At 39.0% G+C, this 144,179-nt stretch overlaps 3 protein-coding genes and 1 non-coding gene across 4 annotated transcripts in view; all 4 read left to right on the forward strand.

Moving 5' to 3' along the window:
- Positions 1 to 13,867: 13,867 nt before the first annotated feature.
- On the forward strand, positions 13,868 to 65,888 carry LOC121953762 (leucine-rich repeat and immunoglobulin-like domain-containing nogo receptor-interacting protein 2). Its single transcript, XM_042500983.1, has 2 exons — positions 13,868 to 14,056; positions 63,647 to 65,888. The coding sequence occupies exon 2, from the start codon at positions 63,690 to 63,692 to the stop codon at positions 65,550 to 65,552; it is 1,863 nt and encodes a 620-aa protein (XP_042356917.1). The 5' UTR covers positions 13,868 to 14,056; positions 63,647 to 63,689; the 3' UTR covers positions 65,553 to 65,888.
- A 32,586-nt stretch (positions 65,889 to 98,474) lies between these two features.
- Positions 98,475 to 120,654, forward strand: c9orf72 (C9orf72-SMCR8 complex subunit). Its single transcript, XM_042501324.1, has 10 exons — positions 98,475 to 98,629; positions 99,551 to 100,045; positions 101,387 to 101,482; positions 102,601 to 102,665; positions 104,624 to 104,696; positions 105,459 to 105,575; positions 107,969 to 108,204; positions 108,490 to 108,547; positions 110,915 to 111,024; positions 119,499 to 120,654. Exons 2-10 carry the CDS (start codon positions 99,599 to 99,601, stop codon positions 119,683 to 119,685), a joined length of 1,389 nt encoding a protein of 462 aa, XP_042357258.1. The 5' UTR covers positions 98,475 to 98,629; positions 99,551 to 99,598; the 3' UTR covers positions 119,686 to 120,654.
- A 2,777-nt stretch (positions 120,655 to 123,431) lies between these two features.
- The window catches only part of kiaa1109 (KIAA1109 ortholog), a 148,834-nt gene continuing 128,086 nt past the window's right edge, over positions 123,432 to 144,179 (forward strand). Inside the window, exons 1-10 of the mRNA XM_042500822.1 lie at positions 123,432 to 123,544; positions 131,322 to 131,457; positions 134,134 to 134,250; positions 136,834 to 136,912; positions 137,009 to 137,073; positions 137,739 to 137,913; positions 139,514 to 139,595; positions 139,698 to 139,891; positions 142,795 to 142,874; positions 143,111 to 143,261. Of these exons, the coding sequence (XP_042356756.1) occupies positions 131,352 to 131,457; positions 134,134 to 134,250; positions 136,834 to 136,912; positions 137,009 to 137,073; positions 137,739 to 137,913; positions 139,514 to 139,595; positions 139,698 to 139,891; positions 142,795 to 142,874; positions 143,111 to 143,261 (1,049 nt within the window). The 5' untranslated portion in view covers positions 123,432 to 123,544; positions 131,322 to 131,351. The remainder of the gene's footprint in view (positions 123,545 to 131,321; positions 131,458 to 134,133; positions 134,251 to 136,833; positions 136,913 to 137,008; positions 137,074 to 137,738; positions 137,914 to 139,513; positions 139,596 to 139,697; positions 139,892 to 142,794; positions 142,875 to 143,110; positions 143,262 to 144,179) is intronic.
- LOC121954174 lies at positions 134,957 to 135,039 on the forward strand. Its single transcript, XR_006106550.1, has one exon. It is a non-coding gene; the product is annotated as a small nucleolar RNA SNORD86 (small nucleolar RNA).

Consider the following 144,179-nt stretch of genomic DNA (forward strand, 5'->3'; position numbering starts at 1 on the left):
CTTGTAAAGTTGGTGAATAAGACATTTACAGAAAGTAAACAGAAAGTTGATACACTTAGTAGAAAATGAAGAAATTATATAATACTTCAGGCACCAAGACTGCACTGTATGCATGCAATAAAAAGGTGGAGAGCATATTATGTTGTCTGCTACACTCTTATGGATGATCTATCCTTGAGGCCACCACTACCCTACGAGCACTTCAGCAACATTATTGCCGACGCTGGAAAAAGCACTGATATCCTTGAAAACGTAGCTTTCTTTTTGTAGATACCTGTTTTTTTTTCCAGGACCTGTAGGTCAATGAATGCTTCCTCCAGTGCAAGAGTGCACAGACTGCAGATTTTATGAGTTTCCCCAGAGGGGAAGCCCGTACGTAATTGTACTTTATACTGAGCTTTGCCATCATTAGAATAAGTGAAAGGAATTATTTAGCTGACAAAATTGGTTTGATTTCTTTCAAAAACATGGGAAGACGGCAATGAGCAAAAAGAAAAGAAAAAAATACCCAAAATTTACAAGAAATTTGTAAAAAAAAAAAAAAAAAAAAACAATACAAGAAAATTACCTGACAATTAGGTAAAAAATAAAATAAAGCAACATCAATGAAAATAATAATAATAAAAATGATAATAATAATAATAATACTAAGAAGAAGAATAAGAAATTTTAAAAGGTAAAAAATAAGAAAAGAAAGTAAAAAATCATGTAAGTGACCTGGAAAAGTTCTTAAAATGTAATGTAATTTTGTAACATAATTTTAAATATAAGAAAATACATTAACCATAAGTTTTTTTAAAAAGAAAAATATATATTCATATAATTTTACACTGCTTTTTTTTTTGCTTTTTTTCCCTCAAAATTGTTCCCTAGCTTTTTTTTAAAAAAAATTCTAAATCTACTAATTTATGAAGTATTTATAGCTAAATTTGTTTTGTTTTTTTAAATAATTGCACCAGGTTGAAATACTTGTGAAAGGCGTCTGAAAGAGGCACAAGGAAAGTGTTGTTGCTCCAGGCTTCAAATGGTTAAATCTGCAAACATTCATTAAACTTAGATATACATAATTGTCTTAAATGGCATCTGTTAAGTGGCTATTTGTACACCATAATCCTCTCCGCCTTTTAAAACCTTGTGTTTTCCAGTAAATTGAGGCTAGATGTGTTTGATGACAGCCACAGCTCTTCTTTTTTTCTGTCTGCTTGTTTTTCATGCCTCGAGTACTTTGCAGTCAGCTGCTGCCTTTGTGCACTTGGCTTGCGTTCACCGCCTGATGCAGCCTCCAACTATTCAACGCCCACCTCGGAGCCACTTGTCACTTTTTCATGGTTGTTATCTTGCAGTAATTCTCCAAACAAGTGCATTTGTGCAAGACTGTATAAAGGATTGGGGTGTGTGAATTTAATGCGCACAATAAATTGGCTTTGCTTCTTGTTTAATTGCTCCTCTGAGGCGCACACAGGACAGTATTTTCACCCGTGTTACACGACCAGGGCTGAAATGATACAATGTTTTCAGCCTAAGTCTGAATAATTAACATTTAAAGTAATTATAAACACTGTTGCGCAGAGCTGCTATCGGGGAGGAAGGTTAAATAAGGGTTGTTTTATATTTTATCCTCATTTTAGTGTCTTGTTGTTCTATAAACACATTTCCACTGAGCAGACAAAACATTTAAAAGCTTTAAATTTGCCAGTTATTTTGGAGTTATCACAATATGCTGGCTATTTTATCGACATTAGGCTCAGGCTGCCTCCCATGTCATTCCATTAACGACCTGTTTATAGCTCTGTGGTCTGAATCCTCATCCGCTGATCACTGCCTCCGTCTCCTCATTTGCCAGCTATTGATGGTGAAATGATTTCATTACACATCTTGAACACCCAGACTTTTGTTATTACAGGCGGCCACAGGGTTTTTCTGCTCTCCCACAACACAGTGAAAAGGAAGAGATGCTGCAGTATTCCTCACTGGATGCTTGACCAGTGATAAAGTGTTTTTAATACTCCTGCCTCTTGTGCTAACCCGACACTTTATCCTCGACTTTCTAACATTCTGCAGAAAATATCCCTATAGGCTAAATCTTAAAATTGTGCATGTGGTGGAAAAAAGCCACACCATGGCGGGCTAAACAGAAATATTTTAAAGAAGCATTTCACCGATATAAAGAAGGCCCTCTACACTGGTGTTATATGACCAGAGAAAACAGAAAAAAAGGATGCTTTTGCTCAAGAGTTAAAAAACCTACAAATACCAGAATGCACTGCAGCTGACGTACTATGGAATGATCTGTGTGAAACAAGAGTGGCCGAGCCAGATCTCATATAAACAGCAAGCTAAAACATGTTTCTGTAAACATTTGAGGCGAGAAATATGCAACTCAGTCACAGAATCTTGGATTATATTTGATCTGCACTGTTCAATATCTCACCTTTATGCCACCTCGCCATCCTTTATTAACATCAGATTGCGAAAAGGTTGGGGGAACGGATGTAGTAACAGCTTTGAAACGAGGTTGGTGTAAAAAAGACAGAAAAACGTGACCAGGGGAAGCACAAGTGTGATGTTTGACAATGTTTTATGTGTGCGACCCACTGCAGGAGATTTAAATAGCAGCTGTTAGCATAGAGGCTAATTTAAAGAATAAGAATGGGGACCATAAATGTCCACACACTGAGAAAATGAGTTTCAGGAGCTCCTTACTCTCCAAGCAGAGGACGAGATCAGCTGCCATATAACAGACAACATGCAGGGGACGTTCCCACAACATTGGCTACACACACTGATGGCAAAGAACTACCAAACAAGGTGTAATCTTATAATATGAGGTCAAGTAGTTTGCCCAAAAATACTTCAAGATGCTGACTGAAGGAGCTGGGGCTCAAACTGCTGAAATTTCAATTACTCAACGATCCATTCACACCTTTCCACCTTCTAAGACTGCTGACAAGAAACCACTTCAAGTTTCTACCGATAACCATCTTATATTTCAAGGGGATTCTATGAATGTCATGAGATAACTCTTTGTTCCATGTTTGAGAAGGAAAATAGCAAACAGAAAAAACACACAACCAAAACAAGGATCCAACAAGAGTGAACTGAAAGCAGGACTTCAAGATAAACGCGACTAAAACAAGCATCCAACAAGAGTGAACTGAAAGCAGGACTTAAAGATAAACGCGACTAAAACAAGCATCCAACAAGAGTGAACTGAAAGCAGGACTTGAAGATAAACACGAAGCTCAGGTGAGGGGAATGAGGTGATGATGCAGAAGAGGCAGGGAGCTGATTGGCTGAGAGACACTGAGGAGCTGGAAGGACTAATGAGGCTGATGTAAGACAGGTGTGCAGATGGTAAAAGAGGAAAAAGCAGCACAGGAACACAGGAGGAGAAAACAGTAAACTGAAACGGTTTCATGTGGATAAAATGCAGCAACTGAAGCCTCTGGAGCTTTTCTTGCTTCACGTTTAGCATGGACACATATTCATGATATCCACACAGGGGGACACACCTCGCCTGGCTGTGTCCAAAGGTAGAAATCCCATCCTATCTTATCAGGATCAGTGACTTCCCGGGGTCTCTGCTGGTTGCCTGGCAACCTCACATTTACGACCTGGAAGTCAGTGCATTTGGCCAGAAAATTTAACAAGGTGGGTAACGTGTTAATTAATAGGCATTAGAGGAGCTGGTTATCAGATTTATAACCAGACTAGAATTATCTGCTGGCTCCAGCTTCATATTTAGCATACAGACATTAGACTGGCATTAACCCAGGGGATATGTTAATGATTAGCAGCAACATTAACTGTGACAGTGCCCCTAGTGGAAATAGCATAGATTTAAAAATGATAATAAATAAATAAATTTAAAAAAAGAAGTGTCAAGTGTAAAATAGTAAAAATGACAAATTTCTAAGACAAAAGCCCATAATGACACCCAGAAATAATACAAGTCATGTTTTTATGCTTTGGTGGCTGTGAGATCAAAAAGTGCAGTTTGAATGGGTTTCAACGGCACATTTTTTTATTTTTGCACTTAACAGTTTGAATGTAACATTTTAGTTTACACTGTGTATTTTAGACTTATTGAAGGAGCTGAGCTGAAAATTCCAAGATTAAACAAGACACACAATCTTGCAAAAAAAAAATTACATCATATGCATACACACAGCCAAAATGATCACAAGATGAATCTTTAAAAAAGACCCTGTATGACCACAAAGTCCACTCCAGACTCCATGAAAACAATTCCTTATGAGGGAACAGTATTCACCAATTACTAAATGTCAAACAACATTTGACTTTTTGCCAAGAAGTAGTCCAGAGCACACCAAACATGTCTGTGTTGTGTATTTAATTCGCAGCGTGACCTTTAAACAGATTTCTGACTGCTCAGAGTGGCAATAAACAACCTGACTCAACCGCTGGACAGCAGAGTCGAGCACATCAGCTGGAGGTGCTGGCGTTTGGTTAAAGGCGAGCTGTCACACAGGCCAACATGCGAGGCCTTATGCAACCCCTCTGTGGTTCACGAGACCACCAGGAGGCTGGTCAGGCATCAGCAAGGGACATACAACTGTGGACTTGAGAAAGGTGTATGGGTTATGTAACTTTCACGGTTTTTGCCTCAGTGCATTCAGTTTGTGATGCATATTGACAGTTTCTGTTCACATGGGAAGGGAGGAATCAGCTACACAGGATTAGAGCTTTGATTCCAACCTGCTCTTAAAGAAACATAACCTGTTAACCTCATTTTATGTGTATTACAGAAACAAGTCTGATGGAGGGTCAATCAGGATCCTTTTCATGGTGGACACATAAAATTTCAGACTCATCTTGGTGACACAATGGATGCCGGATGATGTTATGAGGTATACAGGGTACCATATACTGTATCTATGGGGTCAAACCTATAGGGGTTGGCCTAACCTGCTGGATTCAGTTTGGGCCGGGCCAGCCCATAATATCTCAACAATTATCCAGTCTTTAATCTGGTGCTCTGCATTACATAAGTACATTCCAACTGTGTTCTCAAGTGCGCTCTGGCGCTTGAAATGACAATTTACGAATGCACCTTGTCATGATATTTACTCCTGAAAAGACAAAAGTTTAGCTTGTAAAATTTGTTTTACAGTGGAAATTTGTGGGCTCAGTCCCAAAAATGCTGCTGTGGTTTTTGCTCGGGTCGGGTTTGGATGGGTTCTTTTAGGGTCAGCATGATTTCTTGGGGTCCAACATCTGTCCACACTACTGTTGTGTGCAAGCATTGCCTTGTTAATACCAAAGGGTATACATGTACTGCAAACAGCATAATGACACCTACTCTGGGCTCTCTCAGGTGCAGAACACCTTTGGAATGATGAAGTCAAGATGGCATGATTGTTTCCTTCAAGGCCTGGGAGGTGAGACCAAATGGCGTGCCTTCTGTCTCTGCTGTTTCTGCCTTTCTGCACAACCTCTGCGTGAGTACAGGCGACATTTACAATGGAAGCCAGATGCTTGTGATCCTGAGGCGGCACCACCACCAGACTCTGGGACAAGTGGAGGAGAGTTGGGTTGAGGAGACCGACCTGCAGCCCCTTTTAAAAGAAGTTTATTACAGTTTAAACACTCACACATTTAGATATATTTCTAATATGATGATGCATTTTAATTTTTTGTTTCTTTTTACACTCTCCCATTTCTTGGCTTTGTGTGTGTTTTTTTTCTCCTAGGCTGATCTCCCTAATAACGAGTCTGCTGGGAGGAGTGGGTGAAGCAAACAGATAATTATCACAGGTATTAATTTGGGACAAATTAGATGATTGCAGTGACTTTTACTTTTACTTCATAAGGCATAATTACTGTCATGTAGATCTTTTAGTGTGTGCTCCTCATTTTCGAAATTGCTGTCAGTCTCAAATTAAGTCTACAGTTTCCTCGTCTGACCTTCTCAGTTAGATTAGAAAAAATAAAATTGAAATGTCATGTACCCTATGTTTTAATCACTTGGGGTATTAATACAGTGAAATAATATTTCCTGTTTATCAATCCGAAATGTCAAAATGCATCTAGCCTGTATTTATAGCCTCACCTCCGTCATCATTTGCCATCAGTCAAGGAAATATTTCCTCAATTCTGGCAGGAGTCTGCAATTGTGCAGACATGAGTGGAATACTTAGGATAATATTTGATATTTATTTCACTTACTCATATTTATTCCACAGGGGTATCTGGAATGTGCTGCTTTTTATTGCTTTAACACAGTTTATATTTCAATCTGATACAGCAGGTGAATTTAAAGGGAAAATTCTCCACCTTTATGCGAATGTCCATCATAATCTAATCTCGGCTTTGCAGTGGACTTCTCATCTATATATCCCACTCTAGGTATCTTTCTGCATCTGCTGCTGATGTTCTGAGATGGTGGCTACCGTGATGTCAACAACAGCACATGTTGGAATTATGCTGCATGTGGTTATGTTTATGCAACAAAGACACATGGCAGCCAACACCGGGATGTCAACAAAAGCACATGTTGCAAAGATGGTTATGATAAGGAAACACAGGCACATATAAGGTGCAGAAAAAAAACATCATATTCAGATGCCTGTCCACGAACCCTGCTGATGCAATCCAGCGGCCTATCATGCAGGCACGAAAGGATCTTATGCCGAAATCACCGCAAAAGAGACGTCTATAAATCTATTGACAAGACACCTCTAATGGCAAACAAGGTCAATTCTGATTCTTTGCAGAGTTTTCGCGCCATGGTGGTTTTATATCCGTAAAACTTTCTCTAGCTGAGAAAGTAATGGATGGTCAAATTCCTCTGATTGAATGTAATTGTTTTGTTTTTGCTTGTTTTAATTGAGGGGGGTTCAGTAATGTTCAACCCATCAAAATAAATGTTTTTATAGAGCTTCACAAAACTTAATGTAATTAAAGTTGCTCTAAAACATAAAAGCCGGGGCGGAGACAATGCATCAAACAAATATTTGATGTTAACATCATAAGAAATGGGAGTGTAGTGAATTACAGAGCGATAAAAAGTGTAACAGCTACAGGCATTTTCGGTCAGGCTTTTTCTCCTGCTCAGCATGGTCGCCATAGATGCCAGAACTGTGTTCCTCTTTGGTCTACGGTTCTGTCTTTACTGCTTCTATTTTGGTCTCCGTCTCAGTCCAAAGTGTCAGGCGGCGCAGGAGGGGAGTGGCAAGCCAGTCTCTCACCACAGGGACAGGAGCGCACTGTTAGGTTGTCTCGCCAGAACCCCATAGAGACATTAGCCCCACAGGCACATGCTAATGAAGACAGTGGAATCAATATTCCTGCCACCCCCCCCACAGCGACACTCACACACACACACACACACACACACACACCTATGTATTTCTTTACTTGTGAGGACCTTTCATTGACTACTCTTTGTCCTTAATCCCACACCTGAAAGTTAAGGTACAACCTCTATTAAATTGGTAAATATTGTTCATTAGTCAAGTTAAGTCAGCTGTATTTATGAAGCCCATTATCACAAATCACAATTAGCCTCAGAGAGCTTTACAACATATGATATTCCTCTGTCCTTAGACCCTCACAAAAAAACTTATACGAGACAAAGTAACTACAGTGATATTAGATTCAAAGCAGCAATGAAATGCCAGTATTTATCCAGACTTCCATGCAGACATGAGGGAGAGGAGTTTCCAGAAGCCATGGCAAATATTGAGGTGATGCCAGATGACCTGATGATCATGATCATCCATAGTCATGCTATCATGAGAAGAGAAATTGCGTAACATCACTTAGTGGAAATGCACTCATCTCCAAATTATATTTCATGACATTTCGAAAGCATTGCTCAAGTATTTGCGAATCTGTAATGGAAACCCACCTACTGTCATGTCTGCCTGTTACAACCAGCGTTGCCAGATATTCAATAATTAGCGTATTTGTAAGATAATTTGCCCTCTGTATAATGTAATTAATAAGTTACATCTCATAAAACTCCCCATAAAGCAACAACTTGCAGCTTTTTGCTATGCGGTTCTTGTGTGGATAACAAACCAGACATCTAAGGTATAAATCTCTGTGTCAAGCTACACTAACGTCTCCTGCTGCACAATCTGAATCCCTTCCTGAAAACACACACCCAATATGTCAAACCTGTTCCCACTTTCTCCTCACTCCATGCTGAGGGACATGTGGTCCTCACAAGGATAGAAATGTAAGAAACACTCACACACATTTCATATCTTCATTATGCCACGTGTGAGTCGGGGGTCCCCTGTGACTCACAGTATGGGGGTATGTCACAGGAGATTAAAATACGTGAAAGATAAGGGGGAGCGTGGTGTGTGTGAATAACAAGGATAAAGGGCGAGACTGGATAAAAGCCGATCTCGGAATAAAAGCCGCACAGAGCAGGGTGAGAAAGAAACAAGAAATAATAATAATAAAAGTGGAAGTGGAGGTAGTAACAAAATAGATCCCACAGGCGCTCGTCTCTTTTTTGCCTCATGCTGCGAGCTGCTGTTCACTGGTAATAGCAGACTGATTAACTTGGAAGACTGGATTCCTACCACCCCCAGCAGCAAGCCAGCCAGAATACGAAATAAGACTTCCTATTAAAACTTTCAAAATAAAACAGTGATTTTTATAAAATCATTTCAGACTTATATGGAGAAAAAAGCTGCCCGAAATCACAGATGAACATGTTATCCCTGGACATTCTCATTGTAAAGTAACGGCTACTGTCTGTGAAATCAAACCCTGCTTAGGAAAAGATGTGATCAGGGTTTGAGTGATGTGAGCCGCCGGTATCGACCTGTTCTTTAAACCCAGATAAGCTTATCTTGAAGCCGGCTTGATGTAATGATTCATTTGTTTCAACAGGAATTGATTGGGGAATTGATCAGTGCTGGTTGTCTATGAGAAGCCTTTCAGTTGATGCTAATGTGACATTTTGATCTGATTCCACACACAAAAGAATGAGTACTCACCGTCATTACCATGTCTTCTTGTGCTTGGCATCATTATAAATATGACACAAGAGGTTTGGATTCCAAAGTGAATGATTATTTTTTTGTTGTTATAAAATGGTTGTAACAGGGCCCTTGTAATGGTGTTTGCCCCACTTTGGCCAAATGTCCAACTGTATGGAGGACCAATAGGGACTTCTTTGAAAATGGATGGATGGATGGATGGATGGAAGAATGGAAAAGATGAATAAATGGGAAATATATTAGCAAGAATAACCTGACATGATGAATGTATAAAGAATTAGAGCAATCAGGAACTAGATCTCTAAAATGACTAGAGAAATTTAAAAAATATATAACATGGTATAGTATTTCGAAAAGAAATCCATAAAACATCATATTATAGTATCTAGAAAAACTTATAGAAATATAGTATTAAGAAAACTCAGTCATAGCAATGTATGTTGAAAACTCATAAAAGTCATAGTATACTATATAGAATGTGCACTATATAGAATGTGCACTATGTAGAGAAAACTCATAAAAAGTCAGTTTAGTATGTAGCAAAAAAAATCAGAAAAAGTCATAGCATTTGCTGGAAAAAAATCGACATACCATGTGGTCAGAGCTAATAGCAGGATGCTGGGATCCACTTGTGTATTGGAAATATTGACAGTAACTTAAGACAAACAGCAATAAGAGGAAACCCTGCCTAGATGTGACTAGACTAATTGCCCTTTTTCACACGCATGTTCCTGCTTAACTCAGTTTGATTCAGCAGGGATTCATATAACAGGGTTACTCACACAAGGATGTGTCTTTAACTGATAACGCACTTGTGCTTGTGAACCAAAGGAATGTTTTTCTATCCGTCTCGAAGGTGTTATTGTGGTCAACAACTTTCTTGTTCTTTTGTTGGCATTTTTGTTATGTTTCTCCCACTACTGCATGAACATATGAATATCTCAGGAGCATAGGTGTTAACCAGAAAAATGCTCCACTGCTTTTCTTTTCTTCAAGTGAGGCAAAAGAATATTTGCAGTTTGCATAATCTGGTTGAAATTTATACACTTTTTTATGTGCTTGAGGATCCAATCATCCCTCAAACGTCATCAAACAAGAAAGCCAATAAAATCAAAAGGAATGGTTAAAGTTGTCATATTGACTTTTAAGGTTTGTCAGCTCATGCATTGAGCAACATGAAAGAAAACATAGCATCTTAAAAGTTGCCAATAACTGCCAGCGGTACCCTTTCAGCTATATTGAATTAAATTATTTGCATGCATATGAAATATATATCACTCTTCTGACAGTTCAGTTATTTGCATTATGAATAATGATGACGAAGCCCACCTAACATCACTGCAAGCAGTTTGGAGGTAATCAGGTTGTCATGTCTAGGAAATTATGTTAAGTTGTTTTTTTTTGTCTTGTGTCTATGTTGTCTTGTGATTTCCTGTTTAATTTTGAAATCCTAACTCTTCTCTCATTTCAGGTCACCTAATTCCTCCCTTTGTGTGTTTTCCCGCCAATGTGATTGTCGGCCCCGCCCTGATTGTCTCCACCTGTTTCCCCTCACCTTGTGTATATATAGTCTGCGTCTCCCTTTGTCCTGTGCTGGTTCGTCTTGTCTCGTCTGCCAGAGAACCAGCACCTTGTTTATGCCCAAGTCAAGTTTTTGTTGTTCCTTGCTCTATTGCTTTGTTCAGGTTTGAAACCTATTTTCATTTGATACTTTGTGAACGCTGGTTTTTTCACGCACCTCATTCGAGTGATTTTTTGTTGATACTTTGTTACCTCTTCTGAGAGATTTTTTGTTGTTACTTTTCCTCTTCGGAGTGATTTTGAGTTTTGCTTCTGCTTTTGTTAAAGACTATACTGCTGCCTTTAAAATAAAGTGTTTTTGACTTTTGATACCTGGTATCGTGCATTTGGGTTCAATTCCAGTTCAGTCTTGTCATAGGTGCGCTTTGGTGATTTCAGAGATGGTCCATCTCAGACACAACTCAACAACACAACTTTGCTGAGGTAATGGTAAAGTGGTCATGGAATCAAATTATTGTGGCATGGTTTGACTCAGCACAATTAAAAGTGCCAATAGTGCCTATGAATACAGATGGACCCGGCCTGACTCATTTACTTGGAAAAAATGAAGATTTCTTTTATTGGGTCCCAGCTGATCACCCTGAGTACCTTTATATCAAGACTGTCTTTTCCTGTTGCCAGCCATTACTCCCCAGCATTCTTCACTTTTTCCCCAGCAGTTAGCCAGCACCTTCAAGTCTGCAATCTGAGCCCCTCTACACCCCGCTGACCTTCATCTGCACTCCACCTTCATCACTTTCTAGTCCCTCAACTTTCCACTGATTTACTATTAATGACTTCTTAAATTGATCCTCTGTGTCTCCTTGTGTCTACGTCTATGTCTTTGGGTTAGTTCCTAAAAAATCTGTCATAAACGTGCAATGAAGTCAATTTAGTCTTGTATTGTCACTTGATAAATCTCTCTGACGTCTGTTGTGGTCAGCAGCACTGTTCTTATTTATTTAGCTTTTTAAATTTTACCATAAAAATTCTGATTTTGAGAAATTTTGAGATGCTGAATGACCATTGTTTGAATGTTAATTCAAGATCTTCCATTATAGTTCCAAAATTGTTCCAAAATTAAAGTTGTGCCAGTGTCCACATTGCCTGGTCATCAGCTGGACCTCATTACTGAGCATCCAAGCAATTTCGAAATAGGAACAAATAATAAACTTGCATTGACCCTGGAGGACTTGAGCCACAATGTCCTATGTGGAAGCCCTTTTTTAAATTCATCTACTGCAACCTTTTGTAAAAGTGGATTTTATCACTCTTCATACTACATCGGGTTATTTCTACTATGTGCGATCAAGACAGATTGGCTAGAGATGTTGCACTCTTACAATCTTACCAAGACCTCAGGATTCAAACAATGAAACAAGGATAACATTTACATGTAGTCAAAGAATATTACTCTTTGAACATAGAGTGGACATCACTGTGTGGCCATCTGATCATAACCATTTTACAAGCAAACAAAAACACTGTCAATAAAACATTATTATACTAAAGAAAAAAAAGATACATGCATTTGTTTTTTCATAGCAATGGTATGATCAATATTTCCTGGTTTGTAGGACAGGGTCTGAATGGACCATTATTGGGCATGCAAACAATGTCGCCATCTGGCTATTTGCCTCAAAAGCGTGTTCCAGTTTTTGGCATCCAACCAGACCATTTCTTGGCCAGGGACACATCATCATTGTCCAACCAATGTTTGCTGGGTATTAGCCGATAAGCATTTGTTGCATTATGCCAGTGGAATGTTCCCATTTGGAAAGTTATCTGTGTGACTGGGCTACTTTTGACCATAAAAAGTTTATGTGAAAATAATTTGATGTTCTGGGTTGAAGTCATTTAAACATGTGTTTAAAATAATACACTAGATATAATATAAGAAAAGACAAAAACTACAGAGCCCCTAAAGTCCCAAAAGGATTCAAGATTCAAGATTCAAAGTGTTTATTGTCATATGCACAGTATGGAAACATGTTTCCCTGTACAATGAAATTCTTACTTTGCTGTCCTCAGAATGCCTAACGTTTAGCAAATATAAAGAAATATGAAATAGAAATTTAAAAATTTACAATAGAAGAAATTTAGAAATTTACAATAGAAGTAGAAAGAACAGTGCAAATAAAACAGTACAGTGCAAATTCGAACAGTGCAATTGTGCATGTGCAAACGGAGTTGTAAACTGTCTGGTACAGTTATGAGGTCGACGGAATAGTAAACTGTCATGTACAGTTATGAGGTCTTTTTGAAGATAATTATCTATGTGCACATGATAATAACTTTTATTTTGTGCACACAAGTTAATTACTGGGTTCCCACACATTTTTACCTAAAATAAAATACCAACATTTGCCATGACTTTCAAGGCTCTGTTACAAAATTTCTATGACCCTTCACAATGTATAATACAAACATTTATCCATCTCAAAAAGGCAGAACAATTCAAGAGTAACAGGGTGGGGGGCATATAATAGTTATGAAAATTCTTGACCCTACAAGTTAAATCACACTGTCACTACATGATTTTTCTCTTATTCAAATGAATCAGATTCAGATTTCATCCAGATTTAATTCCAGCAAGCTGGCATAGATGGAGGTGGAGACAGAATGACAGGAGAAAATGAAGAAACGTTGATGATGGTAAACAAAACACCACACAGATGCATATTGGGGTTAGTTGACTAACTTGTGCACACAAAATGAAAATTACAAATCATCTTATGGCCTTTTAGGTCCTCCGTATAAAAACCTGCTGAAAGAAAACTACTGAGAAAAATAAATCCTGCGACCCATTACATGACATATTTGTCCGTTTTATAATTTAGATTGTTGATGTTTTTTAACAAATTATTTCATTTCTTAGTCTTCATTTTTATTTCATTCCAGTTCACTAAAACAGCAGCAGGCACACAGCCTGACTTGCAATTAAGGATCACTGGACCCCCAGTGTCCTGCAGGTTTTTTCTGTGATCCTTTATGCTAACATTTGCAGTGCACACAAGTGACGTCAGCCACCTTATCTTTCGTTATTTAACGTTTTCATCCGTTATTTCATATTCTGTTTCATGCTCTTATTGTGAAGGCAGGAGCAGCTCAGCCTGTGTGCGGCTGCAGCTGCTGGCTTCACACATCTCTCTCTCTCTCTCTCCCTTTCTCTACCTCTCTCTACCAGCCGTCACACAGCGCTGTGCCGATGCCTCGTTAAACCCGGAGCCGCCGCCAGGAAGGATGAGCTTGCCCGGTTAACAGAGAGAAAACCACATTTAGAAAAAAAAAAAATTAAAAAGGAAAAAAAGAAAGAGAAAAATCGGATTTTTTCATGAAGGTAGTTTTTCATGGAAGACAGAGTGGAAGGAGACCAACTGAGTGAGAGGATTGCATCCCCCAGTGTGTGCCAAGTGTGTGTCAGCCAGAGTGTGTGTGTGCGCCTCGGACTCCCCGCTCAGTGATGTAAAACGTGAAGGTGGATTTTTGGCATGTGGAGGAGCAGGTAAAAGGTAAGACTCATGACACTCTACTGAGCACTGCTCTCACACTCCAGTTTGGAGCTCTGCTGCTTCCAATCTGTTGCCAACATGAATGTGAAAAATCTTTGCACGACTCTGTAGCTGATAACTGAGTGTTAACTCGCATGGAAAAAAAGATATTGACACTTGGTTTCATCAGCACACTGTAGGCGTAGTCTCTAATCAGGGAGGATGTGAGGTGTGAGGATTTTGGAGGATGCAAGTGAGAAATAAAGAAATAAACAAGTGGTGAGGTCCACATGACGTGAATGAGGATGGAGATAAAAGCTCAGTTTGGGAGTGATGTAGGTGTTCAGGGGAGAAAAATGTGGTGCATTCAGTGTGAGTTTGGGTGGATGACGACACTTCCCTCCCCTTGGCATTGTGGGATAAAAAGGGAGTCAATTAAGTGATGCTACATGTAAAAAAAAAAAAAAAAAAGAAGAAATCAATGGTTTGGTGTCGCCTGTGGATGGAAGTGTATGTTTTTTCATGCAGCAAAGAGATTGCATCTGTGCCCCCGACAACATGATGACACCAACACACTTCACACAAGGTGGATAAAGCCCTCCCCGAGCTGCACAGCGGGGGATGACACATGCACCGTATGAAGTTGGCGGCTGGTGCTCTGCTGTGAGTCAAAGTGGCCCTGCAGCACAGGAACACAGTCCTTTTTTTGTACCCCCCAGAGTGGACCAAGATCTCTAAAAGCCTGCGGGGGTGAGATATAGTGTAGATATATCCTTTCATGCGGATGAGTGCATGAGAAAAAACTCACTTTACACACTTCTATCCTGACCTTAAGTATGAGAAATAGGACTGAATTATAAATGAGTTACGGTCCAGCCCAGGGACTCAGCTACTGTCTCTCGTCTGACTCCGGCGGGGCATTAATTGAGTATGGCATGCCTACGGTAATTGTGCGCAAATTAGATCTGCTTGTTTTCTTTGCCCAACACAGAGCAAAGTTCAGAGCCGGGAATACATTTGTAAAGAAAAAAAAAACATAATTTACAGTCAAATAATTTATCACGAAAATGCTTTCATCTTGAGCCCACGAACCTGGAATATCAAAGTAAGTTTTCTCGTGACAAATGGATTCAGGCGTGGGGACTTGGTCAGGGTTTTTCGACAACCCTGCTGTCTCCGAGCAAGAGGGATGCTAATGGAGGAGAGGGAGGATACAGGCGTTACCGCTGCAAGAGAGATAGAGAGTCTGAGAGAGAGAGAGAGAGAGAGAGAGAGTGTGAGGCGTTTCTATGGCAACCTTTCAGGGGTGTGTTTGGTCTCTGGAGACGGTGAGGAAAGGAGGGGAGGAGAGAGATGAGAGGCGAGGAGAAAACTATCCCTCGTTAAGGGTGAGAGGGGGATGGGAAAGGAGATAATGGAGGGAGGGTGGGATTGTCTCCCCCACCTCCTATTGTTTGTTTTTCCTCCTTTTCGGTGTTGTGCTTCCACCCCCAGCAAGCTTCCTTTTTTTCTTGTTTTTCCTCACGCCACCTCCTCTGTTCATGTGAAAGTAACTGGCAGGGCTTGTCATGTCTGTGTCATACGGGAAGGTTTCACGGTTATCATCAAGTGCAGCAAAGTGTTTGAACTTGTTCCACTTCGTTTTTAACGTCGACTTTGGTGGCACTTTTATTTCTCGACACTTCCTTGATGTGTCGTCAGTGAGTCACGCCAACCCTGACCAAAATCTTGACCTCCCAAGCCTTCATCGGTCAAGTTCAAAGCCCGGCGTTTATCACTCCTCTTGATGAGCAAACTAATGAGTTAACATCCCACCCATGTGGCTGCGCACCAACCAGCTGGTTGCTTCTTGGCACTTTTATTTCTGTCAGATGGTGCCAATAATGTGGAGAAAGCAATGCCAGTATTTGGGCTTTATCTGCTGAGAGTTCAGCTCTGTTTACTTCTGCTGATTATCTTCATTGGTATTGTTCGGACCTCCATTATCTGGGGCTATTCGCTTCAACTCAATAGAGCGCACATCTGGTCACATACGCATGACACACCCTCTGCAAATTATAAAAAGCCTGACATTTCTGTAACATTTTCAAAAAAATAAAAGGAAATTTGTTTATGCCAATTGTAAGATATATAAGAAATATTTATCGTCACTGTAAAAGAACAAAGTCCACATGTTGCAGCAACAAGTGATAGTTGATCTGCTATACATTCAGAGCTTATCACACCTGATAGATGGATGAGAGGAGCAGCTGCTGTGAATGCAAATTTTTAGACCGAGCTAAATTAACAATAAATTCTCACATTTCATTGCACCTGAGGTGCAATGTGTGGTGCAATGGATAACCATACAGTACATATTAGGCTTTGGCTGTATCACAGTATTACAGTATATATATCAGTGTTATTAGAAATCCCAAAGGTATGTTTTCCAATGGCATCATAAATACAGGCACTCCTCTTTCTATTATACTCTTCTTATGTAGTGCACAGCACGCACCACCAGAGCTCAGTCTGCGGTCTCTACTGGTGGGACGGGCAGCTGAGCTGAAAGATACAGCAACACCTAGTGGTCGAGGGAGAAGTTACAGGACTGTAAACGGCCAGCGGCCTGCAGGCAGAGAGACTGTGGGGAATAACAGCATGTTTTTTACATCATCAACTCCACTAGTACTGCTAATGAACGGTCAAGGTCCAAGAATATAATTTCAATACATGGCAGCAGAATTTTTGAACAAGGTGGGCCACTACAAATTGAATGTGTATAAAATTCTTAAGTGTGACATTCTTGTACAGAAGTTAAATGTCTAGTGCAGTGATACACAGTGTCAAATCCAGCCCACGATAAGATGCCAGGTGTACTTTTAATATAAAGAAGGTGCCAGGGTTCATTAAAAAACATCTTAAAAGAGCTTGTTTATCTTATATATATAATTTAACTGGCCCATAACGAACTGTCATTTTGCAAAAGTTACCCCTTACTATCCCTGTGGGATTTAGTGGCATCCAGTGGTGAAGTTGCAGATTGCAACCAACTGAGACTTCTCCCAGTTGCCAAGCATTTTGGAGTACTACAGGAGTGGGAGGAAAAAATTGATAGAACATAGCTTTGGGATATTTTGTACTTTGTATATTTTTGTAGCGATTTTTTTTCATATAACTTATTAATATTGCAAATAAAAATTAAACTTTAAGTCGCCTACTAGAACAATACAATCTATTGCTTTTTCATTCCACTATGTACATTTTGCAGTGGGGAAAAACATTATCTAAGTGAAAAAAAACTTGAAAAACTGTTAGATAAAACAGACGTTGAACAGTCTTCCCATCCGAGACATGATTCACATTTGAAAGAAATGTATTAAATTGCAATATATTACAATATATATTATCATGATACCCAGCAAACAGTTAAACATTTAATAATATTGTATTGTGACTAAAGTATCATGATAGTATGGTATCGTTGGGACTCTGTTGATTCTCATCCCTGGTAAACAGCATAGTTAGCAGCAACATAGTTATGAATGTTATATACCACCTCTGCCAATATATCCCCGTAAATCCTACACACTAGACCTTAAAGCATATTATGTCTTAATGAATTAAAATAGTTTATAGTCTCATGAATTTTATGCATAAGAAGAACATTTGAATATGGATACATATGGCATCAGCTTGTACCCGTCTTTCTCATATGGTGTTTTGAAGGCTAAAAAAGGCCTACAAAGCACTATTACATTGTGTTAAATTGCAGCTGCTGCCAGCTAATTTTAGCAGAACTTAATAATCAGCTGTCAGTCAACCAGTGCCTTTTTTACTGGGCTTGCCAATATAAGAGTGGCATTAATTATCTAAATTAGAGAGTCAAATTATTTGTATCCAGACAAATTAGAGCAGAGTGTATTTTTCTAATCGCTTACACCCCTGTTCTGCTATTAGTGCACGCATTTAAGTCATTGTTCTGCAATCAACTGTTGTAACCACAATAATAGAACAGCTGGCTGCTGAATAGCACCATTATTAATGCAAGGACTTGGCAAATTCACACACACAACTTTAATTGCTTTAATCATTATCTTTTTTCTAAACAATATCCCAGATGTCGGAGCCTCCCACCAACACGTGAACATGCTAATAAGTCAGTGCTGGACTGAAAATGTGTGACACTTTTAAATGCATTCATTTAATGTTCAGTGTTGGGGTAGGTACTCAAAAAAAGTAATGCATTACACATTACTCATTACTTTTCCAAAAAAAAGTAATGGAATGCTTTATTTAATTAGTGCCTGTAGAAAAAAGTTAGTTACACAACTTGTTACTTTTGTGTTATTCTGCAGCATCACCAGAGTTCATCACCAGTTAACAGTCTAATGTTAAACCTTACATAAACCCACATAGAGAAACACCATTAGATGAGGACAGACTTAAAAGAAAAAAAAACATGTTTTAAAATGGGCTGCATTCATGGGCCAAACACACTTACTCAAGTAACTCACTCACCCAACCAATGACCCAACCATGGTGTTATAACAGACTACTGCAGTTTATGTGATGTGTTTGTCGCTAAAATAGTGGTTAGACCTTACTAAGAGGAGTCTCTAAAATTTAGAGTCTCTTAAATCTTTTGTCAGACAACCTGTTCCTCCACGGAGTCAGCACTGCCCTGGATTAAGAGCCTCTCCACAGTTACACAACATAGCATCACTATTGTTGACACATTTGATTTCTTTCTATCCACACACAATGCAGATAATTTAAGAACTTTTATAACGCAAGTAACAACATTAGATTACTGCATTACAGACAAACATGACATGATAACTAGGGCTGAGTATTGTCAAGAACCTCACAATTCAATTCAATTTCGATTCTTTGGGTCACAATTCGATTCGATTTCGTGTCAATTCAATATTGATCCAGTTGCTTCGATATCAATTCAGTTATGTGTGTTGATGTCAGAAATACCAAGATAATTCATTCGAATACCTTCTGATATGTGTTCAATAAAGCGTGCATTATCTGTGTTGATTAGAACAAACTGACACCAAAACTTATTTTAGCATTACATTATTCTTAATTAAATGAAAATTAAAATTAAGATAAATATAAAGTACAGAAAAGTGCACATTTTTGCCTGAGCCGAACTTAACAAAAGTAATAAACGTTTATGCAAGATTTGTCAACCTGCATTTGTGTGTGATCCACAGCTTTAGCGTTAGCAAAAGGTTGCAAAACATCTGCGTGGCGTCGGCTCAAACGGCTATGTAGGTAGCAACGTAAATTATTGTAATGTTTTAACACTAACAACTATCGACTTTGTGTATCCAAACGTCGGCTTTTAATGTTGTCAGCACTGACAACATTAAAAGCCGACGTTTGTGTATCCAAACGTCGGCTTTTAATGTTGTCAGTGCTGATTTTAACACACTGCTACCTCGCACCCCTGTCGCCATTTTAATGAATAAACCCGCCCCCACAGGAGCGGGGCGTCATTACAACGGAAATAATCGAATTCAGGATTTTATGAATCGATATCGAATTGGCAAAAAACATATTGCAATGCACTGATGAATCGATTTTTATACCCAGCCCTAGTGATAACACTAGGCAGGCTACCATTATAGATTTGTGCAAAACTTAAGCATTTCTGAAACGTCAATAAAACACAATGGTGAGATGATTGTATTTCCATTGGGTGATGTTATGGGACTTCTCTTGCGATAACATTTCAAGAAGCACCGCGATGGTTGTTAAAAACATTAGCAGCTTTATTGCAGACACCATACTAGCCGTCATTATCTGATCCAAGGCCACGTAGAAAGTGAAAAAAAAGTAAAAAAGTTTTTATAAAAATAAATAAGTTAAAAAGTGTTTCCATTGCAGTTAATTGCAGAATTATGGCTTTTCTGAATCACCTAAAATACCACCGGGAGCGTGAAAACTTTTTTGTAATAGATGGTTATTTCGAAAATGATGTGTTTTATTCATATTTCAATTTGCAAAATTTGAGGGTAAATGTAAAACTGCCTAGTAACATGTGAAGGCCCAGACATATCAAACCAACATCAAAGAACTACTGGCGACAAAAGCATGCAGATGAGTTGCATGTGTCTCAGACAAAAACTTGAAAAAAAATACGAAGCCACTCATAGGGAGAGCAGGGTGGGTCCTTCCTTCCTTATCCTAGAATTTGCAAATTTGCACCCCCCAACACTGGTAATAAGGTCAAATGTAATAGATTTCCAAGGCCCATAAAGTTCAAGTCTGTATAGTTTAATTTATAGCACACTAAAATGACCTGAAAACACGTGGCTGCTTGGATAATATTAAAACACATTAAACTATCTGCAACACACCCATGTGCTACAAAATGCTCTGCAGTAAACAATGTCTGACGTATAAAAATGCAAAAAAAAACTCCAGTTTAGTCTTGACAGATGAGAGCAATTTTTTGTATTCAAATTTAGTAACATTCCTTGAGAGTATATCATTAATTCAGGTCCTTCCCTGTGGCAACTAGACCTCCGGTATGAAAGTGGCAAAGCATCCACCACGCTCGACAGGCCTCATGCAGCAACATTCTCTTAAATTTCTCTTATATTTTTTCTTAATTTTCTGGGCAGAAAAATAAAAGAGAAATCAAATCCAGATGTACCAAATACTCTTAACCGTCCCATTGATCCTAAGTCACCCCTAAGCACTATACAAGGGCAGGTTTTGTGCCATGTGCAAAGACTCTGGCGCATCAACAAGACTGGAGCGATGACACCAAAAAAGTTCACAAGCAGAAGAACTTCTGCAGTAGTAGTGAGTAAATGTAAGTAAATGTGATTTCAGGAAAATGCATTAAAGTATTAAAAGTACAAAGTACACATGCAAAAAGCTTTTAATAAACGTAATAAATCAAACATAATTAAATGGAAAAGCAGCAAGTCCTCATACATACAGTAAATATGAGAAGGTGGACACAATTATACAATTATAAAAATAGTTGCAGAGTAATTTTCTAACTAATCGACCATTTGTTTCAGCTGCACTTGTATATTTTCATATTTTTGGTTTGTGTGCAAAAATCTAAATTTGTAGTAGTTATATAATTACAGTGAAGTTAAAAAGTACAATCATCATCATCATTTACTTAATTCAAAGCCTGGAAAACACATTGAACCTCATTTTCATGGAGCCGAGGTACATACAACAAATTATCAAAACAGAAAAATACAAGGCTTTTATATGATAATATTATATTAATATTTCCATCTGAAGTGTAGTGGAGTAGAAGTGGATTGTGGCATGAGATTGAAATACTCAAGTAACGTAAAAGTTTCTCAGATTTGTACTTGAGTAAATGTACTTAGTTACATTCCAGCTCTGGTCAGCAGAGGGACGCAAAGTAGCTGAAACTACAGTAACTGGGATTAATGCACAAGTATAGTAGTATATATTTAGCCCTGAAATTTAATAATCAAGTCTTTATAATAACAATAAAATAAAAATATAATTTAACGTAAGTATATGATATTCGTGCTTTTTCAAATGTTCCTCAAATATAAAACATATTTTTCCTTGCACTGGGCAACATTTGTGTACTGTGAAAACAAGATATTTTTTTCTTGTCTTGGTCCGAGTGCTCTCAACCCCTTATAAAAAATTTTTCTTACCTAAGAAGAAAGCAAAAATAACAACACATTTATGAATCCCAAAAATCAGTGGGCACTAACAAAATAAGAACAAATCCTGGATCTGAGCAAAAATAAGAGAAAATTTGTTCAGATATAGTTTCCTGCATGAGGCCCAATGTGTGTGCGCGTCAGCACAGAAAGCATCTTACACTGTTAATGGACAGCAGTGGAGAAAATAGTGGAGAATTGACTGTTTCGGCTTTCCTTCCTCAAAGAAATCTATATAGTAGAGCAATGCAAAGTGCATAGCGGTACAAAAGCATTAGACAAAAAGCCTCACTTTTATTCAAATGAATGTTCCCTGTAAAAACACAATCACACCTGAAGAGAGATATTTACAAAGCTGTCAAGTTCTAAGGCTTTTCCCTCACAGGATTACATCACAGTAAAAATAAAAGCTGAGCAGGATGTGTAGATGTCAGAATAAGGTGCAGTATGGAGGAGGACTTTCATGTAGTTCGTGGGTTCTTGAGCAAAGTGAGAGCTGGCTTTTGCAAGACAAGAAAATTCATCCGAATGCTGATTTACACAGACGTGATAAAGTGCTTCAAATTGCAGGGGTGGAACTGCTCCTAAACTGGGACTGCTCTTTAGGTGACGTTAAGAGCTCTCTGAGAGTATTCTCAAAATAGCCACAAAAATAGGGTGCATCTCAGTCTTCCAATACTAGGTGCTCTGCCAGAATGGCTAAAAAGCTCAAAGACAACTCCCCATGAAAAAAAAATCCACAAATCTTGGCGTTCCTGTGAATACATCTGAGTCTTAACTGAACTGTTATGTAAGGGTGGTTGCAGATTCAGAGATGTCTGAATTAAAGGTACAGTTCACCCAAAAATCTAAAATAAATGTTTTCCCTCTCAAGTAGTGCTATTTATCACTGTAGATAGTTTAGGTGTGAGTTGTGAGTTTTGGAGATATCGGCCGTAAAGATGTCTGCCTTTTCTCCAATATGATGGAACTAGGTGGCACTCTAATTGTGATGCTAAACGTGCTAAAAAATTACATTTGAAAAACTCAACAGCAATGTCTCTTACCAGAAACAAATCATCTTCTTACTTTAACCTCATTAAATTCTGATCTGTTTCTCCTGCCGTTCCCAGCAGGAGTTGTTTTGTTGTGCTCATAGGCTTCTCAAGAGGCTTCTTCACTTTGAGAACAGTTAAAATACAGAGTTGAGATTTGAATTTGATAACTGAGACAAAATTCTGAAATTGTGATGGCTCTTTTATAAGCCAATCAAATTTTCTGTCAGATCTTACCGTTATCTCAAGAGCCGATTTTTTTTAAAGTAAAGATTACTTCAGTGAGAGGAGAGAAGCAGCATTTTAAGATCCTAATTATGATCATGCTGAGACAAGAGGAAGGTTATTATTCAGAGGTTGAATTTAAGAAGAATGAGCTATGTGTAGAAGAAATAGGCTGGATAGAGATATACAGAAGAGCCTTTATTGATCTCTGCAGGGAAATTCATGAAAAAGAAATCTTTTTAAAAAAAATTCCTTTCCTTTGGGGGAGCTTATTAGTTCTTATTATAGATGTAAGTGGTGTTGAGTTTTAATAAGATGGTGTTTATTTTTTTTTAAATTTATTTTACTTATTGTTCTTTTTTTTGGTTGTTTTATAATTTAACATCAAAACTTAAAAATGTAATTTTAAATTTTATTTTTCAATATTTTTCTTTTCCAACCTTTTGGCCTTGATCTGGCTCCATACTTAGAACACTACATTTGCCATTAAGTTCCATTATATTGAAGAGATTGCAGACATCTATATGACCAATATCTCCAACACTTTGCAACATACACCAAAACTATCTGACTGAAAAATAGCACTGTTGTCAAGAATAAAAAAAAAATAATTTGATTTGGGGGTGAACTGTTCCTTTGAGATAAAAGCACAAAGAGTGTTCACACTCGAATAACATGATAGATAAGAATAAACAGAAACAGCATACATGCAATCATCATGGGATAAAAATGATAGCATACAGTCAGTGTTGCAGACAGTATGCTGGCTCTTTTAATCTTCCTGATCTTGCTCTGAATACAGATTTGGCCAAAGTAGCAGGACAGTGAAGGCTTTCTCCAGATGTAGCCCGCAACACATTAGCGATGCAGCGAGCTATGGAGTGCTCGGTTGTTATTGGAGACGAATTTTTAGTTTGACAGGGAAGACAAGGCTAGTCTGTGGGGCCTTTGCTGGAGTGTGATTAGCATTGCAGATGCAGGTTTCTGTAGGCGTCAGTTTCAACAAACTCAAGGTTCCCCCCCGTCTCCAGTGCATGATTAAAATGTAACAGTCGTGCGTGGGAAATTCACAAGAGCAGAATTATGCTCCGACACTCACAGAGCCTATTTTTTGCTCAGGTATGTTGCACCTCCTCCTGCACACGCTCTCTTGCTCTTTCTCTCCAACATAAATACACACAAGGGCTCGACCCACATGGGTTTTTTTTTCGAACGGCGGAGCCAAAATTGTCTCAAAGCTGCCAGCAGCTATTATTTTTTGCAGATATTCAATATCAAAAATTAATGCGTGAATGTGAAGGAGGACATTGCTGGAAATGAGAGTCATGTGAATTTCCTAGAAATACAAAGGGGCAAAGACAATAATTGGCCACGTGGAAATAACTTCAAAACAGGAGCACTGCTGAAATCTGTCTAATAATCGTGACCCTGCACTGAAGTCATAATCATCTCGGTCATAATTATAGTGATAAAAATAAAAAAAACATAATAACAGGCACACCCATTGTTGCAAGAATAATTATAACAACAAGATATTTGTGGTTATGTAATCCTGACAACATGTTGCATCAAAATCAATTCAAGTCACGGTCTTCACACAGACAACCAGCGTAGTATTGATCCGTTCAAAAATAAATATGTGATCAATCAAAGTGCATCGTATTATATCCATTGCTGTAGACAACAGTCTGAAGCAGATTCTTAATGAAAGCCTGTAGTATCGCGGCCATTTATCAGAAAATCAATATACTGTGTTGGTGTCAGCCTACTGTATATACTCAGATACACACGAACCACTTCCACACACACACACACACACACACACACACACACACACACACACAGGAACACAGCTTGATGTTGATGTGCAGATGGGATGATATTTTCCTAATAGAGGAAGAGATACATATACAGCCCAGACACCAGAAAAAAAAGTTGGCTTTGTACGTTTCTGCAAACCACAGATGTGTTACATTTATACTTTTCAGTGATTTTGCATCTACTGTTACCTGCCAATATGCATTGTACAACGCCCTCCATTGATTACATACTCTTGATTATAATGGTTCCACTGGTTCAATCCGTGTAACCTTTGTTCATTTGTGTTTTCCAGTGACTCATTTTTCCAGTTTCTGATTTTGTGCTCAATTTTTTTTTTTAATGGAATAAACGGAAAATGTTCAATTTTCCATATCAAAAATGAAAAAAAAAACTGAATTCAGCTTTCCAGTTTTCTGTTTTTCATTTTTTAAATGGGAAAATGAACTTATAGGTGTTACATTTACATGGACCACACCCATTATCCTTTTCCCCCCTTTTTTTTTTTAAATTTTAAAAATTAAAAATTGGAAATACGAGTCGTTATCCGTTTATATCATTTTGGTTTTAGAAATGAATACTGAAAAATAAGTGGGGTTTTTTTGGAAAGGGGGGGTTATTTTGAAAAACGAATGAATGAATGATACACGGATTTGGTATGCTGGATAGCACCAAGGATCTGGGCATCCTGAACAGAAACAGTCAAAGAACCAGAGCTGGTTTTGGTGAAAAAGAGAAACTAGACAACTGCATACCTTCAAGGCCATTTTTTTCTATTTGTATTTGCACAGCCAGCGTGAACAATGAAGTGAGCTGTAACCCGGCTGGCAGTCATTAAGGCACCAACACTTTCGCTTGACGAGTCATTTCCACTGTCCCATTTTTGCTCAGTAAAGTGGCAAGTAAAGTGACTGGACCAGTCACAGTACTCTCACATCACTCTTATAATGGGACTACTCTGAAATGGGAGCTAAAAATAAGTCACTCAAATCAGCGTTCTAAGAGCTACGATAGGTCTAAGTTCTCTAAAAAAAACCAGGTATTTTAAACATGATGTTTTCCAAACCCTAACCAAGCTAGCATGCAGGGAACGCTCGAGCAACATTGGCTAACATTGCCTACAAGTTGCAATATTGTTATTAAGTAAAAAATTTCAATCTAATGCTCAAGGATGTTTATCATTTCAAATAATGTTCCTTTAAGGTGAAATTCTGACTAAGACATAACGTTATAACTTTTCCACTTTTCACAACTCAAAATAAAACATATTTCTCTGTCCACTCACCTTTGAAAACTTGGTTTTCCTAGTCAACTTTTCTTCTCTTTGCACATTTGGATAGTGAAAAAACGTGGTGACATAATGCACACTGAAAGAAGACGCTGAAGTCTAGCCTTCTCATGCTGCAGGACAGAACGTGAACACCAGTTAGACGTGAGCAAATTTTGAATTTTGACGCCTGTTAGCCAACCCTTGAACTTTAACACATGATGACCCTCACCGGCTGTCAATGTTACCACGACAACGATGTTAAACCGCGAACGATTATGTTTAAATCTTAATCTCGGGCCAGGATCGCTATAACGATCTCAAAATAAACAATTTATTAAGAAGTATAATACCTCTTCTTCTTTTTTTAAAATTAGGAAACGTGCACTTCATTACATTGTATTGTTGCATTCCTAACACGAGGTGTGGGCTGGGTCCAGATTGACTTGCAGTCCGGTCCAGATCTGAGAACGTCTGGTCCTGAAAATAACAAGGCTGTTTTTGAGGTGGTGAAAAGGTGAAACTGTTTGGATATTCTGTTTATTAGCCACTCGGGAGACATATTGCATGCTAAAAATCCTCGTTAGCTAACAATGACAGAGCCTGCATAAAAAGCTCAGGAAATGTAATTCAGAGGGGAGAAAAACGTCTTCCTCAAACTACTGTGTTAATGACTGTACTGTTTAAAAAAGGGCACCCGGCTCCTTTTACAGGCTTTTCTCTTAAATAATCTAAAAATAGGCTTCTAAGGGATAACTATTGTCAACTTTCCTGTGGGTATGTGATAATGCGCACGCTAACCTGAGAACTTCCACTGTGCTGAAAGCCTTTTCTCATGTTTTACTGGCATCTCTTACAGTAGTGTGTCCTCCAGAGACCTGCCTGTTGCTTTCTTTTTCTCATTTCTCAACAGGAACGATGTGTGCCATTATCTGCCCTTGACATTGCTGAGAGCTGAGCGTCTTTTTAAAACACAGGAGTGACAGCCACTTATAAACATTTTGACTTTTAGCACCTCAAAGGTGTTTTCAGACAGCAGCACTCTCCTCTAGTACATGCCGTGCTAAGACACAATATGAATTGCCTTACATTAACAACATTATTAATTATTAGTACAATGTAAAATTGCAGTGGGTGTGCAGAGCATGGTCGCAGTGATCTTAAAGACACTATATGTGGCTTATAATGTAAATAAATTGATGAATGAGACATAAATGTGTGAGAAAAGTTTCTGCAAACCACATATCTGTTACATTTGTACGTTTCATATGTAGCGGATACGCTTACTCTTAACGTGTGTTTAGCTACTTGAATAGGGTTCCCAGCCAGCAATTTTTGGTCCTAAAAGCATTCTGAGAATGATACAATGCAATGTTTTTGTAATGTTTTCAGGGGCAAGTTATTTTTCTTAGTTCCCAGAATGTTAGGGTAACATTCTCTATAAACATCAATTTATTCACGCTTTAAATTTTTTCAACATATAACATTACATTACATTTTCATATAAAAAAAAAGGTCCGTAAACTCAGTCCTCAATAACATGTTCTGAATGTTGCCTTTAAAATGTTCTCCCTTTGTTCCCATGTAACACTGTGGGAATGTTTTATACAAGAACATTCGATGAGCTGTCACCTCTCAACATCACCAAAACATCCCCAGAATGTTGCAGTTATGTCTTAGTCAGCATTTAACCTTACAGGAACATTATTTTAAATGATGAAAATCCTTAAAACGTTCTTTGAACATTAGATTAAAACGTTTTCTTTGAAACATTATTGCAACTTGTAGGTAACATTCGCCAACATTGTGGGAACGTTTCCCTGCTAGCTGGGTAAAGTTAGCTGCTATCAGCTGCTGAACAGGAGTGAGCAGTGGTTCTCTAGTTTAGTGGATGTGTTCTGTGCTGCTAACGAGAGTCTGTAGCTGCGCGTGGCTTGTACTTTGAATAAGCGGTGAAGGGATGATGTTTCGCTCCAGTGTGCCATCAAGCAGGTTTTTAAGCCTGCCCAATAAAACCTGGACACAAACAATGAAAACCAGTTGAACGGTCTAAATCCACAATGCAGCACAACTCAATTTCCAGTCATTTGTTCTTGATAAACCATAGACCCCTAAATTTCATAATTATTACTATTTTCTATTTTTAATAAATGCCTTGAGCTATGGAAATTGTGACTAACAAATATCAGGAAGGACAGCTGTTTTCATCCTGGATAAAATCTGCAGTTTTATTCAATGCCAAAAAAGTCAAACTACTTCTACCACCATAAAAAATCGATTATATTCTGCTTGAAATGTGTGTCTCGCTGGGTTTTGCAGTAGACAAACTATTGTGGAAAAAGACAGGAGAGGTGAGGAATTAGATGTGACATGAGCCAAGAGGCAGATTTATTGATATCAGAATGTCAGAGCACCTGCCGGCCCTCCCGCCCTCACCCTCATCTCTTTCCATTTTGGTATTTATCTTTTTTAACAGCGAGGCAACCCTGCATCTCCAGGAGTTGTGCCTGCATCTGGCCCACATTCTATCATTAGCTCCCCCGACCTCTCTCCCGCTGCCTCCCTCCATCTCTGCTACAGCAAATTGACTTTAGTCACATATATATGGTAAAAACTGTATAAGAGGGAAATAGATTACACATTGTGTAGGTGATAGAAATGAGAGCCCAGAGGGGTTTGTGAAACTAAAACAGAAGGGGAGCGAAATCAGCATGGAAAGGTTATATAGAGCTGAATTAGATAATGGAGCGGAAATGATGCCAAAAGTCAACAGGGAGGCATTTTGGAATGTCATTTATAGTGCACACGGCACGGCGTAAAATAAAGTAAATGTGATACAGGAATTGAATGTGAGAGCAGTGTAAGGAGATCTAAATGAGATGTTTCGACTTAAACTCATAATGTAGAGAGAAATTAGATCTTTTACAGCTAAATTTGGAATTTTACCGTTTCAGTGCAACCTGAAAATGAATATGAGTGTGCAGTAACTGCAATATTGATTGTTTTTGCTTTCATGTTCTTTTCCATCATGATTTTGGTGTGTTGGGTTTGTGTGCAGCAGCAGCAAGAAAGATCAATTTTACGCCACTCATTGTACACATACGCATTTCATTGCCATGTGGAGTAAAGAAAAATCTCCAGCACTCATCACGCAACATAAAATGTTTATGACAAGCAAAATAAAACTCCAGTATCAACAGATGCTATACATGTTATGCTTCCTGGCCCCAGCCACAGTGTAACAAGTGACAGCGGGTGAAAGACAAACACAAATCATACTGATTTCCTGACATCATATTCGCGGTAATAAAAACAACCGCTGATTGCCTGTCATGAATGATCGAAGGGGAAAGACGGCCCGCTGGCGCACATGTCAGAACAAATATTGTTCCAATCTAAGATGGTCAATATGGTTTTATTCACCTCTGTGACAGGATGTGGGATGGCTTTGCCAGAATGTCCGGTAATACAAATAAAAACAGTGAGCACGGACACAAACAGGTTGTTTGTTCAGGCAGGGAACAGAGCGGCGCTCTCTCTGCTATACTTTAGTAACCACCCCTGTCAATGCCATTGGCTCAGCGAGCTGTAGTCTTAATGCACTCGCCCTCCTCATCATTATAAAGCACTTCAAAGGACACAAAGGCCATTAAAGCCATAGTGAAGCGTACAGGCGTGTCTCCAGTGGTGGAGCCCGTGGCCTCTCAGCTGTCCTGTTGTGTGGACGCCAGCGCTCTGGTTGATCGCTGTCTGAGAGCACACTCCTTGCCGTGGGGCTATGTGGCTGGTTGACGGCCAAAGCCACGGCTTCAGTGGCTTTTTAGGATGACAGCATCAGCGCCACATGCCCTGGAATAGCTGCGTCTGTCTGTGCTGCTGCCACACTGAGCATCTGACGCGAAGGCAGTGTGCCGAGCTGCTGCTCGATATGAATTTTGGACTTCTTCCATTCAGATTTAGTTTAACTGAATATATACTGTCAGCCTATATTTTACTAGATTTTAGTTTGACTTCTATTTGGTGTAGTGAAGATGTTGAAGCTTTGTATCTTTACATTTCTGTAACACTGTAATTAAACAAAAATGCTTTTTTATGGTTTGGAAAAGAAACTGTAATGTTTTAAAATGCCGGCTTTTGGTGGCATAATCCCAGCTGGAAACACAGTGATGGCTCAGGAAAAAACAGACGCTTTTTTCGTGGCAGTATCACCACAGCAAACACAGCGACAGGTCTTAAAAAGCAGCGGTTTGTTGGTTAAAAAACTGCTGGAAATAGCTACAGGTCACTAAAAAACACCCTCCTATTTACATATTGGTGGCAAAATGCATAATGTACGGTAATCCAATCGCCTGAAAAATTGGATACATTTCATTTGCACCTTGTTATGTAGCAGATGTATTGAAACTTCACGTTTTACTAACTGTGGTTAAGGCGTGGTTAGGTTGAGGCACAAAAATCACTTGGTTATGGTTAGTAAAAGAAGTTTTGGAGTGAAATACTCACAATCCCCGCTGTAAACAGTAATTTCTCAATAAAAAGCAAAATGCTTTTCATGGCACTCTACTCTCAGGAGAAAACCAACACCAATATCTTAAAATAAAAACAGCCACTTCTCGCAGCACTATCCTAACAGAAAATGCTGTAATGTCTGTAAAAATCAACTGCTCTTTGTGGCACTGTCTCAGCAGAAAATGCAGCACCGTCTCAGTAAAAAATCAAATGTTTTTTGTGGCACTGTCCAGGCAAGAAACAGGTTGCTAAAACATTTTAAGTTTGGGGGCTTAAAAGCTGCTGAAAAAACAGGCAGGGTGACAAGAAAATTAGCTATCAAAAACATTAAATTTAAAATTGTATACTTAAAACAAGATTACACAAAAAACACTATTATGTATGTATATTATTTTTTATCTTTATTTTATTATGACAGCTTTTTCAAGTAATTTCCTGTTTTTGGTTTTTTTTTTACTTTTATTTTCTTTCTTTTGTTTCTGTCTAATTTCAGGTCATTTTTTGTAACTTTTTACTAGTTTCCCACAAATTTTAGGAACATTAATTGTTAAGTTGCTCATTGCCTTATTTCCAAGTTTTTTGAAAGACATTTTTCAAATATGTAATGCTTAGAATATCACGTGTGTGGCTCAGACACACATGAAAAAGGTTTGTGCTGATTGACTGACTGTCTGTCACTGATGAACTGTGCACGCGCCACATGTGTAAAAGACTCCGGGCGGGAAACACTAACAATTTGTCCTTGGCATCTGGTAAGTGATCCAAGAGTTAATTTAACTTGGAAAGTTTTATGTAATTATGTAGGTAGATCGTCAGTGACTTTCTCCGCTGAGACAAAGTCACACGAGAGGAGTGTTTTGTCTCACTACACGTCTCCCGCTCGGTGTGACCTGTAATATCCTCTGAAGTGTTTCATATCTCCATGCAGAGCGGAATGTGACTCTGGTTGCAGAAAAGTTTGCACTGATGTGGGTTGTTTGCCTGAACGCATCAAAGATGCTGCAGACAGCCGCAGATGACTTTTCATCAATAATTTCTGCTTTAACCGACTGTGCAGGAAAAAACGTATTTATGGTGTAAGACAGGCAGAGAGGAGGATGACAAAGGAGCAGTAGCAGTAATTTCATTCAAATTCTATTCACCTCCATTGTATTGCATTGGCATATCTTAGCAGCAGACATCTCAAAAGCTCAGCAAAAAACACTGAAACTGTAGCCAAGTCATGGGTAGAGACTTCAAGTGTTTGATAGAGGTAATATTTTGGTGGATTTTATTGCCAGACTTAAGAGTATTTTACCTGCACGCTCTGAAACTTTCAAGTTTACAGCACAGTCGCAGGAAAAAATTGTTGGCTTTATACATTTCTGCACACAATGTGTGATACATTTGCACATTTCACATGTCTTATCAATGTTTTTAAACTGAATATGAACACCAGCCAATTTTGTCATCATGTGTTGGAGGGGATTTGGATGGTGTGACACATACTATGCCTCATTCCAACTGCACAAAAAACCCTCAAACACCCACTAACATCTGGCTTTTTAATGCAGTAGGAATGCAAACAATCTGCATTCACACCTGGATCAAATGAATCTGCAGTAGTCACCGGTTTTTATCATCTCAGGCTTTGATTGTCATTTGTGGGAACACAACATCTGCATGAAAGTGTTGATTTCAGCCCCTTAATCAACGAGATGCAATGATGCCACTAATTACCTTCCTCTCCACTTAAGCAGCGCCAAAACATCGATCCAAATCAGCCTGCACCGAGTTTGAAAAAGACTGAATTAGTGAGAGATGTGCAAGGAGAAGAAGCCACTGTAAAGTTTTCACAGACCTCTGTCCACTTCAACATCACTGCAGCAAGGAGAGAAGCTAAAGCGTTAATATGTCAAAAAGTGTTGACATATTAACTTTAAATTTAAGAATCTAGTTGGCAAAAACATTGTAAGGTGTATCAAATTAAACATTAGGTCATGATTTACTTGAACTTTGTACTTGAAATCTAAAGCAGAACTTTTCTCTGGGCAAAAAAGAAACTTTTCAATATAAATTATTTGAACTACAAAACTTTTTTAAAAAATTTGAAAGAGAGACTGCATAAGTAAGAGATAAAGAGAAATAACCACTGTAAAGTTTTCACAGACCTCTGTCCATGCAGCTTTCTGTTTATGTTTTCTAGTTCTTCTGCGATGTCACATGGACACACCAAAACGAAACCACAAACACACAAAAGGCACACTCTTCTGCTGCAGAGCCGTGTATACAGCTTTTCTCCAGTGGCAATAGGAAAGCAGTCCATAATCTATTTTTAGCTTACTGACCCATGTTTGAAAAACCAGCATGCACGTGCAAATTTTGGTAGGAAAGAGGTAATAGGCGAGACACCTGACCACAACAGACCACTGTTTAAGATAAACAGATCATAGTGTTTTTCCCATTAATAACTAAGACTATGGTGGACCGCCATTGTCTAAATGAATAGAGCTGGACTGTTAATTAGGAGCTGTATTAAAATATATACACTGTTGATTTATTTTTTAGCGCAGTAGAGGCAGAGTGGAGCAGAATGACAGGAGCATTAAAAGTAAAAATAAATTGGTCATTCTACTGGGCCTAAAACTCTCTGTCACTTACAAAAATCTGCATATTTTTCTTTTTATCCATCGATCTGATCAGCTGTGAACGTATCAGCAGATCAATTATCCACCCCAAGAATGACACTCAGCTGCAAAGGAGAGAAAAAGAATGCCACCTGCCGCGCTGCATTCACAAACCCGCAAAAAACGTCGGATATTACAGTGAGACTACAGACCCCCCCCCCCAGCTGCCTGCTACAGCCACAGATACACAGGAAATCTGTGGGAAACAGTTTTTTAGTCACCAAACCTGGGTGTTGTGTTGCATTTTTCCACCAGGATAGTGGCACGAACAGCAGACCTCTATTTTGGGACTGTGCCCCCAAAAGTGGGTATTTTAAACCAAAACATGATCGCCATATCCATAAGCAAACGGGTTAGCGGATGGGCAAATCTAAATTTTTAACTTGACTAAATTTGAGATGACACGTTTAGGTACATGAGTACTAAAATCCTTTAGATTCATGAACAAAATCCAACTCAAGTTCAAGTTTATTTGACTTGAAAAGTTGTTCTGAAAGATTCTAAAACAACCTGAGCTCTTCTTGAATCCCATCAACTCAATATACTAACTTTTTAATAACACTTGAAGTGCGCAGACCTCTGCCAAGGTAAAATGCTCAACCTCGCAATGTTAATGAAAGAGTAAAATAATTTGTGTCCTTCCCATGATTCAGATCTGCTCCAAAATATGACATCCAATGCTAAATCCATCAAGTGAAATGAAAACACAACCTCGCTAAACTAAACCTAAACTCTTTTTTTTCACACCTAAAATGAAACCTACTTGAAACAAAAAGCAAACAAACTGAGCGACCTAAAAATTAAATATTCCATTTCAATCTAACCTCAGCATTCACCTACAGAGTATTATAGTATGCAAATGGGATGTTGTGACTCCACTTTGAGATTTAGAGTGATAAGATGGCTGAGCTTATTTGCACACATCTTGCTGAGTGCAGCACTGATGCAAGCTCTGCAAATTTTAAGAATTGTAGGCTATGCTTGTATGCCAAAATAAGTGCATTTGCTGTAATGCTGTAAGATTCTTGCAATCCAGCTGGCAAACACACTGGAATGAATTAAAGCGTCTGACTGTGGCAACCTGTACTAAGAGCACAAAGAGAGTGCGGAGCAATCCGAATGTCACACTTTGGAGTGGGTTAGCGAACAGAGAGCTGCTGTTGGGACGGTGACAATTTGACGAAAGAACATCCTGAATGTGTTGCATTTCGCTAATCTTGCAAAATGTGCAAGCAGTCCTTCTCACTGTTTGTCAGCTGCTTCAGGGATTAATTAGCATAGCGGAGTTGGAAATGGATCCACTGCAGAATAGGACAGTCCCTTATTTCGCACGCTGTTAGCGGGCCAGAATCACACTCACACAAACAGACAGCTCATGCCGCAGGAAACTGAGAGAAAGAGACTATAAACAGCAAGGTGTTACTTGTGTCAGAGAGGCAAACGTCACCTGGTAATATTGCATACACCTTTCTGTAAAAAAAAACAACATCTTTTTCCACCTGGTTTACAAAAGGATCTGGTGTTATTTTTTTTGTTGTTTTTCTGAAGAAATGAGGAATCTAATATAAATGTCATATTAACGTCAGGTTTAAAGGTGTAAATTAAGATGCTAGCTAGTTAGTGGTTTTTTAACACATTTTAATAATAGCATTATAAACCTGTTAAAGTTCACAGTTTCAGCCCGGGTGTTAACAGTTAATTGCAGGCATATGTGTTCACTGAAATTCACTGCCGGTACAGATATGAGTACTTTACTGCTCCAGAGTTTCATCGTCTGGTGCAACAATCTTATTGCTTGTTACTGTTATTGTTTTTTACCCTGGTTCATCTGATATGTCCTTTGACTTTGTGTTTTAAACTGAGTTTTACATTTTCGATTGATCTGAGGTAATTTAGGAAAAGCTCAGAGGTTCTTGTATTGTTATCAGTCTTAAGATATCAAGTATTGGGTTTTTTTGCTGGCTTGAAATGAGGCGATACCAGGAATAGGAGGTGGTAGCGTCCTGATTATGTGTACATACGTGTATGTGTATTGTGTGTTCCACTAGGTAAGGCAAACATTTTATTACAAGCAACACATTTTTGGACTTAGGGAATACATGATTGGGAAATAAACACTTAAATTATGAGTAAATTGTGTCCAAATTGGTACACTGATATTGTTATTTTGTATTTTTCTATAAGGGAAATTAAATTGTGGTGGCAGAAACAGACTTTTGGACAATTTATTGTATTTTCCCTCGTTGTCCCCCATTCATTTGTCGGTCATGATGAAAATTTGATGTCTTATTTGTAAAATGCCGCCATACTTACACTGACTCATATATTTTCTTTTATTAAGAGGTGAGACTTTTCTGCTTTCCCAGATTTTACCTCACTAAGTAGCGTGCACAGACTACATGCTGTCGGCACATTTAACATCTCTAGTCTTTTGGCTTTTGTGCCTTACAAACATTCATCCCTCTCTGTAAATCCCTTATGCATGAGCACTCTATTTAAAAACACATATGGCGGACTCTGCCACTGACCATGCAGGAGGTAACAAACAGGCACTGATATATTTTGGGGCTTTAGCAGAATGCCAGCCAAGAATAGTACCAAATAAAATTACGTTTGAAATTGTGAACATTTTAAGGACTGTAACTTTAAAATCCAAAACCTTCAATGGTATATTAGTAAACTGAGTGTGTTAACAAGAGCAAAAACTCATCTTCTAATTGCTAATACCAACAACTTTATAAACTGAGGAGATTATTCGGGATGTTGTGGCTAACAGCCCCTCTTCTTCTCTGTTTGGAGACACAGTTTGCTCAGTAACTCACCGTGGGATTCATTAGAGGAAGAAGGATTGCTGGAGTATTTTACTTAAGAACAATTCTGTTCCTTCACTTAAATTCTCCCAAAGTCAAAGTTTTCACAAGAGGATTGCTTCTAATTTCACCCGCAGACAGTGCAGAGTCGCACAGTATGCCATTATTCTCTTGTTAAGTGCATTAAGGGATTTCAGTTGTGACACAGTGTTGTAATTTACCTTTTTGTTGTACCAATTTTGCTTTTAACTGCTACTTCATACTTCATTCAGTAAGTAACTATGCTCATCTCACAGAGCGCCCTCTGGATTCTAAAATGCAATGAAGAAAGCAAAGTGTCCTTGCATACAAACAAGTTGGCATCATGTCCTGCGTTAAACATTTCTAGTGGCTGCAATGCATTTTGGTTTATTGAGTGTAATTTCCAACAGAAAAGGACAAATCTGTATACTAACTTAAGCCAAATAGGACGTGGCTTGTTGAGCTACAAAAGCTTAAAGGAAATTAATTAGGCAATCCGCTGCAGATTGCTCTCTGAAAACTAAGAATACTTTTTCTGTGAGCAACTAAGTGGTTGTAATGTTTCCGGCCATTTCTCAGTTTTAATGGGTCATTAAAAGGAGAGGGAACGAGCAGGGTGCACTCAGGTTGCCAAGACATGTGCTAAGTGCACTCAGCATTCCCACATGGACACAGCCTCCATCAGCAAGCTCTGCCATGTTTGGATAATAATTTGTAAAGCCACGCATGTTTCTAAAATCAATATCTCTTCATGTGCTTTTTACATGCTTTCCATTCCGAAAAAAAAAATTGCTCAAATCTAACACTGGCAAAGTTTTTTTTTGCCTGAATCCAGCATGAAAATGGGGACAATCACTGCTGATCTCATTATTATCTTGTGCTCATTAGGGTGCTACACAAAAACAAATACATAAGGATATTAAGTTGGTTTGCCACAAAGATTTAACAGACAGAAGTGAGCAATAAAATGCATGGCAACTGAATAGAAAACAGAAAGATGCCGCCAGGAACCTCATCTTTTGATTTTAAAAATGTTAAAACAATTTTCTTTAAGATAAAATACGATTTGTTTTGCAGTTTTGTGTGTAATTTTTATTACTTTTAGTAGGATTGTCAAACAATTCTTTTAGAATTATTAATCGCTGAATTTCTATAGTTAATTGTAATTAATCGCATTTTTAAAAGTAAATAAAATAAAATTTTATTCCATTACTTAACAAGGTAAAGCTATTAATATCATAGTGTCTTGAGTGGGATTTTTTTTTTAAAAGAAAGAAATCTAAATCAGATTTACTCTTTTAAATCCATGCTGCACTACTATAATAGTGTGGTCTTGAAACCATGGCAACATGCCAACCCAAGGATGTCACTTAGACCTGACTCCTCTACAATGTTGACAGTGCTGCAGTCACTTAAAACTCTTTGAGAAAGCACTGTAGTTAATGTGTTCAATTTGGGTTTTATCCACAGGTCTGTGATGATTCGCACACCCCTAAATTGCTTTTTTCTGGCTTTGGCGATGTGCTTGCCAGCTGCATCTGTGTGCTGAGCTCGTGGTAGCTCAAATTTGAAGTACTTGAGTGATATTTTCATTCCATTTGACACAAGGTGCATATTGCTATTGACTTGTCAGTTGAACCTAATGGGAGTGAAAGGAGCCATTCAAAAGCACAGTAGTGTCGTTATTTTCCATCTCTACAGCAGCAGGAAGCCACTGTGGGGACTTGACTTTCACTTTTTGTTTTACGATATAAAGTGCGTTAGTGAATAACCTCACCTGTGAAGCTTTTAAGTGTTAGAAAGGAGGTTGTGGTGTTGCTGCCAAGTTAAGTCATGAGACTAGTATTGTTCATCTATAGCCTCAAGTTAACTTGTTATACATGGCAATTGCATTTTGGCTTCAAAAATGCTAAAAGTGGTGTTCATCTGTCAAAATTATGTTGCTTAACAAAACCTATATGTATCATAAATGTTTGTTTAACACAGAGCTCATTTCCTGCAGTTATTCCAAATTCATTGGAAAAATCCCATAGGCTTTTTGACAGGGAAACCAGAGCTAATTTAACTTCAGCCTACAGAGAAACATCATCCCTAGGGCACTCTATAAGGGACAAAATAGTTGCAAGCAATTACTGGGATGAATTTCTAATCAATTTGACTGAAGTCAAAACAGGTTTAACAAGCATAAAAGTGGCTATTACTAATCAAAATATTTAACCAGTCCACAATAACAGCAGTACATTAATAACTGAAAAAAAAAACATGCAATGCTACGACAGTTTTTTTCCTGAGTGAAATTTTTTATTATTAGAGAGTGTAAACATAATCTTAATCTAAAGTAACAAATTTTCGCTTCTACTATAGTGCTGTATGTGGTTTGTCCCTGTCATGTTGCTGTAGATGGCAGATGCTATAGCACTGGTGCTATAAGGCAGTTTCTTCCGTCCTTGCCTAGATACAAGGACAACAGCCAAACAAGACAATAAACTAACAGATTATTTAGGCATACTACAGCAACTAGTAACACCCACTTATAGTCAAAGAGAAAAGCCATTTGTGAGCGAGCAGGTGAAACCTAAGAGCAGGAGAGCAATGACAGTAGTTTTTCAGATTCAACGTAAAAAAAAAAAAAAAAAAAAAAGGTTTTCTCTTCCCAGGCTAGACTACTGCTCTTGTGAGCAAAGACATTTTGCGCAATCTCGTTTTCGTACATGCAAGCATGATGCTTAACACTCATCTCATTTTACGGTACATTGATATAATTTAATGCATGCCAGCATGATTCTGTGCATGCCTGCAAATGAGATCCACACCCACAGAGATATTCTGCTTGCGATAGCTGATGGTGATATGCCTTCATACAGCACGCTCCACAGGAAATCGTCATGCTTAGCTTCCACGTTTTATTTAAGGTCCAGAGTGGGAATTTTGGCGCATCTATTGGCGGAAATGTTGTGTTTTTGTTACTTCAGAATGAGCCGTTCATATCTACGTACAAAATGGTCCTCTTCCACAGAGTATGCCATGTTGTTTCTACAGTAGCCTAGAGGGAACAAACCAAACACTGGTCTAGTTTGGGCTTTTCAAGTTTTTGCATTGGCCACCTCAGTTCACCTTCATGCTTTGCATTCATCAGAGGTTTCAGTTCTGCCACCTCACCAGTAGATGGCACTAAATCCTACACACTCAACCTTTAAGGCCAAAACAACTGAAGTGATAAAAGTCCAAGGTCCAAGTTTTCCAAACTACTAACGTGAAGGACAAAATCAGACATTTTGTCAGGAAAGGGGACCCCTATTAATTGACTTCACGGTACTCATGCCTGAGATCACATGAATAGTGATGTGAATTGGGAAATATATAAAAAAAACAACAACAAAAGGATTACAAATGTATTAAGGTCCAGTTTTGAAATAATACTAGAAAGCGGCAGTATCAATTGCTTTGAAATGTCTGTGGTAGCCGGAGCAGCTGCCGTTATTTACTCTGCTGCTCTGCGTTCCATTGATAGAAAATAGATGAGGTACTAATGGATGCGTGCCACCAGTAGTTCTCCATCCTGTGTAAGACACGAGCTTTGCTACAGAGGCCCCTTTGTCCTCAGCCTCTCTGTATTGATTTTCTGGCATATGCTTGGTTTTCTTGAATGCTATAATTTGTAAGATTGAGAATGTTGGGACAGCGTAGCTGCTGCATATAGACAGAGCGTGCAGACGGATGAAAATGTGTGGCTCCACTTTGTCAAAAAGGAGTCAGGCTAAATGATTTTATGTGCTACTTTCTCCACTGGATGGTCTTTAAAGTAGTTTCCCCAGGAGATTTGCTTTTTTTATGGTACCAGTCATTTTGATGACTTCATGAGGGAAACGCTGTTTAAACACATAATAGAAGCTCTTTCCAAAACCACACTCCCTTCGAGCAGAGACAGTGTGAACTCAAGTTATTGTGCAGAGCTAGAATTTTTCCTTCTTACATAGTCGCAAAGCTTTCAAAAGGATATCAGACTGTGCATAATGTTTTAGAATATTTATGCATGCATGTGAATATGAGTTGGCCTGGGATTTCAGTGCATTTAAGCACATTTAAGTGGTCCAGACCCGCTTTACTCCCAAAAGAGTTCAGTCTCAGGCTACATTTGCAGGGAGCCAATTACGCAGCAGGTGTAAAAAGCAGGTAATTTGAAAACATCCAGTAAGCTCACACATACACACACATAAATTTGATGCTGTTACATTAAGTGTGTGGATCCGCATTCTGGCGTAAACAAATCACAGCAGAAGGGTTTGTGTCTCAGTCACAGTGAGCCTCAGGCTTCTGTCACATTTGCAGGTAGAAATCCACAAACAGCATACTGCAGTCAGCTCTTTTATTGCAGCAACAGTTTCACCTAAAGAACAGGTACATTAGGAGAATCAAGTCATCATTGATCTTTGCTGCTGACCAGCACCAACTGCAGCAATGCGATTTCTAGAAAAGATCCAACTGGGGGACCTAACCTTCAGTTTGTCTTTTAAAAAGTACTTAAGCAATTCAATTAACTGAGCAGTTGACTGACATAAAAAATCAATGTGCCAATAACAATGTGATACTTTAACTGGTTCCTACTTCTTACATGCAAAAAATGCTGTTTTTCTGTGTTTTTTATGTTGAATACTATTGGCATTTGCATTTTCAGTGGGATAAAGCAAGCAATATGACAAGGTATTCTAACAGAACAGGTTGTATGATATCCTACATAAATGCATGTACAACAGTTGCAGTCCATTCTCACTCTGAACTCGTCATATACTTTCATTCTGTCAGTGCTTTTGACTTATGAGTCTAACGCCAAAAGCCACCTTCTGCGTCCAGCCGGAACGCAGCTGGACGGCGTCAGAGGAGAATGCGCTCAGACATAACCAGTGGCTTTGTTATTATACGCCGGCGGACAGCCAGATGGCACCATTCCCGTTCACATGCAATGTGCACAGGCAGCATCAATTAAGAACGTGGATGGACAGAATCTATCACATGCGCATGAAATGCTGAAGGACAGTGTCAGGTAATAATGCTGCCCTAACAACGTAATATAATGAGAGTGAGTGTGCTTTCAGGGCGGGAGGGTGGGGAGGTGGAAGGTTTGCACAAACAACTAACTTTAGTGCAGGAGTCCAGAATTCACTTCACATGTGGATGTGTGTGGTTTTTCTACACCTTACCATGTGCCCCTTTTGCCTAAACCTAAACATCCATGACTTGTTGCCTAACCCTAGCCGTGTTTACGGTCTGCATTGGTTGCCATGTGCTGTTGTGTAAACATAGGGACCATGCAGCTTCATGCCACCACGTGCATTTGCTGACATCATGGTAACAGCATCCCAAAGCGTAAGCAGCTGACACAAGAATACCTAAAATGTAGCTGCAGAAGGTCACTGACAGAGCTGCACCATGCGACGAGTTGGGATGAGAACGTGTTGACACTTTGTATGATATCAAATTAGTGCCTCATGAATAACGATACGGTCTTAATATACAGTTAGGTAGTCAATGTACAATTAAGGAAATTAGAGCTAAGCAAGAAAAGTTGCTATGGTTAGTTTGAGGAAAAGAAACATGGTCGAGCGTCTTCAGGTCTAGCTAAGTTATGTCACTGGGTTAGGTTTAGGAAAAGAAACAACATTAGATTAGATTTTTGTGACCCATCTATCACCTCAACCTGCCTCCTTACAGGACCTCTCTGGACTTCTTCCTTGTTAGCACACTGGTCCGTTACTGTAGCCTTTCAAAATATGTGGGACGTGTTTGAATACTTTTTCGTCGGAAAACGTACGACCAGTTTATGAGAACAGTCTGGCATATATATCAGTGTCACATTGGTGAAAAGCATTGCTCTGCCAATCATTCTTGCTTATTTTCCCTTTTTCTAGTTACAGAACAAAAAAGGAGGCAGTTGCATTTATAAATTCATGTAATAGGAAATCCTATTCATTTTCTATTGGGAAATAGTAGGTGACTCACAGTTGGAGGACTTTTACAGTTTGGATCAATATAATTGAATCATGAGTCCAAAAATGTACAACTCTATTAGAAAATATCTGGTTCTATGATAAAAACTTGGAGGTACAAATCTGTGTACACAAGACGTCTAAAGTGCATTTCAACCAGACACTCCCAATCACTGAATTTAAGCTTCCGTCACATATGTCTCCAATGCCTTCAAAGATTATGGTGATGAGGAAACTGGCTTTCACTGTAAATTTTCAAGTCAAATTTGGATGACTTTGTTTACAAGTATCAAATCAATTAAGTTTATTTGGCCAGCTTCGTCCCCAAAACAAAAGCAGTTTAGGCTCATTGGTATTAAAGACCCACCACCATGACAAAACAACCGACAGAACATGATTTTTCAGAATCAAAGTCTAAATCCTTAAAACTGACGGCCATATCATAAACCTATAGGATTGTGACATTATCCAGGAGACTCTCTATGTTCAGTAAAACCAAGGATATGGTTTAAAACATAGAAATGGATGAAAAACACCTCTGTGAAAATAGTGAAGAGGTAACCAAAGGTGTAATCATCTTGTAAAATCCTTTAGTAATCAAACTGATTTGGCTTTTGTTTACTGGCTAGGGAACAAAGCTTTAAAGCTTGTTGGCCTAAAATGTTCCGGAGGAACCTGTTAGGGGACCAAACCTCCCCCCGGTTCCCTGTCCCCTCCATCAACTACAGTGCATACAGAGACCAAGGGACCAGCCAACACCTCTATGATAGAGTGCAAAATGATCTTTGTTTCTGTGTGTCAGGTAGTTTGAGGCGATATAATTTAACACAACAAAGGGCCAGGACCCAGTTTGATATTTCACTGTTCCAGCAGTGAATAATCCCAAACAAACTGGTAATTAATCATGTTATGTACAAAGAAGTGAAACACAGTGAGCAGTTGGTAATACAGTTTTATGCAGAGCACAGACACACAGTAGAAAAATATTGGACATAGCCACTGTGATGTCTTTCATTAGTTTGTGGACTCCCGTTTAAAGGTTTGAGATTGGCGTTCTGGCAGTCTCCTATCTTGGATTTATGGAGCCAGAAATGACAATATTTGGACAAGAGGGTGAAGCTGTAGGGGAGCGAGGGGCGGATCTGACTCACAGGTTGTGATGATGTCTCTCAGACATCCTGTCAAAACCTTAGTTATGCATAACTTTAAGACCTAGAGGATAAATTTGGTATTGTTCAATCTGGCCCCTATTTTCCAATGGTTTTTTGCCTTTAATGAGATGGAGACAACAATATTTGAAACTGGTCCAGAATTGAGAGAGACCACTGCAGCCGACAGCATCAAACAGGTAACATTAATGGGAATTGGTGTACTCTCAGCGTGCATCCAATTAAAACCCAGCCAAAATTTGTATGTGGGGCCCTGAAAAATGGGCCCTATATGGGATTGTCCACAGATTCCATAATGGCCTGACACCAATTTCCCCCATGCCCATATTGGACCCATACCCACTTGAGAACCTTGCAGCCCTGGCATAACCCATGTATGGCTCATTTGTGCAAACCTACCCATGCAGGCTATTGGCATGAGGTCCACATACAAATGTTGAACAGGAAGTCTTTGTTTTTGCCATTGACAGGCTCAAATTGTTATTTTAAGTGTCTGACAACATTATGAAAAGGATCTCTCAATCTTTTTGTGAGAGTAAGAATTTTATTGGCGATCATTAAAATAAAACGCCAATACAGATAATCAGCAAAATGCCAAATATCGGCTGATAATCTGTCAACCCCTACACTATACACAATAATATTACTGTTTGTTTAAAAGGAGTGTAGTAGGTTCGCAAATAACGATTCCTGTGCAGTTTGTGGCTAAACAGAAAGGATCTTAATCTTTAATATAAAGATCTTTCCATGTATGGATCCTTTCCAGGATGTTGTCAGACACTTATAATAATCTGAGCCTGTCAGCGGCAAAAACAAGCACTTGTGCATCCAACAAAAGTGACCCTTAATCTGCAGCTGATTTGCTCATTCAACAGTATGAAAGCCCACCTGACTGCGACACCTCATGCTGTCTATTTACAGGTGTCAGTAAACGTCCATCGTGCTAATGCTGTCCACGCAGAGCGTCGTGTCAGAAGGGGGTGAGAAAAATGAATCTTTCCCTCTCACTCCAATGTCACCTTGGCTGTCACAGTAACTTGAATTCATTTGGAGCTCGAGTGAATTCTAGGGAGTGACGGTGGAGATTGCTAATCCGTCAGAATGATTTGGTGACAGGCGAAAGTGCTAATCCTCCCATGTTATTCAGTGCCAGTGAGGACTGCCTAATCCCTCGCTGAGGGTCTGATGTAAAAAGAGATGACGCTAACTAAACGGCTCTCTAGGAAAATGATGGGAGAAAGTTCACACTTCCAGCACACACTGATATTAACACTGACAATATTTACTACTGCTCTCTGTATTTAATATCATTTGACTTTAAGCCAAAAAGCTATTCGTGTGATAGAGAGAGTAAATTTTGGTCCTCAGGCAAATAGCATGAACTTCTGTGTGATTTAAAAACATGTTAAATTAAGCATGCAGAGTTAAATTCAAAAAAATTTTATGGGGGAAAATGATTCAGTTATAAAATATGATACCAACTTTGGGTAGGCATATCATTCAAATGTCATGAATATAAGATTACCTCAATTTTGAGACTTGAAAATAGATTTTTCACTCACAAAATGTTTAGTCGGCGTAAGTAATTTAAAACTGTAGTTCCTGAAAGAAGCCCCGATGCTGTTGCAGCTTATTTTTCTTACCGGCTTCCCTAAATACAAGCTGATTTGAAGGCGGTGAGAACATGTTGCGGCTTTGGCACAAAACGTCCACACGAGTTCAAACATCTGTCTGAAAACTAGCTGCTCCAGAGATCTACCCAGCATTCAGGCTTTCATCAGATTTTTGTTATTAATAATTGCCAACAGGCAAAATTACTTCCTAGAAATGTGGAGCTGAATACAGAGGAAATATCAGGTCCCATGCTGACATGGTTTGTAAGTGGAGGAGACTTTCCAGGGAATGAGAGGAGTGTAAGTTCTAAGAGAAAAAAAATTGGGAACGAGAGCATATTATGATCCTGAATCCCTTGGCAGCTAATAGGAAATGACTGACTTTGAGAGCGAGTATTAATTATAGAGCTGTCACAAGCATCTGGCATTACTACCTACGGATAATGTTTTTCTATGAGCTAAAAAAATTTTTAGGAGGCAATGATGGAAATGACGTCCGTAGTGACCCTGAAGTTAGTGTGCAGAACATAGAAGTAAGATGTCTCCCAAGCAATGCAAATTAATTGGAAACTTCAATCCAAAATGCACAAGTTAATCACCTAATTATTTGCACTCTGATGCAACTACGGTATTGTTAACTGTGGACCTCTCATCCACTGAGATTAATATTTTTTTTCTGACTGATTGAGAGGCCTGAGGCTGGGAGGCAATGAGCCTAAGAGATTTGACAAAAAAGGGCTAAAAATATCTTTTGGTAGTGGCGCATGCATGTAGAACGGGACAAAATTAAAGGACATTTGGGGAAATAAGCTAATTCACCTGCTTGCCCAGAGTTAGATGAAATGATTAAGCTGTCCACACTTGAAATAAATAATCCCCCAAAAAGTTGAAATTGAGGTATTTATTTAACCTTTTGTTTAAATTAGAAGGGAAGGATGTAAAATGTGCATATGTTTTTCTGTTTAAATTACAGATAATAACTTTCCGTCAGTTTATTTACTTAAGTTGTTTCAATTTTTTTTTTAAAATAATGTATATTATTATTTGATTTATTTCTTTAATTATAATTTTTACAATTATTTGATGTTTAAGATATTATTTACAAGGAACTATATTCAAACAAGTCCTCCAACTCAAACAACCACCTACGTCATGTGGTATTGCCCTTAATATCATAAACCACATAGTTAGGTTTCGAAAAAGCATTATGATTTGGATTAAAAAAATTATGTTTGTCACAAAACAGTGTACGTATTTGGCATAAGTATGTAAGTAAGTCAACAGTCTACAATAAGTTTACACTTAAGTTAAAATAACATTGGCTTTTGGTTTCTCATGGGACACAAACAGCAGTCTCTGTGGTCAAAGTCCCATGTTTGTTTGACCAGTGGCCTTTGGTGTCAGATAATAACACACTGAGGCAGCCTTTAGTATCTGTATGCAACACTGTGGGCCATGTCACTATCAACCGCCATTGTATAACGATCAAGAAATCTCTAACCCGTGCAGGAGGTAGTGTTGATAGATGGCTCAAAAAAACACAGGTATTTCACCCAGGAGACTGCTGTCCATTTACCAATGTGAAACCAAAAGTCAGTTTTCAGTTATTTCAACAATGTAGTGTGTTGTGTGATGTATGTGACATATGACATAGGTGACATGACTTTATATAAGTGAGATGTTAGTCTAGTTTAGTTATTTGAACCCAAACCATGATCTTTTTTCTAAACCTAAGTATGTACTTTTGTTGAATAAACCTTGGGAAGTAAGTTAAAAGTGAAGTAAAACTAATTTGGAAGTTTATTTTCAAAAAACACACTGTAATGAGCAGAAACTAACACATCTACTAAAAGTGATGAAAGACAGGTACCTACAGCATCAAATGTAACGCATTAATCAATCTTCAGTATTTTATTAGAAGAGGTGAGCGTGAGAATGCTTTGGTTGCATCCTGTATTCATGCTATGGTGGCTTAAACTTGATTCTTTTCAAAATATAATCTTTAAAAGGATATTGCATCATGTCTGCTTTTCTCTCCCAGTAATTGAATCCAATATTGACTTTTGTCAAAGCTTCAGTTCGTATGAACACAGACACAAGATGTAGGAAGTCATTTATGTTTCTTCTTAAAGTTAATAAAGATGTCTTATTTATGAGCTTCCTGGCTGTTTTCAAACGAGAGCACTTTCCAGTGTTCTCATTTCCTCTGAAATCCAGAGACGCGTCTGTTGAATCTTAAAATCAAGGACGGACTTTAATCAATACTCGGGATCGATGTGGGCACCATATAATTGCAACAGGCCCCTACTAGGACTGTACAAATGCCTCCCCTGAGTTTTGTGGCAAGCATAAAAATGTTGACAACAAGAGACCGTCTAACATCAACAGGCTCCTATTCCTCTTTTATTTTTAGAGGTTAGGAATAGATGTAAGTTAACACTTGACCTTTTAAAGTGGCATAGCCTCTTTTGCCGCTCTAGTTGAGTGTTGTTTTAGATTTATAGAGACAGCTAGTTTTGAATGTGGCCCTGGGAGAAGAAAATCATATGTTACATTGTGTGTAAATTTTCCCGGTTATGTGAAACCTTGTATGTGGGCTATTTTGGTGTTCTTAATGTGGTTGTTAGGATTTCACACAGGCTTAACCGAAGATAATCCTAACCCCTATACCGAGCTGCACAGAGCCTTGGATGGTACTGCTACAACCTGCTTAAAGTTGAAACTAAACATCGGTGCCGTCTTGAAACACATTACCCAGAACTTGTTTGCCGACGATAACATTATTGGAACGGGCGCAGGAAAACCTGCTGTAATATGCTAAGACAAATCTCATTTGGGTGAATGGGAGAGAGACCTATGAATCAGTGGTGGTACACATATACCATGAAAAATGGATGAGTTCTACCTCCCAAGACTAAAATTAGACAGAAACCTAATACGGTGAGTGTCCTTCAACTAACACTCTGATTTATAAGCAACAACAAGAGACAGAGGGTGAGAAAAATCTGCTATTCCACAGAACACTTGCCAGGATAGGTAGAGAAATGTAATGCCATTCGACACAGCGTGGAAAATCAGATTATTCCTTTTGGAGGGAACCTAAGCAGCCATTGAAAAGAAGCAATGGCGTCTTTTCAAGCAATCATCTCACACAATGTGATTACTGTGTGACTGTCCTTCAACAGCAACGGCTCTGAGGTAGAATATAAAATGGCATTAAGGATAAGTATACAATGTGGTATGAATATTGAAACAGAATTTTCTGTACCGTGAGCTACAGATTTCAGTTTGTGCATGTTAATGTTTGGGGGGGGCGAGATTTCAATTTGTCAAGCAGCTAATAGATGAGCTACTTAACTAGTTCATTAATTAATGAGGAAGGACCTTAATGGACTTTTTTGGTCCTTTAACTTCTGGAAGGAGTATCTGTAGCAAAAGCCAGTAATTAATTACTTGCTAACATTGAAAAGAGCAGGCTTAATTGCTTGTTAAGTTATCAATTCAGGCTCTTCCATCCATACTGTAAATTAGTACCTCAAAAGCGTCTCCAAAGTTTTTGTTGTGGCTGAAAGCAGAAAGTAATTGCACTTTGTCATCCGGTAGGTGTCATTTACATAAACGTTTGTTATGACTTCATTAGGACATGACAGGAGAGAGCCATAATGGTTGAGCCATATTTGGTACTTGGTGCATATTTTTTTTAAAGGCTGCATCAGTAATACATTTTAAAATGTATTGGAAGCTGAAAATGTAGTAAGGAAGACTGTCTGTCTGACTATCATCATTGTTGCATTATTTATGATGAATTATTCATTGCAGCAGCCCAGTCACAAGTTAGCATTGTAGGTTTCTGCAGACCACTAGTATATACCATTTGTACATTTTTTACCTATCATATCAATATTTCTAAAGTGGCATCATTATGATTGCATTTCTATGAGCAGAGTTTTCCATCAGGAGGAGAATGGGATGGTGAATGGCATGACGTGTAAAAGCTATCAAGCAGCAGACCACTGTTCAAAACCAGCAACATTTCCTGTTTGTAACCACAAAATCAGGTCGTTTTTAAGAAGAGTTCATGACATGCATAGCCATGTTTGTAGCAACAAAATTGGAAAATTGGAAGATTTTGGAACACATCCAGCTGTGTTTGATGCGACAAAAGCTGGTGTTTTGTTTTTTTTTTTTTTACAAGAGTGCAGGACATGCCCTGCCGTGTTTGTAGCAGCAAATTGGGTATTATCATTTAAAGTTCTGAATATGGTAAGCCTTGCTTGTACACCAAAACCAGGTATTTTCTAATAGGATTTTGTGACATGTCCAGCCAGGTTTGTTGAGTCAAAACCGGGTGTTTCCAAACAAGAGTTTGGAACTGATTCAGCTGTTTTTGTAGCAACAAAAGCAGGCATTTTTAGCAATGCCTAGCCATGTTTGTAGTAATAAAACTACAAAAACTAAAAATAAAAAATAAATAAATAAAAAATAAATTAATAAAAAGTGTTTTTATTAACATTTGCGATATGTTAAGTCATGCTTGTAGCAACAAAACCAGGTATTTTCTAATGAGAGACTGTGACATGTCCGGCTGTGTCTGCAGCAACAAGAGCAGGAGTTCCCACAACAAGAGTACGGGACCTTTCCGGCTGCATTTGTAGCGACAAAAGGGGAAATTTTTAACTAGTTTGGGACACATTTGGCTCTGTTTATAGCAACAATAGCAGGTACATTTAACAGCAGTTGAGGACATGTCCAGCCATTGTTATGGCGACAAAGCCTGGTATATCAGGTATAAACACAATGTTTTCCAAACCCTAAGATTTTGTTTTTTGCTCCTAAACCTAAATATGTGGTTAATTTAACATATCAGTCATATGAAACACATTTAACATTCAAAATCTACAAACATAACATATGCTGTAGCTTGCAGAAACATACAAAACCAACATTTAATTTGGAGATTGGGTTAGTACTAGACATGAGTCCAGAATGTAAACTTGCCATCATATCTGTAAGAGCAGCATATGTGATGGGGGCTTGAATATTAATTTTGAATTTCAAATGTGACATACGGGACAAAAACATGCTGCTGTGACATAATTCAGCTGGTGGAGGAACGTAGTGTTCACATTATTCATGTCCACAGCGCAGAGGCTCTGTCCAAGAGTGTTTGTGCCCTTTGTTTCAGTTCTGAAGGCTGTGGTTTAGAGGCACTATGCCGTTCCTGGCTCTGTCTATCAGTATGAGCAAACACTGACTAAGTATTAACTGGACTTTTCTAAATCCAGAGACTGCGGGGTACAGCAACATCTCTTGCGAGCCTGCAGCACAGCAGACGTACAACAAGCCACATGGTGGAAGACAGGATCCGCTGTTGATGGCTCAACAAGGCACCCGCTTCAGAGGAAACATGGCCAGTGGAGCTGCTTAATTGGCAGAGTTTGAATGCACAAGCACTAATTAGCCGCGAAGAACACGGTTCAACTTCCGATTCCCAACAGCATCCTGAAAACTCCGCTGACATTTTGCACTCTGCAGGGTGGGCAGTGGGTGTGCAGAGTGCCACAATTCCCAGAATAGAAAATGCATTTGGCTTGTTAGCATTTGTTGTGAATACACTGTGAATTATCATTAAACTGAGACCGGGCTGCACCGACAATAAAGTACTGCTTCCCGATGCTTTTGCACAATATATAGCTCAACTGTCTCACATCTTTAAAGTCTTTTGCTTCTCTTTACCTCCTCTGTGTAATGAGATGGACATAAAAAGGGCAATCAACAGGGATTTTCTTTTGTTTATCCAACATCTTGATGAATAGAATATGTATCCCTCATGTTTTCTTAATTCAGTGTATCACAACAAGGTCCCAACTCTAAATCAGCATTCAATTACATGTAAAACACTACTAGTGGGCCCTAAACACAATTTGCACGCACGTTTGTTTGTGCATCAACATGTAGACGCATAAAGCGTGATCAGTTTAATGACGTGTCCTTTCAGGTCAGTTATCATGCGGAGTATGTCATGTTATATGCTCACATTGCGGCAGTAATTGCCTACATGTGAACTCTCTCATGTGAAATAATTCCATTATTCATGCAACTATTATATCTGGAAATGAGCAAAGCAGAGCAGTCGAGTACATGTTTAATATTTCAAGGAAAAAGAGCAGGATGAATGAACGCTGCGCACTCTTTACTACTCCAGCGATACAAAGTGACAAATGAAAGAAATGCTTGCTTTTTTTCTTTAATGAGCAAACAAATGTAAAATGTGCATTAAAGCTTGTTTGCAGAGGTTGTGCTGAATAAGATTTATGTTGAGGAAAATAATAATGGCTTCTTTCCAAGGAGCCCAAATAATTGCATCCATGTAAGTGAATTCAAAGCCGCATGTTTGCAAGGCTGTGCGGAGGGGAGAGAGGATTTATAGTTGAGATTATTATGCAAGGTCGCCACGAAAAACCACCCATGCCTTTGATGTTGTATACCTCTAATATTGGGGTAACTGTGCTAACAACATTAAAGTTGCGGCACTGCAGATGGTACTTCTCACAAACAGAACAGCACATTAATTCAGTGGACACCTAAGGGCAGAGAGAAAAGTGTCAGACACACATTCTGTCAATAAAAGTCATGATTAATTCATAAATAATTTTACGGCAATCAATACCGCAATTTAAAGTAGTTTTAAAAATTAATTGGTGCGGTCCAATTTAGTCCTTCTCAGTGTGAAATGCATTTGCTCTGCTGCTGTCAAAAGCCACAGATTTGGAAATGGTGTGATAATAAACAGGGTTTTAATGATGCTCGTCGCCACAGATTAAAATCAACACGTGCGCCGAGCATTGCCCGAGTGTTACAAAGATCTCCTGCAAGAGCTGGAACCACTTTCTCCAGCTTTACTCGGTTAAAAGCACATTAGAAATCACAGTCAACTCGAGCAAACAAGGGTTTTATCTAATCTCGTAAGCATGGCTTTCCTCATTTCTCCGTGTATTTTTGCTTTATATACGCCGCTCTCTTTATTCTTCCCTCCTCTCTCTCTCGCTCTCACTCTCACAGTGACTCATGCATCACCCTACAGCTCCTTTTCGGCTGTCAGATTTTCTACAGTTTCACTGACTCTAATCCAATTCAGAACCAAATCCCAAAACGCTCAGCCCTGTAGGCTGCCCTTCTCAATGACCCTCCTCACCATTACCATTTACCCAGAATTCTGTGGGATCTTGTATGTTTTCCATCTTGCCCATGACACGGTTGGCTCCAAGTGTTTCTAAAAATACGGCTGGGCTCGAAGGGAGTCAAGAAATGGCCACCACAGTACTGTATGTGTGCCACCGAGGTCAGCCTGGGTGAGCTTGTCAGAGACTTGCTGTATAGGAATAGGGCAGTCAGAATAGCTATAGAGCCATATGTCACTGATGTACCATAGACAACTTAACTCTTCAATTCTTTACTTTAGGGCTGCAACAACGAATTGATAAAATCGATTATAATCAATTATTAAATTAAATACAAAATTATCAATTCATTGTGATTATTACGTCAGTCGCTGTGTCATGGGACTGTTTACATCACACACAGACGGGAGAAGCCGGTGTTTTGAAGAGGCATGGCAGAGATAGATAGAACGTTTCGTACCAAAACTTCAAAAGTTTGGGAGCAATTCAAGTTATGCAAAACAAGGAAGTGTGTTAGCTGCAAAATATGCAAAAGTGACATGGCACGCGAGCACAGTGGTTATGATGCAGCATCTAAAACGAAATCAAAAGTGAGGAGGAGGAGAGTTTAACGGCAGGGAAAGTCTTGACAAAAACCGACGTATGTTCAGGATTAAAATAAGGAGGCGTACCGGTATGTTGTAAAAGTTGTCAACATTTAGTTTCTGAATTGTTTCATATTTGATTTTGCATTTTTTTATTATTTATAATTTAATATTATTTTGACAGCTCAGGGATGTTTATACACTGCACTTTTAGCACTGATAATGAGAAAAAAATGCTTATTTTATTATTATTTCTATTTTTATTTTTTTAAAATCCGATTAATCGATTATCACAATAATTGTTAGTTGCAGCCCTTACTTTATTTCTATTAATATTTCTTACTGACACAAAATATAATTATATAATCACCTTAAAAAGTTAAAAAGTCAGTATTGTGAAAATGTTGGTAAACAACTTATGTAGTCATACAAAAGACATTGAGCTTTAGTAGCGCTCACTCCAGGTTGTGTTTCTGTCCACCTGGTAAATCCAATATTCACTCTTCTTCCAGCTCTGTTTTGGTCTCCACCAACTCCTTAGGGAATCGAGTGCCCAAGGAATGAGTCCTAAAACCCGGAATCAGTGAGCATTTCAGCACCTCTGGTTCCCTCATCTCAAATGCAATAGGTTTTTTGATGGGTTTTTGCTTAGAAGCCTGGAATAAAGTCTGTCATTAATACAAACTGAAGAAACTGTTATGTTTTGTTCTACGACATCAAATTCATCAGTAAATACCCCAGTGTGAATTTTGAATCTTTATGTGTCTTAAAAAAGGCACATGTGGTGTTGTGGCGAGGTTAGGTGACCGTGATGTAGTTTGTTTATAGCCTAACATTAGCTTTTTACTCATGGCAATTGCATCTTGGCTTCAAAAATATTAGAAGTGTTGTTCATTTGTGAATATTAGCTTTCACGAAATGTAGATGTATCATAAATGTTTGTTTAACACAGATCTTATTTTCTGCAGTAATCCCAAATCCAATAAAAAATCCTGTAGGTTTTTTGACAATGGAACAAGGGCAAATTTACCTTCCAAGTCAGCCTACAGAAAAAGAACATCCTTGGGGCACTCTGTATGGGACAAAATAGCAGCAAGCAATTAATTGGATTATACAAAAAAAAAAAAACCATTATATCTGGATGGTAATCGCATTGCTGACAGCCCTAATTTTTATCTGAAGAGTCTCACATTTTGTTCTATGACATAAAATACATCAGTAAAAAAAACCCTCTGAGAACTTTGAAGATTTTATGTGTCTTAAAAAAGGCGGTTGTGGGGTCAACATTAAGTCATTCGACCCTGGTGTAGTTCATTTACGGACTATAGCCTATAGTTTTTTTTCTTCTGGCAATACCATTTAGACTTCAAAAATCCTCAAAGTGTGTTTATTCATCATGATTACCTCTCTTAACAAAACGTGTAAAAATCACAAATGCTTGTTTACCAAAGAACTTACACTATATTACCAAAAGTATTCGCTCACCCATTCAAATGATCAGAATCAGGTGTCCTAATCACTTGGCCTGGCCACAGGTGTATAAAATCAAGCACTCAGGCATGCAGACTGTGAAACAAGACATTTGTGAAAGAATGGGCCGCTCTCAGGAGCTCAGTGAATTCCAGCGTGGAACTGTCATAGGATGCCACCTGTGCAACAAATCCAGTCGTGAAATTTCCTCGCTCCTAAATATTCCACAGTCAACTGTCAGCTCTATTATAACAAAACGGAAGCGTTTGGGAACAACAGCAACTCAGCCACGAAGTGGTAGGCCACGTAAAGTGACGGAGAGGGGTCAGCGGATGCTGAAGCGCATAGTGCAAAGAGGTCGCCGACTTTCTGCACAGTCAATTGCTACAGAGCTACAAACTTCATGTGACCTTCAGATTATCCCAAGTACAGTACGCAGAGAGCTTCATGGAATGGGTTTCCATGGCCGAGCAGCTGCAGCCAAGCCACACATCACCAAGTGCAATGCAAAGCGTCGGATGCAATGGTGTAGAGCACGCCGCCACTGGCCTCTAGAGCAGTGGAGACGCGTTCTCTGGAGTGATGAATCACGCTTTTCCATCTGGCAATCTGATGGACGAGTCTGGGTTTGGAGGTTGCCAGGAGAACGGTACATTTCAGACTGCATTGTGCCGACTGTAAAATTTGGTGGAGGAGGAATCATGGTGTGGGGTTGTTTTTCAGGAGCTGGGCTTGGCCCCTTAGTTCCAGTGAAAGGAACTTTGAATGCTTCAGGATACCAAAACATTTTGGACAATTCCATGCTCCCAACCTTGTGGGAACAGTTTGGAGCGGGCCCCTTCCTCTTTCAACATGACTGTGCACCAGTGCACAAAGCAAGGTCCATAAAGACATGGATGACAGAGTCTGGTGTGGATGAACTTGACTGGTCTGCACAGAGTCCTGACCTGAACCCGATAGAACACCTTTGGGATGAATTAGAGCGGAGACTGAAAGCCAGGCCTTCTCGACCAACATCAGTGTGTGACCTCACCAATGCGCTTTTGGAAGAATGGTCAAAAATTCCTATAAACACTCTCCTCAACCTTGTGGACAGTCTTCCCAGAAGAGTTGAAGCTGTAATAGCTGCAAAAGGTGGACCGACATCATATTGAACTCTATAGGTTAGGAATGGGATGGCACTTCAGTTCATAGTATGAGTAAAGGCAGGTGAGCGAATACTTTTGGTAATATAGTGTATTTTCATCCAGAATCCAGAATCCCATTGAAAAATTCCATAGGCATTTTTATGAGGTAACCAGGGCGACATCAACTTCTGCGTCGGACTAAAGAAAAATATCATTGTTAATCGTCTAACATTAGCTTCTAGCAAAGCTTTGTTTGATGCTAGACAGGTAGTGAGAATGGACACTGTGGGAGAGTAAAACAAAAAACATGAGCGGAAAGACATTAAAATATGCTCCATCCAGCACCGAGGAAAACTGCCGAATTAGGACCAATTCAGTTTCCACATCCACATTTTTCCGTCGATGTAAATGTCATCAACCAATGTCCATGAGGATCTGGATGGACCCTATTTGGACGCCTGCAGCCCATTTTTTGTGACAGCACAGACTGCTCATATTCCACTCTCTTGCTCCACAGTCCAGACCATTCCCAAACAATGTTTGTCAAGCCAGTGTGCACTATGTTGAAGTTAGTTTTAAGTTGGACATTTGACAGACATTCACTTCAGACCCAGGAGCTTCTCACTTAGTTTCAGTTTCACCTAGTGTTGGCATTAGGAGGCTAAACTCACCTCTCGGCCCTCCTGTCTATTATTGCGGCTGACACAGATCCTAAATTGTACCATGAATACATCCACATGCATGTCTGCTTGACTGCAGCTGTCCACAGACATTTGTATGTCCGAGCCTTTAAGTGATAACAAACACCTATCACATTACAAAAAGCCATTTTCTTCACTGTTCATAAAAAAATACTAGTCCAGCTCTAAAAAGGTCATAAATGTCATACTTTTAAATATCCGCGAATGTGATACTTTATTTCTTACTGGCCACAAATTAATAAGGTCACCCATAATGGTTTCATTCAAATGTCACTTGCAGGTTGTTCTTTGTGTGTTTTTTATAATTTGGGACCAAGTTTCTCATAAAACTGGCAAATTTCTGCTCTTTCTGCTTACATCCTAAATACATTGAGCGTGCACATGACGCGTCATGTAGGCAGAGCAGAACAGAGCTGTTGCTCTACACAGGCTCTGTATTTGTAGCGCGTGGTTGCTGCCAGCTTTACTGTTAGACTTTTGCCGAGCGATGGTTGTGGATGGTTTGGAAACGAAGGTTATATTAACTGATTCTGTATTAATTAAATTGATTGTTTTAACAGCAGCATGTACCGATCTGATTGATTTATTATAATGTGAAATGTAAAAGCACACACAGGTTGCTCTGCTGCATTGCATCACTTGTTGTAACACAAGATATTCATTTTAATCATTTTTAAACAGACTGTACTTATTGTTTTACACAGCTCTGTGTAGTACGAGAGTCTCGTGGAGGTGGATGGTTGGATGGTGGACATACAAACACAACATACCGCATACAGACTTTTTGTCATCTCTTTGTTTTTTACACAACTAAATCACTTTTGTTAAGGTTAGACTAAGATCATGATGTTTCGTTAAATGTTAATAAAAGAGGTTATAATAAAAAGTATAATACTGTAGTCACTATGAGTGGGTAGTGTATTATGAGATTGCATATTTTGGCAGAAAACAAATTAAACAAGTTATCAGTGAACCTTTTGCTTATTTGATCAGTATCAACAATGCTAATTAGCCACATATACTTTCATTCACATTTTGTTGATAAAAATGTAATTTGCTGGGCTTTATATTTCCCACAAACACTTGCTTATTCAAATTAGTTGTATGTAAATGCAATTTATAGAAGACAGGGCTGCTCCTTACCACGTTGGAAGTAATTTTTACTTCCATCTGCCTTTCACTCCTTGCACCATCTGCCATCGCCAGAAAGTCTGAAAAGCTTTAGCTCTATTTAGCTGGAAAAACAGAGACCTCATCGAAACAAGCCACTAAATCTCTGGCTAACTCTGAACAGGTGCCACACGATGCAAGAGAAAATATAAGCCCCCATTTTTTTAAGCATGACCTCACATGTTTCTTTAATCCTACCAGTGTGTGAGAAAGTGATTTGTTAAAATGTTGGCTACAGTTTAGAGTTTCAATTAAACTGTCAAACTACTTTTTCTTGGATATTTTCTTCTCTGTAATTTTCTTTTAAAACCCCATTCTGCCATCGAAACTTGAAGAATCACATGCTGTTATATTATATTACATTCTGTCAGCCCTTATCAGCTGTCCATTCAGTCATTCTGTGGTGGGAGAAACATGTCTTAAAGGCAAAAAAGCTGAAAACAAAAGCAGTTGGAGGACAGTGGGCTCTGTATGCCAGATATGGATTGGGACATCAAACAGGCTGCTGGTCTTCAGCTGAATCAAAGCGACATCATTTTTCAAGGTTATGCACTTGCGCAAGCGCTGGAATAGTATTTTAATCCAAGGACATGATTTACAGTCTTAGTGGAATCATCTTTATTTTATCAGTGTCTGCATGGTGAAAACTGAATCTTAGACAGATTTAGATTTATGATATCTGCTGTAAATATGTCAGATTTGTTTGGAGGATTACAGCTGAAAAATGCTGAAAAGTCTCTGTAAAACTGAATATATTTAAAGTTAAGAAATGTGATCTTTTTTTTCAGTGGGCTGTCGGAGACGCTGAACTTTCTTTTAAAGTCTTGGTGAAGCAAAATAAATGTGTTATGCAGCTGGAAAAATTTGAATTATTAAAAAAATCACCAGGTATAAAAATTAGGTTTTTAAATTGCAAAACAGTTAGATGCTAAGAAGTGTGTCCACTGAAGGACACTAAAGGAGTTAAAAGTTTCTTTGGCTAAAGGGCTATTTTACCATTAACTAACCTTAGAGCCTATAGAATTATATGTCAGGGTGCGTTCCTAAACTTAATCTGACCCTCTATACTAAAAAAAGAGAACTGTTGTTCGAAGAAATTGAGCGTCCTATTTGTAACTTCATTGCACATTCACTTTGTTCGGCGATCTGCTGCTCCATCTCCCCAGAGACAAGGAAGTGTGTGCTTTGGGCGACTGAGTTAGTGGCTAACATGAGTCTGTAGCTTTGCAGAGGCTTGCTCTTCAGCTTGGGGGACGTGTGTTTTTTTTTTGTTAGCAGCTAACTCGATAGTAAAAAGTAGCTTGTGGGAGATGTGTGGTCTTTGGTTCAAGGTGCATACGTTGATGTGTTACTGGTTAAACTGCCAATTAGAGTAGGTAGCTGCACAGCAGCTTGATCTTCAGCTCAAGGGATTTGTGTGCTTTGTGCTACGAAGTTAGCTCCTTAAAAAAATCTATAGCTGCGCAGCAACCTGTGTTTCAGCTCAGTGGACACATGCTTTTTGCTAGAAAGTTAGCTGCTAACAAAAGTCTGTAGCTGCACAGCAGATCGCTCTTTGGCTCGGGGGGCGTGTGTGCTTTGTGCTACTGAGTTAGCCGCAAATAAGAGTCTGTAGCTGCACAGCAACTCACTCTTTGGCTCAGGGTACATGTATGCTTTGTGCTTCGGACTTAGCTGGTAACAGTGGTCTGTAGCTTTGCGGCAGATCCCTCTTCAGCTTAGGGGATGTGTGCACTTTATGCTACTGAGGTGGCTGCTAACAAGAGTCTGTAGCTGCACAGTGGCTCTCTCTTCGGTTCAGAGGATGTGTGTGCTTTGTGCTACAGATTTAGCACCGAAATGGTGAAAAACTTCACTGGTCTAACTCCATAATTTCCCAGTAATTTTCATGTTTTCAACAAGTATTCTCTAACACCTATAATGAGTTTAGAAATTAATCATTGATCTTGCTTCACCCAGACTTAAATGTTTAACTCCAGAGTAGGCAAAAAAGGTCCAGCATAAGAATAGGTATTTTATTATGTGCTTTACAGATATGAGCTTAAATAACTTGGTATTTTTATGCCGCACCCACTCTCTGAGCAGAACTTTGGTGAGACTGCATGCTGCCTGACACGCGACTCTCCGACAGATCGCCAGGCCAGTTCCCCACTGCAGCAACAGACAACTCGACTGTAATTATTAAACAGAGAGGCAGCGAGGAACAGAGGCCGACGGGTAAAGGCAGACAGATAAATACACAAAGACAGAGGCAGGCTTGTGGACGGATAATAAGGTAGACAGACAGAGATAGTTACCAGAGCAGCAGATGGATGGGCAACACGACAGGTCGACAAATAGCAAGGCGGCCAGAATGACAGATTGGAAACACCTTAAACCAGCTATACCAATGAAACTGAATTTTCCAGGAATGTATTCAATTTGTCTGTTTTCTCAATGCCGGGACTGAAGGAATATGAAAAAAAATGTCACCATCTTTACTCTATTTCTTCCTTTTTTCATTAACGTGATTGGCAGACTACACAGAGCGGATGGGAGTAAGGGTTTGTAGTTGCTGTGGCAACGGCCTGCTCTTTGTTAAAGGCTACATTCCTGGCATCTGATGTTTCTGCGCTGCAATCGATAAAAACCCCAACCTGCAGGGACTGATGAACGGACCGGGGCTTTTGCCAGACCAGGCAGGACCTGGGAGAGAAGAAGGAGTTAGGTGGAAGATGTGTGAACAGGAGGACGGGGAGATAAAAGAGCGATAGGCAGAAGAGGGGATAGAGGAGAGATATGGAGATGCGAGCAGTGCAGCTGCTGAGCCGGGCGGAGGGGTGAGTGCTGTGGGGAAGAGAAAAGCGTGTGTCTCTGTGTGTGTGCTCTCCGGCTCCTTCTGCCTCATCTCGGCTATTTTCTGAATGTCACTCACTTCACTATCAAAGTAAGGTATGTGTCTGTCTGCATGCTCATCATCTGCTTACCTTGGCTGGATTATTTTGCTTTGCAGTGACTGACAGAGCTCTGCAAGCAGTCAAAAGCTTTTTTTAAAGGCACCTTTCATATTTCTGGCATTTTTCTTTGCCTTTATGATGTGCACTCAGATTTCCGCTGCTCACAGATGTGTCTTACGCTTTGCACACCTAATTGGCATAGATAGCCATGAGCAGAATGCAGATACTACTGGTAATGAGGCAATTATGGTCAGTCTCACTGTCTACATAGCCATCTGTCAATTCAACAACCTGTGGCTGCTGGAAGGTGTTTTTCTGTCAAGGTCTGTGTCTTTCCAGGCTGTGGGGAGGCATGGCACTCAGAGAACAAAATGTTTTACAGTTGAACTATGCATCCATCCCCTCATTACCCTGCCGTTATCTTCTCTTCCCATAAAAACCCCTGTGCGTTGTGGCTGGGAATTGGAGCCACAGTTCAGTGAATAACTGAAGAAAATGTTAAAGAAATGTAGGGCTGTACCTAATGATTTCTTTCTTTTTATCGATTATTTTTTTAATATAACAACAAATTTAACAAAAATAACATTTTAAAATGCTGCAGGGCAATTTTCCCCAACAAAAAAAATAGCCCACTCTTAACTGGTAATCTGTGTTTTACAGTCTGATATAAAGTCTCTCCAAAACAAAATTAATGCAAGCTCTTGTTCCACTCAAGTAAAAGGGATGTAGTGCAATCTACATTTAGCAATCCAACAGCAAAATAAATAACACAATGTAAAATCCAAGTCGCTTTTAGGAGGAGAAACAAAACATTTACTCTTTGTTACAGTAACAAACCTCAAATCTAGTAGTCCAGCAAAACATCTTACAGTAAAATGAGTGCAATTTGAATAACACCACAAGTTTTCTCTAATAGAAATAATTATAAGTAGCCCATTCTTTCTGCATCAAAATAGTCCAGTCTTAACTGGGCCTTCTGGCATATCGCTGCCTGCTGAGATGAGTGCTGTAGTTTCATATTTATAAGCACATATTCCTCTCATTTATGAAGTTATACAAGCTCCTGCACAGCAACCCCATCCTGTAAATATTTCAAAATAAAATGCATTGTATCAGCAACTGATGGCATTCTGCCCACAGACAGAGACAGATAGCTTTTGTTTTGAAAGGGAAGCAAGGAAGTTGAGGTAAAACAAACATCTTTGTATTTCCTAATCTCACAGAGAGACTTTAAACTGCAGTATAAAGTGGTACAGAGTCAACAAACGCGAGCGTCACGCGTAAAAAAACGTCTAGCCACCGTTTCTCTAGATGTGCTGCAGCTGACACGCAGCTCAGACGCCTCTGAGAGCGCTGCTCGGGCGAGCAGTGTGCACGTGCTAACTTAATACACGAGCGCCGAAACAAAAACAACACAATCAGCGCTGCTCACGCTCTCATGGCGCGCACCGTGTGAGACGGCGACGCACGATACCTGAAACGACATATTTGTCGACGCGTCGCCCCAATCCTAAAGAACTGTAGAAAATGTAGGACAAAATGAAAATTACATGTAGCAATTATAGGAGAAAACATAGAAGAAATGAACAAAATGTAAAGGAAACAAAAAAAAAACACAAAATAACTGACAAATCAAACAAATCATCTCAAAAACAATTCCCAAATATTTCAGCGATCATTGCAAACTTCACAGATTAATGCTCTTCCATTCTAAAATATTGTACTAAATAAATGAAGAAAGTGGAAAATAACTGTAGACAAATCTGGTCGAAAATGTCAAATAAATGTAGAAAATATTAAAAAATTAGAAGAAATTAAAAAATCAGAACTTATAAATCAACTCTTTCACACAGTGAGTCAGAAATATTTTCTGACTCACTGAATCAAACAGACTTCACAGATTATTTTCTTTCCATTTCAAAATACTGTACAAAGCTAAGAATATGCAAAACAAATGTAGAAAATGTAGGTTTTTTAAAAAGTAAAATAAATGTAGGTGAAAATATTAAATAAATGTAGGAAAAGTGTGAAATAAATGTAGAAAATGCACAATAAAGTAAAATACACTTAGAAGAAAAGGTTAAATAAATGAACTTCACTAATAAATGTCCTTGTATTATAAAGCACTCTCCAGCCTGCATAGTTAAAATAATGCATGCCTTTTTCATTTTATTCCTTGCTTTTCACATGTTAAGTGCAGTTATCCTGTTACGTAAAACAGAAGAGGCTGCCATAACAATATGCTTATTATCATCATGAGCTGAGGCTGTGTGTGCTATAGAGACAAGCACATGTGACTGCAGTAATGTTACTCTGCCATGCTACAGATGAGCTAGTAATGCGCAAACATTAAACATCAATTGGCTTTATGGTAACATGAAACATGGAAGGCTGGGCCATTTCAGAAATCAAAGTAATACAGGAAAATACCGCTGAAATAGAATATAAAAAGCAGTCAGGGACTGTTTGGTATTTATGGGGTGGAGGAGCAAAACAGGGGAGGCACTTCAAATTATTTTTTGAGTGCTGGGGAGGGAGTTATGTTTTTTTATTTGACTTAGGGGAGGGACATTCAATTTTAAGTTGTTGTAGTTTGTATTTATTTTTAATATAGACACAGAACCAAAAAACCTGCAAGAGGGTTTTAAAGGCATGTTTTATTTAGAGATCTCTATATCACACCATTTATCGTAGTCAGAAACTGTGAAATATAGTTATTTATGGTAGCAGGAGGGTCAAGGAAAAATATTTGTAGCTCCTGAGATCTAAAAAAAAAAAAAAGAAAATCACACCACAGCCAACCTCCTGCTCTGATAAATAAGGTACAGTCCCTAAACAGAATCTAACAGAGCAATGAAGCAAATAGAAACTGTTGTTGGGATTATGTTAATGTATGCATGTGTTATTTTTCACAATTCTTGTGTTCATTGCTCGCTTTTTTATTGATTTTTAAACAGGAGATATATGCATTCTCTCCATAAATAGATGCACATTGAGATTTCAGTGATAAATATAGAAACTCCGTGTGTCAAATGTAAACTGTAACAACAAGCCAGTGAGATGACTCAGTATGCTGATTACTAATGAAAGAGTCATATATAGTTGTTGCCGTGTGTGCACCTGGCAAACGCTGCGGCAAAAACTCTGAGGATTCACTTATAGCAGCAAACACAAGCTGCCGTTTTCTGTTTAGTTTGTATTTTAGTTTGAGCACTCGCCACATTCACCACCACACCCCCTCAGACACAAACATATACACAGTATTATCACAGATGCAAAATACACAGTCGCACATATGCAGCAACACCGAATCCACATGGGCATTTAGCCTTGCTGCACATTTACGAGGATCATTTCTCACCAATGGGCTGAAACATCTTCCATCCTCATGAAATATCCCCAGTTAGCCTGCAACCTTTTGTGCTAATACAATGATGTAGGTTCACATTTTTGTGCAGCTGATATTTCTTTTTCTGTGTCTCGCCCTAATTCTATTATTTCCACCTTTCCAGGAAAAGGGACAGGTCATTAAGGGAGAAAAGACTCGGCAGTTTAAAGAGACATAAAAGGTTGAAAATGTAAAACGGAGCGGGACACAGAGGTAAAGAAGTGAAATGTGGAGTATTCTTACACTTTTCGTGTTTTCTGTCTTGCAGGGCTTGTTCGTGATGGTGCTCTGTGTGGACAAGAAGCCGTGCCATGACAGAGGGCAACGTGGGTAAAATGCGACACCCAGCCCCGAACTACTGCCACCTCTTCCTGGGCGGGGCCTTGCTGCTTCTCCTGGCCAACACGGCTCTCAGCTGCCCCGCCCGCTGCGAGTGCTCCGCCCAGAGCAAGTCAGTCAGCTGCCACCGTAAGCGCCTGCCCACCATCCCCGAAGGCATCCCCATCGAGACGCGCGTCCTGGACCTCAGTAAAAACAAGCTCCGCATCATCACACCAGACAACTTCTCCTCGTTCCAGCAGCTGGAGGACCTGGATCTCAGCGACAACCTCATCAGCGTTGTCGAGCCTGGCTCCTTTCGGTCCCAGCTCGCCCTCCGCTCGCTCAACTTTCGCAGCAACTTGCTTCAGCTGGTTCCTGCCGGGGTGCTGTCGGGCCTCACCAACCTCACCCGCCTCGACCTCAGCCACAACCGGCTGGTGGTTCTCCTGGATCATGCCTTTCAAGACCTGCGCAGGCTCATGTACTTAGAAGTGGGTGACAACGAGCTGGTTTTCATCTCTCAGCGGGCCTTTACAGGATTACTCGGACTCCAAAGTCTGACCCTGGAACGCTCCAATCTCACCGTGGTCCCTACTGATGCTCTGGCACATCTGCACAGCCTGGTGGAGCTGCGCATGCGCTACTTGAGTATCAGCTTTCTGAAGCCTTTCTCCTTTAAGAGGTTATCACGTCTCCGCAGGCTCGAGATTGATTACTGGCCCTGGCTGGACACGCTGCCCCCCCTCTCGCTGCACGGCCTCAACCTCACAACATTGTTCATAACCAACACGAACCTGTCTGCCTTCCCCGGCGCTGCCCTGCGCAACCTGCCCTACCTCACACATCTCAACTTGTCCCACTGCCGCATCCAGCACATCCATCAGGGAGAGCTGGGTCAGCTCCCGTACCTGCTGGAGCTCCGCCTCCATGGGGCTCAGTTGATTTCCATTGAGCCCTTTGCATTTGCGGGCCTCAAATCTTTGCAACTACTGGATGTGTCACAGAACCGCCTGGACTCTCTGGAGAGGGGAGTGTTTGCCTCGCCAGACAGCCTCCAGAGGCTGTGTCTGGGTGGAAACCCATTAGTGTGCGACTGCAGATTGCTTTGGCTGCTCAATAGCCACAAGCCTCCGTCTCTGCAGATTCTGGATGTGCAGCCGGAGTGCAGCGCCCCCGAGCACCTCCTGGGGAAACCTCTCCGTGACCTCAAGGAGCCTCTGGTCTCCAGATACATGACCTGTACCAAGCCACGGATCGGACCCAACACGACCCAGCTGCTGATGGCCGATGAGGGTCAGCCCGCCCGCCTGAGCTGCATGGCAGAGGGAGCGCCCCGGCCCTCGGTGGTATGGATTACACCTCACAGACGCTACATCACAACCAAGAGTAGCGGCAGGGTGGAAGTCCAACCCGATGGGACTTTGGAGATCAAGGCGGCGGAGCTGCATGACAGCGGGGTGTACTTGTGTATCGCCAGTAACCCTGCTGGTAACGCGAGCCTGTCAGCCTCTTTAGCTGTAAAAAGCCTGGGCATTGGAGACAGATCCCACTATAGCAACAGGAGCTCAAACTATCTGACAGACTCTAACAGCACGTGGGGGAATGGGACAGTACTGTATAACATGACAGTCCCCATAGACATTAAGACTATCATTATATCTACAGCCATGGGCTGCCTGTCCTTTCTGGGTGTGGTCATCTTCTGCTTCCTGCTGCTGTTTGCCTGGAGCCGAGGGAAAGGACGCCATAAGAGCAACTTTGATATTGAGTATGTCCCTCGCAAATCCAACGGGGCATCCGCGGACGCGACGGAAACAAGCGGCCCGCGACGGGTCAACATGAAAATGATCTGAAAGACTGACGCCTACAAAGTGCACACATATCAAGCTGAAAAAAAAAAAAGTTTTTTCTATGACACAGTGGATTTGTGACTAATGAAAGTGACGTGCTAATATAGTGGGTGTCGATATGACGGTGATCTAGTGATAAAGTGGGCATGTGAATATAAAGTGATCTATGAAACCGTGGACGTGTTTATATGAAATAATGTTCTCATACAGTACATTGAGTATATTACTATAACCAACATATCAATATGGGAGTGATATAGTGCTGCACTAGGCATGTGTTTCAGTGGTGACGTGAAGATGTTGTCCACTCACCGTGACATCAAGGTGACGGAGGGAGTGACTGGGGACATCTCGGCGTGGCAGTAGAGCTATCATCGCTGTGACATGTCAGGACTAAAAAAAAAAAAAAGTCTAATACCCATCTTTAGCTGCAGTGCGAAAGGTGCGCGTTTTGTTCATGTGTGCGCACGGGCGTGTGTGTGCGAGTGCATCCTTGTGCGCATGTTGCATTCGTGCGTTTCTTTGTGCATGTGCACGCATTGCCTTTCTCGTTGGACGGAACAATTAAAATGAATGATGGGGTCCAAAGCGTTTTTTTTCCAGGCCTTTTTGTTCATGTTGGGTCGTTGTAACAACAGTTTTGTCACTGTTGAGTAAAACAGAGGATTATCTATGTTTGTATGCAAAATCACAGTTATTATATTCAAGAGAAATGCTGCATTAATTTTTGGAATAGGTCATTGCCCCCTTTGGAATGACTTCGACGTTAGATGGGGATTTTTCTAAACTCACACACAGTAGCTTCAATGTGAAGTCTGGGCTTTGTCTCTACCACAGAGAAACACTTACCAGCAACACTTTTCCTGAGAAATAGCAGTGGTCAGTGTTGTTATTACTCTGGAAAAGCTTCCAGCTACAGAAATGGCATGTTAAACCCATTTTATAACATAATAAATCACGGGCAGATTTTCCTGCCAGACAAATCCCTTGATATGATATAAAAGAGTCGGTGGCCAGATACAATGGCAAAGATTTACTGGCCGGTGGCCTCTTTGGGACAAGACAAAGTTGAGCTTCACAGATTTATGGGTTGAATTTCCCCGCTCTCACATTTTTCTTTGATCGCACCACTTCAAGCTAGCGTGTCGGGATTCTTCCCCAGGGCAACGAGGGGGGTTTCGGGGTATTTAATAGACGGCGATTTGAGAGTCGTAGTGGAATCTTGTATCGTTAAGTTTTTTGTTGTTTTAAATGTTTAGAAAAAGAGGAAGAAAAAAAACAGTTAAAACCAATTAAGGGCAATTCTTTGTAATGCAGGGACGTGGGTGTTAACTTGTGTGATCCTGTTGTGATAACATGTTCAAGGTTGTATAACTGTTTTCATATGACAAATTTATGGGTATATTTTCAAAAGGAAATAAATCTTAATCATACCCCTAAAAATTGGAGTTCCAGTAGTTGAAATTCTGTTTCCTGTCTTTACAGTAATGTTGACATATATTTTCTTTTAAATGCTTTCCTATGAATCATTTTGTCTAAATTATAGTATCACTTATAATGTTTCAAATTTTTGCAATAATAATTTCTCTGTCACTGAGTATTGTATTGATCTACATTCATGACTTTTTCCATCTTTTTTTGCTATTTAAATCATGTCATATAGTAAACATTCTGTTGTAAATACTAAACATTTATGTCATATGTTTCCTCATATCGTCAGTATAATATTACAGAGGCAATGCCTTTTGTATATTATTTTGTCCTCAGTGTGTGCTGCCTGTCCAGATGTTGTCTACCAGTTGGCTGCTACAGGTGTTAATGAACAAGTCAACACTCTTCATTACACACGCATTATGGAGAGCGTATTGTATCTGACTTGTTGAATAACACACAGTGACACAACTATGAAAAAATATACAGTGCCTGAGATTTATTAGCTGGTACCTCTATAGTAGCTCGTGAAGTTCACACTACAGATCTACAAGGCCAAATTACAGCTCTTATCTGACTTCGAGCCACACTAGCGGCATTGCTTTAGGGATGGCAATGTTGTTTGTTTATCTGATTGGTCTTTGGTTTGGATGGTTCACTATGAATTTTGTTAGAAACATTCATAGTCCCCAAAGGATAAATCCTAATAAATTTGATGAACCCCTGACTTTTCCTCTGGCACTACCATTGAAATTTCTAGTTTTACATGAAATCTCTCAACAACTACTGGATAGATACCAAGACATTTAATGCAGACATTGAAGGAGCTTTCTGCAAAAGAGCATTATTATAGCAGAAAACAACACTATGCTATGTAAAGATATATTGAAATCATGACATTCTGAGCAAAGACTGTTTGTCATGCTTCCTCTGTGTGTTGTAATCTGAGCTTCTCTGTTTTTTGTTGAGGTGGACCAGGTCCCCAGGAACAGCCATGGGTTTTAATATGGAATTATTATGTTCAGGTCCATCATGTGATGGCACTGGGCCCAAAAAGATGTCAGTAAATCAGTTGATACCTATTTTTAAGCATTACGATCCTGTCGAATCGACCTTTTTCACTATCAGGATTTGATCCGTTCTAGAGGAGTCGCATAACCACGTTTGAAATAATTTTATCCCCATTCAAGTTAGCAGAGCACTAAACTGGAAGTTAGGCGCCTGGCCGCCATAAGTCTCTCTGGAGGTTGCATTATGGGCCCCACCATGTGACAGATCCATGTAATATCATATTGCAGAAATCAAGCTTTTTTTGGCCTCATGTGCCATAGAACAACTTTTCATACAAATGAACAGGGCCTAGGGTTAAATAAAATTTCTAAAAAAGTAAAAATAAAGGACACCTTCCTAGTAGCGCCATGCCTATGGGACACAGATTTAGTGGGGGCCCTTACCAGAAATATTGAATGTTACACACCTCATTTCCTGCATTCTGGCTTTATGCAACAATTTGAATTTTTTAATGCATCAACTTCAAAGTTCTCTGCTACTCTACATGAATGCAAAGGAAAAAAGTGTCAATATACTTAACAGTTGCATCAGCTATAACACTGCCTAAACAATGATTGTAAGAAAGCACAACTAAACCATCTAAACAGTAGTTTTTGATAACTTTTTTGATCATTGTATATATAGATCATAATTCAGATAGACAGGGAAGGAATAATGGAATAAAGTGGACATGAAATACAGCATGAGTGATGTAACCTTGGAGTTAAACCTCGTTTGTCAAGGTTTGCTCATGTAACAGATTATTTTATTGTATTCTATACAGCGTTGTTTAAAATATTTCTTGTAGGGGCATTCATAAACTTAATTAGCCTCATTAATTATTTGGCCTATGCGTGATTAATGTTATTATCGTTCCTTCAAATTAGCTTGAGATATTTTTTCCTGTGCGTGATGTTTGATTTTATCCTGAATTGTGCAGCAATTTGTAAAGCCTATTTCAATAAGAGCACTATAAATTAACCGTCAATAATCTGTCTGACGTGTGATAGGCTAATGATGATTAAAATATCACCACCATTATGATTAACGGGTACATGTGATAAATTAGTGGTATGGGCACCATTAATAGCCACAACCATGCATAATGGTTGCATATGTATTGACAGCCGTTCTGCTGGAGAACCTCGCCAATTCGACATAGTCTGTACAATTCAACCTCTTCTTTGCCATATTTCTGAATGACAGTTCTAATGACCAGTGGCACAAATATTAATATGCGCTCAGATTTAAAGATGTTTCTGCACCAATTTATGGCACGATGTGGGAGTGGAAACATGGCTCGTGCATGTGCTCCCATTTCCACAATGACTGATATACATTTCAAGTGTAGAACTGAATACGTTTTTTGTGCGGCTTTATAAATCCATTAGCTTGGTAGCTTAACAACTGGGCATGAAGTGACCTTCACATAAATGTATCTTTTAACTATATCAGGGCGGTGTCAGCAGGTCAGTGAGCATGTTAACGGTGGTCCTGTTCAGTCAGATTAGTTTTCACTGTACTCATGACCAACGTGTAGTTAATCTGCCACGTCGTGCTGTTTTTAGACAGCCTTTTTAGGTTTACCACTGAACTAGCCAACATTTTTAATAAATGTACATGAGTCCTCTGGTTTTGTTATTTCTCAAGTCATTCCAAGTATGTAAAAAACCCATTTTATGCATCAAAATAGGGTGTGCAAAGAAATGTAGGACAAAATGAGTCCCGTACAGTGACAAAAGACATCCAGCCCATTCACATTCCAAAAACACCAGATACCGCTGCTTTTGCAGTGATTTCAGCCTAAGATCCTAACGCCAAAAGACACCGCTCCCATCCACATGATACACCACTGGGCGGTGTCAGCTGAAAACATGGTGTTAATATTTGCCACCAAACGGCACATACTGCAGCGACATGATACACTGTCAGGTTGAAATTCTACAAGTAACATCGTAATATAAGGAGCACATAGGTCCCTATAGAGTGAGTGCGAAGGGTGTTTTTTTCTACACCTTAGCATGTGCACATTTTGCCGAAACCCAACCATCCCTGTCAGCATGTGTTTGTTGACGTATTGGTGTTGGTTGCCATGTGCTTTTGTTGCCTGAACATAAACACATGCAGTGTAATCCCACCATGTGCTTGTGTTGACATCACGGTGGTGGCATCCAGGAACATAAATAGCAATAGCAGAAGGATACCTAGAGCGTAATGGGTAGATGTGGAAGTCCAATGCCATCCGACAATATGTGACGACTTGGAATGAGAACGCGTTGAGACTTCCAGTTTTTCAAACCTCTCCCACATGTTGTGGCTTACAGTGGCTTAATTGGCGCATCTTCTCACACAGGGATAGCGTCATGGCAGTGCTGACAAATTCTGCACTGTGTTTTCATATACAAGCTGCTGGGGGTTGCACGCTATGATCTGATTGTGCATCACACTTCCATGTGGTCCAGATGGGTACTGGAAAACTGTGACTCCATGCAGCTTTTTGCCGTTCACACTGATCAGAGAGCATCAAAACTGGGACACGTAAAGAAAAAAACATCAGAAGTGGGACGCTTAGAGCTGCAGCATGTATGTAACAAAAATAGCCTGTAAGCAAGAGAAATATGAAATGACCTGACACTTACGGTGAAACCCAGCATGACCCACCTATGATCACATCGGTGCGTTCTCACCCAGGCTCGGTGCCGCACTGAAAGGTCTTAACAGCTGCCTCACCTGATAAAGGGAAATGCTAATTTGGCATGCTGCTCAAACAGAACGCAACTTCTTCAGACAGCACTTCATGCCATCATGTTAACGGTATAAAGAATATCAGCCTTTTGAGTGTGAGGGCTCACAGGGAATATTCAGGCTGCTGCTGTGGCGTCACGAAGGCGAGATCAAAGTCCCTCCAACAGGCTTTTATTATTATCGGTGCAGTTTCTCTTTCACTGAGAGAGTGCAGTAAACAATGGAGAGGAAATGTAATGAATCTGTCTAGTTTCCTCACTCGTATCTCTCGTTGATAGTGGATTTCCGAATCAGTTCTTTAATGATTCGAGCTTGTACAAGCCATTAACAGTGTGTAATTTATACTGGAATGTAAAAGATTCCCCTGCTCAGTGATCTGGCAAAGAAACATCATGTTATTAGCTTTGTTTTATGCCTGCGATTACAAGCTAAACCATCATCTATTGCAGTAAATATATACGATTGTGGGAATTAAAGTGAATTAAAACACTTGAGTAGTGTTTGGTGGCGTAGAGGTGTTCGCGCTCAGGGCCATGCATCCCTAAATGAATAATTTCACACACCATAAAGGGTCTTCATAAAGAATCTGTCATAACCTCACAGCCTCATCAAAGAGCATGAATCAAAGGGAACCAGAATGTGAGCCGGGGTGCTGCATCCGAGCGAGTTTAGCCTGGTTGATAAAGAGGAGTTTGGTCAGAATAAATAAAGGTTTCTGTGGGTGGACTGGCCATTTAACATGGGATCTTTGACCCGTTGGCCAGTGATTGAAATCAAAAGAAATTGTTGGCTGGTTTTGCTGTGGAGGTTATAAGGTCACCCTGTCTCATGAGATCATATTTTTTTCACTGCCAACTTTACTTCAGTATTTTCCATCTCCCAAAAACTGAGCTGATGGGAACTGACGGGTTGGTGGGAGGAATTGACATTCTCCAAATGAAAAAATGGTGAGACATTTTAAATCATATTCTCACTGTGAGCAATAGGGGATTTCAAGAACACAACATGTTATGGCAATGAATGGTTGTTTCACAGAAGAGATCTGATTCTTTCCTAGGATAGAATCGGATATGATTCACTTAACTGGTCTGCCACCATAGATATAAACCAAAATGACAAACAAAGCATGTAAACAAAGACATAGAAACAATCCACTCACTACACCACCAGGCAGAGGCATCGAACAGAAGCACAAAGCTCCACTAATACAGCAACAACAAGAGGAACACTAAAAACCAACAGTCAATAGTCAAAAGCATGGGGTGTCAAAAGTGAAAAATACCACAATGTAAACAGTAAGCTGACAATGACAACATAAGTCATTCCTGCATACACTGAATAAACAGATATAATCAATAAATGGATGGTTAAGAAAGGACAGAGCATCAACATTGTTAAAAAGCCTAAAAGCTGCAGGCTCAAATGATGTCCTGAACCTTTCAGTGGAGCACTTTGGCAGCAGGAGCCAGGTGCTCCTGCTGCTACTTATGAAGGCACTGTGCAGGGGATGGTCATCCCGTGAAAGGACATCCCTCTCCTGCACTCTTTTCACTGGTTTGAAGCGGGCTGGGTACCAACCCAGTCATCAGAATAAATCTTGGTCCTGGGCCGCCCAGTAGCCACTTGGTAGGGTGGATACAGAGGTTGTGTCCTCGCTGCAGCGGCTGTTGGTTCCACTCCGACCCCAGCCCTTTGCTGCATGTCACTCCCTCTTTCTCCCCTTTTCACGCTTAGTCTGGCCTACCGATTAAAGGCCTAAAAAAACCCAAAATCTTTAAAGAATAAGTCTTGGCATTGAACATTTCTGGCAACACTGAATAATTGAACGTGTCCGGACTTCTCATTACAAAGCACTCATTTTTGTTGCTACAAACAGCTAGATATATCCCAAATCCTCATAAAAGAAAACACCTGCTTTTGTTGCTATACATAGAGTTGGACATATCTTGAACCCTTGACAAAACACCAGCTTATGTCGTTACACATAAAGTTGGATCCGTTAGCTAATTCTTGTTACAGCACACCCGCTTTTGTTGTTACATTCAGCTGGACATGTGTCTCGTATAAGAAAAGTTTTTATCGCTACACATACAGCTTGATATATTAGGTAATTCTTCTAATGGACATGTCTCTAACTCTCTTTTTAAAAAACACCAACTTTTGTCACCACACATACGCCCGGATGTGTTAGCTAAATCGCATTATAGAGCACCCACTTCTGTCATCATTTGTTGCTACACATATGGCTGGACATACCCCAAACTTGCGTTAAAAACAAGATTTTGTCAGTCTGCCTGAGGGTCCGATCACACGAAAACGCATCACACCAGAAAAAACCCTGGAAGTGCATTTGAAAAAAAAAACAGTTGTGAGCGCCTGTGGAGCATGGCTGCGTGCCCGTGGCCAAAACTAACATTGACAAGTGTTGCAACTCCGCGCCTTGAGCAGAAAAGTTGAAAAAATTATAACTTTTATGCACATTCAAAAACCGCAAGAAAAACACAGCACCCAGCAGCAAGAGAGGAGTGCCGGGTTTTGCTGACGACACTTCTCTGGTGACGTGCCTAGGTGTACTCAGACCCCGAGTGTAACGCCATCCCCCATAATGAGTTATGTCATATGCATGAAATACACAAATGTAACACATCTGCGATTTGCAGAAAATTACAATCCCAATATTTTTACTCTGGCAGCTTGGCTAAGGGTACAGTTAGAAAAGATGATGCTATTCTTCCACACACTAATCAGAATTCATTGTCATCCAATCACATCAAGATGATGGAAATTTTTGAGTGTGAATCTTGAAAATATTATGGTTTTGTTCCTATTAACTCTGTTGTTATTTTTACATTTACATACATAAAAAACCTCACATTTCATTTCAGAGTTAGTTAACTTAATAACAACTTATCACCCCTTATATTGTTAACAGGTCCCCATAACAAAGTTTGATAAGATACAAACTGCCCCTGCTTTACTTGTGTTACCAATCATTATCACTGCTACATTTCACTGTCTGGTTGCTGCAGACATTTGTGCTGCTTTGATGCATGCTTCACAGTACCCCAATCCATAAAAAATATTGGAGTTTTGTGCACTGACTCTTCCCAGTGCCCTGAGGCTCGCTGATGATGGACAGACGATAATCAAAGGTCAGTCTCTAATCGAGCAGGCCTGCAGGTTCATGCCACACAGGACCCCAGAAGGCCCTCAGTAAGGAGCTGTAAAAGTGTAATGTTTTATGGTTTTGATGGCGCTGGCATTGCACCGCTGTAATAAAAGCTGCTACTCTGTAGCCACAAAGTTGAACTAATTCTCAGTCTACCATCCATCAACACAGTACCGCCTGCTTTGCATTTACAGTACATTACTGCAGATACAGTGAGTGCATCAATCACTCTTCTCATCACTGTTGATCAAATCGACATGAGATTAAATACTCCAGTTATCGACCCATCACTTCACATACAACTAAAAATTAAAAGCTGGAAAATCATCTTGAAACTTAGTTCACTGATAGTTTTCAGAGCCATATTTTCATAAAAGGGCCCATTTTCAGACCATGAAGCAATCATACACTTAATGGTGCAAAAACAGATGGAGCCCCAGATTTATAATTGTGTTTACAGCTCCTAAAGTTGCAGCCTGGCATCTTTCACTGTGCTGGAAATGTCTTCATCTGAAGCATCCGCAGACATATCTATGCAGCAGTGAAAAAAAACAGAACAAAGTTTCTGTTCATTTTATGGAGAAGATGAAAACATTCACAAAGCTTTTATGAGACTTTTAAAAGACTTAGTAGCACGGTATTTCTGTTACAAATGGAAAACTACATTTAGAAGCAATATAATACAAGTCAGCACAATTCAATACAACCATTTTGCTACTAAAGTAGTTTAGTTGCCAAATAAATGGAGGCATTGTATGTTTATGCAAACCACAGATATGTTGTATTTGTATGTGGCTTATGTATCATAGTCAACGTTGCTAAACTGATGCAGTTGTGTTCTTAAGAGTATGATTTGAGTTTGTCAGCAGGAGGTGGAGTGAATGGAGAATAGCATGACACCTGCGCAAGGTAACTGCCAAGCTGCAGACCACTGTTCAAGAGCAACAAACAACAAATGGCTGCTATTTAGCAAAACATCAGCGCCATTTCCAATGATAATTGTGCCACTAAGACTGGGTATTGAAAGCCAAAATATGGTCTTTTTCCAACTATAACTAACCCTTTGGGCCTGCTTTAATATTACACATTTTTATCGCTTTACGCACAAAATGCGCTTTTAAAAAAAAAAAAAAAAAATCAAACTTTAAAAAATATTATATATAAATTCCGAATCAAAGATACCTATATTCATCAATTTTCAGAATTTTAACTCTTTAAATGCCCGGTTTTTGTTATGATGCCATCAAGATTTAGATGAAAAACACACGCAAACACACACACACACACACACACACACACACACAAATAAATTATTTTCAATATACTACATGCAAAGTTAAGTTTTTATTATTATTATTATTATTATCATCACAGCCTGGGATATGTCAATGATTTGCAGCAACATTGACTGTAACAGTGCCCCTGGTGGAAATAGCACATATTTCCTGAAATAGATTTATATGCAGCATTAGTCAATATATCCACATACAATGGTTCATGATATTCTAAAATAAAAAACTAAGATAAAAGTTAATATCATATTTAATTAGCATCCCTTAAATGACATGTAGCTTACGTAAAGTTACATACTTAGATACATAGCTTAGTTTAACGCAATTAAGTTACTTTAGTTAGTTTCAGGAAAAAAAAAACATGGTGACGATGTACCTTAAAATAATTCAACGTTCTCTTGGTTTCAAACGGGACACAAACATTGATCCCCTGGGGGAAAGTCCGGTGATGTCTACCCATCCACCACCACTTATAAATTACTTTTTTTTACTTCCTTCTTTACCCCTGTCAGCACATCAGTCACCTGATCACAGCCTTCCCAATTAGATGGATTATATACAAATTACTGGCTCATAATTACATGGGTCATATACAAATTGTGGTGTATTATTTTTTTGTAGAAATACATATGAGCTGTGCGTGAGAAAGTACATCTTCTTTACCTGTGAAAAATGACAATGTTTTATGCTGGACAGCGTGAATGTTATTGTCATTTGTCAGTGGTGATGAGACTGCTCTCACCGGCAGCTCCCCATTTAACCCTGCTCTGGTCAAAGTGGAGCACCACTCAGCTCATCTCCGTGGAACTGCCCCATTAAAACGCAGCTTGTGGCAAGTGTCAGCGAGAGGTGCAGCGTGAAAGATGAGAGCAATAACAGAAAAGAAGCACATCACATTGCATCAGTAGATGCCCCCTAGGGTGTGGATTGAATTGATACGTCTTCCAGACCTCTGGGGGTGAGGGGGTTCAGTGTGACGTCATTTTACAGACTTCTCCCCAGAGTTGCATGAGCCTGGGCCGGGGGCTTACGAAGGCGCCCTCCCTGCAGAGCCTTACATGTGTATAAAGAATAACAGCTGGGTGCCTGAAGGCGTGCAGTGTGATTTGCGCTGAGGCCGTGGAGAATTACAGTATTATTAGAGATGTCCTCTGGGCTTCTTGGAACCCGTGTGAACACTATCCCTGCAGGCAGCTAAGTGTTGGAGCTGCCTTATACTCAGCAGCACTGCGGCATTGCTCCCACTAAACCCCACAGCTATAACTTTATTTTGAAGGAGAAGGCATGGAGAGAAACATGTCATGTACATAACAGTGTGTCTTACCAGTGCATCTTTTTTTTTTTTTTTTTTTTTTTTTTTTACTGTTGCACTGCAGTTAGCCAACAAGTGAGATGAATGATTGTAAATGATTAATTTGTGAGTTATGACTCCCTGCCCCATTTCCTCCCGCAGATACTAAATCACAGAGGAAGAAAAGCAAAGCTAGGTGCTGATTAATTCAAACATTAATTCTCCTTACAACAAGCCTCCCAGTCAGCTTTAAATAGGCCCATTGTTCAACTGAAATTCGCTCTCACAAGACACGGATGTCTTTTCATGCCAGTGTTCTTGTCAGTGACTCACCAATTAATTTGGTGCATTCTGGGGGGGCTGGCCAGTGGCAGTTAGTTCTACACCAAATGCATGTATCACAAGTCTGTTTAAACATGAGGATGTGACCGACCTGCAGTCTGTTTGGACTTCCAATAAGACACCTACAGCAAATGTCTGAGCGGCTTTTTATGTTTTCTGTTGCATTATGTTTTCGGGTTGTCTCTCCACCTGTTTTCGTAAACACAACCTCAAGAACACCTAGGGGGAATGAATGAAAAATTTGACACAAGCGTCTATTTGGAATTAGCAGTGATCTGATTAGATTTTGGTGGTCATAGGTCAAAGGTCAAGACCATAAACAAGCAACATCCAGTGATGGAGTGTAACAAAGTACATTTATTCAAATACAATACTTTAGTACAATTTTGAGGTACTGGAACTTTACTTAAGTATTTGAAATGTCTTCAACTTTAAATTTCATACAACTTCATTTAATTCAACTTCATACTTGAACTGCATTTCATTGCTTATTCATAAGTCGGAGCCTGCATGTCTCAGTGTTGTGGCTATTCAGAGGATTACTGTTTTGTCATAGAGCTGATTAGATTGCCTCCAGTAATTGAAATTAATTCAAACAAGTAATCACTACAATGTTCAGTTTCTGATGCTGATAACAAAACAGATCTCATAAAAATCAGTTCAAAATTAAATTAATGAAAACTGCATCTCTCAATACACTCAATACACATTTGTTCACCAGAAGATCTTGACCTCCCCAATATGGTGCCCACACAGATGCATCAAAGCGAGCTTAGAGCAGTGGACAACAAGGTATCTGCATCATGACCATGTCTGTCTCATTCTCATGAATGCTGCACCTCCAGAACACATTGAGGTAATTTCATCAAATTTAACACAAACATCCACTCTGAGTCAAGGATGAACTGATTCGATTTTGGTGGTGATAGATCAAAGGCCATTGTGACGTTGTCTGTCTCATTCTTGTGAAAGCTAGATTTCAAGAACACCCTTGAGGGAATTTCAACAATTTTGGCACAAACGTCCACCTGGAATTACAATGCTGTACAATACAATACTGGTAAGATTTTTGTTTTTATTCGTTCTCATTGTCGTGAACGCTGTAGCTCCAGATCACAGTGAGGGAATTTCTTCAAATTTGGCTCAAAAGTCTACTTGGACTCAAGGATAAAGAATTTGATGATCAAAGGTCATTCTGACCTTGTGTCTGTCTCAGTGGTGTAAGCTAACGACAGGCCCCAGGGCAGGCTATTATGATGGGCCCTTGGGCTCATTAGTTACGAAGTAAGCACGCACACACATACGCACGTACTTAGAAATGCACACACAATTAAGCGTATATAAACAGTATCAGCCATGTGTTGGATTTTACAGTGGTAATGTGTTACCTCGGCTATTGTATTTGAGGAATACAGAGGTCAAAGTGAAAGTGATCAGAAGCATGGACAGTGCCGTGACAGTCAAGTCAGATAAGAGCAGATAAGCTGAACATTTCACTGTCTGCTGAAATGACCACAGAATTTTTCAGGCATTTTTAGGGATGGACAACAACCTCAGCACAACTGCACTCCTCCACATTAATGCAAAAGATGATAGTAAATAAGAGCGGAGAGCTGCAGTACTTATCAACAAACAACACCATGTCCCAAAAACTGGCCAGCTACAGTGGCACTCGCAGTTTACCCACAAAAGTAGAGAATGAAACAGGGGGCTACGCCACAAAACCAGTTCAGCAGAGCCAGGCTCTCTTTGACTGTGCTGGCTTGACTAACCCTAACAGGGTACCACGGAGGTGGGTATCACCTGTTTCTGTTAACTTAAGCTTTCTGCTCTGAGTAAGGAAGCAAGTCAAATGACATGTTGACATGCTGCTCATTCTGCAACTCTTAAACTTTAAGCTTGATGCAGCAGATTTAACATACAATCAAGAACTATACTTAGGTCTGACACTGTCCCATAATGAAGATGTAGAAATCACTTTAGTTTTTATACAAATCAAAGTGTTAGTTTTATGAAATGAATAATATCTGTGATGAATTCCATAAGACTAATCTATCAGCTGTATTATAACAGCAGTGTATAAACAGACTTCAGCAAATCAGAACTAAGCATATAAACATAATAAGTGGTAATGGTATGTTATGATTTGAAGGAATTATATTGCATTTAATGTGAAATAAACATCATACTGATTAAAAATATATAGTGAAGTGTTAATGTTTCATGCAATATGTGGAGTTATTGTGGGCAAACTGCCCAGAAAACATCACAGACACATTCAATAGTTCAGCAAAAGACAGAACCGTGTAAATAAAATAAAACAATATTCTTGCTCAGATTTTCTGCATCACTGATAAACTGTAGGCTAGTGTGTAATAAAAAAAAAAAAACGCTTTGCCATGCCTATAGTGATACTGTAATTTCACGGCTTTATTAGGTTTATTTATGTAATATTACGGCTCAGCAAGTAGTATAAAGTATATTTATGTTTTCTCTCTCTGTCTTTCGCTGACAAAGAAGCTGTGAAAGATGCTTTTCAGCTGCTTTTAAGCTGAAACTCAGAACATAGCCTGTTCGGACCTGGTTTAGTTTGCCACATAAGTTACCATGGTGATCTAGAGAGGCTGAAAGACAGTCTCCTTAGTAGTACAGGAAACCCCGGTACACTGGCCAGCTACAGCGGCATGCTCAGTTTACCAACAAAAGTACACACACACACACAATGAAACAAGTGCTCAGCAACAACCTGACTCCCAAATAATAACAACCTTGTAACAGGGGCACGGCGGCCCAACAGATACCCCAAATCCCCCTGAAAAGACACTTGCACTCACCTATTTTAATGCTTCTGTCTCTGACTGGAAAGGCCTGCAAGATAAAATATGTAAACATAACGGTTAGCTTATTGACTGATTGATTGAAATCTTTATGTCAAACATGTACTTTTTTCCCAAGATCATAAACAAACAAACCAGCAAAAGAATAGTGCATAAAAAACAGTCAATTCTAATGTTCGAAAAGGAGTAGGAAGAAACGTAAACTTATCTGATCCCACCCCCTCTCATTATTCGTTAATTAATAAATCTGCATATGCTTCCTTAATTAAACACAACTTATGAATACTTAAAGCGATTTCAATATACGCATATATACATACATAAACATACAAATATATATCATTTGTAACCAAATATGTCCTACAAAGTAGAATTTGATTTATAAACAATTAACCATATATATTATAACTTTCATATTGATTTCTTTTGTCTTATAAAAAATACATGTACATCTGTATACACATATACAGATGTATTTACATAATTATACACATACATGCACATACACACACATGCACATTACAAAATAAACACACACAAATACACATGCACATACACATACACATGTACACATATATATACACATACACATGTACACATATATATACCAATATTCCTATCTGCAAATGAATAAATAAATAACTGAACAACCAATACAGTAACCAGAATAACCATGTAGTGAATTTTAAAGCCCTTCTGCATGCCTGTACCTTGTGAAAATCATGTTTTTGTACATTTTTTTTAACCGGTTTGTGTTTGAACATTGCTTCAACTTCACATTCAAGTTTTACACCAAGAATTGAAATTTAAAAACTTTTCGGTGTTTCAGTGTCTTATATTAAGCGTCCTCCTCAAATCACAACCCCCCACCCACACCCACCCCTCCATATCAAATAATAGTTTTTTGTATAATAGCTTACAATAATCATTCATGGTAGAGACATTGATTTATTAACAGCCTACAACTAAGCTAACAAAAAACATGTTTGTCTTATCTTAAAACTTACATCTTACAAAACAGCCAAATGATAACCTTATTTAGACCATTGTTGGCTAGCTTGCTTCTAACATTAGTTTACCTGCTTCAAGTTTGTTGACACAATGAGGGCAGCGTGAGGGGCTGAAGGGGCTTGTCTGTGAGCCGACAACTGATAAAAAAAAAAAAAAGTATTCAAATTTTGGTTGCTTTGAAACTTTCCCCTCCTGTTCTTTTCTCTCTTTTCTTTCCGTTTGTGTTTAAATGGCCTGACAGTGCGCTGGGCTAGCCTAGGTGTGCATACAGCTGACCACACTGTGGTCGTCTTGTCACACGATCAAATTGAGATTTAAGATTGGACAGTAATATACATATATTACCCAGCAATCATCATTGAATCTGTAGAAGATACAAAAACTAAAAAAATAAGAAAATATTTGATTAAATAGTTTGTTGATAGATTTTATAGTATACGTAGAACAAGCCTATAATTTTGTTATAGTTTGCTTAAGACTGACTTTCTATAAGAACCATGATAAAAATGAATTTTGAAAATGAAATTTGAGGGTATATATAATAACTGTTACTTTTATGAATAATAAATATGTGGTGATTTTGCTAACATCTGCAATAATTTTGGTGAAACATTAAAATAATATGCTTGTAGCTCTGTCTTCATCTTCTCACATTAAAATTTTTTGGTTTTAACTGCAGTTATTGTCAAAATTGACTTATAAATAGGTTCTTATTCTATGACAACTTATAAATATCATGTGAGCTGTGTTTTTATATGCATTTTCTATTTTTTTATCAAGAAAACAAAAAGGTTCATATAATTTTATATGGAATGTTAAACATAAAAGCCCAATATCTAAAAACCGCTCAGAACACAGATAGAACCTTAAATTAAGGTGTCGACCTGGTGTGGCTGCACTGGGGCCTCTATACAATATGGGCCCCAGTGCAGCCACACTGACTTCACTGACTACATTTACACCCTTGGTCTGTCTCAATGTAACTGTGCCAATTGTATAGCTCTTTTGTGTTGCTGGGGAAGATGTGTGTGAAGCATCCATGTTTTCACAGACATGGATAGAAGCTGTAACTGCAACTTTACTGATGTGCAAAGGCCCACAACTGCGAGGCGGTACTTCTACTTATTAATTACCACAAGCACAATTAAAACTCCTTTAAAGGTGCTACAGATACCTTGTTCTCATTGCACGGATCAGCCTGAGAAGCATTCCTCCTCCGTTCGGCGCCGGTCGTGTGTCAGCCAGCAGTCAAAGTGATGAGGCAGAAGTCAGCGCCTTTACTGGATGAAGAGGTCACAGCCATGCTTAGAGGGTCAGGAGAGCTAATTAGACAGAATGAATGACGGGGGCCTGAGGGGGTAAATGCAATTACCAACAGAATGGGAGGCATAAGTAGAGGAGATAAACCCATGAGATATCCACTGATGAAAGTATAAATTTTTTAACTTTAAGCTGTGAAATACCTGAAGTTAAAATCAAATATATGCAGCGCTGTTAGGTGGGTAGAGTTGTGAGATAGCAGAAAGCTTGCTGCACAAACAGCTCTTGGCTCATTCCCACACAGCACACACTTTGATCATCGTAAGTGCATCATGGTTAGCAGCAATATATCTCTCCTCTGCCAGAGGATTTATGGACACAACTATGATGAATATGTTTTAAAAAAAATGCCTGCCAAATTAAATGACGGGCTAAAATAAGCTGCAGTGTATCGGGGTAACAAGGATCACCTGCTCCTAAATATATACATCCCTGTCTCAGCAGGTGCTGCCAGATGAGTTGGACTGAGCTTGCAGACGGCAGGATGTCACTTCAAGCACGTCTGGAGAGAGAGGCAGCCTGAATAATCATTATAGCCTGTTCAGCTATTTCCCAAAAAGGAAGCAATAAGCAGAAGAAGCACCGGTGCTGCGTGTTTCATGTTGTCTGCTTGATTGTTTGATCCAGGATAAAAGATGCACGGGAAACCCAGACGGCTGTCTGCTTGGCTCCCTTCCAAAGACTGTCACGGTTTGGATGTGACTGGGAGTCCCTTAATGTCGTAGCAGTATAGGAAGGATGTCGAGAGGAATTTGGTTCTGCAGGAGAAGACTGAGGCTGACACTTAATAGCGAAGGCACAGTGCTAATAAGAGCAACAGGACACAAATAAACCCCTAAAAACATCTGTGCACACAAGTGACTCAGCTTAATTAGCTGATCATGTAAATATCACTGATATTAAAGGAAAACAAAATTATTTAACAAGCAAGCACCTTGACAGCCAAATGGTTAAAGCATATGCCATGTAACTGCAACATCCTGGGTTTGATTCTGGCCTTGCGATTATTGTTACCACCCCCACTCCCCACCTTGACATAGAAATGCCAAAAAGATCATCTTTTCTTTTTAAATTGCTTTAAGGACTGACACCGAATTTTGTGTTGATTTTGGCGGCACCTGTAAATAAAAGAAATCATCAGGACTGCATTTCTGTATTTAGCCAATCATTTTTTTTTTATCATTTTGACTGTGTTCATGCATAGGGCATATATTTTGGCAAGATTGTATATTTTTGTGTAAATCAAAGCATAAAAACAAGCATTGTATTATTTATTGATGTCATTCTGGGCTTTTGCCTTGGAATTTGTCATTTTTATTATTTTCCACCTGATCATAGTGTGATATTATTTTTTTAAAGCTCGATTTTGAAAAGTGCATTTTACACACAGAGTGATGCGAGTGTGTGTAATATTAAAGTGGTCCCTAGGGGTTAATGAAAACAAAGACTATCCCAGACAAAGATGTGCAAAACCTGTATATTACAACCAATAAATGTCTAAAGTTTAGGCAATTTAAACACTTACTTACTGTTGAGAAAGTTTGTGGTTTCGCGTTAATAAAAATGCTTAATGTGACCAAACTCTTTTCTGGTGCATTAAAGTTAGATGTGTTACGTGCCTATCCCGCCTGACATATACATCTGTACCTCCTGCTATATGAAACACTCTCCCCTCTGCACTGGCACTGCACATAACCATTACATTGGCATGAGATGTAAATCATGAGGTGTGGAATCGCTGACAGATGGATTCAATTCCTCTGATACTGGCTGATGAAAGCCTGTGTGTGACAGAAATACACAGTGTTGTTATGTACTACAACAGAAATCTATATAAAAAAAGTCCTACAGGATAATGACAGAATTTTGTGCCTGACTGCTCAGGTCCAAGTTCTGAGTAAAGCAGCCCCACCGACTGCCACTGGCACTTCGACATCCGGAAATGGAAAACAAGTTCAAAGGGATTGCGGAAGCTTTGGTCTTGACCCAACAAGACCTGCGAGGGACAAAGCAGCACCCTCAGAAAGCGGCAGGTTGCTAGTAAAGGTAGAATATTGCAAGAAGGATGCGGCAAGGTGAGTTAAAATAGATTCTCAAGCAGAGACGGGGGGGTGGCCTGGGAAAACTTTGAGAGAAGAGCTTTGTTGTAGAGCTCTGTGTGCCACGGGGAGACGTTTTAAATGACACATGAAAAGAAGGCGCTTAGGTACAGTACGCTGAGCTACTGTAGCAGCTGTTGCTGGAAGCCTGTACACAGGAGATGTCCCATGGAATTTTTGGTAATAAGAATTTGCAGGCTCATTTCCAGTCTACCGTTGCATTGGTGCTGACTTTGGGATTCTAAGCCAAAGAGGGCAGCTTCAAATCGGCAAATGGGAGCATGTGCATAGCCTTTCCTTCATGCATCATCACATCCAGTTAGATAGAATAAACACGTTAGCCACAGATAGTCAACTTAGCATACAAATGTATATTTGCACATGAGGGTGAGCAGAAAACACCAGCATAAACACATGATATAGGGAAAAATGGTAGAGCAGAGGCAGGTGCTCAAAGGACTCAGCTTACGGCAAAGCAAATAAAGCATGATGAGCACATGTGAGCCATGAAATCCCTACACAAACACAGCCAGTGGGTCTGGACTGGACAATAACTGGTGCCTTTGAACCAGAAATTCAGTTTATGACTTTTTCAACAGCAGGATATTAAAGACATTTTACAGCAGAGTGCTCCAGGGATGGTGTTTTTCTGTAGGCCAATGCGGAATATAGCATCGCCCTACTTCCCATTGGATTTTGAAATATTGGCAAACATGATGTCGCTAATGATATTGACACATTTTGTTTAGCAAGATAATCTTCAATTTCCAAAGAACACCACTTTAATGATTTTTGAAGCCCAGATGTAATCACCAAGGTAAAATGCTAATGTTAAGCTATAAACAAACAGTTCCAGGGGTCACATGAATTAACATCCCTTCCACGACTAGGCTGTTAAGCCTACACGTTCTCTACCCAAGTTGTCACATGTTGCTGCTTTGCAGTGGACTTCTGCATCTACATATTATGTTTTAGGTATCCTTCTGCATCTGCCATTGACCTTCTGGGATGGCGCTACAGTCAACACATGCATATGGTGGGATTATGCCGCACATGGTTATGTTTCGCCAAACCAAGCACATGGCAACAGCAACGTCGGGACTTCAACAAAAGCACATCCTGGCATGGAGGGTTCGGTTGAAAAAAACATCACATTCGGACAGGAAGCATACACCAGACTCCCGCATCAAAGTCCAGTGTTTGTTTGACCCATCCACCACCCCTTTCACCTGTACTTGAAGGGATTTTCGTGCTTTTTATCTTGTGTCATGTGTCACAAGCAGTATTTCAACATGACACTGTCCACTGGCGTATCATGCGGACATAACAGGTTCCATATGGCCACGTTATCATCTGACTGCAATCGTCCATGTGTCATGCCAACGCAGCAGGTGCCATCTGGCCGCCCCTGGTGTATAATAACACCATTACCCATTCTTTTTGGCCACATTCTCAGCTGACGCCGTCCAGCGAAATACCATGCGGACACGATAGGTGGCTTTCAGGGTCAGGATATCAGAAAGCACTGCAAAAGTGTTGGTATTTTAGGATTTTTAGAATGAGAACAGGCTTGTTAAGCCGTGTATGGTGTGATGACATTCTGTAGTCTCATTTAGCCCCTGATTAGCAACCATCTTTTTAAGACAAGTAAAATCTGCAAAATTTTACTAATGGGGTATCTCCTGATTTGTGTTGTAGAACAAACCATGAAAGTCTCTTAAGCTTGTGTTCAGCACAGACCTTATTTAAGGCATCTTAACAAACACCCATTCAAAAACACATTGAGACGAGGGAAACAGGAGTGCTAAAATGCTAACTGATTTCTGAGTTTTAGGACTCATTACTGGAGCTCTTTAGAGCAACTTAGATAAAAAGTATGTGTGACATTAATGAAGCAAATAAAAATCATTTTCTGCATGCATTTAAGGTGGAATTTGATCAAACCTGAAGTGATGCATTAAAAATCAAAGAAGGTCAGAGCTCTGCTGTTGTCATAGCATCACCCCGATGAAGGCTTGTTCAAGGTGAAATGTGTCATTAAGTTTTAACCATTCAGATTGTCAGCACATAGTAAAGGTTTTTGATTTTTTGCTATGAGAATCTGCTTGGAATGGTGTCTGGCTTTTAATATATTCGCCATTTAGAGGAGCTGCTATCGATTCCAATCTACCGAGGACATTCCTGGTGCTGGCACCCTGAAAATCTTTGCTAAGACCTCAGGTAATTTGTATTGATTCAGTCTAAAGTTTTTAGAGTTCTGGCAGATTTTAGAGAAACTGTAAAAGGAGTAACACCAGGCTGGTAATATCACAGTCTGATATTATTATTCAATATTACTGACAGTGCTTAAAATTTAGCAGCATGGAGAAACTAAATATTCCTTATATCATATATACAGAGTCTCCTAATGGTATAGGTTATATTCTAATATGCATTTTGTGTTATAATCTTTAGTGGAATATTCAACCATTAAAAGTAACTACTGATATGATATCATGTATCAATTAACTCCATATTACTTTCCAGGAAATGTTTTTAAAAAATTACCAATTACCTATTAATTAACCTGTTGAATAGAAAATAGCTGATTTTATCATCCATGACAACTGCACGGGGGTGAATTTTTATATAATTCATTTGTTCACAATTTATCAAGGCTTAAACTTACATATAGTTAAGGGCGGGCTGCTTTAGTGACACGATGTTTGTCAATAGTGTCCACAGTGACCCAAAATGTCAAACTTGAGGCTTCAAAACTGAAGTCCACAAACCAATGGGTGGCATCACCAAAGCTATGTCCATTATTTCTACAGTCTATGCTGAAGATGCATTTATTCCTGATAATGCTCAAATTGTATAAATCCATTTACATAAAAATCAGCCTCACAATACTGTGCATTATATTCAAATTTTTATTCATTGCAATAGTGCTTTTGATAAATACTCACTGGTTGATATATAACACTGGTGCTACTCAGACAGCAACTACATACTCCGATTAAATCTCCCAGTCTTGATCATCCGAACATCTCATGATGAGTCTTTGAGACAGTATTAGAGACAGATTATATACAGTAGCTTGCAGTTTAGCTGTCTATTCAAAGTCTTTTTTTTTTTTTTTTTTGCTCATTATAATGATTGGCCCGTGGCAGCGAGCCACAGTGCAGCTGGGCAAGAGAAAATGAGCTTCTTTGAAGTTCCCTCTTTTGAATGGCAACACACATCGTTGTTGTCGTGCCTTGTTTCAAACCTGGAGCCTGCTTTGAAACCACACAAAGGGAGCAGGCTTATTACGGCCCAGTCGCCTGTCCATACTTTGGCCTTTTTTGAGGAGTAATTGGAATTGGCAGGATCAGCCTTTGCTGAGCGTGATCACGAGCGTGACAGACTTTGCATCTTTGTGATCACGCTTATCTGATTCATCTTTATCTGTTTTGTTCGTCTTCCCACTCTATTTGAAACGTGCATTCCAGTCAGTATTTTATGGTGTCTAATCTTATATGTCATTGTGCCCAAAACAGCATGTACTCAGCATTTCTAGCTTCCCCAACAATATGTGTGATATTTTCATCTAACAGATCTAATCTAAGGGGGTGTGAGGGGATATAGGGGGGGGGGGGGTTATTTTTCAAAGAGAAAAGAGTGGGACAGCAGAATGAGCAGCACAACAGAGGCCCTGGAGGCTGCTCTGAGGCCAGTTTTGCCCCATTTCTCATGGCCATGTAGGTTAGTGGGGAAAGGACTGATGTTAAAGCGATCCTAATGGCTGTTGGCGGTGGGCATGAGGCTGCCGTCCGGGGCAGAAGCGGGAGTCCGCCTGTCTGTCTAATGTCAGATGAAAAGAGATGCTGCGCTGTCACTTCTCTCAATCACGTCTCCCTGAGCAAAAACACTGACGCTAATGAAGTGAAGCGGCGGATACAGAGGCACACTCCATAACCTCAGAGCATTTAGCACAGATCACTGCTCACTCATCCAATGCTGCGCTCTGTACTTAAAAACCCAAATTTAATCGCATTTAATCCAAATGAAATTAGCAATTCATGAGCTATTTACTGTGCCAAACACATTACAGATCCATTTGAAATGACTTAGTGAGATGCTATTAAGTGACTTGGCTTTCTTCATCAAGACTGGGAAATTAACAGTCTTACCTTAAAGCTAAGTTTACAATAAGGAAAGGAAATTGAATTGAATTCAAAATGATTAATGAAAATAAACTCGGAATGCTTTTTAGTGTTTTCACAAGGCCTTTATGTCTGAGTCAAAAAAAAAAAAAAAAACAGGCTGCCAGTTAAATAATGACGCATAATTACCACCTGAGAAATTGCACGTCCATAATTCAATGAGACTTACGTGGTCTGTTTGAAATAGCATATTTACATACTATTCATACCACACATGGCGTAAAATTGAGTAGTGAAATTCAGCTGCCTAGTATGTGGATTCTGTGTGCATTGGAGAAATGCATGGATGTATAGCTCATTAGATTAGCAAACATTTTCGAGGGGTCAGTTTACTGGACTTGCTGAACTGCCTAAAAATGGATTGCTACAGATTGTCCAATGGCAGGCTGCAAAGCTGATTGTTCAAATAATTACCATTGAAGGAAATAACTATGTATAATAACTATGTATGGTGAGTGACATTAAGGTATATTAAAGGAAAAGTGCTGAATTATTCAATAGTCAGAATTTTCCTCACAATAATACTGGAAAATGAGTGGAAAACATAGCCCCAATGTTGATTCACATTTGTAATAAACAATTTTCATTCAGTTCATATTAGTTACTGTAAGATGGGACTAATAGAGTCTATTGCTTGATTATACTTCAGTGTGAACTGTCTGCTTATCATTGCATAGACTAGTTAATCATCAATTTAGTAGGCAGTAGGGCCATAATGATATGTTTAAACAATGATACAATGTGTGTCTCCATACATGGTTGGCGATATGATACAAGAACAATATGGGCTCATTTAGAGCGATACAATATGATACGATTCATTGACTAGAGATCGATAAAGTAACTTTTTTGCCAGAAGTAGAGGAAAATAAAATGCCTATTTCTATGCAGTGGTAGTGGAGGTAAAACAGTGGAAAAGCATGATACACTGAACTACACAAACATTAAGCGCAGGGCCTCTGTTTACTGTGTGTGAAATACGTGGATACTGGATAGTAGAGGTCAGGATTTAGCAGTGTTTTTGCCAGGGAATCAGAAATAAATCACCATAAGTTAACAAAACAATTAAATGGCAAAATGCCATTATATTTGATCCTTTATCTGCACATTTTGCAAAATAGTAAGCAGGAACCTTGGAACCTCTGAACCTTGGACGACAAACATGGACCTAAAATCTTTGCTTCTTTGCCATTCTTAGTATCGATACAAACGATGTATGCCTTGAAAAAATAATTTTAGATCGATAAAAGTCACAGTAGAAGGATGACTTGCTGTTTACCTTTCGATGTAGTATGATCATAGGAATATAAATTGATGCATCAATACAATGAATGTATTGTTACACCCCGAGTAGGCAGTACATAGGGGAGACCAGTGGCATTTGTTATATATATTGTAGTCTTTGCACAAACTAAGATAACTAACAGCATTGCACAAACAGCTCTTTGAGGTTATACTTGGGTTACGTTCATGAATCCAATCTGACACTGTTTGAAGAAACAAAGAGTTGCATTTCTACACAAATCAACAAAAGGTTAAATTAACCACAAATTCACTTTACACTGCCCTTTACACTCCAGACAGAGCGCCCAGAGGACGCTGCTCTGAAAGTGTGGTGTTCTGAATAAATGTTCTATTCAAAAAAATCTCCAAATTTATGCAAGGTCGAGTTTTTGCCAGAGCGTACTCCAGTTTTCAGAGTGATTATTTCTGAATGCTCCTTTTCAATTGGCATGTTAGCGTACTAACTATTTGGTAATTAGCACTAAACACAAAGTACAGTTGAGGCTTATGGGAACATCAAAGGTCCTTGGTCATAAACCAAAGTATGAACAAATCAAATTTTGACTTGATGATGGCACTGATGATAAGTTCGGCTAATCCAATTCTTTCTAAGTGGTGCATGAATGTGTGCACCATATCTCTGGTCAAATAGTTGTGAATAAATTTCACTTAGAAACACAAATGGGGGCCTCATCCCTGTGCCTGGAGAAACTTCAGGGTATCCCCCAAACTCCTCAGGTTTTATCAGGCAGTTTGAACATTTGTACAAATTTTTATGAAAATTCAACTGATAGTTGAGATTTGTTAGTCTGGATCAATCAACAGATCAGCATTGCCATGTATAGACCTGCACCACTGGCTAAAAAATAATGAATGGTTTCTTTCATCTTTAAATAAATTAATAACCCCGACACTCTCCATTCATGAATATGTCAACCACATAACTATACAGTCGGTGCTGTCAAGTGGTCTTTTTATAAAGTCATTATTGCGCAGGTCAGATCAGGCAGCTGGTGGATTCACTCTGCAGCTAAATATGTGTGAAACTGTGAAACTGAGGGTTTCGCTTAGTGAGTTATTACCATGACAAAAAAAGCCGAATTTGGAGCCAGGGCAAGTGAAGTTTAACTAAATGATTAATAAATAGATGATATGTTCACACTCTGTGAATGAGGATAAAAATGGAGTGAGAATGGGAGGCGGCACCAACAGATTTACTTTCCACTCATTTGGGGCACATATAGTAGATCAAATGGCAGCTGAGGAAAACGGTACTACTGCATAAAAAGTCTGCTCGCCAACTTGAATGATGAGCTGGGATGAAAGTGGAGTCATGCAAATTTAAAATGCAGCCTTTCCACTGTCAAAGAGAACAGAGTCTACATTGACAAAGGCGCATTTTTGACAAAATTGAAGAGGCTGGAAAGTTGAGTAAATTCGTAAAAAGGAATCTTAACGGAGGAAGAGTAAATACAGGAGGTAAGACAGGATGCGGGAAGGAGTTGAAAGTGCATTGAAAGGTCAAAAACAGCGCTCAAGCTTAAGATGTGGAGTGTGACAGCAGGGTAATGCTGATATAGCACCTTACCAGGGTCATTCCTATGTTCCCCTTTATATAAACTAACATTGTAGGAGTTTTCATCAGAATGAAGTTTGATGTTTCAAATGCAGTGTGAATGGAAAAAAAAAATCTGTTAATGCACAGTGGAGACATACATAGACAGAACAGGATTAGAACATTTAGTAGCCTATCAACATGTTGACCCATGGAAACCAACACGTTCTCATCCCAACTAGTCACTGCTTTGCAGTGGACCTCTGTGTCTACATATTATGTTCTAGGTTTCCTTCTGTGTTTGCTGTTGAACTTCCGGGATGCAGCTATCATGATGTTAACATAAGCACATGGTGGAATTATGCTGCATATGGTTAATAAGGGGAAGGATTAGGGGAAGGAGGCACATGGTAAGGTGTAGATAGAAAACATCACATTTACATGGGAAGCAAACACCGGACTACCGCATGAAAGTCCAGGTTTGTTGGACCTATCCACCACCCTTTCTGCCCACGCTATAGGTGCCCTCACGCTTCTTGTATTACTTTGTGACCGGCAGCATTTCAACCTGATGTCATCCTGTTGCATTTAATGCGCACCTCTCACCCCTTGAAGGAGAAAATGGTTTAGTCCGCCCCTGCAAGGGGATTCGTCGCTAAATGCAGCAAAAGCCCACACCGTCTTCAGTGTCGCCAACTTGGCGACTTTGTCACTATATCTAGCTACTTTTCAGACCCCCTTGGCGACTTAATTAGTCAAAAGCAACCAGCCACAAATCTAGTGACTTTTTCTGGTCATTTGGGGAATGACTGTGTTGACAAAGCTCTGCAAAAGGCATCTAACATATCTCGTTCTGTGGTTCACGTTACAACTGAGCTCACGAAAGCCGAGTACAGCGAGGGCAGCTGCCGCCCCCTCCTCCTCTCCACTCACACTGCACTCATGCAGCCAGTCTGAGCAGCAGCCCCGCAGTCCCAACCTTAAGCGTGACCGCACTGAGCAAGAGCTGCCGGCCCTGCACATGAATCATGTGTGTGCAGCTTACGACCAATCACAGATGATGATTTCGTACAGTTACAGCAGAGACATTACATTTTTGTTTAAATATTCACTCTTTTTTAGTTTCACACCCCAAAATCTCTCACACAGTTCTCTCTGCCTCAGTCAGTCTCACTCACACACTCAGTCAGTTTCTTGTCCCTCTCCTTGCCTCCTCTGGTCAAATATAAGCTACAAGACCATATTTTTGTTTTGCTCTACATTCATTAGGTCACTAATGAAAGAAAAGAAAAAGCTAACATTATAGTTATATGACAACAAAAAAAGCTTGTAAATACATAAATAGTTAGTTTGTAAACTACCTGGTCAGCTCTTTCTATTAATTTTTTGCCTGTATCAGAATTTCATATTATGCAAATTAGTTGATGACGCCATCTAGCTACTTCTAGCTACTTTTGGAAGAGCCAATAGCTACTTTCCTTACAGAGGAGTTGGCAACACTGACTGTCATGTCTTTCCCCAAAAAGGGGAAATCAAGGAAGAGTGTGGACAGGGCAAAGACTGTGTATGCACAGGGCCCAGGATTTGGTGCTACGCCCCATGCTGCAAGGCAATAGGATTTCTTTTTATCTCAGGCTGTCTCTATATTCACACAGACATGAGACAGATAGTTTTAGAAAATAATACATTTTTCATAAAAGTTACCAACTACAGCTTAAAGATCTCCAGCTACAGCCTCATAATTTATGAACAAATGTGAGAGTGGTATCCATCTTCTCATTTAACTCTGGGCATGAAAGCAAATAAGTATATTTCCCAAAACTGTATTCCTTTAAACCATATCTAATGGTATATGAGATAATACAACTGTGTTTAGAAAAAAAGGCTAATTATACATTCAGAAAGGCCTCTATCCCTATATTTCCAAGCAAGATGTGTAGGTAGAAAGTTCTTGTTGTACTTCTACGTATTTCGTCCAATTATAAAATCCAAATGTGTGAATGTAAGACCATAGTGAGCACTTACTAAAGCAGCTGGGATGTAACAGACCTCCAAAAGTGGTACTTAGAGGCACAGATATTGTGGGCGACGTACATGATTATCCAAGTCTTGGTCCTGGTGCAAGAAAACCTGCAAGCAACAAAGTAACACCATTACAGTGTGCTAACGCTGCCAGTAAGTTGGTTACTGATCGGATCTGTTCTGGCAGTGGGTGGTTAGAGAGTCTGATTGCATCTTTGCAATGGTCTGCAGCCACAAAGTGCCTGAATAGGTAAATCTAATATGTCTTTTTGATACCCTATATCATCATATTACACCTTTATAGCCTTTCATCAAACAGTATGTGGCTTGCAAATGGCATAAAGTAGGATTAACCCAGAATAAACAAGAAAAAAAAGAAATTTATTCCAATTTCATCCTCGACCGCAACAATGGAGTTAGTTGTTCTAAAAATGACATTTGTGAGACCTGGAAATAGATACAAAAAGCCAAGCTCTTGATCAATTTCTCATGAATTGAGATTCAGCAACCTGAAGGTGCCTTTGAAGATAAAAAGATTTAAAACAGGGAGAGAAAAGATCTTGAGGCGCTTTATGTAAAGCAAGGTGATGAGGTACATTAAAAACCTTTTTATCTGGCATGATAATGGTTAAAATGAAGACATCCCACTTTCAGCCTCACAGGGTCTTCATCAGGGCAGAGATGATAAAAGACAGTACAGTATTAATAATACCTTCGATTTAGGGATAATCCTCTGAGGGTTAACCCTTTGAAACCTGAGCAAATTGGCACAATAGGAAGAAGGCAATGAGCAAGTTATAAAGAAATGGCCAAACAAATAGAAAAAAAATAGTAAATAATAATAATCATAAAATAATAATAATAATAATAATATAATAAAGAAAAAAAGAAAATTATCTTAAAAATAACAACAAAAAAGAAAAGGAAAAAACAAACAAAAAAGGTCTTAAGAAAGTGCTAAAGAAAAAAGAAAAAATAATTTAAAAAGTCTGTTTTTTTTCTGTAACATAATTTTAAATATATAATTATAAGATTTATAAATATAGTTTTTCCAGGCATTTTCCCTAGTTTTTGATAACATATTATATAATCCCCTCAGCTAATTTTACAGGACTTTCTTCTCACCTTTTAAATTTATCTCTTTTTTTTTTTTTTTTTTTTTCATTTTTGCAATTTGCAGGACTTTTTTGCCAAGTTGCTCACTGTATTTGTTCCTTATGTATTCAAAAGAAATCAAAGCAAATTTCTCAGGTTTCAGAGGTTTAAATGTTTGTTAAAGGTGCTATATTTATGAATAAAGTTGTTAGTGTTATTATCATCATTATTATTATTATTATTAAAAGAGGTCTGAATGCAGCACAAGAAAACTGATGTTGATCCAGGGGTCAAAGGGTTAATTACTTTTTTTTTAATGCCACTTTTTAAGAATCTTTACCCTTTTTGCCTTTGAAGACTACAGCGAAGTGGGAAGCCTCTCACCTCTGCTGTGGTACTCAAGGCTGAAATGCTGCTCACAGAGTGCAATCACATCAGAAGGGCGGCCAGGAGGTACACAATTTGGAGTGGCTGTTGACGGTCAGTGACCTTGAAAACTTCAGCAGGAGCCAACTTTTTTCAGCTGACTACCTGGCTGACCATCCATTGTCCGAGTTTGCAGATGCTGAGCTCTGTAAAAAGAAAAGCTAAGTGTGTTGTTCTCCATGTGGCTCATAGAAATATTATCATAGAGGAAAGGGCTGGCAATGGAGCAAATGCTCTGGTAGGACACAGTGATGGGCAGATTGGTTCTTTTCACACTATTGGTTCCTTTGAGTTGGTACATGTAAATGTATCTAACCCTTTGAGTTTTACGATATGATACGATACGATACGATACGATACGATTACAATACAATTATGATACGATACGATACAATATACTTTATTGTCCCCGTAGGAAGATTTGTGTTGGACCCAGTGCTGCATATATAGTGCCTCTACAAGTTACGATAAAAACAATAATCACACCATTACATTGAAAACACAACTGTCTAAATTAATCAGTTCCTTTGAGTTGATAAATGTCTCAAACCTTTTGAGTTTTAATATGTTTTGAAAAATATGGTGTCAGTTTCTCCATGACACGTTCGACATGTAGTGCTGCCCGCCACACAAGACTTCTCTTCCTTTCCAGTCATCACAAATAAGTTTTCATTTTTGAGAGTATTCTGTTTATTTCAGTGCGAAGATTAAACAGCTTACTTGTATGTAGGAATGTTATGCAAGCCCTTAGAGAAATGTAATTTTACTGCATCGATTTGTGGTTCTTCCTGGGCAAGTAGCGCACGTACCATTTCGATAGAAGGGTTCATTCTGTCTTCTTCAGTACATGCCTGGACTTGAGTCCGATAAAATTGCTTCTTGTTCACACACTGTAGCAGGCAACATGAGCAGTACTCTACGTTAAAAGCGCACATTCGAGTGAAAGTCAGGGATTCTTGAGCACTCAGAAATTCAACAGACAGACCCAGTAAGCTACATATTGGACACTAAAAAGAGTCATTCAAAAACATTGCATTGTTCATTTCTGCCCATCACTTACATAACACAAAATGTGAAACAAAGACTTCCACAACATAAAAGGTGATAATATAATCACTGGGAAAGGATAGAAGGAAAGAAACACATAAAGATATGCTAGAAAGAACAGGAGTGTGTTGAAGCATATTCAGTAGCCTATTAGAGCAAGTTCTCACAAGTCCTAAATATTCAGAGACAGCAACACTCCTGTCACCTCCTGTCTGGGTGTAATTAGTTTAGCTGAAGGACAGTGCTGTCACTTATTCTTTCTCTTACCAGGAGTTAAATGAGAAGATTGGAGCCACTCTCGTGTCTTTCCATTAAACATAAAGCTACAACCAGTAGCCCATTAGCTTAGCTAAGCAGAATGACTAATGCTGGGTTCAAATAGAGCTTGTGAGCTCGTGGTTATCACATGGGAGGCCTTGTACACAATAGCTACACTTTGCTTCCAAGTGGTTATGTCAGAAGAGCACTGCTGCTCGGTAATGGCAATATGGATGCTGCTGACGGCATCTTAAAACCACTGAGGCTAACAATTTAGCAAGCTAGCAAGCAGGTCACATAAGAATACAGAATATGCAAAGGCATAATGACAGAGGAAAAAGACGACGCCTTTGGGAACTTCAGGATTTTCTTCAGACATAAAACTACAAAGAACAACTCTATATGACTCCTATAAAAACATATTAACTTACCTTACGCAAAAAAATGTTTATGGTAACTGCTATCTCTGTAAATATTAGCAAATGTGAACTCTGTGCCTTCACAAAATTCACCAGTTTAAGATGGTTAAGATTACTCTAGCTGGTTTATCCACTGAACTTCCTGTAAAACTAAAGCCCTACAAGGACAACTTGCTATACATTTTATTTCATCAGGTTGGTCATTGTGATAAGTAAGAGGAGGACATGCCATGCCGCCACCCCCTACGCTAATGAAGTAAGTTAAGTCTGTTTTTGCTTGTTTTGTGCTTTTGCAACTCTGAGGTTATGATTACCAGTCTGATGTGTTGCTATCTCGACAAAATGGGCTTCAAGTCTTCTGTGATGTGTTATGCATGAAGATAAATATGTGCAGATTGATATGCTAACAAGCTAGACGAGCAACATGGGTCTTAGATGGGTCCTGGGTCAGGACCATCTAAGACCATCTTCAAACAGCTAAACCAACTAAAACCAGCTACCAGCATAAGCTGGTTTTTAACTTTTTTTCAGCATGTTTATAATATCTTATTTGGTTATTTCATGCAAATAAGCAAATGAATAAATAAATACATAAATAACGATTTGTAGAAACATCAGATTGTGTTTTTTAAAGAAGGTATGTGCTGGACTATTTTTTGGCTAGACACACTGACTTCGTAGAATCTCATCATCACTGTAAGGTTGCTATGAATGCATTAAAACACCAGGATGCAGCATTCGCATATTGGGCCTCATTCATTTCAGTAAAAGTTGCTCAGTGGCGCATGATGCCAAAAAAGCTGTGTTTCCACAGTATGGAATAACCTGGCATTGTAGCTGCTCCTGCATCATCGGGTCCATAGAGCAAGTGGACAAGAGACTTCCTCCGACTGAGCAGGCTACTTCTGGTTTAGCGCTCTGCTAACTTGAATAGAAATAAAATTATTTACTCTTGTGACTTTTCTAGGCTTTGAAAATATTATCAGACCCAACTTATCTAGTTATGATAGTGAAACTAGTCATTTTACTCAAGAAAATGGTGCATGTAATTACAGACATCTCTTTCCCAATGTAAGTCAATGGGAAAAAGCCTTTTTGGACTCAATGATATCCATTAATGGAGTTGTAGTTCCACTGTTTGGCAACAACAAAAATGGCCTTCAAAGCTCGGTACACTTCCTGGGGGTCTGGGTTGCCAGGCAAGAAAACAATTAAGCACATTTCCTGAAATAACAGCTCACCACCAACATTGTCTGTGATGGTGGCACAACTGAATATACAATTTTCAACTCACTGAGTAACTGTGAAACATAATTAGGGCTTAGTGTTTGCAGTGGCAATTCAGTATCTGAATGGGTGATGAGCCATTTAGAGCCAACGGCATCAGCCATCCCATTTGTGTCTTACAGAGACCATTAGGAATAATATTGTGAATTAGGTGCAAAAGTGTGTATACAGTGTACAGATATATCAATACATAGTGCTGAGAATGGATGTGAAGGTATTTATGCACCTATAATAATTCGACCAAACATTTGTGATAAGAGGGGATCACTGGATAGCGGCATGATATTGCACACATTTTCACCCATAGCCATCTTAACATGGGTCTTCAAAAGAATTCCTAATTTCCCTTCAGGTAAAGGAGAACCAGGGGTGTTAAAAATCCCTGTGTATTCAAAATATCACATATATCCAGTGTGTTAAGGTTCCATTGGTGGAATTCTGCAGCCAGATACTCATGGGAGATGTCATGCATGTGCTATGTTTGAAGGGGAACAAAGAAAAAGCAGTAGGGCTCCAGGACTGATGTGCTATTATTTCGGACTCCAGCACCCTCAGAGGATGGACTTAAAAGGGACACTCAAAGTGTTTTGCCCGCAGATGTAATCCAATATTTTGACGGGGCTCTGTGTAAATGAATTGAAATAACTAATATTCTGCAGGTGGCTGCCTGGAATGAAAATGACATCATTGACTCTCTGTCCACTGACGCGCCTCGCTCGCTAGAGGACGCTGTGCATCTCAACGATGACGTAGGGCTGACGTACAAGGAAGTGTCCTCAAGACAACAACACTGCAGCAGGCTAATAACCACTGAAGTGTTAAAAGCTATCGAAAAAATGTAATTCTGACTTTTTTACAACATCTCAAACTTCTCCTCTAGGTGTGGCGATTTAGCACGGGAAAGACCGAACAAGTAAGTCATGGCGGTGTTATTTCTGTGCTTTGTCACTGTCAGTGTGGCTAATGCTAGTTAGCGAGCTAGGCTGGTTTCCCCGAATTAGCCTTTTTAAATACATTAAACACCAAGTTTATCTGGTTCCTTACTCCCTAGCAACTTCAAAAATATCCCAGCTTACCCTTTAGGTTTTTACCTGCGTTTTCAATACGCAAGTTTGTGGCGTAAATCGTACAGTTTTTACCGGCATAAATGTATTTCGCCAAATTCCGTTGTAAAAACTGTTAATATAAAGTCGCATTTCTTGCTGCAGATATACAGAGCTGCATGGCAACACACCAGCTATAAGCCTGAAGTTAACGGAAGTTGCTGGTAAATTCGGCATACATAAAGTCAATAAAGTAGCAGTTGTGTTTCTTATTTAGTGTCAAACATGACCAGCGATATGTCTGATACGCTATAAACACGTGACATTAATGTAAAGAACTGTAGATAAAACTAAAGAATAAAATGTGACATTTCACTGAAATAAAGATTAAGTATATTAAGTATGAATGCCGAATTCAACATAAGCACACGAAGACTGGCTTTGAGTCTGGGTAAGCTTTTACATTTTTCCCAAAAATTAAATGAGTTTGGTGTAACATTTGTCCTTGCAGACACATAGTCAGAAAAAAAGAGAAGCTGCTTTTGGCTGGGTCAGTGCAGCGTCAGCTGACTTCAACAACGTCCCAAATTACAAATGACTTTCATTTCTGCTTAAAGCCTCAAGTTTATTAGATTTTTCTTTTTGTACCATATGATCGGATAACATGATTTTGTGGTCATTGAACAAGTGGCAATTCTGATAGGTTGGTTTAGAGACATTTGAAATTGAAGTAGATTATACGTTTCCTCCCTAAAAAATGATGAGTGTTGTTTCCTGTGTTTATGATATAGGTTTATTATCACTCTGACACAAGACAGAGACATTTCCCAGCCTCTCCAATGTCCTCTGGCTGCCCACCCCAGTCCCCTGCTGTGGCAAAGTCTGAAGTAGCAGTGGAGGGAGAATGCCCGCTGTTGGCTGCAACCTTTGCCTACTGGGACAACATCCTGGGCCCACGGGTGCGCCACATCTGGACGCCAAAGGGAGACCAACTGATGTTCCTCAGCGATGGAGAGGTCACATTTTTGGCCAATCACACACTAAACGGGGAGATTCTGCGGAGCGCCGAATGTGGCGCCGTGGATGTGAAGTTCTTTGTCCTGGCAGAAAAGGGAGTCATCATTGTGTCTCTCATTTTTGATGGAGAGCTGAAGGGCGACAAAAACACGTGTGCCTTGTCCATTATCCTGCCTCAGACGGAGCTGGCCTTCTACCTGCCTCTGCACACCATCTGCGTGGAGAGGTTAAAACATGTTATACGCAAGGGACGCATTTGGATGCAGAAGGTACCCCAATCCCTTGACTTCTCACGCTTGGACACGAGTAGGAAAATTATTACCATTTATATGCTACTTTAAAAGCTGTTCTATACTTAGTTCCTGATCGCAAGGGGTATTAAGTAATCTATCATCTCTGTTTTACCCATACGGGATTGCAACAACATCGGCAGAGTAATAAAGTTGCAGTCTCCCAACACAGAGGACTAAATTAGCTAATTAGGTTTAAGAGCTCCTACAGAGATAGCTAGTAAAGAGGTAATAATAGGGGTAGACAAAAATAAAGTGACGCACAACACTAAAAATATATCAAAATTGCAGACTGTGCTGTAAAAGTGGGTCTCCCAGGTTGAATGTTTACCAGAAATATGCTTATTCATCAATCCCTTATGTTCTGCATATGTTCAACGCATCCCTGTTTGACCCTTTGTCTGGTGTTCCTCTCTTTGGACTGTTTCCACTGACAGTAAATACTGTAGTAGTTATTTCATTTTTGCTTGATGGACCTGCTGTTAAGCCTTTTTGGGGCTCTGTTAGTCATCTAGTGCTGCTTTTAAAAACTAGATATATCAAAGTCGTCATTGCTGAAAAAACACTGTTTACTGGCCTTAGACCCAAGTATCGATATGCAGTATGTTTTTGACGCTGACCAACATGTATCTATATGTGCACCATTAAGTGTCAGAAAGGGTCAAGTACAGTTGGCACCAGATGTCTGGTCACAATAACAATCTTGCAATATCTTACTTATTCGTTGATAAGGATACAAGATTTACCCACTTATTTTTCTGGTCGTTTATCGTTTACCATTAATTAAATTAAAATAAAATTCATATATATATGACATCAAAATGAGATTTACAAAATCAAAAAACATGGAGCCTGTAATTTTTTTTAATTTATTTTTTTGTCAAATCACGACCAGTATATGTAGTGAGCTGGACATTTTACATTTAAAATATAACTTGTGCATGCTCTCTGGAGGACAAACCATGTAAAACTACGCCAATCAACACCCAGTTCATTTATGAGCCTTGCTCTTACGCCATTTGTTTTGTCAGTCTGCTTCCAATCATCACTCAGAATTCAGAAGTAACAACACTCCTTTAACAGTTGTGTTTTTCAGTTTGAGATTGAGGCATCCAGCTTTCACAGCTTGTGCATGTGGGCCAACAGCCTGTAACATGCCCTTTATTGTGAATTGACTTAAAATGCAGATCATTGCCATTTGAAAACCAGAAATCTCTGTCACCAGCCCAAGTATGAATGTTGTCAGCCTCCTCAGTCGACTGGCTTTAGTGTCCGTGTGCAGTGCTCGAATTACCTGTTCCTACTTTCCTTCAACTACAGGGCTACAACATCATCTCGGTGCTGAGTCTGGAGATTGTCCCTATCATGGAGCTGCTGGCCTCCATGAAGACACACAGTGTGCCAGAAGATATAGATGTGAGCAGAACACACACACACACACACACACAAACACACCATGTGATTGATTCATTTTACCTGACAACAAAGGGATGTAAATCTTTCTGAAAATACTATAGAATTGTGGATGATTATGGATAATAAAAAATAGTATTTGTGTGTCAGTTACTCACCCTATGTTACATTGAAATCATAGAGAAAACTGTGCTTTTTTCAAATGTCTTCACAGTGATATATTAAATTAAATGGGGGCAGTGTTAAACAACAACAACAATATTATGTCAAAACATCTGTTTACAAACTCTTTTACAACTTATTTAATATAATCCATTAATCATTAATCTAGTTGTATGCTCAGTACTTTCTAAACATGTGCATGGACAGATAGTTCACCCAAGGCTGTTTATGTGGAAGTGTTTTGAATAGGAAGGTTTTCTTAAAAATGCATGTGTATAGGAAGCACTGAGCAAACGATTAGATAAATAAGACTTCAATTATACTGCACAAGTTGTGTGAGAGTTTGTAAACAGATGTCTTGACATTGTTTTGCTGTCATTAAATGTGGACCCCATTTACTTCTGTTCATGAAGAATTTATTTTAGTTTTTGATTCTTCGTCTAGCATGGAGGCATGCAAGAAAAACAAAGTTTTCTTAATGATTTCAAGGTAACACAGGATGTGTAACTCATAAACAAATAATTATTTTGTGGCTGAAGTATTCCTTTAATAGTTTACTAATTTGAGCATCATGTTTCAGTGATTGACTGAAAAAACTGAAAAACTGAAAAAACAGTCATATAGGACTTTTTGGAAGAAAAAAACAACAACCCCCAACTTTGGGAAATTTTAGTTATTTCATTATTTCATCGCTCAAATAGTTTCCAAGAGCAAGCATCATCCAGATTCTCTGCCTAGATTACCACCCAGTGCGATTCAACACATTTGCTACCTCAAATATGCAAATGTGACAAAAAAAACGCTCCTTGGAATCTTTCTCGCTGTTTCCTACATTGTTACAAGATAGTGTTTTTGCATCTTATTTTCATGGCAGTGCCTGCAAATGTGCCCATCAGCACTTTTGTCTTTGTTGAGACCAATTTTAAAAATGACTCATTTGTTTCTCTCCCGCTGAGTAGATAAAAGACACCGTGCTAAATGATGATGACATCGGGGACAGCTGCCACGAGGATTTCCTCCACAAGTAAGCGCTCTCCCATACAGGCAAATGGAGACAGATGATGAACAATGCCCATTTAACACCCATCAACCTTCCGATGATGAGTAATGGCTCTCCACTTAGCCCAAAGTTTCCTCAAGAGAAAGGACGAAAGCTAAATCGCTGTTAGTGTTGAGGGTCCGGAAAGTCCACTTCGGCAATGAAGCTCCCAGTGTCTCAGACTCGAACAGGATTAGCTCAGCTTCCTGCTGTGATGACAAAGCATCAGCACACTGGAATTTAGTTACCTGAATCTTCAGGATATTTATAGCCCGTGGAGATTTTTTAATAAGAGAACACCAGATTAATTGTATGTTTTAGGCAATGTGAGATTAAGTTTTAGCTAAAAGGCAAATTAGTTCTTTCCTTATGAGCAGAGTAAAGTATGATTTAAAGGGACAGTTCATCCCAACATAAAAATCCATATTTTTGCTCTTACCTGTAGTGCTATTTATCACTCTAGATATTTTTGGTGTGAGCTGCAGAGTGTTGGAGATATCGGCCGTAGAGATGTCTTCCTCAAAACTCAAAAGCAATGTCTCTTTTCAGAAATTATGATTCGGTTACTCAAGATAATCCACAGACCTTGTTGTGAGCAGTTTCATGTGTGATCTATTTTCCTTCTACCAAACTACACCTTCCAAACCTGTTACTAAACAGAAGGAATAGTACATCTACTTATGGATGAGAGGCTTGTGTTTGTGACAGTGCAAGATGTAAACATTATTGGCGTCCCCCCTGGCTGAGTTGTGACACCCTGTCCTTTTCAAAAATTATGTTTTATTACAGAGAAAGTACTGACAGAAAAAAGGTAATGTTGGATACTGGAACTGAATGTGGTACCAGTACTTACTCAGATTTGAATGGTACCCAATTCTAGTTTCTTAATAAAACTGATTTCTGCTTTTGAGTTTTAAAAAACATTTTTGGGTGCTTTGAGCACCACAAGCCGATTGCGTTCTTTTTTTTTATTTTAAGCCTCATTCTCATTGCACGAAAAACCTGCTAACATCTGGCTTTTTAATGCAATGGGAGTGTAGTCGGCATTCACACCCGGGTCAAATTACTCTGCAGTAGACAGGTTTTTATCGCCTCTGCCTCCGATCAGCATTGATGGGAATGCAACACCCGGTGCAGTAATTTCAGCTCTTTAACCAACGAGATGCAATGACGTGCCAACACTAATTACCCTCCGTCTTGTTCTCAGCTGCGCTAAAACACAGATTCAAATACATTTGCATCGAGTTTGAAAGGGGGACTTAATGAGTAAGAGATAAATAACAAGAAGAAACCACTGAAAAGTGTTCAAAGACCTCTGATCCTGCTGCTGTCTGCTGTTTACCTGTTCTTCTGCCTGTCTGTGACGTTGCACGGACTAAAAAAAAAGGACATGCGCGCGCACACACACGCGCCAGCTGACAAGAAGGCAGACTCACTCTCCAGCGGTGAATTTAGTGGCAGTGGGAATATAGCCATTTAGCGGGTTTACTCATGTTTAAAAACCTGCATGCACCTGCTAATTGCGGTGGGAATGAGGTATTAGAGAGAAGGCATAAATCTCTAGGGCCAGAATCTCCAACACTCTGCAACTCACAGCAAAACAATCTAGACTGAATAGCACTACAGGTGAGAGGAAAAATAGGCCCTTTTACTGCCCCTTTTATGATGTGAAATTGAATGTTTAATACCTAAGAATACATTCAAAAGGCCAGTACATGAATTAAACTACATGAGTAAAAAGGTCACTTTAATGATTACTTTGCAAAATGCAACTCTCCACTGCACCCCACTCATTCCTCCTCTGTGTAAAGTCTTACGCATGTTTTTTTCGGGACCAGTTCTGCTGTCTCAGTCATTATCCCTAAAAGCTGTCATTAATGATTAGAGCAATGCTAATGGAGATAATTGGCTCTGATTTGCATGTCTTTGTCTCTGTGGTTCAGGGCCATCAGCTCTCATCTGCAGACTTGCGGCTGCTCGATAGTGGTTGGAAGCAACCCAGAGAAAGTAAATAAGGTAAATGCAAAGTATTAGTGACTGCGCACAGACAAATTTGTGATGCATCTCCATAATTTAAAATGTTTTGAAGTGCGCTGTGCTGTTGTTTTGAGTTTAATGAGCCCCTCATGCACTTTTTCCAGTCTCTGTTACTGCTTGAGTCGGTGTTTTGAATGTCTGTCTGAGCTTGGCAACACAGTTACTGCTGCAAACTGTTTCCATAGAGATAGAAGTTATATGATAAGCTACTAAAAATGGGAGGTTGTGATTAAATAGAAGAAAAATTTGGCGGCGCTAACCGAGAGAGAAAAGTGATATTGCACACCATGCGCTGTTTGTTTAAGTGATCTGCAGCAGAAAACAGCCACTTACATTTTTGCCCAATGAATATCAAAGGGCCACGCAGCTTTAATTTGTAATTTTATTGACTGGAGGCCTGAACTGAGCACCAATTAAATCAAGACTTTTATTTGTATCTAAGAACTAGCCCCCAGCTTCATGTCAGATTATGGTCTGTAACGAAAATGCAGCTTCTTGAGATGCTTTTTGAATAAATTTGCAGAGAATGGGCAGAAATAACCACTTTTTAATCAAACAGCCAGGATAAGGTATCAGTCAAGGTAAAAACAAAAGGCCATTTGTTTTCTGCTTGTGTTTGACAAAGAGGAAACCTAGTTTCAGAAGTTTGCACCCCCCTTCTAACCACAAATTGTTGCAATAACTTCATTTTCCGAAGGATTTTCTTGATAACTGTGAAAGTCTTGGCTGTTTTTTTCCCAGATTGTGCGGACTCTCTGCCTCTTCCTCACCCCGGCTGAGAGGAAGTGCTCTCGCCTCTGCAAGGCCGACTCTTCTTTCAAATACGACACCGGCCTGTTCGTTCAGGGTCTGCTCAAGGTAGCCACCAGCTCCCTCTCATTATACAGCACGATGAGATTTGAACGAAAGTCTGCTTATTTTTCTGTTCTTGCCTGCTTGTTTGATGTTGCCCAGTCTGTTTTTCTGACCTAATTTCTTTTTCTCAATGAAGATATTTTTATTAGCACGCTGCACAAGATTCACATCTGTTTTAATGCATGCAGGGTTTTTTTTCTGTTGTCTTCTTATGAATCATTTTTAATCATCCAACTGCTTAAAGAAACACATCTCCCACAACATTAGCATAACATTTATGCCAGATTTTAAGAGGATTACATTCCAAATAATTTTCAGTAAAATTGATAGTAATTTAAATTATACAGTATGACTGAGTTTTTCTTAAAAATTTAAGTACTTTGTACAATGTTTAATGAAGACTTTTTGTTAGCTGAGTAAAGGAGCTGCAGCTTTTGTAAAAGTAAAAGCTTTTGGATAAAGAACATAGGTAAGGGTGTATATATCTTATTTTGGCAATTGGTCGTTTTAAAATTTTAAAGGAATACTTTGACCTCCCTCCTCCCAAAGTTATTATTTGTATTGTATTATTTGCATATCACTAGCCCTGTGCTACATTGAATTTGTTATTTGCTCTCTTGCCTCTATGGTTAACAACAGCAAAAGTATATCAGAACATCCGTTTACAAATTCTCGCACAATTCGTGCAGTTTAATCTTAAACCCCATTTATCCAATCATATGCTCAGTTCTTCCCAAAAAGAAGTCAGACACGAGTCACAAACTTTGAACCCGACTTGACAAATAAGACTTGCAACTCAACTTGGACTTTAACACCAGTGACTTGTTACTTCATTTGGACTTGAGCCTTTGGGCTTGAAAATGCTTTACCCAAAGATTAAAAAGTACATTATTGAAAAAGTGAGCCATAAATTAAGTTATTTCCTGAATCAGCTAACGTTAACACTTTTCATTCCCAGCATTCAACATTAAATTCCTCAGATCCACTTAGTTTCAACCAATCCAACACCATCCAATCAAGCTGCAAGAGAGAACCATTAAGAACTAACTTTATGGTACTGAGAGACAGCTGGAAAATTTAACAAAGACAATTTTGTTTGCGTAACATAGAAATGTTTTACAAAGCATTCATAATTTTTGTAAATTTAATTGATTTTTTATTAAAGTGGCATTACTTTTGGTGAAGAGTGAATTATAACTTCAAAGTTTCGTGTGACTTCCAGATAAAATGGCCTCTGCTCAGTTTTTCCCTAAACACGTGCATTTTCACAAAAACTTACTATTTAAAACACTTCTGCCTAAACAGTTTCATCCACAGACGAGAAGCGCACCCCAGGGAAGTCAACGGAATGCACAAGCAGAGTTCAGACAACTTGCCCGGGCGCTTTGCTTTACTTTTTTTTTGTGAAAATGCGTGTTTGTGAAGTACTGAGCATAAGACTGGATGAAGAGACCTGGATTATACTGCACGAGTTGTGTGAGAGCATGTAAATGGATGTTTTGATGTAGTTTCGCTGTGTTTAAATGCAGATCCCGTGTGCTTCAGTTCATCAGAAATGTTTGCTGTTTTTAGATTCCTCATTCACAGTGGAGACGTGAGAAAAACAGTTTTCTTCCAGATTTCAATGTAACACAGGGAGAATGACTCAAACACAAATAATCATCTTGTGGGTGAAGTATTCCTTTAATATATTGCCATATGCACATACATTAGACACATTTAATTTGTTTCTCTACTCACAGTTTTCTCCATTACAATCACTTGTGGTCAGTTGCTGGATTGAGGTTTTGTGAACGTCAGCGATGTTGCGTATTATTTATTGCTGTTTTGCGAGGCATGAGGGCTCAGTGTTACACAGGCAGGCGGTTCTTTGTGTCAACAAGAGCAGAATAAGAGCAGCAAAAGAGGCAGTGGAAAACTTGGCGTGCTTGTTTATAGTCATCGCAGTCATAAAGAGCACGTCAGCTGTGCTGAGCAGCTCCTGCAGGATCTTCTTATAGATTTCCACATAAAATGCAGCGGGGAACTGGCCTAGGGAGAAACAGCAACAAAGGAAATCGGAAGCTTCTTGCTTGCAAAAAGTGAAATGATTTATTTAAGATTCTTTGCACATATATGTCATGGATATAGGATGTTTCGGTGGAGCTGCGCTGATATTCAGTGTTTGTTTATGTATTATATTTTTTATCTATATATCCAGGTCAGGAGTTCTGATAAATTAAGTCATTTTTTGCAGGCAAGTAGCTTCTTATTGTTGTTGTTTCCTCCTATAAAGACAGATTTGCCAAACACCTGGCAGAATAACATAAACCTGCCCTCACACATCAGACCAGATTGAGGGTTGGCACTTGGCAGGTATTCAGTGAGGATTTCCCCTTTTTTTTTCATATTCCCAGGACTCCACAGGCAGCTTCGTCCTGCCCTTCCGCCAGGTGCTCTACTCCCAGTACCCGACCACGCACATTGACGTCGACATCAACACAGTGAAGCAGATGCCGCCGTGCCACGAACACACGTACAACCAGCGGCGCTACATGCGCTCTGAGCTGACCGCTCTCTGGAAGACAGACAGCGAGGAGGACATACCCCCGGACACGATCATTCACACTGACGAAACCTTCACACCTGACCTGTAAGAAACACACCAAAGTTAGAGTTCTGCAATTTTAATTCACTACTTTATTACGCTGTTTTGTCTTTAGTCCTCATATTTATTTATGTTTTTTCATTTATTCGTTTATTTTCAATTAGGACTGGATGCACTGGGATTTGGGAAATGGGGTAATGGGCTGGGAATTGTATGTTGCTTGATGAAAATTCGCAAATCCATGCTGTTTTCTATTGTCTTATCATGCTCTCGATAAAAACAAGGTTAAAAATATATTATTATTATAATCACAATGTGTTCTTTTCCTAGGAATATATTTCAAGACGTCATGCATAAAGACACTTTGGTGAAGTCTTTTATAGATGAGGTAAGCATATAGCAACACAATTTTTATATTGTTAAACAAAACAAAAAGCACTTCCAACCCAGTCAGAAGTAACCTGGCAACGTATTGACAAAAATAGCAACATAATAGATAACACAACAGTGACCATTTTTTATTATTTATCATCATTCAGGAGAAAATTGAGAGAGAGAAATTGTGAAGCACTTTGGATAAAAGCTTTATTCACCATACAAATCGAATAGCGGTTTTATGGAGAGCTGAGTTATATATCTTTTTCCTTTTTTTTAAGCTCACAACAGGAATCTGTTAGTTAGAAATATGAAATGTATTCTCTCACATTGTTCTGCTGTACCTGCTGTGCTCTGTGAGAGCTATGTAAATGGTGTCCATCTGAAACAGTAACAATAGTGTCAGGAAAGCAAATAATGGAGCTTTCAACTGAATTTGAATTTAAAATGAAAAATGTTCTTCCATGCAAAGTTGGGGAATATTTGATCAATCATGGATCTCAGTGTAATATAACTTAGCAAAGTTATTATTGCACAAAGCTGAAACCATAAAACCATTGCTGGTCCCTTTTGGCCAAGTGACGAACCTCTGCAGAGTTTACGCTTAAAAAGTGACAGTAAACCAAATTCACAGAGGCGAGAATGTGATAGAAATGAACATTTTTTTCTTGTCTATTCTATTTACTTTATATACTGCCTTTTTTAATGCATTTCTGTTCCAAAATGTTGATATGTAGTTCTTGAATGTTTCACTTAAAAGGAATAACAATGCTTTTTGCTTTCAATGTAAATTTGTCAGCTCTAAGTTAGGATCTACGCAGCTGATAATTGTTAATTAAAGGGACAGTTCACCCCCAAATCAAAAAGATATCTATTTCCTGTGGTTCTTTCTATAATATAATGGAATATATATCCAATATAATGGAACTACATGACACTGGGACAGAAATCATGACCCGGTTAGTCAAGATTATCCACAGACCTTGTTGTAAGCAGTTTCATGAAGGAACTTGTTTCTTTTTACGAAACTACACCCTTTAACCGTTTCGCTGTTAGCTCACCTATTCAATTTCAGTTCAATTCAATTTTCCATTATCACAAATCACAATATGCCTCAGAGGACTTTACAGCATATGAAATTTCACTATCCTCAGACCCTCACAGCAACTAATAAAAAACCCCCCAAAACCCCCTTTAAGGGGGGGGGGGGGGGCGTAGAAACCTCAGGAGGAGCGACTGAGGAGGAATCCCTCTTCCAGGATGGACAGATGTGCAATAGATGTTGTAAAAAACAATAAAATTACAGTTGATGACAAAATGATGCATAGAAGAGAGAGAAAGAGAGGGAGGGAGAGAGAGGAGTAGAGATGCACCTTAACATGATAGAACATTTAACAATCTCAATAGACATTAAATTAATAAATGTAATTTATGACAGCATGTAATATTACATGCAAATTTTGTAATTCATGTATGTGGGGATAACAGTCATAATAATAGTGGAGGTATGACTAATAATGGCAGTAGTAGTTGGCGTTTAGTAGGACGGCATCAGTGCAACCAAGACCCACGCTGCAGGCTCAGCCACAGGCAAGACCACTACGACACTACTGAGCTAGCTAACGTTACAGCTCAGTGTAGGAAGCTCTGTGGATTATCTCGTGTAAGCGGCTCGTGATTTCATACAAAACATTGCTGCTGAATTTTTCAAATGTATTTTCTTGGCACTTTAAGCATCACAAGCCGAGTGCCATCTAGTTTCATTATATTGGAGAGAAGGCAGACGTCTCTATGGCTGATATCTCCAACACTCTGCAACTCACAGCAAAAGCATCTAGACTGATAAATAGCACCACACAGTTAAGATGATAAATATGTGTTTTTGATTTTTTGTTTTTTGGGTGAATTGTCACTTCAAGGGGTTTAAAGCACTGCAGAATTAAGAATGAGAAATCACCAAGTAGAAATTAATTTGCTGTTTTTGACTCCCTCATGCTGTCTATGACTAACCTCCTTTTTTTCCTGCAGAGTATGATATTTTGAAGTTTAAAGCGACAGATGTATTGTCATATTTCGTCTGTGGTACACTAACCCAGTCTTTGTTATCAGGCTGCAGCAAATACTTGAAAAAGGTGCTCCCACCTCGCCGTCACAGTCTCTAGAGCCCACAGATACAGAACAGTAGATTTTATTCCCACAGGTCACAACCCATCACCCGTTTCTATAAACGTGCTCCCACAGTTACAAGTTTTTCTCATGACAACAGCAATATGTTTGTCTCTCAAGGTTAGCTCAAAGGAGGGGTGGGTGTGTATTATTCCAGCCTTCTCCAGCAGAGCCGTATCCTGGACTACTAATTGACATCCTGTGTCGCACCCAGGTGTTCATGCTGAAGCCGGGCCTGTCCCTGCGGAGCACCTATCTGGCCCAGTTCCTGCTGCTGCTCCACAGGAAGGCCCTCACGCTGCTCAAGTACATCGAGGACGAAACGTAAGAGCCGTCACCAGTAAGACTTTAATCCACAGAACAAAAAGGATTATTGTTTGGCAACAGACCACAACACTCACACACCCCGCCACACAGAAAAAACATCAGAAAGTCTGAATACAGAGCTGATTATTGGCTGGCTGTCTGCCGTTGTGTTTGCTTTGACTTTGCAGCAACTGACCTTATTTGTTTTGTGACTTCACCACTGGCCCCCTGCAGAACACTTTCCAGCAAGGATACTCACTTTGCTTTGCTCAGGGTCCACTTTCGCAAAATGACAGGTGGCCAGGGGCCAGTCTTAGCAGCATGCTACTTGTTCCTAAGATTTTAGGATGTTTCTAGGATTTTAGGACATTTCAAGGATTTTAGACAGTTCCCGGATTTTAGCGTGTTTCTATGATTTTAAAACGTTTGTTAGATTAAAGTATATTTCTGTTATTTTGGACGTTTCTTGTATATTAGAAGATTTCTCAGGTATTAGAATGTTTTAGGACATTTCTGGGAATTTAGGGTGTTTCCCAAATTTTAGAACATTTCTAGGATTTTAGGAAATTTTCTGTATTTTAAGACATGTCTGGGATTTTAGGACGTCTCTGGGATTTAAGCACGTTTCTAGGATTTTTGGACAATTCTACGATTTTAGGACAGTTCCAGTATTTTGGGACATGAAAGGCTTAGGTAGGGCTACTGTGGGGTGATGCGGGCATTTTTTTTCCATTATTATTATTTCGTTTATCCAATTTGGCACCTTATGTATACTGTATAAGTTACAAAAGCAATTCCCAGCATGAATCACTTTTTTTGTTATTGTTAATTTAAAAATAGTTGTGGGCCCAGACTTGGCCTGCGGGCAGTAAGTTGAGTATCACGGCCCTAAAGTCATGTAGTCTGTGGCCTCGTGTGACATGCTTCTCCCAAGTTTGGAGTCAAACTAGTCGTGTCAGTGTCTTTCTGCAGCTGGTGGAATTGTCCCCAGGGTTTTGGTGTACATGGGTGAAGGTACGGCAAGCTCAGGGGGACATATTACAAAACACAGAGCGATAGGGAACTGACAACATTAACTCCAGTCGAGAAACATCTGTTAGTTGTGGGTGAGGTCACAGCTGAATCCAATCACAAACACCACAAGGCGGATGTACAGTGGGCCTGCAGGAACAGAAAGACATGGTTGTGAGGTGAGCACACACCCTCAGAGTTCGAAACAAAAAATATGTTTTGTACACAGAGAAGAGAGAGGGAAATATACGGTCAGGAAACCATGCAGGTTCGAAGCAAAGAACAGGCACCATTCTGTTGAGCAACAGAAAACACTCTTGATCAGATGAGTCATCCTTCACCCTGTTCTGAACAAGCCGACAAGCATGACTGCGATGCATCAGAAACACTGCAGTTGGCTTTTTTGATAGGCACAAACACAGTAAGTGAGAAACTGCTGAAAGTTTGAAGAGTCCGATACTTCCTACATGCTGTTGGGTAATATACCAACTGATACACATCGTCTGCCTTAAAGCAGATAGTAAATGTCAGTAATTAAAATTTTTTCCAATGATGAGAATCCTAATAGGAAGAATTTGATTTTGTCAAAGCTGTCTCTCACCAGTGTGATGTAAAAATATGGTGTGGGAATACAGAAAATCTACATAAAAGTCAACAACAGTGCACACCAGGTCCAATTCTAATTATCTGTGTTGCCATGTTGCATTTAAAAAAAACAAACAAACAAGAAAAAGTTTTCTGCCTGAACAACGAAAACCAATCCAGACCATAGACTGTAAAAATGATGGACGTAGCTACTGTGCCATCACCCATTCGTTTGTTGACTCCTGTTTTGAAGACTCAAGTTTGACATATTTGTTGTCGCCATCCTGGTTTTTTGAAGCCTGAATTGATCATATTTGGAGCTTTGGAGGAGTTGAATCTGACTCATAGGCCATAGCGATGCCTCCCAGCCATCCTGTCACTCAAAGCATCCATGCCCAACATTAACACATAATACCATTTTAATGTCTGACTCATATAAAAACTCACCCCTTGCACAGTTGTCCTCAGCAGGGAAATTAGCTGCGTTGGCTATTAACTATGAAAACCAGATGGGGGCTAACTACACAATACACAAACTAATCAAACGCTAAATTTTATGCTAATGCTAACTATTGTGGTGAGTCAGTTTTATAACCATCATATAACATTAGCAAGTGTGTATGAGCTGCATTAGCATCATATCCTAGCTGAAACACAAACCAAATTAATAAGAAGTTCCTCCATTTTGGCAGCAAGCTAGCTAGCTAGACATGGAGATGTGACACCAGTTAGAAGAAAGGATTTAAATGGTCAAATAGATATTTCTGCAGGGGGGAAATCCGCTGATATCAAGTTCCATGTGAATTTTTTTTCCTCACAAGAATGTTCTGCAGGGGTGTGCAAGCATTCAAAAAGACCCCACAAAATCATTTTTATTACATTTTCTGGCATTTTTTTTTGCTTTGTGTGAAAATGCCTTTAATTGATAAGTTTCAGTAGTGACCCAATAGATGCATTAAACCTCCCATAACATAATAGATGCAAGGCTTTTTATTTTGCATAGTCTGCACAAATGACTGTCTGTGAGCGCATTTAAAGCCATCAGTGTTGCTGAGCCGACAACAACTATCAGTACCCAATATGAGGCTGGGAAGACGTAGAGATTACATGTTTTTATAATAGCAACAGGCAATCTATATTCATGATCTCCCCCTGGTTTCACCAGAATAGCACACGCAGAAGTTCTAACACGCTTGATCTGATTGTTAAACATCACGCACAACCAGGGGCGAGGCCGGCACGTAACAAGTGAAGTGAAACAAGTGGAGGCATCTGAATGATTTTGATCTTCCTCTCTTTCCATTTTTGCCCTTCAAAAGGGACACGCCTCATTTAGGTTATGAGAGAGAAAGAGAGAGAGCACAAAAAGTCTGCTCTTAAGTTTAGTCCGGAAGGATTTGCTTTTTGATTGAAACAGAAAAAAAACTAAAGACATGGTGGCCTTTTTGACACTTTGTTACATCATAAAATTTTCTAAATTTCTTTCAAAAACACAGGAAGAAGGCATAAGCAACAAAAGAAGAAATTAGCCCAAAATTAGCCAGAAATAATATAAAGTAAAAGAAAATAACCTGAAAATTAATAACAAAAAAGGTGCTTTGATACTTTTTTGTTTTGTTTGTTTACTTCCTCCTTTTTTTCTTGTCTAATTGTTATTTATTTATTTTGTTTAATTTCAAAAATCCTGGAGAGGAGCGGTGTCTGTACTAGTTATGTGAATGCACTAATTATATTCATGCTGCATTTGTATATTTATCAATAATTTATATCTTTGTGTATATTTGCTAACAGTTTGTGACCTTTCTCAATAAAATGTTTTAAATATTTTTTTAAATATAAAAAAGAGAAAAATAAATTTAAAAAAGACCAAAACTTAAAATAATTCTTTAACATAATTTTAAATATGCATTAATATTCAAAAAAATATTGTTTTCCCCTAACTTTTTTTTCCATAGACAATTTTTCCCTAGACTTTTTAAAAATAACATTCTAAATCTAAGTTTTTGCAATTTTTGGAACATTTCTTATCAGGTTGCTCTTTGTTTTTCTTCCCACATTTTCGAAAGAAATCGCACCAATTTGTTAGGGGTTCAAAGGTTTAAATATTGAAAAGGGCATCTGAAATCTGCACAAGGAAAGTGTTGTCGCTCCAGGTTTCAAAGGGCAATTTTTCATAAACGGTTAAAAAACATAAAAAAGATACCTTTGGTTGCTGGGGAGTCGGGCTCTCAGGACTGGTTTATGATGGTGATTGGTGTTGTGGAAGAAACTGGGAGGAGGCGGCTGATTGTCAAGCAGGATGATGAATCTTTAGCATTAGAGTGATGGCTTCCTCATCTGCATCACACGTGCGCGGTGAATAATGTGCAGAGCGGGAAAATGATGCAAAGCACATGTCACTGCCTTCCCAGTCACCGTGGCTCAACATCTGAGAGGCCCTCATCACCATCAAAGCTCTAAATGATGTTTTTATGATCGCCATTTGATCACTGACAAGAAATTCTCACTTCTCTGCCCCCTCCGCCCTCCACCTGAGGCGCAGAAATGAGACTGGATGCCAGGTGGCAAGGTGACCTGGTTGCTTTTGATGGCCTCGCAGCACACTCTGCATTAATGTGGCTCTTATGTATCCAGCTACCAGAAGATTCGCTAAATGATAAAACAAGTTAGAAGCCAGTACTGTAGCTGTAGTCTGCGAAATCTGCGGAATTATCCACCTCTCAGGGGATCCTGTTCAGTTCCTTGTGAAAGAACTAGAAATAATTGTATCTCTGGTCACGCTCTAGTCCCATCAGGGTTACAGTAACCCCCCTCCCCTCCCGTCTGTCTCGGCTCTCTGAAGCACCTTCTTTATGCCGCGGCAATTCATCTGAAACACTGTCGTTTCTTCAGCTTTCCTCCGATTTTTTTCACGTCGCTGTCCCCGTGGCGACCTGGTCATCGCTCCATCTGGGCTTGACTCATCTCCTTCTGTGCTCTCCAGCAGTGGACTGACCTTCCCACTCCTTCAGGACACCAGTCACTCCCTGTTTGTTTTTCTTCTTCTACATGATTTGGCTTCTCTCCTGCTTATAAAAGACATCTGAGGACACTTGAGCAGAATGTGAGCAGCTGGGAGGATTTGTAACTCCTGGTCCTGGCACTTGTTACTTTTGGTTGGTTGTAATATTGATATTCTTAGTGAATTTAAACTGAGAGCATCATTTAACCCTTTAAAACCTGGATCGACATCCTTTTTCTTTTGCTACACACAGACACCAAGACACAAGTATTTACACTGTGAACCATGAGAAAATTGGTTCGATTTCTTTCCAAAATATGGGGGAAAGGCAATGAGCAGCTTGGCAAGAAACTTCCTGCAAATAGCAAGAAATGAGTAGATTTAGAAAAATATTAAAATAAGCAAGGGAAAATGTCCAGAAAACCATATGTACAATTATCAGAATTATAGTCTTAATTTATTCTGACAGCATTACATGCTAAGACCAGGGTTACTAACAGTAGTTGAATTATTGCATCAGTAAATGCAAGCAAGTTGTTTTGAAAACAAATTGCTCATACACCAAAAAATTAATCACCCCATGGCTCCATAAGTTTGTTTCTCTGTGTTTTGGAACAGTGCATTAATTTTGGGGCACCATATGAAAAATATTAAAGCTGCACTAATGAATGTTTTTATATTAACAATAGATCAAATAATAAAGTGTAATGTGAAAGGGTTTTTCTAGTAGAACCCACAGAGAAATCTCACCCAACTCTGCAGTTCTCCACAGCTCTACAGAACATTTATAGTCATTTGTATCGGCTGATTTTTCTGCGTCCATACCGGCGATAAACTGCACTATGTTTTCAAGTTGTCAGTCCTTCTTTAGTGAATGCAGTATCTTAGGAACGCCTTGAGGGAATTTTTTAAGATTTGGCACAAATGTCCATTTGGACTTGATGAGCTGATTAGATTTTGGCATTCATAGGTCAAAGGTCAAGGTCAGTGTGACACTGTTTGTCTCGTTCTGGTAAACACAATATCTCACAAACTCATTGTGGGAATTTTTTCAGATTTGCCACAAACGTACACCTTTGTGGTCAAAGGTCACTACAACCTTGCATCTGTCTCACTCTAGTGAACGCAATATTTCAAGATGGCCTTGAGGGAATTTCCTCACATTTGGCACAAAAGTCCACTTGGACTTCTCTTGGAATTCTTTCACTAATTATGACAAAATTTCACACAAATGTCTAATAGGATATAATGAAGTGATTAGATATTTTATCCAAAAGGTCAACTTCACTGTGACATCCTAATGTTCTGCAAAAACACTTTTCTCGCCATTACTCAACACCATAACTATAACATGATTGCTGACACTAATCTTTGGTTGAATTGAAACTGTGCAGCAGTTGCAACCAGCTGTTGAACAAAGTGGAACATTTAGCTAAAGAGCCAGACATTTCTCTTACAAACTGGTGGAGACCAAAAGCAGAGCTAAAAGTAGAGTTAATATCGGACTTACATTCATCAGGACACTGGAGACATGGCTCCAAATGAATACTAATATTACTCCATATCAGGTGGATGTGTAAATAAGTAACTGTTTTCTAACATAATAGCCACATGAACTATAGTATATATCACCGTTGTGTTTACAGCTTGTTGTGCTGCATCCTTGTGACCAAAAAAATAAAAAAATAAAGGTTTAGGAAGTGGGCCACAAAAGCTATTACGTTTAAAACCTCAGGGTCTCCAGGGGAAGTGATTGTAGAGCTCTAATCTTCTGAAAAATGTACTCATGGTCAACAGTAAATCCCCAAGGGTAGATGTTTAAAGTTCACAAAGACATGATTTCTTGAGAGTATACCATGGTTATACTTTAAAAAATAAAGAGTAAAAGAAAACAGATCAACAAAATAGGTATTCTTCCAAAGAACCAACACATCAGTCATGACACAAGGCATCTATATTATTGGCCACAGAGAGAAGAGTGACCGATATTGGGTAATCATGTAATCAAAGTTCAATTGTAGATAGAAAAATGGAAATGCACAAAATCCTTTTAATCCATTTGGATTTCTTGAAATTTCCAATTAAAAAGATTTTTTTTTTTTTTTTTACGAAATATCAGAGCTGTAAGAAATATTGAAACGCTTGAGTATCGTAATTTAGCCTCATTCCCTATGCACAAAAACACCTGCCAGCATCTGGATTTTTAATGCGTATGGTCTGCATTCATACCTGATGCACACACGCACGCACGCACGCACAAGAAAGGCAGACTTGTCTGCTGCAGCGCTGTGTTCAGTGGCAGTGGAAATGCAGTCTAACGGCGTGTACCCACCAAACGCGATGAAAAATGATCGCGCCTCAAGATTACATACAAAGTCAATGCAAAGACACGATTTGACGCGTCATTTTGCTGGGCGACGCGATGGACGCGATTGTGCGGCGTCCAACGCTCGAGTTGAAATAATTTAACTTTTGCGGCGTCGTCGCGTGAAGATGGGCCGCGACAGCCTATCAGCGTTGAGATCGTCATCGACGTGCTGACGTATGGACGTCCTGGTGTTCCCGCAGAAGACGCTGGGAACTTCTCCAGAGCAGGTACAGTGCAGCGATCGTGGTTATCTCAGGCATGGTCAACGAGAGAATGAAATGGCGGAAGAAATGTTGTTGTTTGGGCGGGCTCGACGCGCGGAGCGATTTCGTCCCATTTTGGGGTTTTTGTACGAGCGTCAAAACTGGAGCGTCCGGCGCGACGCGATTTCATTTGAGGCGCGATGAAATAATTTTCATCGCGTTTGGTGGGTACGCAGGGTATGGCCTATATTTTGTGGGCTTAGCTGTGTTTGAAAACATGCGTGCACATGCAAATTTTGGTGGCAAAGGGGTGTACTTTTTGAGATACTGTTTCAGTTCTCAAAAACACTTGATTTTTAGTTGCTCACAGTTTTTTAATTCCTTGGTTTGTTTTCATAAAGAATCCTGTTATCTCGTTTATTTCATTGTTTGGGTTTTGTTACTGATATCGGAAGATGTTAATTTCTTTGCTCAGATTGCACATGAAGTGGTGCTAAAATGTTAGGTATTTTGGGGACTAACACAGATCCAGCTGCTCTGATTGTATAAAAAGGTAAACTTTAATGCATATGGTGGTGTGTTTTTTATATCGACAGGTTTCATGGAAAAAAAAAAAAGGTTTGTGATATGTCGGGCACCCAGTAACTCATTTAGTAGAATGGACGTCCCATGTACAGAGGCTGTCTTTGTGATTGGGTTTAAGTCCAACCTCCATGTCATACCACAGCCTCCCTCTGACCCACACTTAAGCTATGCAATAAAGGCAACAAGGCCAAAAAATGATCTTGAAAAAAGGTGATATATTGCCTTGCTTACTGTATCACAATATATCGCAGTTTATTGAATCGGAAAGCTTGTATCGTGAAGTGTGTCGTATTGCCAGATTTCTGCCAATACAAAACCCTACCAAATATAAAATACAAAATACAAAATATTACTTTGATTTGATTTTTCCCTCCCACTGAACTGGTTCTACAGGTGTATTTTTTCTGAATTCATAGTAAATGCCCGAACACATCTAACTCCAGAGACAACAGTAACTACACCGGCAAAACCATTATTTATGTGCTCGTGTGGAAGAATAAAAGCGGGTCTTGTTTACGGTGCTGCTAACAGCCTGAGGTCAGAGGCCATGCTATTTTACAGGTGCCTTGACAACATTGTTTATGCTCAGTTGCCATCCTGCAGCAGCATACATAATTCATGGCGGCATGGCATTCCCGCGCACAGCTGCAACTAGACGCTCATGCAAATCCTCTGACCCCCCCGAGCACTGTAGGTTGTTAACAGTTACACTACAAAGCCTCTCCTCCTCTCTTTACAGGCAAAAGGGGAAGAAGCCGTTTCGATCGCTGCGCAACTTAAAGACCGACCTGGATCTAATGGTGGAGGGAGACCTGAACATTATAATGGCCTTCGCCGAGAAGCTGAGGGCAGGACTGCACTCGTTCGTGTTCGGGAAGCCGTTCTACACCAGCATGCAAGAGCGAGACGCGCTCATGAGCTTCTGACTTCACCTGCACTTTATGTATCAGACGGCCAATGGAAACAGATGTTTTAGTGTCTTTGTTTTATCGTGACATCAGTGCATGCACATGTGTATTCATGAGACAACCATTAGCCTGGACATTTGTTTATTTTTGCCTTCCTTTTGATCAGTTCAAGGCATGATGTTAAAGTAAAAGAGTAATTGTTTCTGCTGTTTTGAGCCATTTGAGTTAAAGTTTTGATGTATCGCCTTGATCAGCTGTAAGCATAATGTGACTTTAATGTTTTGAGAAGACTTAAATTATGCTCCGCGGTATGAATAATTCATGCATCCTATGCCTTCTGTTAATAGAGGGTCTGTATTAATTTATGGTCTTCAAATTGGCTGAGGTGCCCACCAGGACATTTGCAATTTAATTTAAAATGATATTTATTAAAACATGAGTTATTAGTTTCCTCACTGCCTGTGTTATACAATAACCTCCAAACCTTTTGAACTTCTGGATTGCCTTTTTTTTTTCTTTAGAAATTCAATTAATGAGTGTGTGTGCTGAATGTGAATGGTGCAGATTTAGTGACATGAGCAGTGCGGAGATTTCATTAAAGGAAAAGACAAAAGCACTATAAATGAAATCTTATCACAATCCCTCCTGACAAAGCAGATCTGCGTGGGTGTTGCTGACAGTATGTGTCATCATTAATGCATTTATCCAGCTGTGTGCAAAATGGATTTGCACAGATTTTCATCGTTACTGGTGTCAAAGTCAAGCAGTCTGGTTTGTGTGCTTTGTGTGTTGCTTCCAGAAAATATGTTTGTGCGTTGAGTTCATAATGTGCCATTTTAAGTATTACTGTATAATTTTGAATTTAGAACATTTGCTGCCACCTGGAGAGACAGTGCAACCATGTTGTTGTTTTTTTTTTTATCAGAATTGCGTCAAATGGCAGAAATGTCCTCTACATTAAATCTGCTTGATTTCTTCCCCTCTTAATTTATGATGCTGGGTTTTTTTTTTTACCAGTGAACTTTTGTGTTGATGTGCATATTTAACGATAGAAAATTAAGACTGTGGTAACAAATTTAAAGGAGCTGTATGCAACATTATAAGCAGATCTATTTCAGATTCTAAGGCAGGACTCCGTTCTTATAATCGTCATTGGATGATTATGATTGACATCAACCAGCTGAAGCTCCTCAAAAGGCAAAGTCCAAAAACTAGGTGAGTCCTAATAAAAAGGATCCAGTCATCTCCAAATATGAGGCTCAGCTCTGACTCCATGAGATATCAGCTATTTAGACACCACAAGTTCTACCTTAAGAGCAAGACTAGTAAAATGCCAGAAATTGGTCGTGGTATGCCAGAAATTAGTCTTGGAATACCTAGCCCCTGTAAGTGAAATTTATGTGTCCACTTTGGCGGGGCCCCCAGAGTCACCATTGACTTTTACAGCACTGCTAAAGGAAATAGAAGTCTTATGATTCCTGTTGGCAAACTCAATTTTGGCTAACAGTCAACCAGACTGTACTCGACAAGGTTAATGGAACTGAATGTGCCAAACGTACTTTAGATTTTTCCCTTTGCTGCAGAAAGTTTTTAGACATTCGGTGCATGGTGTCTTGACGTAAAGCAGTTAATCAAAGTATAAGATCTGGCAAGGAGTTGTGTGCTGCACAGAGGAAAGAGACCTCCTGTTGAGACCTTGTGGAGACCTGCAGTATGCATTAGACGCATTGGTTTTAAATTAACCCTGAGAGCACACCGTATATCAGATCGATCAATGAGACGCACACCACCGCGCCACTTGGGAGCTAACCGTCTTTTCGAGATGGAGCTGAATAACATTATGATAACATTGGTCTGTGGGGGTCAGACAGTATTAAAATTGAAAGAAAATGGTAAAACAGTGGATTAATCAAAAATAAGTGGAAATAACTTTAGCGGAGGCAGTTCATGAACTGTTAAGTCCTTTACTGCCGCTTCTCTGAGACGTGGTTATCCATAAATGATATCTAACCGCTTTCTTTAAAACCACCGGATGGGAAAAAAAAAGGCAGTTTGAAGATTGTAGTCTATCTATAAATGCCTCAAGCAAGAAAATTATAATTAGGTGTCCTCTAGGGGGCCTTGAACTGTTGCATATTTAAAGCAGGAGAGGGATGAGCCAAAAGTGAAGGAGCTGTGTTAATTACTAATAGAATATCTGTAGCGACTGTTAAGGACCTCCTTCAGGAATTTAGTTGAAATAACATTCACAAGAAGACAGGAAAAAGTATCCATGTGAGAGGCGGTTTCTTTTAAAGCCGTTGCCAAAATAGGTTGGTCTTGAGGGGAAGACTTGATTGGCAGGGAAAAGCTTTGAGCCTGATGTTTGGCACCTTTTCAGTAAAACGACTCCTACGTGTTCTTTGGGGAGGCTTTGTTGTTGTGACTGGAGGAGCGCAAGACAACAGCCTCTTACGCTAAATACCAGCAGTACCCTAGAGTTCTGGCAATTCTTAGAGATAAAACTGAAGTTGATGTTGTTGCCTTAACTGTTTCTGCTGCTTTGACTTTGGATTGTTTTTTAATAGAACAGGAACTAAAATGGGCTCTTGTACTTTATTTGTTCTGTTTGACTCCCAAGTTGAGCATTTTGGGAGTATTACTTATAGAAGCAGCTAAAAAAATCATAGTATCCACTGTTGCAGAGGCGAGGTTGTTTGTAGGAGAGGCTCAAATGGGTTAACCAAGCACAGCTTCAGCAATAACTCAATATGATAACATATAGGCACTAGAGATATCTTTGTGGGTCCATTGTTTGATTCAAGACTGAAATATCTCAACAACTGTTCAATGAATTATCAATAAATTTCACAGGTTACAGGTTTTCTTAAAAACATCGCCAAAATTAGGCATAAATCTCAGCCAGTATCTGTAAAAACAGAAAATATTGTTGTATTTTCAAATTTCTAACAGTTCTTAGACACATCATGTGCGACAAAAGGTTTCATCAAAAAAAAACCAACAAAAAAAACCCTGAGCTGAAAATAGTCACGTTTCATCAAAATCACTTTATTCTGTGCCTAATTTAAAATTGGACAAAAATAAACCATTTGCAATAACTTGCCAACATGTGTGACAAGAATGAAAAACCAAGGCTTTTTTTTCCAACTCCTGGATTTTGTCTTCAACTTCTAACTTTCAAACCTTAAAGATTATGTTTTAAAAATCTATTTCTAATTTCATGTATTTTCCTCAAGTCACTTATCGAGGTTCAGGGAGAAATATGTATTGCTTTTGGGAGGGTACATAAATAAATAAAATAACACCCCAGCCACCCCTCTCCTCTGATAAATAAAGAACAGTCCCTTATAATGCGTGAGTACAAACCAGTGCATTCATATTAGGCCAGCTTTTTTGTGTCTATTTTTCAATAATGCTGTTGATTTTGGTAATCATACCGTGTGGACTTTAATAAAAAGAGAGTTGATCTTTGAATCTTGTTGATCATGCTGTGAGTTCAACTTAACATACCGATTTCACTATAATACATCCATTTCACTATAATAAATCCATAGTACATACAGCATCACAGCAGCTGCTCAAATCCCTCTGCTATAAAAACACTCATGCTGATTGGTAGAAAGAGCTGTCTATCAACTGTGTGCGTGACCTCGTTCAAACCGTCCTCTAATTGGTTAGTCTTTGACTAGCCGTGTTTCCTATTGGTCAATCTTGTGACTGCTCTCGAGCGAACAGGAAGAGATGTAAACTGGCAGCTTGCCAGGTAAATATTCAACAGAGGATGCTAGCTATGCCCACGTCGGACACGACAAAAGGACAGCAACTCCTGAATAACTGGAGTAAAGATGAAACCACATGCTTTATCGAGGACATTAAGGTATTTTACGATAACCGAGTGACTTGTTTTTGCAGTTTGGAAAAGGGGAAGTTAAAGGGTGCGGCCTGCTGTCATTAGCCAGCTAGCCTCAATGCTAACGTTATGATATTTAGCGGTTAGCTTTATAACAGCATTATCCACAGGCTGAAACGTCATGAGCCAAGAAGCTGTTTGACTGCACCGGACGGGTCAGCAGCTGGTTGTTTAATGTTACAAACGCCAATAAATGAATCACGTTAAGGAACAGCTCCTTTGTGTTGCTAGTGTTGAGGATAATTCTCAGGAAAGGTGGGATTAGTTAACGTTAGCTAGGTGTGTGGTTAGTGTCAGGTATGGCTCTTGGTTCAAAATTTCATCTGTACACAATCAAATAGTTAATTTTTCATCAATTATGCCTGTTCAGGTAAAAATTTAGATAAACACACAGCCTTTTGTCGTACGAAATGATAGGCAACCGTGTCGATGACAGCTCCACCAGCTTGATTTGTAAACAAAACCAAAAGACATGCAACTATCCTCAGTAGGTTAGGGACTGTGCTTTATTTGTTAGAGTTGGGAGGTGGCTAGGGTGTGACTTCATTTTAAAAATATATATATTTATATCAAGACCCTCTCAGGGTCTACACATAATTTACTCTGAGTCTCCCTGAATGGCTGGGGGAAACACATGACCATCCTTCCACCATAAATAACCATAATACACAGTTTCTATCTTTTTTATTTGTTTATTCGTACTGTTTATTTGATAGGGACAATGCGAGTTAACATAGTACAACTTCAGCCTTTTAGAAACAAGTTGTAGTAACTGAAATTACTCACATATAGAGATTATAGCTACTGCTAGTTTCCAACTCTTGTCCCTAGTTAGGCTTTCAAGAAAAAGAAAAAAGAAGACATTAAGGTTACATACAGTAGCTTGCATACGATAACAGTTATGGTAAAGAGAAGATAAAAAGGTAAATATTTACATCAAGATCACATAAAATTACTACATAATTTTAGAAAATTATCCGAGGATATTTAAGATATGCATGAAATACAACCATATAAAGTTGAATCAACATACCACTCTCATTGTATACTATGATATGAAAGTTGACTATTACCATACCATGTACCAAAAAAAAAGCAACTTGACTGAGAATCTCACTTTTATTTGAGTTATTTTCGAAAGGGAGACTGTTTTCATATACTTCCATTTAAAAGTAGTTTCAAGTTGTAATTAAAGTGCTAAAACATTTGTTCAAACAAAACTAACACATCTGTTTTCACTCCTTTAAGGGTCACTCTGATCGATAATGATGATAATTGTAACAACGTGAAACCATGATTTTTTCTGATCCATTTACTGTGCCATGAAATTCTCATACCATTGCAACTAGACCAAATCTGAAAACACAACTCTTTTCCCAGTGCTTAAAAAAATTCTGACGTGCCCTCCCTGTTTAGCACCACCCCCTCCCCTCTCATAAATAACAAACAGTCCCTTCTGTTCTCTATTCCCTTGTCATCCGCTTTGTTTCATTTAATGTAAAGCAATATACAACACCAAAACTACAAAGAAAGTTATTTGATAAAATTTTTTATATGGCTAAGCTGCTGCTTTGTGAATCATGACTGAGCCAAATAACCATATCCTGGAAACTCTAAAAGGGTCATGTTCACCAAGGCCTGTATTTTGCTGATAAGCAAGGTCATGGGACACATTTTTAGTGCAGTTTGGCACGTTGATCAGGGTCAAATCTGCCTGGCAGGTTTGTTACAGACTAATAGTTCATTCTAGTCCAGTCATTTAGTTCTATTATGTTGTTTTGAACATGGACATACTGACATATTTCATTTAATTTATTTATTTATACAGAAAAGCTATAAAAAGTAGCATATGGTGAATTCCAGATAAAACTGGCCTGACTCATTTAAAAACTGGCTTTCAGCTTTTTCCTGTTCAGCAGCACAAAAACACATAATACCAAAAAACAGGACCAACCGACAGAAACAAGGCAACAACAAAACACAAGCAGCTACATGGAAATTGCAGATTAGAACTTTTAATTGGTGAGAGCAATATGGTACATGAGATTTCAATCAGTAGTTGGAGTTAGGTCCTTCTATCAGCTAGTGTTTATATGTATGTTTGACATGAGTAATAAAGGTTAATGTTCTTATATAGTATAGGATCTTGTTCCAGATTTTAGTGTAAGTGCAAAAAAAAAAGAAGATCTGTGACAGCTTTTGTACAGCAGAAGAGCGATAAGCGCATCCGAAATTGATCTAGTGATGCGTTCTTGTCTTGTGTTGTGACATGGAAGTAAAGCAGTGTATGTAGGATTGGAGTTGTTGTTTTGAATCTGAAAGTAAATTGTGATGGCTACATTATTTGTGCAGCTCTGAAAAGTCACAGTAAGAGAATGTGAAAGTGCAGTGCAATGGTGAGTCCAAGGAGAAAGCTTTCCGTGGATCTTGTAAGCTCTGTTGTATAGTCTGAGTAGGATATTGTTGAGACAGAGACAGTAGGATATTGTTGAGAGAACAATTGCATGTAGATATGTGTCTGGAACAGAAGAGGTAAGATATGGTCTGATCTTGTTACAGACGTACAATTTCTAATGCGTGTCTTTGTTAAGCAGCAGCCATAAATGCCTTGACATGGAGGCTAGTTTATTTACCTGTAACATGTTTTTCTGATCAAGTGTGCTTGTGTAGTGCTTGACACCCATTTTTTATTAACTATTACCATGAAAAGCAAAGTCACGAAAAAACTGGAGAGGTCATGGAATTTAACAATCTCATTTTTCAGGCAAAGTCCGTAAATTAGTAATATCCTTGAAAGTTTTAAAAAGGCTTGGACTTGTATTGTGTGTGAAATAAATTGCTACAATAATGTTCCATAATTAAAGTTACACATAATATAAAATATTGGTAAATTAATTTTCTGTCGCTGTTGATGTAAGGGAGCTTTGATATTTGTACGTTTCTTCATTTTCTGCATTCAGTGTCTATCATGTGCTCTACCATGTGTGCCAGCTGGCTGCAATTACATTTGAGGACAGTTGCAATCTGATGTGTTTGAATAAGAGAAAAATAATGTTGTGTAATTTAACATGTAGGGTCATGAATCCCAAATCTTTCTTCCTTGCGCTATGCCCAATGACTGCTTTTTCATTTTACTGTCTTTTTTAAATGGGGAAGTGTTTGAATTATTCATTTTAAATAGTCATGGCAATGTTTTTGTGGACCCTTGAAAAGTCATAGATATCTTTTGAAAATTTGACCATAAAAATAGTTGGGAACCTTGTGCTCAGATGTATGTTTCCCTGCTCACTGCTTGGTACGCAACAAAGACATAAAGAGTTACTTTGGTTAGATGTGTACAGTATCTATTTGGATGGTTGATGACATTAACACATTTTAGATTAGCAGTGTTAGCTAACTCAAACTGGACAGGCAGTTGCTTTAGCTGACAGAATTCCCCTCCTCGCTGTACTGAAGTCAGCACTTCTAAACCAAAACTGAAAGACTCAGGTTTCAAATACCTGTGATGAGTCACTGACAGCACTGATCCTTCAGGGATGGCAGCATACTCTAAACTCATATCTCAAAACTCATGTCAGGTATTAGTCAAAACCGAAGCCTACCTTACAGGAATATCTGAGCTGCCTGTGATCTGTTAAGATGGAATCACAGTCAGGCAGTGGATATATAGAGAGACACGTAAATGCACAGATACATCTGTTCATCAGGTTACATTTAGATCAAGTTATTGTGGCTGTAATGTCAAAAACTTGACCACCTCCATGAGCTTTGATTTGGAAACTTCTTTTGATCATGTAAAAAGGAAAATAGATAAATGATCATGCAAACAAGCGAACAGACAGAAAAAAAGCAATATTTACAGACAATGAAAAACATGAGGCAAAAGAAATGATCAAAAACTATGAAGCTTGAGAAAAAAAAATAATGAGCAAATTTACAAAAAAAGGTTTGTTAAAATGGAAAAAAAAATGGTAAAAAGTAAAAGGAAAAATACTTGAAAATAAGCAGTGATCAGATTATTTGATATTATTAAAAAACAACCTATAATCATTCTATGTTTAAAATTATATTACAAAAAAATATTTTTTTGCACTTGCTTAAGGTCATTTTCTTGGCTCTTTCTGTTTTTTTCTAACCTCTGTTTTTGTTCTTGCTTATTTTCGGGTAATTTTCCTGTAACTTCCTTTTCAAAAATTGCTTTCTTGCTATTTTTTGGGGGCATATCTTTATGTGTTTCTTATTGCCTTCTTCCCGTGTTCTGGAAAGAATTCAAGCCAATTTGTTCAGTTTTCAAAGGGTAATCAACCAGCTGCTGGCATTTGCCTCAAAAATTCGGGCACGTAGCTTTTCAAGTCCCCCATGAGATCTAGATATTCAGAATGTCAAGTTTAACAAAGAATCATATTTTTGTGTCTTGGAATTTCTGTATGAAAGGCAGTCATTTAGAAACGTGTTTTCTGTGAGAGAGAGAGAGAGAGACAGAGAGTGCTGGGTTTGGTTACATCTCAGTGGTTTTCCAGCCAACGTCATTTAAGGTGGATTAGATGAGGATTTGTGTTTGTGTTTGTGCGAGTCCGTGTGCGTAACAGTATTCAAGCTTCTGACTCCTAAGTATGGGCTGACTGGGATCATAGCATCCACGTGTCGCCACACACACACACACACACACACACACACACACACACACACACACACACACACACACAATAAAATAATCCTCCCAAGAGAAGCAAAGTTCACCAAACAGCCTTCATCCTATAATTACGTGCATAGTAACATGCACATATGACCACGTGTGGTGTTGCACATAAAGGGACAATTCACCCCACATCAACAATACACATTTTTCCTCTTACCTGTAGTGCTTTTCAGTAGATAGTTTTGCTGTGAGTTGTTGAGTGTTGGGCATATCAGCCATAAAGATGTCTACCTTCTCTCCAATATAATAAAACTAGATGGCACTTGGCTTGTGGTGCTCAAAGCGCCAAAAAGTACATTTGAAAAACTCAACAGCAATGTCTCTTTCCAAAAATTATGACCTGATCACACAAAATAATCACAGCCCTTCTGAGCAGTTTCATGTAGGAACTATTCTCTGTCTCCTAAAAATACACCTGCTAACCGTATCACTGCACAGAAGGAAGCATGAATCTGCTGCTGGCTAGGGATAGAAATTGATTGATTTTATTGAAATTAATACATTTATCAGTTCTGCTTATAGGTTTGATTCTTTATGGATTTCCTTAATAATTTCTGATTAACATTATATGTAGAAATACTAGGGCTGTACCCGACTCAGAATTAAGCCAGTCGAATCGGATTTTGCTTTTCAATACGAATTTTGGATGATTCCTTTTGTTTTCCTTACAAAGTTTTAAGTTTGAAGAGGGCTCAATGAGACGTTCAGTATGAGAGCAGCATCCACGTAAAGTAAACAAGCTAACAGAGCTAATGAGGGGTTGCAAATGCGTATCAGCATTTTTGCCGACACTAGATTTCAAACAAAAGCCAGAGACTGTATTGTATTAAGTTGCTGTGATCTGTAAATTCACCACTTCTTCATCTTACGGTGCAGTCTCTCTGTGCCGCTGCCTGCATGTCTGCATCTGCAAAGAGGAGAATGTCAAGGGCATTCTCTCTGCAGCAAAATCTGGGGAGCAAGATGTCACTAGAAGAACTGCACAGAAAAAAACAACGACTTGACTTGAAGCAATCTCAGTCAACTGATGATTCGAGCTTCTGACTTTCAAGGGGCTGCCCTAAGAAAAATACAGGTTTTTAAGCGTCAGAGCAACTGATTTATTATCTCCAATTCTGAACAAAGTGCAGATAAAACGAGAGAATATTTGTGCAGCCCTGGTTTTCATTTAGGGTTTCTTAGTCAGAGAAAAAATCTGCCATACATGCCCAAGAAGTGCTAATATTATTATAACAGGATATTTACCCTCTGTAAATAAATGTGCTGCCTAGTCGTGAAGTAGTGACAGTTGTGCGTAGAGTGTCACATACATGGCATTCCTGGAATTAAGGCCCGTGTTGTGTATAAAGATGTTTCATGCTGCTGTTTTCATCCGTACTTGAAGTTGTTATTTGACAGACTTTACAGGCAGCACTGTACAGCATAATTTTTCTTTGTGAAATGAAGTCATGATCCTCTCTCCTGTGACTCCCTGTTGCAACTTACCAGCAGCAGAGACACATGGGTTTGATGTCAGTTTTTTGTAATGTGTAACTGTCAGAAAAACATGCCAGCATTGATGATAGGAGTTGATAAGCTGAGGCCTACTAGTCAGATGGATGGGATCATCTGGAACCGATTCTTAATTCCCATCTCTGCTGCTAGCTCACTTAGCACCACTGAGCGAGGTAACGATACACCTCAGCTGAGGAGGACAGCAATGTTTACATCTTGCACTGTCACGAGCAAGAGCCTCTCATTGAAGAGTAGATGCACCCGTCCTTCTGCGCAGCAATACAGTCTGTGGTTGTAGTTTAGTGGAAAGAAAATAGTTCCTACTTGAAACTGCTCACAACTAGGTCTGTTATTATCATGAGTAACCAGGCCCAGGATACAGTTATGCTAACAAAGCTTTCCCTTTTTGGAACCTCATGCAAAATAATCTGAAATTATGCATGTAGCTTTTGTTCACATCTTTTCATCAAACCATCTTTTACCATTCCTCCCTGCAAAACAGGATCCACCAAATTCTTACTAACATAGCGAGACATTAAACAGACTGTGCATATAACCCAGCCCTGACCTTGCAGACAGGATGGTTTTGATCTTTATCTGAAATATAAAAATAGCAATGCTGAAGTGTGTTGTCAGGAGAGTTGGGCAGCTTTCTTTGTTTTTCTACTTAAAATTCACATTCGCAGAATAATGACTGGCAGAGTGGGAGCAGCAGTTTTTAGTGACACATTTCATTTTTTATCTTGAATGATTTTTTACTTGTGTTTATTCAATTTATGATTCAATATCTTGTAATCTAATGACAGTTACCTGTACTTGTGCATATATTTTGCCATGGTTTATCTCATTCCATTTGTTAAAATAACATTATCATGAATGACAAGCTTGTATTTTGTATTTTGTAAGAAACTGCTTCAAATGTACATTTTTGCTTGAAACAGTTTACTTTTCTTTTTCATAAAATCATCAGATTTTACAGTTTCAGTCTCTTCAGTTATGTGGTTAAGAGTTGTACGTTTATTTGCCTTATTCCCACCCCCCATATTTATCTGCATGCCTTAACCCTTTAAAACCTGGAGTGAGATCACTTCTCTTTTGCTGCTTTCTGACACCTTTCACACATAATTTGGTGTGATTTCTTAAAAAAAAAAACATGGGGAAAAATATAATGAGCATCTTGATAGGAAGTGTTTAAGGAATGCAAGTTGAAAGAATATTAGTTGTTTAGAAAAGTATTTTGTAAAAGGTAGGGAAAACTCTATAGCTAATTATCATTATCACATGTTGCCTTCTTCCTATGTTGTTGACAGAAATCAAGCCAATTAGCTAAGGTTTCAAAAGGTTAAATAAATTTCATCTACAGCCATTTTAATCTAATAATTAAGTTTTAGGTAGCTGTCTTTTCCTCGAAACATATGCAGTACCCATTGCTGCATTAATAATGTTTTAAACACATTTTCTTGTAAAACGTCTCTTTGGTCTCTTTGTTGTGGGGCTGTGTCCTCTTCTGTTCCTGTTCCATGGAAGTAATGTGACATCTCCCTCTTTCAGTTGTAGGTATCTGACTGAGAGCCTGTAGCCATGGATGGGCATGTTGCCAAAAACAATGAAAGCACTTTCCCCAGCTTTGTGGACCTGGATGACTTTCTCACTAAGCACAACTCCAACTTCATCTGGCTCCTCGTCGGTGAGTAGTCTGTGTCTGCTGCACTGTGGGAAAACCTGGCCCATCAATGAAGATTTTTTAACTCATCTGTCACATGTAAAGTGCAGACCTGTCAGCAATGGATCAAGCTGCATTTTAGCGGCTTAGCAGCCTCATAGAAGATGTGCCATCACTACTTTTAGTCGAAAGTGTTGTGAAAAATCTTTATTACTTTGACTTATGCCTCCATTTTAAAGGTGTACCATTCAGGATTTTCCTACAGAACAATGTATAGACTAATAGAGAAGTAATCCCTCTCAGTCATTACTTACTGTGGTGTATTTATACACTGAGACTCTGTTCTCTGCCTTGGTTTTCTTGTTTTCTTCTGTTTTTTTTTTGCTGGGTTTGGATAATTCCAGGGCACAGTGCACAAATGAGGCCACTTTATAAAGAGGTAGTGACCAGATGCAGGACTGTAAGCAGCATGCATCCAAGAGAGAGTTCTGCAAACTGCATACACAGTATAGAAAAAAAACCTAAATGTTGCGTATGACAGTGAATCTGGAGTTGGCTTTCACTTTCTCTGGTGATACTATTTACAACTCTTAACAAACAGGATGGCAATGTATGAAATGGTCAACTCCAGGCTTTAAAACAGCAGTCCACAAAATAATATGGACGTCACAGTAGCTACATTCATTATTTATACACTTTACATGGGGCGGCTGTGGCTCAGAGGTAGAGCAGGGTGTCCTCTAATCAAAAGGTCAGTGGTTTGATCCCCTCCTCCGGGGAAAATGTCGAAGTATCCTTGGGCAAGATACTGAACCCCAAATTGCTCCCGATGCCGCATCATCAGAGTGTGAGTGCATGTGTGAATGTGACAATGTAATGTGAAAGCGCTTTGAGTGGTCAATAAGACTAGAAAAGTACTATACAAGTACAGTCCATTTACCATTTACATGCATAGCAGGCTATTAAACACAGATTTGCTAACATGTTTTCCTGCCAGGTATAAATAGTGACAGTGAAAGATTTGTACACAGACATAATTGACCTTCTTTGACCTTCATTATGTAAGATAGACTGTAGTTCAACACTAGAGTCCTAGCAGTGGATCAATTCGCAAATGTTAAGAACAAATTCTATGTGGTGGCATTAGAAATTATTTCAATATCAGTTTATATTAACTTCATTTGATTCATGTGCTACGGTGTTAAAGGAATACTATCAGGATTCACGATTACAGGTTCGTAAATCGCTCGCCAGCCAAAATGAAAATTAAAGCTAACTCTAGATTCACTCCTAATTTGCCTTTTGCCTCGCTATTGATGTTTTTTTTGGGTGCTGTGTATCTTGAATGCCTACTGCTTATGGTCTGGCAGCTTGTTGTTACCTTTGTAAAAACCCCCAACCTATCTGAGCGCTGCGGAGGTACATGCCCAAAAAGCGTACAACAAAGTTTTTTTGCATTGAGCTGCATGATACAAAGTATGATGGAAGTCTGTAATACTTTATAATATGTTTGATATCTAATGTCATTATCGATCTTAATTAGTATTTGCTTTTAATGCTTCTGTCCAGCTGACTCTATTGTAGTTTAATTGGGATTTAATTAAAAATATGACAAATGATAGTTTCCAATTATTGGCCTCCCTTCAGGTGCAGCCCACGCTAAATATTGAATGGTTCTCAGAATGAAGCTTCCATTTTTCTTTGTGCCGCTGCAACATCTTGAAGCTGAAAGAAAAACCTCTTTTGGGAAAAAGGAGGAAAAAAATCAAACAGAACCTTAAGTGCAGCATTAAAACCCAGCTGTCAGCCCAGATATGAAAGAAGAAGTAGTTTACTACGTTAATTCCATCTGCATTGCTAGATTCCTTTGAAGAAAAACATGTTTTTAGGCTGGAATTTTTAAAAGGTTTCCAAATATGTTACTGGTTACTAGTGCAGTCATTTCTGTGCTGATGGGTCTTTGTCATGTTAGGAAGAGTAGCATCTGGCATATTGTTTTCAAAGGACCAATCACAGTTTGTTTACCTTCTAAACAACAAGGTAGTCAAATGTATAATTAAAGAGTTTGGCCTAACAGAGGCAAAATCAGCATTAGTGATCATATGTAGGAGTAGGGGTCGACTGATATTTGTTTTTCAGGGCCGATACCGATATCAATTATTATTAGTTTATGAAACCATATTGTATTTGGAACTGATATGCATTTACAATAAAAATTAAAGTCTTTCTATCAATATTTAAAATTTGGAATATAACAAACTCCAACACAAACTTTAAATGCCTTTAGCAAATGTTTAATCAAAAGTGAAATGTTCAACATCATATACAGCAAGTTCCCTGTAACTTTTTTTTAAAAATAGTCAAGTGAAAATTTAAATAAAAAATAAAAAAATAAAAACAGTTTCTCACAGTTTCAAAAGTTTCTCCCATGCTGACGCTTTCTTTGCACTTTTTAAGTCATTGATTTTATTGGCGTTCACTAAAATAAGATGCAGATACAGACAATCAGCAAAATGCCAAATATCGGCCCTGACAATCTGTCGACCCCTATGTTAAATAACAGGTAAACTTAACTGTCGGGTTCACAAACATCATGGATGTAAACGAGCTATTCCAAGCATCAGGAAGCGTTAAAATGTCCTCGTATTATTCCTTGTTTTAACAAACCTGACCACGTTGTGTGTTTTTTTTTTCTTTCAGCCACCATTCTGTCCTGTGGATGGATCATCTATTTAACTTATTACAACTCCCGCAACATTGGCCTCATCCTCACCCTCATCATCAACAGACTCTACAAGGATGGCTACATTCATATTGGTGTGTTCATCAGGAGCTCTGTCACACAGTGATGAATAGAAAGCAGGAGCGCTGCCAAAGCTTTCAGTTCAAGGCGTTAACTCAGTCTGCTGAATATTTCATGATGAGCCTGCTTCTCTCGTTGATCATCTCCATTGAGTCTGAACAGCAAACTGCAACCAACACCAGATTGAATTTCTCTACATAAATGACACACAAGTTAATTTATACAGCACCTTGAGGCCATAAATTCAAGTGTAACTCTGCCATTATTTGTTTAAGCGAGCGATTAGTTTCCTACAAAAACATAAATTTCTTCACAAAAGAGCAGACCTTGTCAGGTGCATCTGCTCTGAAAAAGAGCACATATGTTGTAGCCTCCCAAAAAAAGAGAGAAGTACTTTTACTCCTTACTATAATAAAATATGTTTGTATTGAACATTTTAGCAAAGCAAAAGTATATACTGTAGATAGAAACCTGCAGATAACTGACTGCGAGTAAAAAGGAAGTGCAAGGAAGATTACCAAAGCAGTATTAAATTGGAATGAGGACGGCAAACAGCAATTTAAAATTAAGAGGGACCTATTATTCTTAATTTCACATACATACTTGTATTTTGGGTCTCTACTAGAGTATGTTTACATCACTTCATTCTTTGAGGTCCTCACTCAGAAAAAAACAATACAATTTTTATTTCCTTTCCTTTATTCGTTTATCTTTTTTTTTTTTTTTTTTAACAGACCCTATAGTTTTTTCAAATATAGGCCTCTGCCAAACTCGAGATGTCCCTTCATGGTATTTGAAAAAGAAAATACCCAGATGACACAGCATGGACTGTTATAGCGATTTTAATATGTCACACCAACATATATTAATTTGTTACCATAGAATAAGTAGTATTACTGGTACTAGTATTATTTACACACATTTATTCTAGATACTTACCATTACAGTACTTTGAAAACATGTCAGAGATGATTATTTTTCCAACATATATTTATGATGGAATAACATTAAATATATGGTATAAACAACAGAGAATATTCATCTATTTTTATCTCATAAAATTCTATGTATAATGTATTATTTTAGCATCACTACCTTTACCATGAAAGGACAAATAAAACATTTGGTAAGTTGTCCATACAGCTGAAAGAGATTTGGTCTTATGATGCAACATTTGCCAAATCTGCAGGCCACTCCTTAAAAGCGGCCTCACCTGGTTTACTCCAGTCTCTCAGTATCATTTGCTTTCCAACCATTATACTGGCCTGAATGAAGTCTTTGGCTCTACAGTGAGATTCTATTTTTGGGGTCACTGAGTTAGTCCGGGTTATAGTTTTGATGCGTTCATGAACCTTTCTCCAATATTGCAAGGGACATTGCAGCATTTCCAAAAATCAGCGTTGTTCCTAAGCTTGATCTCTAACAGTCTGGAGGAGGTCCAAAAAAAGCAGTTTAGAGTCCTTGTAATATTTTCACATATACAACCCACAGGTATTAATTTTACATATATTTGCCTCATTATTATTATTAATTTTTTTTTAAGATTATTTTTGGGGGATTTTTCCCTTTATTAATAGGACACCTGTAGAATGACAGGAAATGTGGGAGAAAGAGAGGGGGAATGACTTGCAGCAAAGGGCCGCAGGCCAGAATCAAACCCAGGCCGCTGCAAAGGCCTCGGTAAATGAGGCGCACATCCTAGCAGGTGAGCTAGAGGCCACCACATATTTAACTCATTATTTGAAACCTTTTGTCACGTTTAATATAAGCATCCAACATTGTAAGATCTTATGTAAGACAGAAAATTTATGTTCTAAAGAGGTGGTTTCTCTTGCTAGGACTGGCACTTAAAAAAGAAAACACATGATGGCTTTGAAATTACCAGAAAGAAGAGCAAAACCTTTGTAAAAAGCACAGTTTTGAACTGACTTTACAGACACAGTAATGTGTTAAGCAGGTCTGAACGTGTCTGAAGGTGTTGTTGAAGGTGTTGTGTCATGGCCTGTCCTGAGTTGAGTAAAAATTCTTGTGCAGCCTGACAGGAAGACACTGACCAAAACAAGCTCCCTAGGGAGAGGATCTAAGTCCCACACACATCCTGCCTTCAGCCGGTCAGAGGAAAAGTCAGAAACGGCACAAACATGAGGAAGTGTCAGCTGGGATGATCACAGCTGAACCGCTAATGTGTTGTCTTTCTCTCCTCATGCTGTAATTACAACAGATACAACAAACGAGCCAAAAAGGATTAATGATGGAAAAAAGATGTTGAGTTTTCTTGCTCGGTGACAGACTCTGACCTACTTGTTGTACAATTAGATCCTAATTAAGATGATTTTTCTCTCAATGAGAGGAGAAACAAGGTGATTAAATACTGCAGTGACGTCCAGAGTGTTTTTGTTTTTTTATACTGGTGCTCACAAAGACGTCTAATTACATCTTTTGTTTAACATTTTAATTAGCTGGTTCTTGACTTGATCACTGTGATCAAATTCAAATTTGGCTTCCACTTGCTTTTGGAAATCACATCATTTTATAAAAGACTACTATTTATTTTTTATGATATATACCTGAACTCTTTTGTGTCTGATCGTCCACAGGCTCCTTCTCCTTCTCTGTGCTGTCGGGGAAAGTCATGTTCAGAGATGTCTACTACATCAACCAAGACCTGTCTATCAGGTAACCTGACCTGCTGCAATGTTTGCTTCTCTTCTCCTCCTCTTTAATAGTGTTGCTTGCCTAGTGATTGATTTTTTTTGCTTGTGTGTGTAACAGGATACAGGATGGCTTCCTCATATTTCGCTGGTGGAAAATGTATAACCCAAAACAGAAACAGCATGGTAAGTAATTTGATATTTGTGCACAGGTGAGCTTACTAACCTGATACTAAAGTTTATGAAATTTAACCATTAGAAACCTGAGCAAATTGGCTTGATTTATCTAAAAATGTTAGAAAATGGGCCCGAAAATTAGCTAGAAATTTGTAAAAAGAAAAGAAAAAAAAGTTACAAGAAAATTATCTGAAAATCAGCAACAAAAAAAGTAAAAAAAACAAAGAAGTGACCTAAGGAAAGTGCAAAAAATAAAAAATAAATAAGACAGAATTAAAATATATTAGTATTTAATATTTAAATATTAAATTTTTAATGTTTTCAGAATATTTAAAAAAAATTTTTTAAATGATATATAACACCTCATCTCCCCCATCTAATTTTCATGTCATTGTCCCATCACTTTTTGCAAAACTATTTTTTCAGGTTTCAGAGGTTGAAGTAATTGTGAGTGGCGTCTAATTACAGCCCAAGAAAACTGATGTTGATCCAGGTGTTAAAGGGTTAAATGAGCACTACTTAGAAATAAAGTAATTTATAAGTAGTTTGATTATCAAATAAATGTATCAGTGCATAAATCCAAAAAATGCTATATTGTAACCTTAAAAGAACCATATATAGAAGGAAACCATCAACATGTGTTTTGAATTTTCTCTCTTTGTTTTTGTCTCCAGACCCCAAGGCAGAGACCAGGCTTTACGTGACGGTTAACGGCTTCGAGTTTCACGTCTACAACCGCACTGACCTCTACGCCCGACTGCAGGAGACCTTTGGACTGGACCCCACACTCATAACGCCCAAAAAAGATGAGGAGAGGGGACGAGAGGACAGAAACAAGACCCTAGAAAGGTACGACCAAGGCCTCAATAAACAGCTTTTCAACATATTCAGTGCTTGGGTTGTTTCAGAGAAAATAAAACTTCAACACGGATATTTCAATGGATTTCACCACTGGAAAAATTGCCCATTCATAAAAGTGGGCGGTCTACGAAGAAGAAAGTCTAAAATACTTTTAAAATTGGTGTCACATGACCTGAGAAAACTGAGATGAAGGACTGTGGCATTTGCATTAGAAAACCAACTACTAGCACTACTATTGCATGATATAAAGCGAGTTGCCTGTCTGAAAACAATAAAGTGGCTACGTGGTAACAAATGATCTTGTGTAACAGCTAAACAGTACACAAAAATATGCTTCAGGCAGAACATTAACAGAATCTTGGTATTTGATAAAAAGTGCTGAAGTTTACTGTTTGATCTCAGTTTTTTCAGCCTCTGTTTTTACAATAACAGTATGGTACCCACCCCTTGTTCACAAACTCTCCCCTCACAGCGAAACAATGCACTAAAACATGTTTCTGAAGACATTTTAGGGGAGAAATGGGCAATACATTAATAGTCTTTGGTTATATGTGATCAGTGCTGCTTAGTTTGATGGTGTTATCTCAGTATTTTCAGCCTTCGTTTTTACAATAAAGGAAACAATATTGTGCCTGTTTCCTGTTCCCAAACTCTTGTCATGCAGTTAAACAGCGCACTAAAATTTGTCTCTGGAAGCATTTTAGGCAAGAAATAGACAATAAATTAAAAATCTTTGTTTGTATTTGATCAGTACCGCCTAGTTTTATAGTTTGATCAGTTTGAAAATGTGCCGGATGGTAAATTTTGCAATATCCAGAAGATTTGAGCTGTGAGACGAGTAAGAGATCTCGGCACTGGTAGGATGGAGGACAATCTCCCAAAGCCCATTTACACTTACTTCCCACTTATTTACCCACATTATAATGATACAAAATCAGCATCCCTTTAAGTTTGTTAAATTCTTGAATAAAATCACTTGAATTTTAATTGGTGTATCTGGTTAGATTTCCAGTGTTTACAAATGAATTGATTTAGAATACAATATGCATGTAATTGAGAGAATGACTTTTACTTTGAGAACCCAAAAGGATTCCTTTATGGAGAACTGGACCAAATCAATAGCCTCCCATTATCACTGAATGTTTGTTTCAATTTTGTTGTTTTTTTATGTTCATTAAAAAACACAAAAGCAAAAAAAAAGAGAATTACAAAACAAAAAAAGCAAAAATGATATTTTAAGTACTTCCAAAGTCTTGCTCTGTAGTTGTCCTAACTTAGAATGATATTAAAGTCTCTGCCTATTTTTTTTTTTTAAATAATCCACACATGTGAGTGGTAAACAAAACTCGGTATGAAAAGGTATGAATCAGAAATTTCCCATCAGAGGTGATTGATGAATGGAGATTTGATGACAAGCAGTCTGCAAAAGCTGCCCAAAAGCTCCTCTGTAATCACCAAATGTAATGGAAGTGTCGGCTCAGAGGAAAGCTGTTGTCATTTCCCTCTGACGGCCAAATTAATTGTGCTGACTAGAAATGTAGCACTATTAAATTGCTGTAAAACGTAATGCCTTCTCGTCCTTGTGTAGTGTGAACATTAAAGCAGAAAGTTCGGACCACACGTCGTCCTGGCGCTCCCTCATTCCTGTCATCAAAGTTAACATCAGCACCGTAAGTACCTCACAAATTCAACAAAAAATGGATGAAATTTGTTCTGAGAAAGGAAGCATCTTCATGGCCTTGTTCCTGTATTGTGTCTATAATCTACTGTAGGGTCGTCTGGCTTTTGGGAACCACTACCTCCCTCAAACTCTGTGTATGAACTTTGAGGATGCCTTTCTGACGTACGCCACCAAGCCTCCATCCAGCCACCTGGACCAGTACATGCACATCGTCAAAGGCTCGCTGGAGAACGTGCGCGTCATGCTGGTTCCCAGTCCACGCTACCTTGGCATGCAGAACGATGAGTAAGTCACTCACAGATCAGGACTTGCTGACTTATTTTCAATTCAATTTGAGCAGTGCTGTAAAATCAGCTGGTAGTTCATGAGGCGTCGCTGTTTAAATTCAAGGGTGGAATTCATTTCAAAGTAATATAAGAGACTGAATTATGTAGCAGACTCTGAAAATTTGGTATTTATTTATTCAAAACAATTTCTGAAACTTGTAAACATCATCTTTCAACTTGCGTTGTTGTCAGTACTAAACCTATTTAGAGATAATGCTTTTGCCTGAAGAATAATAACTTGAGAATGTCCTTTGCCACTCATTTTTGAAACGTACCATATGAGTGTAGAAAATGAGATCATTATACAGTTTGAAATGGATAATTCTGTGCTCCGCTCTCCCAGTGTTTCCTCCTATTTATCCTGCATTATGTACTTTCTGCTGTGGAATCTTAGACACAGGCACAGGACTCACTCTGTATTTCTCTGTTTTCCAAAAAAAAATCAAAAAATCAGCACCTCAAAATCCAAGGCCATGGTTCTCAGCCGGAAAAGGGTGGAGTGCCCCCTCCAGATCGGGGAGGAGATCCTGCCCCAAGTGGAGGAGTTTAAGTACCTCTGGGTCTTGTTCATGAGTGAGGGAAGGATGGAGCGGGAGATCGACAGGCAGATCGGTGCAGCGTCTGCAATAATGCGGACTCTGCACCGATCCGTCGTGGTGAAGAGGGAGCTGAGCCAAAAGGCAAAGCTCTCGATTTACCGGTCGATCTTCGTTCCTACCCTCACCTATGGTCATGAGCTCTGGGTAGTGACCGAAAGAACAAGATCGTGGATACAAGCGACCAAAATGAGCTTCCTCCGTAGGGTGGCTGGGCTCTCCCTTAGAGATAGGGTGAGAAGCTCGGTCATCCTGGAGGAGCTTGGAGTAGAGCCGCTGCTCCTCGGCGTTGAGAAGAGCCAGATGAGGTGGCTCAGGCATCTAATTAGGATGCCTCCCTAATTGCCTCCCTGGTGAGGTGTTCAGGGCGGGTCCCACCGGTAGGAGACCCCGGGGAAGACCCAGGACACGCTGGAGAGACTATGTCTCTCAGCTAGCCTGGGAACGCCTCGTGAAGGGAATTCTGGGCTTCCCTGCTTAGGCCGCTGCCCCCGTGACCCGATCCTGGATAAGTGGTGGAAAATGGATGGATGGATGGATCCTATACAAAATAATAATAAGCATTTGTGCCACATTTTTAAGGATCAAATTCCTAATTAATTATTTTTGTTTAAAACATCAAGTACTCTTTACTATATTTAACAGAAGACTCTGCTTTTAGTTTGCTCAGTACAGGAGATGCAGCCTTTGGAAGAGTATAAGCTACTGGATACAGAACGGAAATTTTGTGATAATTTTGAAGAAATCCTCGCCCAAACGATCAATTGTATATTACTTGCCCTTTATTATGCTAATTTTCTAATGAAAACTCTGTTATTCCAAGCATAGATCCACAGTGAACAAAAAAATCCAAAAAAGGCAGGAAATTCTTGATGAATGGAAGAAAATGAGGGTAGCGTCTGCGTCTAAAACGGCAAAACGTATAAAAGCATTTGTTTACAAACTCTCACACAGTATGTCACGTATAATCCAAGTCTCATTTTATCCATAAGTTTTGTTATTGTTGAACATGGACTGCAATGACCTTAATTAAATAAGAGCTCTCACCGTTTTTGGATTCCTTGTTCAACATGGAGGCGTATGAGAAAAACTTTCTCCCAAATTCAACATAACACAGGGTTAGTAATTGACATACAGATGATCATCCGGGGGTGAAGAATTCCTTTAAAAGGGTCAGTTGCCAAATGCTCTTCAATTCAATTTAAATTCATTTTTCTTGCATGCCTCCATGGTGAACAAAGAATCCAAAAAAGTTGGAAACTCTTGATAAAGTAAGGTCATAAGGGGCCATGTTTAACACCAGCAAAACTGTGGGATAAATTAAACTTTTATTATACTGCCCAAACTGTGTAAGAGTTTGTAAACACATGTTTTTAAATATAATTTTGCTGCTGCGAGACACACGCCCACAAATTACTTAATTTCATCAAGAATTTTCACCTTTTTTTGATTCTTCATTCACCATGGAGGCATGTGAGAAAAACAAAGTTTTCTTAAGAGAATCCATGCACCAAATGGTAGATAATTGATATTCAGTAATCATTTGGGGCGAAAAGAATTCCTTTAAAATTATTAGTTACCCAATTCAGATATCTACAAATACCTTATACTTTTACAAAAGATGCAGCTCCGGTATTCAACAAACTGAAAGCAGAGTCATCTGTTAACTGTTATAAAAGTATTTATTTGGAATTTCATCTTTAAACATGTGGCACAAAAAGTTTATTTTAATGTTGGGGTTGCAGTATTCCTTTGATGCCCAAACTGTTGGCAGAATGTCTGAACAGGGCGTCTCATTTCTCCTCTGTAATTTTTTTATCTGGCGGCTTTTAATTGTATTGCATTAAAAGCAGCGATACCATAAACCATTATCTGCACTTCACTTAAGTGAAACGACACAGAGAGTCAAACTGCATTTACCCTCTGTGATTAAGGAGTCACTCTCAATATAAACTTGGCAGCTGTAGCCTCTAGAGAGGCCATCAGTGATTTCAACCTCCAGCAGCCCTTGACGTGTCTTCAAGCTTTATTGGAACGTCCAGCGAGATGAAGCAAAAATATGTAAGAAGAACACCGCTGCATTTATAAAATTCAAAGAGTCTTCGTGCCAGAATCAAGCGTCAGTGCGGACTGAATATTTCATTCATGCTTTGGTACCTTCCAGTTTCCTGCTAACCTGCTGCGACCCGACTTCTAATTATTTATAACCCCTGCATGAAATCTGTTGAGTGTCTTTAACCTGTGACCTTGTGGATTTCTTATCTAGACCTCCCAGACTGATGGGTGAAGGCTTTGTGGTCATGCAGTCCAATGATGTTGACATCTACTATTACCAGGATGAACCCGGTAAGCTCATTCACCCACACACAAAATCTAACCAACATGCCAAGCAACAAATCTTGCAGTGCTGTGACCATACTACAAAGTGCTTCTGGAAATTTGGCTTTTCTTTAATCTAACTTCCAGATATTGGTTATCAGTCTCATTAATTACTAATAATCAGTTGTGTGTTTTTGTTTAGTTTACATGTTAGAGTTATCTAAGGCTTTAAAAATGTGTGTTTTTGTCGCGTGTGTGTGCAGGTCTGGTGCCTGTGGAGCAGGAGGGTGGGGAGGAGGCAGAGACATGCAGTGAGGGCGATAAGCTTCAGGACCTGCCTCCATGTTGGGGTCTGGATATCGTCTGCGGAAAAGGCACCGACTTTAACTACGGCCCTTGGGCAGATCGTCAGAGGTGAGTAATGATCATGCAGAAATACACAAATTCAGCTTCATCAAAGAATTTCAACATCTAATTTCTCCTAAATTTGACCACATTTCAGGGCGTATTACATAAAAAGTGGCATTCTTAGAAAAGTGATACAAATTTGGTTATTGTTTGCAAGGACTGAAAGACTAACCAGTACAAAATAGCACTATTACAGAGCTGCTTATGTGGGCCTTTGAAGGACTGATCATTGCAGTCAAATTAAAGATAATTTAATTGCCATGATACATTTAGTATATGATATTAAAGCTTAACTTTGCTTTTTTAACCTGGGCCCTGTTTTCCCACGTTTTTTTTTTTTTTTTGATAAAGGGAACAACAGTTTGTGAAACTGGTTCAGTGTTGAGCAAGAGCTGCAACCACAGTGGTGAAACAGGCTGCAATGTCACGACTGTGGGCACATTTGCACTAGCAATTTACACTAACAGTGCTTGTTATTGCCATAGACAGGCTCGGATTGTTATTCAAAGTGTCTGACAATATTATGGAAAGGATCCCTACAGAGATAGACCTTTTTGTCATGGAGTAAGATCTTTTTTGTTTAGCCCCAAAATCGCTATCACCAAACCCACCGGACCACATTTAAATAAACAGTGATTTCGTAAACTTAAAACACACTTCATTTAGAGTTGATGTAAGCAAATTCGGTTAGTCTTCTTACTGTTCTAACAATCACCAACTCTGGTTTGATTTGAAATAAACCCTTAATTCACCCAGTAATACAGGAAAATATGCTGACTCTATTCACACTAAAATTAGTTGATTTAAATGCAGTGTGGTGTGTTTGGCGATAGCAGTTTCAGGGCTGTTTCTGGTTAAACAGAAAGGATCTTACTCTAACAAAAAGGTCTATCTCAGCAGGGATCCTTTTGATAATGTTGTCAA

The sequence above is a fragment of the Plectropomus leopardus genome, chromosome 14, assembly GCF_008729295.1.
Source record: "Plectropomus leopardus isolate mb chromosome 14, YSFRI_Pleo_2.0, whole genome shotgun sequence".
Taxonomy (NCBI): Eukaryota; Metazoa; Chordata; class Actinopteri; order Perciformes; family Serranidae; genus Plectropomus; species Plectropomus leopardus.

Coding starts and splice junctions, on each gene's coding strand:
- LOC121953762 (XM_042500983.1), top strand. CDS start 63,690: ATGACAGAGGGCAACGTGGGTAAAATGCGACACCCAGCCCCGAACTAC.
- c9orf72 (XM_042501324.1), top strand. CDS start 99,599: ATGTCCTCTGGCTGCCCACCCCAGTCCCCTGCTGTGGCAAAGTCTGAA. Junction 102,666..104,623: donor CACGAGGATTTCCTCCACAA/GTAAGCGCTCTC, acceptor TCTGTGGTTCAG/GGCCATCAGCTCTCATCTGC. Junction 108,548..110,914: donor TGAAGTCTTTTATAGATGAG/GTAAGCATATAG, acceptor TGTCGCACCCAG/GTGTTCATGCTGAAGCCGGG.